The sequence below is a fragment of the Empidonax traillii genome, unplaced genomic scaffold (assembly GCF_003031625.1).
Source record: "Empidonax traillii isolate 1590-97213 ecotype Southwest subspecies unplaced genomic scaffold, ASM303162v1 scaffold180:size851510, whole genome shotgun sequence".
Classification (NCBI taxonomy): Eukaryota; Metazoa; Chordata; class Aves; order Passeriformes; family Tyrannidae; genus Empidonax; species Empidonax traillii.
The window spans coordinates 372878-514755 of NW_020955373.1; the positions used below are offsets into that span (position 1 = coordinate 372878).

At 43.4% G+C, this 141878-nt stretch overlaps 6 protein-coding genes and 2 long non-coding RNA genes across 12 annotated transcripts; 4 read left to right on the forward strand and 4 right to left on the reverse strand.

Annotated features, from left to right (window-relative positions):
- Window positions 1–6809: 6809 nt before the first annotated feature.
- CARHSP1 (calcium regulated heat stable protein 1) lies at window positions 6810–42545 on the forward strand. Of its 3 annotated transcripts, none has more exons than XM_027886169.1 (4): window positions 6810–6914; window positions 25287–25476; window positions 28380–28502; window positions 41657–42545. In XM_027886169.1, exons 2-4 carry the CDS (start codon window positions 25307–25309, stop codon window positions 41817–41819), a joined length of 456 nt encoding a protein of 151 aa, XP_027741970.1. In that variant the 5' UTR covers window positions 6810–6914; window positions 25287–25306; the 3' UTR covers window positions 41820–42545. The 3 variants fall into 3 exon arrangements, with proteins under 3 accessions (XP_027741970.1, XP_027741969.1, XP_027741968.1); XM_027886168.1 differs by lacking the exon at window positions 6810–6914 and adding an exon at window positions 8517–8572; XM_027886167.1 differs by lacking the exon at window positions 6810–6914 and adding an exon at window positions 13862–13886.
- On the reverse strand, window positions 27571–32945 carry LOC114058641. The gene is made up of 4 exons (XR_003571511.1): window positions 32796–32945; window positions 31481–31482; window positions 29763–29766; window positions 27571–27582 (listed from the first exon to the last, which is right to left on the reverse strand). It is a non-coding gene; the product is annotated as an uncharacterized LOC114058641 (long non-coding RNA).
- A 1173-nt stretch (window positions 42546–43718) lies between the features above and the next one.
- On the reverse strand, window positions 43719–51241 carry PMM2 (phosphomannomutase 2). 2 transcript variants are annotated; one of them, XM_027886164.1, is made up of 9 exons: window positions 51150–51241; window positions 50777–50888; window positions 49718–49794; window positions 49021–49112; window positions 48176–48275; window positions 47123–47198; window positions 45879–45994; window positions 44667–44844; window positions 43719–44401 (listed from the first exon to the last, which is right to left on the reverse strand). In XM_027886164.1, exons 1-8 carry the CDS (start codon window positions 51213–51215, stop codon window positions 44740–44742), a joined length of 744 nt encoding a protein of 247 aa, XP_027741965.1. In that variant the 5' UTR covers window positions 51216–51241; the 3' UTR covers window positions 43719–44401; window positions 44667–44739. The 2 variants fall into 2 exon arrangements, with proteins under 2 accessions (XP_027741965.1, XP_027741967.1); XM_027886166.1 differs by lacking the exons at window positions 50777–50888; window positions 51150–51241 and adding an exon at window positions 50589–50676.
- Window positions 45686–53527, forward strand: LOC114058640. The gene is made up of 3 exons (XR_003571510.1): window positions 45686–45696; window positions 46154–46161; window positions 53053–53527. It is a non-coding gene; the product is annotated as an uncharacterized LOC114058640 (long non-coding RNA).
- TMEM186 (transmembrane protein 186) lies at window positions 51268–52865 on the forward strand. The gene is made up of 2 exons (XM_027886163.1): window positions 51268–51301; window positions 51948–52865. Exons 1-2 carry the CDS (start codon window positions 51293–51295, stop codon window positions 52674–52676), a joined length of 738 nt encoding a protein of 245 aa, XP_027741964.1. The 5' UTR covers window positions 51268–51292; the 3' UTR covers window positions 52677–52865.
- Window positions 53528–53888: 361 nt separating the features above from the next.
- Window positions 53889–106330, reverse strand: ABAT (4-aminobutyrate aminotransferase). Of its 2 annotated transcripts, none has more exons than XM_027886161.1 (16): window positions 106245–106330; window positions 84295–84424; window positions 73939–74036; window positions 73088–73117; window positions 72407–72524; window positions 67542–67591; window positions 64707–64787; window positions 64103–64195; window positions 63669–63731; window positions 63037–63100; window positions 62215–62363; window positions 60619–60756; window positions 59012–59179; window positions 58122–58268; window positions 57308–57419; window positions 53889–56053 (listed from the first exon to the last, which is right to left on the reverse strand). In XM_027886161.1, exons 2-16 carry the CDS (start codon window positions 84362–84364, stop codon window positions 55932–55934), a joined length of 1503 nt encoding a protein of 500 aa, XP_027741962.1. In that variant the 5' UTR covers window positions 84365–84424; window positions 106245–106330; the 3' UTR covers window positions 53889–55931. The 2 variants fall into 2 exon arrangements, with proteins under 2 accessions (XP_027741962.1, XP_027741963.1); XM_027886162.1 differs by lacking the exon at window positions 106245–106330 and adding an exon at window positions 91786–91989.
- A 3211-nt stretch (window positions 106331–109541) lies between these two features.
- Window positions 109542–119548, reverse strand: METTL22 (methyltransferase like 22). The gene is made up of 10 exons (XM_027886170.1): window positions 119212–119548; window positions 116531–116881; window positions 116113–116153; window positions 115883–116027; window positions 115329–115400; window positions 114667–114720; window positions 113887–113967; window positions 113011–113113; window positions 112060–112228; window positions 109542–110543 (listed from the first exon to the last, which is right to left on the reverse strand). Exons 1-10 carry the CDS (start codon window positions 119342–119344, stop codon window positions 110508–110510), a joined length of 1185 nt encoding a protein of 394 aa, XP_027741971.1. The 5' UTR covers window positions 119345–119548; the 3' UTR covers window positions 109542–110507.
- Window positions 119549–125967: 6419 nt separating this feature from the next.
- Window positions 125968–137659, forward strand: TMEM114 (transmembrane protein 114). Its single transcript, XM_027886171.1, has 4 exons — window positions 125968–126151; window positions 127263–127343; window positions 135743–135880; window positions 137292–137659. Exons 1-4 carry the CDS (start codon window positions 125968–125970, stop codon window positions 137522–137524), a joined length of 636 nt encoding a protein of 211 aa, XP_027741972.1. The 3' UTR covers window positions 137525–137659.
- Window positions 137660–141878: the final 4219 nt, after the last annotated feature.

Below are 141878 nucleotides of genomic sequence, written 5' to 3' on the forward strand. Positions count from 1 at the left end.
TCCTGGCTAATCAGAGCCCAGAATAAGTGTAACCAGCCCACTCTGCTGCAAAATATTCCGGTGGAAATTGGTGCTGCGTCTGCATAAACAAGGTCGCGCTAACACAGTGAAGTTTAGTAAGTTTGAAGACAACAGTTCAAGTCACTGATTAAATTCCTGCAGGAGCTGCAGAATCCCCAGAGTTGTTACAGATCCTTCCCCCAGAGCCTCAATAGACATTCATGTGATGGACATGGCACTGCCTAAGAATTTTTAATCTTATTTGCTTTTTTACTTAGTGCAGTATTTACTCCCTTTATCCTTCCAATTTGTACAGAGATTTTGACTTGTCCTTGGCTCCTCCACACACACATTTTTTTTCCTGATATTTTTTCTGATATTTGAGCTCCTGATGAAGATTCAAAATTACATGAACACTTTTTATTCATTTCTCTAATTGTCAGGTTCTTTGTCAGCGTTTGGTCTTATCTTGTATACAGACTTGCAGAAAGTACATTGAATTATTTGCATCAAGGATTGTTTATGTTTTCCTGTACCTTATGTGAATGTTTCTGTAGATATAAAATGGAGAATGAGCCCATCTGTACCCACACAGCGCAGTACCTGTGCATTCAACTAAATATTGACTTAGAGGCTTAGCTGGTTTGCTGTACTGGGACCCCCTTTGTATGTTTGGAAGGATTTCCTCCGAGGTGGGGGCAGCAGTAGTTTAAATGGAGAATTAAGCAGTTACACAAGAAAATGACTGCTAATGTCCCCATGCCTTTTCCATCCCAATACACTCTAAAAAAGTATTCTCTGAGTACAATGATATTTAAATATGTTTGCCTTTATCAGCTCATCCTATTCACCTCTTGGCAAGATGCCATCAGTTGTCACTCTCCTGGACTTAACCCAAAGGACTGTACAATAGTCATTATTGTGCAGCACTTCAAAATAAAGCACAGCTACATTTTTTCCTAGGCTCTATTCAGCTGTGCACTAGAGAAATATGAAGTGCCATAAAAAGAACCTGTGAACATTGTGGAAAGCATAAACAAGCATCTTTCATAAGGACAAGTTGCATTTTAAAAAAACAACAGCACCACTTTTTATTGGGTGGGTTTAATAAGCCAGATCAATCCTGCTGCTCTGCAAGGAGAGTTTTTTATCTTTGTATACAACATTCCCCTCTTCCTGCAGACTAGAATTATCACTAAATCTCTTTCAAACCGATTTTGATTTCTGCTGTTTAGACATGAGTATTCATGATGCATCGTCATCTAAGCATCAAATAAAAGCCCGGGCCCAAAGGAAAGCTGTGCTAATGAATTCTCACAGTTAAACTTCTATCCATGGGGCTGTAAGAGAAATGCCAGGGTAGAGAGTACTATTATCTATTAATTTTGTCAGCCTCACACATTTTTTTCTCTAGGTGCTGAATGCATTATTCACCTTGCTTGGGCCTCCTCGGGAAACAACAGACATTTTATTATTGGCTTCAGTTAGAGCAAAACAATTGCCTAGAAATTATTCCCTGCAATGAAAGATGCCACAAAACTCAACACTTCACCAAAGATCTGGGGTAAGTAGTAGCAGTCCCTTCTTCCAGCTGAATTGACTTGAGTCCCCACCTGAAATGTCTGTCTCTTGTGGATCTATGTGGTCTTCAGCCCTGAATCTCTTAGTCGGTGCAATCATTTTTGCTAAGAACAGTCCAAATTTTATTAAACCATTTGTGAATGAATGACACTATCATCTACTGATAAGGGGAATCTTATGGATGAGGAGAGTCCAGCACTCAAGACCCTCCTCAGATGACTTTTACATTTGGGCCAAGAAACCAGCTCAGAGATGCTGAAGAAGTCTTGTCTCCCCTGGGAACTGCCTTAGCTGGAAGTTCCCACATTCAGCTTGAGTGTCCTGACCCTTCAGCTACTAAATAAGGGGAAAAGCACTATTCCTCCTCTGGCTATTGTTTTGCAGACAGGAATGGGATAAATATTTGTCTCCTGAAGGGAGGGAGGGCTAGGAACCCCAGTGAGAGAAGGAGGAGCATTTGGCTGAAAGTACCTAAGTTCTTTTCAAAAGATGACTTCAGACACTCTTTTCTGACTTTCTGTCACTTTTAAATTCCATCAGCCCACGCATATTCCATGTGTTTCTGAAACAAATGTAACCCACTGCCTGGCCCAGCCCAATTCCAGGCCTATTTTCATGGTTTGTGCCAGGTCTGTGAGCAGACATCTCTTAGATGTTCTTCAGCATGTGTGGGACTTACATTGTCCACTGCCTTCCCAGAATGAATTTTCCTTATTTCAGCTTTGTAAAAGTTTCCGTTTCATTTAATCCTAAGTAAAAAAATTCCACCAACATGAAGGATATAAAGAAAAGACTTTGTAAAAGCCAATTTATCTCAAGGCAATCTGCCCTTTTTATGGCTTCAATGTGCCTCTAATGGAACAGGACAGAGAATTCTGCCTCCCCATTCATTTCCTAGCAAGTGTAGCTATTGACCGCTTGGTGTGAGAGGCCTCTACAGGTTTCCAGCACTGCCTGATTGCACTTTCTGAGACTCTTCAGACTTGTATCTAAAAAAAGAATTGATTAGGAGGATGAATGCCGTGTCTGATCATTAAATATTTAAACCTGGTAAGCTTTCAAGAGTGGCAGGCTTGCCAGCCTGTGAAAACACCCTTGTTTTGCCATATCTAACTTGCCATTGCCAGTTTTCAGAAGATTTGAAGTAATGTCTACGTAAGATTTAATATCCAGTGCTTCTTAAGAGAAAAGAGGGCAGAGAGTGTGCCTTTAATTGTGTCTTGTAGATTGAAACAAGTACTCATACATCAAGAAATGTAGCTGGGAGAATGCATTTCTCTCTCCCTGGTGTTTGAGTGAATATGTCGATGGGATAATTGCCCAAAATGAAACTAACACAAATATTTTAACCCATATATCACATTGATCACAAACACAGGAAATAGCATCTTGTTACATGGACTGTGACTGCAGTTTCTGCTCCAAACTTCTGGACAGAGGAGTGCACAGCATCCTCTAGATGCCAGGACATTGGAGCCTTGGACTGATCTCCCTCCATCATATTCTTTTCCATCTCTGTTTTCACTCATCTAATAGTTCTAGCACCGTGGGAATTTTTAAGTAATCCTTTTTTCAAGGGAAAAAAAAATATCCAGTTGTTGATTTTTTTTTCCTTGCTGTGCAGGATGTTGCATTTACAAGTGTTTTGGGAGAATCTAGCTGTCCAGTCAATTCACTGCTAGTATGAGCCAGTTTTCTACCAAAAGGGATCAAAAGACATTTGTGCCAGTTTAATCACAGCTGTGACAAAGAATTAACTGATAGCACACAGAGCTCTTTGCAAGATGTAAAGTTTAAGCTCAGACATGACCTCTGTGTTCAGTTTGGGACCTAAACAGAATAGACAAACTGGGAAAAGAGGAGAATGGTGCATAATCTGAAGATGGGCAGTGAGGGAAGAAGAAACATCTTACCATAAACTGTCCATGAAAATTGCCTGCCTTTGTATTCAGTTCCTGACAGCTGCAGCTGTAGCATTCAAGGGATGCTACACACTCAGTGTTGGTGGTTTTCCTCCAGGCAGTTGCTATCTCTCGAGGCAGGTCATAACAACAACCCAGCCCACGTGTGTGAGGATTGTTTTGCAGGCTCTTTTTCACAGTAAAGATTTTCCTATGTGTTCATTTGAGCATGACTTCCATTTTCTTTCTTTTTTTTTTTTTTTTTTTTTTTTTTTTTTTTTTTTTTTTTTTTTTTTTTTTTTTTTTTTTTTTTTTTTTTTTTACTATAATTAGCTATCAACATGTCATCATTATGAATTATGTGGTCATTATCATCATAATTCATCATTGTGAATTATGAACATTATCATCCAGTGTGTGGTAAAACAAATGTATTTAAATGACTACAGATAACACATGATATACATGCACTTTTGTCAAAGAGTGGTTTACCAGTCTGACTGGTTAACCTACTGCCATCTTTTCATCATGACATCTGTTAGAACCAGTAAAATATGGCTCAGTTTGATCTTTGTTCCAGTTTGAAGTTGGAAACCTTATAAAGGCCATAGTAATATGTTTGGGTTTATATCTGATGTTCCAAAAATAGTTTCCTAGTTCAGTGCTGTGTACTAGTGAGGCACAGTGTTCAGTGTCTGTGGTTTGTGTACTAGGAAGGATCACTGCCATGCAGTGCACTTGTGGATTAACCTCTTGGTAACACACTGTACTTAAAAAGGAAACTTCAGCTGCAATGCTGCATCTTGTCTTCAAATGTTAATGCCCTTTGCCTATCAGTTCCTGGCCTGACCCTCCAGCATGAATAATGCAAACCTTGGCAGGAGCTCACCTGTGGGTCCCGGTAAAGGAGGGAAACGAAGCTTCTTGACATCCGCGGGCAAGTTCACAGCAACCAGGCCTGACTGTGAACGCAGTGCTGAGTCTGCCAGGGATCAACTGGAAGGAAAGGTGAAGCTTTCAGGGAGGGCAGAGGCTAAGGTGGTGTCAGGATGTGAGTGTCTGGATCAGCTGGGCAAGCAGAGTGGCCAGTCAGGCAACTGGTGATAATGACCGAGAGTAAATACAAACAACAGGAGTAAGGGATAGAAGATTCCAGCTGAAGAGGGAGCAGGGTACAGTATTTTATTTCTGACAGGTAGTCAGTATTTACTAAATAAAAAGCAAATGACAGAGAAATAGTTCTTCTTTAAGGCCTTGTTTTCCTAGTAGAATATGTTTGGGTTATAAGGAAGCCAATTGCACATGAAGTAAAATACCAAGAAGACAAGACATGTGGTCTTAAACCACCCCAATTTCCCTGTAGCTTACCTTGCTGAAAAGCTCAGCTTTTCTGTGTTTCTACTTGAGCACAATCTATATGTTATTTTTCTTGAAGTAAAAAAAAGTGTCCTTTTGACTGTGAAGACAAGTGATCCGAAAAATCAGCTTTGAGAGCCGAGTATTAGGTGACTGCATCAGGATCAACGGAGAGACAACCTGACTGACCTCAAAACCTTGGGTACCTGTGCAGCTTCTGTCTGATTTCATGCATTAAAAGATTCCTCTGCTCATGATAAACATAAATCTTTCTTTAGAAGGAGTGGAACCCGAAAACATTGTAACCAAGAGGGGAAATAATCTGCAGAGACTGGATGGAGTGTTCCTCCGACCAAGCTGTTCACTGATGACTCCCATGCCAGCATGAAGTCCCTTACTTCCTAAAAAAGAACCTAGAACTGTTTTAGTGTAAGAAAAGGAAGAAGGAAAATAAGAAGATATGCCTGGTAAAGGCAAGCTCATGAAAGCTCTCACTGTTTCAGTAGCCAAATGAAATAGCCAAGTGGCCAAATTAGGAGTTAAGCAATACCTGCTTGGTAGGATTTGGCTACACCTTCTGGGAGTACAAAATGGGAGGTGATTACAGCCTGGAGCTGACCTACTTCTTGTCCATAACACAGTGTCCCAAGTTTGGCTGTGAGGCTCAGCAACTAGTTTCTCACCCTCCTACTAAGAGTGCTCTGGATTTGATAACTACGTCTGGGGGCTAAATCCTCCCCCAAGGGAAAGGTGGAAAGATGTTTGACCAAGTTCTTGTTGAGAAGGCTGTGTTAGTGCTACTTTTAGCACTCTGTGTTATTGATGACTATATGGCAATTTGAGGGTTTGTTTCTATTATTTCAGATCTCTGTAAAGTGTTTGCAAGCTTATTTGTACCTTTAGTTAGCATTAACTCAATTCTAAACCCTAACCACAGAGTGAAATTCATATGACCATTTTCTCCCTTGGTCTTGCTGCTAAGATTTAATCTGAGAACAGCAGAGATGTCCTCGGTTCCTACGCCTTGCAAACTGAACAGATCTCATCTGAATCATGATTCAAAATTACCGATGATTAAGACAGTGAGAGCACACAACAACTTGTCAGAAGCCTGGTATGAAAAAAAATGATCTCGTAAAACAGAGTGAGTGTATCCCATTATATAGTAAACAGCTTTGAGTGAAAGGCAGATCACACTTTTTTGGTTTGGCACACTGGTGTTGCGTTGCTCTATTTCCAGTCAGGAGTGCCACTGGATATGAGAACATGAAGTACAATAGAACACTCTGGACTGAAGCATAGTATGCAAAATATTCAGGAGTTAAGGGTATTTTTCCTCCTATTATTCTCTGCTACAGTTTGATTGCTCTAATCTTTAAGAGCCTGCTTCTAATTTTCAGGTACAACTCATTCATGTCCAGCCTACACTCTTTGTGCTTGTGCCAACCATATCTTTTAGATTACTAGTTCCAAAAAACCAGTCCATAATCCAGAACTGGATTGCCTTTCTGGATGTGTGGAGCTATCCTAGACTAAATCATGCCTTTCTAATAGAGGTGGGCAGTATTTGCCCTATATCTACTATCAGCACCCACCAATTATCTGAGATCTGTTCAAGCCACCTCATCCTTGCTGCTGTGCAGGGACGAGTATCACCCACCATTACTAATGAATCACATTAACTGATACATTTTCCCCCTACACACTCATTTCCTTCACTCAAATTGTATAAGTAATTGCAGTCTGAATACTTCAAATGAATGAAAAGTGGTATAATGATGCTATCAAGAAATCTTTCTGGCTTTTTCCCTGTCAGGACTGCTGAGGGGAGTGCTCAGTCCCAGCAACAGCCCAGAGCTGTGTCTGAGTAAGCAAGGGACCATCTAGCAGGAAAGGAGAGAGGCAGGTGAGCCCTGCAGCTCTGGACCACCTCTTGCCTTCCTCCTAACTGCGGGGTGCCCCTTGCTGGCCCAACCCAACACCATTGTTCTCTGGGGAGGTTCCCAGCCCTGCCTGCATCCCGGGAAGGAGCTGCAGCGCTGACGGCCACCCCACACCAGGAACAGAGAGAGCAAGGTAGGCACGTGGAAATGATTAACTGATCGTTAATGATTGTACTGCGAGAGAGGAAGAGGGGAGGGAGATGACTTGGAAGTGCAGGGGAAAGTTGGAGCCTCTCTGGCAGCTGGTGAAAAAAGCAGCAGGCAAAATCACACTTCCTAGCTGTGGTGGCTGGGGGAACACACACACACATTCACATGGAGGGTCCTTCAAGCTCACCATGTAATATTGAAAACCAGCCTCATGGCTGTGGACATCCACTGTCGTGTATCTCCCATGGGCTGTGCTTTTCTGCTTGGGAAGAAGAGGGAGAGGGGAAAAGAAGAGGGATGGCTCATGAGTGCTGAACCTCTGAGGAAAGCACAGCTGTAATCCCAGGCTGTGTGACTGGGGAGACTGCTCTGAACAGTGCTTGCTTATGTAGTGCTTTCCCTTCATCCTCCTCCACCTCAAAAAAAAAAGAAAGCACTTTTGCCACACAAAGCAAAAGAGAAAAGATTTCCAGGAATAAATGTTTAATTTTAGCTCTAATTAATGTTTTAAGCAAGAGAAGTCATCAGTCCTGTAACTGTATCTTACCAAGGGGTAAGATCTTGTGTGGAACAGAACTGGATGCAGAGGTAAGATAGTTTGGAAGACAACCATATGATTGACACAGATAGCTGCTTGCTGCATATTCTGAGACCTCTTCTAGATGCCCAGTTCTCAGATCAAACACAGTATGCCATAAGATTTCTGTTTAATTTTCCTCATGGAAAAAAAAAGCCCTGCTAAAATATGTGTGTGGCCGTTTCACCACAAAGTGCAGACTGCTGTTTCTTACATGATAATGGCTAAAAGTGTGTATACTTCTGTCTGCTATAAACCTTACTTTTGTAATGATATCAGGGCATGATTTTCTGGTATCTTTAGGTAGAAAAGTACCAGAAAGAATTCAGTGCCTAAGCTCTCTTTGTAAAACCATCTTCAAGAATACTGTGGTTTATTATCAGCCAGGAAAATTGTGCACAGATGAAAGCATTGCTAAAACTCTGATGGCTGGATGTAGTGCTTATGTAGTGCTTTCCCTTCTCTCTGCCCTAAGATCTGTCAGTGACCCTTGTGCACCTGTAAAGTCTGTGACCATTTACTGAGAGCCTGCTCTCATCACTGTCCCGGGCTGTCTCATCAGTGGTGCTGCTGCAGCTGCCACTTCAGGCCCTGTGTGACAACTCTGGTTCATCCAGCACATGCATGAACATGCATGAACAACGCTCAAGTCATGCTACTAGAGAGCACACGCGTGGACTTTCTCAGCAGCGCCAGGATTATTCTTCTGTAACTGCAGGGCTCTCTTGTTTCACTGAGCCCTCCGGTCGCGTCATCCCTTTCTTTAAAACCATCTCCACTTCGCTATGGCGATCTTATTTTCGGACAGAGCCGTCTCGGGGCCGGCACTGCGAGCAGGGAGGGGAACGGGAGGTCGGACAGCGCATCCCCCCGTGCTGGTCGGACCCCCCCTGGCCGGGGCGCTGTGGGCCGGGCCAGGTGAGCCCGGGCCGGGCTGGGCGGAGCGGGGCGGCCGCCCGGCCCACCCGCGTTACAGCCGGGGCGGGGAGCGGCGGGGCCGGGGCTGGGCCAGCGCCGACACTGCCCGGCCCTGCGCGGGGCCAGCGCCAGCCCGGACGGACCAGGTGAGCGGGGCCGGGGCGAGCTGCCCTTCCCCGGGGGGGGCGAGCAGGGACGGAGGGTCCGTGGGCTCCGCGCTGCGCTCGGGGAGCGTGCCGGGAGCGCCCGGCGCGGCTTTCGCCTCCTGCGGGGCGGTGCATTTATCATTTATTTCGCTTTAGACATTAGGGCTAGTTTGCTTTTCTTTCCTTTCCTTTTCTCCCTCCCCCCCCCTTTTTTTTTTTTCTTTTTCTTTTTTTCCCCTTAACACTTTTGCGGGTATTTTTTGTCGCGCTTCGGAACTGCGGATGTGCCATTGTTATACTCTCGGAATCGCCTGTTTTGTAAATGACGAGTAAGACAAAGCACGCTAAGTAAGAAGCGTTCTCGCACGAGGAGGAAAAAGGTCTTCTAAGCACTGGTTGCTGAGAGGGATCCTTTGGAACTCAGAGAGTCTGTTGCTGTGGCGTGAGCTGTTCGCTCTCACAGTCAGCACCTCTGAGCAGTAAAACTGGGGAAGAGAACCCTTATTTCATGTTCTCTCTGCGTGTCAGATGTGTGTGCATGTCACTTCTTGCCCTTGCAGAGGAGCCTCTGAGGATGAGTTTTGGATCTGTGCCTCTGGATTTGTCTTTTAGAGAGTGCATTTGAAGTTCTTTTATGGCTCTCTTTTTGCTGGAACTGCCGAGCTACTTTTAAGAAATGTTTGCAAAACCTTCTGTGGCCCTAGGTTTGATCTCAGGGAGAGTTTGAGAAAACTTTGGGGTTGCTTTGATGTGACCCTCTTGATCATTTTTTTTTTTTTTTTGTGAGGTTGAGCGAGGGTTTTTGATTGCTGTTCCTAAAGTTTACCTTCTGACTATTATATTACTTTCGGCAAACATAATTTCTTTCCTTCTGTTGATTATTAATGGAAGATAGGCCTGTGTATGTTGCTGCAGAGGGCTTGGACTTTCACAAATACATCTCAGTATCTCCATTAAGTCTAAGAAGGCTTAACTAATATGTAAGTGTTTAAAAAAGAAAAAGCATGTATGAAGACTTTGTGTGTTTACAGAAAAAAAGTTATGTGTGCCAAAGAAACTGTAGAAAAGATGAACCTGTTCTCTGGCAGTGGGTATATTTTTACATGCTCTATGAGGCATAAAAGGAGAGAAAACATGCGTCTTAAAGTGGCCCTTTGCAGGGGCAGAGCTGATGGGTGGAGTTCATCCCAGGGCCCCGTGCATGTCGTGACACCCATGTGACACAGAACCAAGTGTTTGGGTGCTGCTTCCCTGTCCTCACATGTTCTGGGCACCTGTTTCTGGCTACAAAGACCCTCTGCACTGCCCTGAGCTTCTGTCACTGCGTTTTGCCCATGATTGTAAATATTTTGACCAGCATTGTCTCCTCTGTTACTTTCGTGTTTGTAAGCACAGAAATATTTACATACAAGTAATGTGGAAGTAGCAAGATAAGGCCACGTAATGCTGTTTTCTGTCTTATGACTTGCTTTTTGGGTAGTGCTGTCTAAATAAATATAAATCTAGGCTTTGTATACACCTGAGAATGAAACACACCATGAACATGGATGTATTTACTGCAGGTAGAGCTGTCTTACAACAAACTGCCAGATCGTGTTTGTGCACTACACAAAATAGAGTTCTTGGGATGAAATGTGGTGAGGGGGGTCCTTTCTTGGTGATAGGACCAGCAGGCTGTGGCCAAGGTTGTTCTTGGTGCTAAGCCTGGCAGTGGCAGAAGTAAAGAAATCCTCCCCCTGCTTCCATTTCATCCCAAGCAGGATGTGGGGTGCAGAAGCACTTGGGGCCTGCTGGTTGTGGCCGAGGTGTCTTCAGGGTGAAAGCTGTTTGATACTGGTTGCATCTTTTTGACTATTTTTGTCTCAAGTTTCTATCAGAAACCATTTTTGGATCACCGAGTATGGAGTAGTCTCAGCAGAGATTGATAGTAACTGCTTGAAACTTGGGAAGAGACTGTTGATTAGCAAAATATAATGAGATTGTAACTGTTCAATTATATGCTGATAAATATTTGGATATTGGTGGTTAATCTACCCCTCATCTGAAAGGTTTCTGACAGAGAGTAGGGAGAGGAATTGAGCTCAAAAAGTGCAAATCCCTTCCTGGGCCTGGGAACAGCACTCTGCCCATCAGAGGGGTGGCAGCCTTTGAAGAGGAAAGAAAGGACTGAAGTGTTTGCTTTTCTTTCTGCACAACAGTTTTAGAAACTCAAATCCTGCCCTTTTTTTTTTTTTTTTTTTTTTTTTTTTTTTTTTTTTTTTTTTTTTTTTTTTTTTTTTTTTTTTTTTTTTTTTTTTTTTTTTTTTTTTTTTTTTGCAACAGGTTGATACAGAGAGCTAAACAAAAAGAAACAGCTGAAACACTGTAGAGAAAGGAGGTGTTTTGCATGACGTGCCACTCCCCAGTGTAGTTCAGATAAAATAAACTGCAGAAAGCGTTCTTCTGACTAACTGCTTTGCCTTTTCTCTCAGGGCAGGGTAGAGGCAGTTGTTCTGCTTCCTTCTCTCAGCCTAATACTGTCTCTTCCTCACGTCCCAGGCAGCCCCTTGAACAGATCAGTGATGTTCATTTCCTCCTCCTCCCTCTCGCTGATCGCTCGTTTCCGCTCCCCGCCGGGAGGTCTCGGGGGGCTGCGGGGGTCACTCAGCCCGGGTGAAGGAGCCCCTGCCTTGCGCTGCTCTCTGCTCTCGCTTCTGCAATTGAGTTCCTCTGGGCAGACCTCAGCTGGCCGGGGAGCGCTCTCAGGATTTGCCTTTGTGCCTGTTCTCCTTTTTCATGACGTGCGTGGCTGTAGCCTGAGCGATGCAGCCCGTGCTACCAGGAAGAGCACCAGGGGAGGCAGCGAGTGGTGTCAGAGCGGGGAGCACGGACGGGGCTGCACACGAGGCTTTGAGCTCTCAGCATCGCTTCTTGCAGTCTCCCCCTTCTGAGAATAAACAGCTGCCTCTTGGATTTTGTAAACAAGCAGAAGCGAGATTTTGCGGGAAGATTTTGCTTCCCCCCCCCCCCCCCCCCCTTCCAGCTAGTTGCTAAGACAAAAAGGCAGGAGCAGAAGGTGCAGGGATGGGACCCCCTCTGTCACGAAGTGGCACCTCGGAGCACCATTCCCGCCTTGGTGGCAGAGGGGAGAGGATCTGAACTGAGGCTTCCTTTGTCCCTTCATTGTGCAGAACGACACTCTGAGCTTTCGTTTCTGTCATTTTTGGGGCAGGTGGGGTAGACTAAAGTGGTGCTTCTGTTGTTTGCCGTCCCCGAGGGAAGCTGTAAAATACCATGCGAGTCAAGTCGCATCTACTCAGGCTGGGCCTCCGGGTGGGCGCTGCCCCGCAGCCTGACCTCCCGCTAATGGACAGGGCTGCAACAGCCTGGAAAACCCCTCCCACTCCAGTTAAAGCAGCGTCATTTGTGTGGTTCCTCCGATGCTACAATCCTACTGATTGATTTCAGAGGTTCGCTGGTGTTTTTATTCGCCGTTGGTTGGTTTGCACAGCAGCTTTTTTCATTGGGTCGATTTCAAATGTGGATATGTAACGAAGTAACCCGGGAAATGCTTTCTAAATAATGATTATCTTGGGGGTAATGACACTCGCATTAAGAGGTTCCTGCATTATTTATGCAATTTGGAAGCTGAATAGTAGTCTAAAGTAAACGAACATTAAGTTTTTGACCCGTCATCCGTGGTCCGAGTGTTAGGCTCCTCTTCCCTGGAATTCTGTATTTCTGCAGGGAGGAGCTGGAGATAGGGTGAAGGTCTCAACAGACGTTTAAATACTAGGGTGTTTCAAGTACAGCAGTTATGTATTTGGCCTTTGGGCTCTTGCCAGGTTGTTTGGGCAATAATTGTTTGGTGGCCTGTGACCACGCTTCTCACCTGGCAGTGAGGTCTGGGAAGGTAAACCTGGGTTTGAGCTGCAGCTTCCCTTTGAAAGGTGATCAGATAGCGGAGGGATGAAGTCACAGAGAAAACAAATCAACCTGCAGTTGAATCCCTGGGGGGTTTTCAGCTGCAGGGAAGGGCTCTATTACTGTTTTCTGGAAAAAGCAAGTAAGCCCGTGCAGCATGTTCAGGGCTGTGTTTCTTACACCAGTGGCTCTGTGCCTGATCTGATCACAGACTGCTTTGTGTGGGACAAAGGAAAATGGAGAACCTTGACCTGATAGTTTCTCTTGAATATTAAACCATGCTGGTCCTTTGCCATGCCTCATGAGCAGCATATGACTTGGGAAGTGGTGGGGCATTAAGAGCTAAGGCTGATCCCAAGAAGGAAAGCAAAGTACACATTGGTGCTACTGCCTATAGCAGTGGTTCTCTGTCCTGCTCAGCCACTTGTAGTGTGCTGAAGGTCTCACCATTTGTCCCATGGTGGAGGACAGACTGCCAGTCGGTGTGGAGACACAGCTGCCTGCTGCAACTGCAGATTTTGATGGCTAACAGTAAAAACAAAATATAAATGTTCTGAGAATTAGAGCGTGAGCCTCTGCTTCCAATAAGGAGGTTTGTATCCCATTCAGCATCTGATGTTCACCTCGCCTTCCCAGTGTTGGTTTTGGGCAGGGTGGGATGGAGGTGTATTCTGTCATGGCAGCTCTGCCGTGGGAGTCATGTTGTATTCCTTCAGACACAGCTCTGCATCCTAAAACATTTCCAGGAGCGCTGCTTTTCCCAAGGTTTCAAATGCTTTGCCACTTGCTGTTTAAGAGACTGTCTGGACAGAGAGTGATCTGTGTCCAGGAAATAAACATTTAACCTTGCCTGTCCAGTTGGGGAGGAATTTTCTTTCTGTGTCAGTACACGTTTTCGTGTTTGCTTTGTTTACATCGCGCTGCCAGTCACGCTGATCGAGGCCCTCCAGCGATATGGATATATTGTTTTATGAGCTCCTGCCTCCTCAGTGGTTACTGTTTGGTGGCTTTCCCATAGTGATTTGATTTCAGAAGGCTGCTCAAAGACATTTTTCTTGTTTTCAGTTACATAAGTTACTTGATTAAAATAAATCACGGTCACGATTGCAACTTCTCGACAATGACTTAAAAGGGTAAATGAAACTACCAAAGAGAAATGTAAAATTACAAAATTTATACCTGTTACTGGGGTGTAAATACATCATTTGGATCTTTTCACCCAGCCCAGCAAGGCAATGCCTGTCTGTGCAGTGTCTTGTCCGGATCAGGAGCTCTGCTGACAGCAGCCAAGAAAAGCAAAATTTACTCAGCTGTAAAGATTTGGATGTCCAATATTTGGGGAAAATCTAGCAATGGGAATTATGAAATGTTGTGATAGCCTTTTCATGGAGCCTCTTAGTGATGGAGACTGGTAGGAGGAGTTCTTAAAGTTATTTCAGGCTAATTCAAGTGGTGGGTTTTTCATTTTACTGGTATGGGAGAGATGCAATAGAGTGAATATTTGTATTGACTTTCTGCTTTATGGTGTTACAGAAAATGTTTGAAAAGTGGTCTTCCACAGGTCTCAGTTCTTTTATTCTATGTAAAAGGGCAGTTTTTCCCTATTCCAGGAACTGTGTCCTAAAAATTTATTCTCACTGATGTTTAGAATACAAATCCCAGAGTAGACAGCATATCTTTATATACCTATATGTTTGTGCAACTCCACTGTCTTCTGATACAGTATTTTTTAAAATTTACTTTTTGCTTTCCCCAATACTAGGTTTAGACAAAAAAGCGCTCTCTCTCCCTGGGGATGTGTGATGCACTGCAGTCTTTTACCCACAATAGCAGGGACTTCAGGACAGAAACTCACTGCTGGACCCAGGCCAGGCTGACTCTGGCAGAGCTGCTGCCCAGGCTCTGCCAGCAACATCCCATGGTCACAGTGTCATCATAATGCTGCCTGCACAGTCAGTTTTTCACATCCTCACCTTTCCCACTCTTCCATCCCTCAGGCTTTTCTGGTAGACAAACCACATCTGAAAATCCTCCCAGAGGAATAAAATAAGAAAAAAAAAGGTGATGCAGAGCTGTCTCGGCATTTATCACAGCCCAGTAGCAGGGAAAGTGGTTTTCCTGGACACTCTCTAGACTGGTAGAGTTGGGGTCTGGCATCCTAATCAAATTTGTTCTTATTAAACATTTTAGTGGGGCTGGATTGCCTCTTCCCTGGCTCTCTTTCTGGTACCCCACTGATGTGGAGCTGTGCAGCCTCAGATCTCCTGGCCACCCAGACCAGGGTGACCCCCAGACGTGCATGCCTCTGCCTTCCCAGTGCCATGGCAGGGCTTGTTCTGAACTTAGGGCTTGTTCCTGAGGCAGACACACATGCAGGCTTACCTGAGGATTCTTAGCTGTATAACAGATAAGGTTTCACACAAAATACTGGCCTGGTACACATTTCCTTGCCTTTGTTTTCTTACTGATCTCAAATCTCTCTTGATAGTGGGTCTTTTCCAGCTTCATAAGGTCATGTGACCAAAGAGGTAAATTAAATCAAAATAATCTTTCATAAAGGCACTCACTGCCATTCCCGTGTGTGGTGTTTGCTCTGCTTGTGTGTCCCATTCCCTCTGTGTTTGCAGGTGAAGTAGATACAGCTCCTTGGAACTGTGACTGCTCTAACACAACACAGTACAATTTTTCCATTAAACATGTGCCTCTATATTGATTTTTATTTTTAAGCCTGAACAACATACATACCTCAAATCTTGCCTTCTTTTTTTTGGACTATAACAGCTGATTTCTACCTTCCCTGAAAAGCTTGAGTTGTCTGTTCCCTTGCTTTGGTCTGTGTTGGCTTTTGAGCATTAACACAGCAGACATAAATAACAGCAACAGCGTCTGTGATTCTGGACAGCTCTGTCCTGTTCCCTGCCCTCCCAGCACATCACTGGGGCCGTGGCTCTGGAAATCACAGCGCACTAAATGGTTTTGTTGACGTGTAAGTAGGCACGGCATCAAGCCCCGCACACGTGCCTGTGCTGGCGCTGCGGTTTTTGCAGGCATTAAAACACAATATGACTCCTTTTGCCATTTGACTGGCTGTGAACTGCAGAGTGGATGTGCTGAGCAAGAAAGACTAGTTTGTGCACACATGATAATCAGGGAAAGCAATTAAACTCCCTGTAGGTCCATTTTCCTCTTAGCTGGCTGCGAACGATGCGTTGCCTGCAGTGGATTTACTGGACTGTGGGTATTGTAAGCATTTTTGGGACTAAGAAGAATTTTTTTCCTGAAAATCTGAAGTGAGTTTGGTTATGTAAGAAAAACCAGATCTGTGCAATGTGTATATTTATATATTTATATAGTTCGTATCCTATAGACTTTAGTTAAATAAAATAAAGGCAATTTCAGTTTGAGAGTCACCAACTAACCATTAGTTTTAGTGGAGCAGCATTCCTGATGGAGGGTGAAGACCCCTTTGCCTCCGTCTCCTTTCCACTAAAAGCACAAAGAACTGCTCGCAGGGAGGTGTTTTGGTTTGGGGCCAGGCACGTTGCTAGTGGGTGTGTTGCCTCCTGCTTGCTGCTGGGTTTGAGCTGGTTGTCAGCCTGATGGACCTCTGCAGCTCACTCGGGGTTTGTATCCAGGGCTGTGGACACAGCTGGTCCTCACCCTGCTGCTGCAAAGGAGATGATCTTTGCTTTAGAGCTGAGGAAATGAGGACACTGAGGGGGGTCTTGGAGTCACAAGCATGAACTTGTGTAATGCATGGTGAGATGTACTGTAAATTGTGGAGAGAAGGAGAAAACAGAAATGCAGTTGTTAAATGGGGCACTGATCTTTAAGCATATAATTATATGAACTTTCTCCATTAAAATCTTGGTCTGTCATCCCATTTGTGTGTGTGTGTGTGTGTGTGTGTGTGTAAAAAATGCTCCTTTTGGTTTGATTTTAATGAAATGTGCATTTCTATGCCTGTCAGTTAGCACAGGCTGAATATGCATTTTGTCAAGCCATCTTCGTTGGAATGATGATGCCCATTGCTAACCTTTCATGCAGGTGGAATGTAGTTTTAAAACTTTTCTGTGGTAGAAAGGTTTCATTGTGGGTTGTATTGTGGGTGCAGCTGCTTGTGTAGGAAGAATTTGTGCTGTTGGAGCCTGGGAAGTAGGATGCAGGTAGGAAACTGTGGGACAGGATAGAACAGGAGGAGACCTTAATGGAATTCAAGAACATTTCTTTGTTGCTTAGCAGAAAGCAAGAATTTTCTTTACTCTTGAGTCAGATACAGAGTGTTTTCTCTTTCTTAAATTATTTCAGTAAATTGTGTATATTTTGATCTTTAATTGGTATTGGTGCAGGTTCCTAGTGATGTTTCAATCACAAACCTTTTGTTTAATTGATTTCTGAGAGATCTAATTGAAATATTCTCAAGTTATTAGACTAGGAAGTGACAGGCAGTGAGACTGCGTACTGGGACAGCCAGAAATTAAATCTGGTCTGGTAAAAAGGCATCTGGGGTCTGTGGGTGCCTCACAGTACTGGTGTGAGGATCAAGTTATTTTTGAGTGATTTCTGATTCTGCTCCCTACCATCTGCATCTTGCTGTAATGCTGACAGATGAAATATCCTCAAAGGATTGTTGTTGTTGGTTTTTTTGCTTTGCCAATACACGTATGCCTCATAAATTTTCATGGTTATAGATCTCTGTAAATGTTTTCCCCTACTGAAAATGTTGATTAGGGAGGAAACACAGTGAACTAATTGTTCTGAGTAACGCTTGAGCCATATAAATATTTCAGAGGATTTCTCTAGCCTTAAAAGGCTCAAAGTTGCACATGAACAAACTTACCCATAATTGTGCCTGAAGTTTTGTGATGTGAGAGGAGGCTGAGAAAGGGAGAACTTTTGAAAAGTGCCTGGGAATTTACATATGTATAACTTCTTTGTAATGCTATGACACTGTATGAGCCCATTTGCTTTGTAGATGAGCCTTAAGATGCTTAGACACAAGACACACGAGAGACTTCTCATGTTTTGGTATAAATATTTTCTGCCAGTATGAAATAAATCCCGGGATAAATTCACAGGGGATGTGCCAGCATGGGAGTGATGGCAGAGGGAGAGTTTCTGACTCCGAAAAGCACTGAAGGAGGAGCTGAGTTGCAGAGCTCGAAGTGCTGGAAGGGACAGAAAGTTCCCTGTTCAATCAGATATTGTACTTCATCTGGAAAATACATCACCTTACTGTCACTGGGCATGTTTAGCAAGGATAGGATGAGATATATTAAGTGTTGCCTCTGCTGCCCAAGAAAAGAGCTCCCAGCCTTGGCTGAGGGAGGGGTGATGAAGGCAGCAGGAGCCTGGAGTAATCAGTACAAAGGTTCTGTGCTGGGGATCATAAAACATTGAGTAGGTCATATCTGGTTTCTGGCCCAAACCAGTGAGCTTGTTGACAAGCTAAATGTATAGAAACATTTGAGACTAGTAGGGTTTACTGTCTAAGAAAGAGTAAGGACAGCCATTCAGGTGATAAATTGGGGAGTGATTTAGAAATACTAAGATGTGTTTTTAAAAAGGTGTGAGGTTTGTACTTGGAAATTTAGAGTGAGAGGGGAAGAACACCAGAATCAGCTTCTAACTCCTCTTGCTCTCTACCCCATTTATGTCACTTCTGCTAGAAAATTTAAGGTTTGATTTATGAATAAGCTTGCACCCTTTCTTATATGCTCCTCTGAGCTAATGCTTTTTCCCATTTTTTTCCTTTGCATGTTGTGCTCTTCCGTTTCCTTTTCTTACCTTATTTGCTATGCTCTCACTAATTAGCCTTTTGATCTCACTTTCTTAATTTTTCCTCTAAAAAGGGCCAGTCCACTAAAAGGAGTGGGTTATTTTATAGACAGTTAAGCTCTGGGACTCCTTGCCAGAGGATACTGTGGGGGCCAAAAGATTATGTGAACTCAGGAAGGGCCTGAAAAAACTCATAGGAGGTTATTCAATACCACAATGCCAAACCTTTAGTTTGGCATTTATTTAAACCAGGGATGCTGGAGAGATGTTGAGGGTAAGCACCACTATGTACTCACCTTATTCTGAACTCTGACCTAGGCAGCCACACCTGGCTACCAGTGTGGGACTGAGGAAAGTCATCCTGATGTTCCCCTATTTCACTGCAAGAGTCCTTTGTGACCTCCCTTCACACCTTCCATCCCTTACCCTTCACACCTTCCATCCCTTACCCTTCACACCTTCCATCCCTTACCCTTCACAGTGCCATGAGCCCACTGTTCCCAGTGCTGCAGGCTTTTCCCCCACTGTCTAGGAGGGTTTCCTGGAGCCACTGTGACAGCACTTTTCCCTGACCTTCTTGGATGATAGCTTGGCCCTGGCAGGTGCTTGTGAGAATCCCCCTTTTCCTGCTATCCCTGCCTCGTGGGCTTTGTGGTTTGTGCCAGAGATAATCAATGCAATAACAGTCATTTAAATACTTGATGATATCAGCCAGTACTGCGTGTGCACAGGAACTTAAGTCACTGGGCAACACGTGCACCTGATTAGCAGGCACTAATTATGACCATCATCTTCAGGCACCATCTTCATCCCTGTCTGGGAAGAGCTTCCAGAGGAGGGTGCTTGTCTGGAACCTCTCATTGCTTGTCCAGGCTTGCCATGAGCTGGGGAGAGTTTTCCATCCCTTGCAATCTGTTCTTCAAAAACAGAATAAAAGAGTTGAAGAACCGAGATTTTGTAAGCAGACTGAAGTCTTGGACTTCTCCTCTGAGAGAGTGTGAGGGGAGGTGTGCTGGTCTTGGGACAGCATTGTCCTGAGGAAGTTACCTGACCACTGGGTGCTGGTGTGTATTGCTCTCACAAGTACTTTTTTCCAGGGGGCAGGATGAAACGTGGTCCTTTCTCATGTCACTGTGCACACTCTGCTTTGGTCAGACCCTGGTGAGCCCTGTCCCCATGGCAGCTGACACACTGCAGGCAATCACAGCTTTCTGTGGTTGCTTAAAAGGGGAGGACCCTGGCTAGCTCCATTCCAGGCAGTTGGGAGCAATAGGCTTATGCAGCATCAATCGTGGCAAATACTGGATTTCAGGTGAGAGAGGATCTTGATTCCTCAGTATTTTTAATAAAATGAGCCACAGGGTATTGCCATATACCCCTCAGTATAACTGTAAACCAATGGAAACACGTACCTAATCTATCCACTCAGTTCCTTAACTTAAATCTTTTATTGTTGTAAGTGTTCCTGTCAGCTTGCATGAATTGTGGAAAATACAGGACTGTAGGAAGCCCTCATCTTTCTCAATGTGCATATATGTTGATGATGACTTAGTTTCCCTCCCCTTTTCTGGGGACTCTGCTGTGCAGGGCAGCATTTCTTTCAGGCACATCACACTGCTCACTTGAGGAGCAGAAGGGCACCCACAGCATTTGGGGACAAGGTGTTCACTGCTGAGACTGCTTGGAAGTAACTGCTGCTATTTAAACTCAATCCTGTTTTAATCCAAATTAATTTGTATGCACTGACAAGCAGTGGGAATTTTCCTTGTTGTATTTTGCCTGCCTTATAATTAGGCTTTTACTGGACGTGGTTGGGCAATGTCCTGGTCTCCATTAACCACCCAATCGCTCCAGCGTGTGGGCACTCCTCTGCAGCCTCCACGAGTCTGTTTGTACCGTAATTCCCCCGTGTTGACATGTCACATGCGTGTTGCAACTCCTCTGAGTTTGTGCTAATTGAAATACCAGTTGTGTTAATTGTGGAAAGTTAGTCATGCAAACTGAGGTGGAAGGGGAAGCTCTTGGAACCCACTGTTTCGTAACTGTACGTGTTTCGTAAGAGCTTCACTCGGTGGCGCAGGAGCAGTGCTGGGATGCTCTGCGGGGCTGGAGTCCTGTGTGCGCCAAAGTCCAAGTGCCAGAAAGTGTTTTGGGAGGAAACTGCAGGTGGGAGCAGCGCTGTGCTTGGTGCTCAGGTGTCTTAGAGAGGTGCCAGGGAGCTGCTGTAGAACTGGGGGCACCCTTGGGAGCCAAGCACCCTGAGATCCTCACCTGGAACAGGGCAAGGTAATGCAGGGAGCGGAGGGTCTTGATGCCTTCACTCTCTCAGTAGACAAGGGCAAGGGGCCATGTTTTTTCTCCTGCTGAGAAGAGGTTGTAGGTGTCAGCAAAAGAACAGGTGAAGCTGAGGAGTTCCTTAAGAATGGCTTCCTTAGAGAAGGAAAGAAATGCAGCTGCACAGAATAAATTTGGAAACCAGGACGTTCGAAAGTGAGTCATTTAAAAAGAGTTTCTGGTGGCTGTTCTGCATCCAGGTAAAGCCCAGAAAACAATCAAAATTTCAGATGTCCACATTTCTTGTAGAGGTTGAAAGAAAACAATCAACATTTCAGATGTCCACATTTCTTGTAGAGGTTGAAAGAAAAGAGTTAACTGTCCACAAAACCCATCTGAGAGTGGCTGCTCTCGAGGTACAGTAACCTTGCTCTCTCTTTGAGGAAAGACCTCATTTTCCAGGCAAGTGTAACTGGTGCTGTCCTGTTCATGGACCATTGTGGTACCTTCTGAAAGCAGCTTCTCCAGACAGGGTTGTTTCCAGACTGAGGAGGCCAGAAGGAGCGTTTTCTCCTTGCTGGAGCACTAAGCCTTCAGAGCAGTGTTCCTTGGGGATGAGCTCTGTGCCCGCTCACTGGAGGTGCTGCAGTCTGTTGTGTGAAAAACAAACTGTTGATAGACAGATTTCTTGGAGTCTGTCACCCTGCCATATCCATTTGGACTTCTTTTTCCAGGAATTTGCATTAATTAAAAATGAGACAGGATTTCTGTGATAGTGTTTGTGCTGGTCAGAATGGATAACTTCCCCAAAACTGCTATTTTTAGGGTATTTTTAGAGGTATGGAGTAGACTTAAAGATGAATAGGATGTATACATTTAGAGAAAAATTATGATGGTATTTATATACCCCCAACCTTAATAGCTTCATTAGGGTTTTTTTGTTTTATTTCATGGAGAATTTCAGAAATTCCTCCTGCATGTATTGTGCTCTTTGTAGTTCACTTGTTACAGGTGCTTTGTAGGTCACCTGTTACAGATGACATTTTGGGGTCTCTTTCTGTACGTATTAGCCAATCATTCTCAAAAACAATGGTAAAAAAAGATATTTTTTTGCTTTGAAATGTTAAATTAGTCTATTATTTCCATGATGCTACTGAGATTTATTTTATTTATATCTTACTTCGGTGCATTCCTAAACGTAAAAAGTAAAAAAAGAATCACGTTGGAAAAAAATAATGATGGATGTTGAAATATGGGAAGTTCAGTAAGTTGTAGGGTGATGTGACACATGGTTGGAGTTTCCTAAAGAGCCTGAAAACATCACCACCTTACGTCGTGTTACATTCATTCTGTAAATACCCACAGGCAGATGTTTTGCTGGCTCAAGGAGAAGAGAGATACTGTCTGTACTGTGCCTCCTGTTTGGCACAGCTGGAATCTCACACTTCTGGGCTTTCTGGAGCTCTGGTTTGCTCCTGTGAAGTGCTGGCTGCCCTCAGGATGACAGCAGGAGGCTCCTGGGGAGCTCGGGGCATGGAGCACTTCTAATGCTCCCTGGGGTTCATGGGGTGCCTTCTTTGCCATGGCAGAGTGGAGAGTGGTGGCTGGACTGGAGGGATGGGGGATAACTGATGGAAGCAGGCTGGGAGGGGGTGGGCTTATGAGAGGTGTAAGAAAGGGGGTTTGTTCAACTGGTCACAAGGAGGGGAAGAAATTCGTGGGTGCTGAGAAGGGGCAGGTAGGCAGCTATCTGAGTCCCAGGGTCAGTTCAGGACCCAGGAGAGCATCTGGAAAGCATCTTTGAAGACTGCCAGTAACTGCATTTGGAAGGCAAAGCGTTCATGAAGAGGAAGGGGCTGGGAGGGTTGGGGCCTGGGTTTTGGTTTGGTGGGACTGTTTGCTGTGGGGTTCCTGCATCAGCACTGCCCAGCCTCTGAGTGCCTCTAGCTCTGCCTGCAAGCTGGGGAGAGCTCTGCTCCTTCAGAAGGGCTGCCAGGGGAAAGGGGTTAACCCCTCTGTGAACAACATCAAGAAGTAGCCACACCAGCACAAACCAAAATAGCTGAGCTCCACCTTTGTCTTTGAACAGGCTCAGATGAAGTGCTCCTCTTAGTGAGTGTTGCAGGAGCCGGGAGCTGCTGACATCCCGCCCTACACACATCATAAAACTTGCCCGTTCAGTCTCCAGTACTTTTCACTGTGTCTGATTTTTGCAGTTGTCAGAGAAGCCCAAGAGGCAAAGGGATGTGCCAGTGCCCTCGCCCCTGCAGTGACACAGCATATGTGCCAGTGCAGGGTGTAGCTGAGCTGCAGTGGAGCCACAGGCTTGCTCTGGCTGCTGCTCTGCCTCCCCTCCTCTCTGAGCTGCCCTCACTTGCTGTGGCGGGTGTGAAGCCAAGCGTGGCTGCTGTGGCTGCCTCCAGCTGTGAGCATTTGTGTCAGCTCTCACCCAGCTCTGATCATGGTTCAGGATTCGTGTAATAGAAATTAGGAGAGTCGAGGTTATTCATCTACCTTGGCCGTGGGCAGGGAACAGAAAGGGTATTTGTACAATGAGATGGTACTGAATGTTCTACATCACTGTTTTATTTTATGTTTACGGGGCAAAGGGCACAAAAATAATATAAATGGGAACAATAGCATATATTAGTACTCTTCTAACTCCATTTAGACTTCTTTATTTGTAAATATTTTTGTGGTTCATCTGTGTTTTAAAGAAAGGAGGGAATATTCTCCTGCCTCTCTACCCTTGTTTGAGGAAGGGGATGGGCAGTACTTTGTGGTTGTATTGCAGTGGATGGGTGAATGCTTTGCATTTTGCTTGTCACCTGACAAGCTGGTTTATATTTAGATGAGGAGAGAAAGTGTGTGATTCTGAAAGCTGCATTTTCACTTGTGCAGAGGCCAGACCGTGTGTGCTTAGTTATCAGAATGAGGCTTTAATTGTTTGCTCTTAGTTTTCCTGTGACTTATTAGGGCTATAGTCCTGCTATGTCAAACATGCATTCCTTGAAAGCAAAGCACCCAAAGGAGAGGTCTTTAGAAAGCCCGGGAGATTTCCTCAGTACCAGCCAGCATAGGAGGCCTCTTTGGAGGAAGAGGAAATTTGGAAAATTCCAACCCATTGGTGTTATCATTTTGGTCTCAGCTGAACACTGTGCTGTGACCCTGGGCAGGACATTAGCTCATGGGTGACAAATGCCATCTGTATTTGAAATTACTTCTCTAAAGCTGGGGTTTTGTTCTCAGCTGAGTTGTTGCTCCTGAGAACAGCGTGGAAGGCTCAAGCTGGTGGAGGAGGGAACATGACTATCCACTTCTATCTTTCTCAGCACCCCAAGCAATTAAAGACAAAAGCCTTTGTTCCCTGGTGACTTCATTCTTAAGAGGCCCTTTTAATTTTAGTCCTTAGTTTTAGGAAGAAATAATATGAATTTGTCATTGACAAGAACGTTGCAACTCTCAAATGTCATGTGAAGGATCCGCTCCATAATTCATGGGCTGGGGAGTGTGGGTGTCAAAAGCAGGGTGCATAATGGATGTGAGAGATTTGAGTTCAGTTAAACCATTGGTCTTAAAAACAGCTTTTCTTGCCTTCATGATATTTTCTTGACCCAGATCGCCACATTTTTTTTTTTTTTTTGCTAACTCATCCAGATAACCAGATATTTTTAGTCTTCTTAAGTAAGAGTGCTGTGGGTTATTGGTTATTTTTGTGCATCTTATTCTCCTTCCAGTGTGGATGGGGACTTGTATCGTAATAACAGAGCAGTGCTGATTGATTCCTCTTATTTTTGTCACTGCTGCACCTGTAAGTCATGCATTTGTCTGCATAGAAGCGCTGCTGTTTCTCATCTTTCCCTTTCCATGGATTCTGTGAGTTCTGCCTTGTTGTGTGATGAGACACATATTGCTGTTGGTGTGCTGAGAAGGGGGATCTTCTCCCTTGTCTGCTGTCAGACCTGAATAAGAGCAAACCTGAGGCTGCAGGGGGTCTGAATGCAGATGTGGACTATTGGCTTCCCAGTTCCTGGGAGATTGTAGTAGACTCAGACCTACCGAGGGGGATTGCTGGGTCTGCCAGATCACTGCAGGTGGGAGGGGTCACCTCCTCACAGTCAGCCCCTGCCTCCCAGCTTTGTCTGTGTTCCTGTCCTTGGCGGAGTAAATTGCCTGTCTGACTCAGTCTGAACTGAATTAAGGAGCACTTAAGTGATTCTCTTCTTGCAGCCAGGCTGAAGGTGTTACGAGCTGGCAGAGTTGTGCTGATAGGTGGTGGCACCAGGAAACCAACCTCCAGCAGTGGAGGCGCAGCCTTTATCTCAGCATTTCCTCTTTGAGCGGTTCTTTCTTGTAAGGTGTGTTTGTGTGCAGATGCAGGAGGCTCCTCTGTGCTGTCAGTGGTCAAACCCCACCCGTCGGGGAGCTGTGTGGGGCAATACCTCGTGCTGGGGCTGAGCTCTCCATCAGGAACCATTGCCCGTGGGTGAGGCAGGAATAAGCAAATGCGTTAGTTGTGGAGTAATCTGTTTCCAGTGGAGCTTCCTAGTACAGCTTACAAAAGCTGTGACATTTAAAAACAAATAAACTTTAAAAAACGTGAACTCACTGATAGAAAGCAGGAGCTTTTGGTGCAACAGTGTCCGTGTGTACGTCTGCAGGAAGTGAGTCACGTTCTTACAGAACCGTCATCTGAAGAATTTGTGGCTTTTATGGCAATTCCCATTTTGGGCTAAGTTAGATCTCTTCCTCTCTCCAGGCTCTTCCCAGGCATCAGGAATGTCTTCTGAGTCCGCTTCATCCGCCTCCCAGCAGTCCCCTGCCTCTCCACCCTCTCCCGGCTCTCTCCATCTGCCCGAGAGCCGCAGGGCGAGGGAGCGCTCCCCATCGCCCATGAGGTACCTCATCCCCAGCCCGCTGCCCACCCGACGGACCAGGACCTTTTCTGCGTGAGTACGGGGGAAACCTGCCTTTCACAACACAAACAAACCATTGCCCTCAGGCTGAACGATCAGGGAAGGGGGGGGGGGGGGGGGGGGGGGGGGGGGGGGGGGGGGGATGGGATGGGGGAGGTGGTTGTTTGCATCTAGAAGATGCTCTGGTATGTAACTGTTGTCTCTTCTCCAATACATTCTGATGCCACTAGACTTTTAGGCCAAATCTCCTGTAGTTTTTTTTGGTGCTCTGCTTTGGTGGAGGGTGTTCAAAGTCTCTTGCACTCTTTAAGACCAGGGTTTTACAGGGAGGGGAAAGTATACTGAGAATTTTCAAAACATAGTTCTTATCTGAAGCTTTACTTTATTTCAGACATTGGGTTGTGGCTCTTGGGACAGGTTCTTGTTGGTGTTTCTTCATTAGATCCAGCCCTTTTTTTGTCATGACCTCTCTCTTCACTGCCCCTGAAGCACTTGATCAGACTTCTTCGGAAGTTTTAGTTCTTTTACTCCTGACACCTCATCCAGGCTACATTTTAGGGATGCTCCATCACTTTTCAGAGGAAAGTGCTTCCTTGTTTCCTTTTCCTTTCCAACTTTCATATGTCCATCTTAAGATTGTTCAAACAGACCTGTAAAAGAATGTGTCGGTTTTCAAGGGATGAACCCTGATCTCTGTCTCTGAGGGTTTCTTCCATGAGATTTTCCATAAAATGAGATGAGGTTTGTTGCATTTGTAGTTATTTGAGGTAGTGCTCCAGCTGAGCTGCCTTTCCCTGAGCTTTCCTGTGGCCCCGTGGTGCTGTGCAGGCTCCAGGAGGTCCTGTCTGAAGGGGACTCCTCCAAGTGTCGCAAGGTTTGGCAATCACAAAGAATTCCCAGTGCCTGTGATGGCCCTCCCAGTGAGGGGCTGACCTGCAGAAGGCAATGTGAGGCTTCTCTGTTAATCTCCGAGCCTTTGAATGGGGGTCTGAGGGCATTATGTGGAACTGTGGTCAATCACTGCAGTTCAGCTGGTCTGTAAGGGAGGTCTGGCAGTGCTGGCTTGGTCTCACTCCCACAGCCAGCCTGCTCTGTGCCACTTTATCTGGATGGAGCTTTTTCTGGTGGCTTTTTCCTTTTTGCTTTTGCAGCGTTACCCAGCTCTTTGCTTCCAGATTTAAATAATAATCTCAGTGATGCTTCATATTATTACTTCTGTATTTAAAATCAGGCAAAAAGTATCAGCAGCAGAATAAGAGAAGTTTATATATTTTCAGTTCCAAAAGCCTTCAAATGCCCTGAAATTTCTAGTGGAAGTAGATTGCTAAAAGGAACATAATTGACTTAATAATTGGGGTTGCCCTTGAAAAGCAAGTCCAAGCTAGCTTGTCTCAGTTCTGTGTTAATAATGAACTCTTTGTAAGTCTTCTCAGCTGTTAATCTTAGTCTGGTTCTTACAAAATGAAAGAATTTATTATTTGGCTTGCACAGTTCTTTAATCATTAATTAGTGTAGGATTCTTGCCGTATTTGTTTGCCCTGAAAATCAGAACAGCTCTGAATTTTTGTGTGTGTGTGTCCTCTTTAAACAAGGGGAGCTCTAGGTGAGCTCTGGCCCCACAATTGTATAGAAAAGATGAATGTGACAGACAGAGGTTTATTATTCGGTGGGATTATTTAATTTTGGCTCATTGAAAGTGTGGGGCCTCATCCCCCACAGTGCTTTATCTCCTTGAAAGATGCAATTGAACTTTAATGGCTTGTTTAGGACAGCGAGTGCTTTTCTGTGTAACAAGCACTTGTGAGGTCAGGTGCTTTGACAGCTTTATAGAGCTGGAAATGAAGTGATTTAGTGGAGATTTCTCTTTAGCACTTTTAACTATGTTTCTTTAGTGTTAGTTTGACTTAAAGAACAGAGCTTACCACTTTTTTTTTTAAACAATTTTATTTAAACCAAATGTAAAAAAATTTGAACATGTGGGAAAGTGATGTCAAAGTTGCCATGATGCATGTAACCAAATGGCAACACAGTCACTAACTGAGTCAGAAGAATTGTACCAAAATCCCCCTCTAATGTGGAAACAACCTACTGGTACTCATGGCATGAGCAAGTCCAGATCTAGTAACTCCTCAGTGTAAACTCCAGAAGATGTCTGAAACAGTTGGCTTCATTGATGAAAATGTTTGAGTGAGTTTGGATCCCTGGGGGTTCCACTCGATGTATTTGGTGGGGAAAAGAATTTAAATACACACTTTTCAGGGTAGGTCATTGTTCATGCAAGTCCCTTTTCTTGATGGCAGTGAGTCATCCTAAAGCTTGGTCTGCAGATCTGTCTCATTTTAGAATACAGATCCTGGGACAGTGGAGGAGGAGTTCAGCCTGGAGTCTTGGTGTTAATGCACACCAGTGAGGCTTCACAGCCTGCTGGAGTCACTGGGAGGTGAAATTTTGGCTTCACTGCATCCTAGTCTGGCAGGATAAGAGTGGACATTGATGCAGAAGGGGGGTGTGTACACACTACACGCGTCTCTATGCGCTGCACTCTCTCCATACTACATGCACACACTGACTGTGAAATATGTGAAAATACAACACTCTGGGGCACACTGGTACTCCCAAACTCAGGAAAGGTAAGAGAGATGCACATTTAGTTCGGTGTCTGGAAGAAAATTTGGCACAGCGATAGAACAGGTGAATTCAAGTTGGCAACTGATGGGTTATAGTGCGAGGAAACACCTTCATCATCTTTATCTCCCTTAAAGAGGCCACAGGCAAAGCATATGCAGAGTATGAAAATGAGTTTTAAGCAGTTCCTGCTGAGGAATTTGCTCACTGGGAGTGTTTGGCCCATTCTGCCCTTTTGCCTGTTTGCTCTGGCTGACACACCTGGCGTTGTGCTCAGCAATAACCTGCTCTTCCTGTGCTTTCTTCTGCAGAACCGTGAGGGCATCAGAGGGTCCCATCTACAAAGGTGTCTGTAAGTGCTTCTGTCGCTCCAAAGGCCATGGTTTCATCACCCCTGCGGATGGAGGGCCAGACATCTTCGTACACATCTCTGAGTAAGTTGTCTGGGGGGCCAAGGGAGGCTGGAGCTTGGGTTTGCCTTAGTTGTGGAATGCATTTGACACTTGAAATGCAAGACTGAGTTATAATCTGTCACCCTTACCCCAGCAAAGAGGGGTTATGCAGATGTTACTGACAGCAATAGGTTATGCTGCTCTTTTCCTGTATTATTATAAATATGTTGAGTTAAAAACTGGAAGATGATCCTGGGAAATGTCTTGCAATAAGCTGTGCAGTTTTGCCCAGACCCAGAAATTTCCATTTACTTGAAGCAAATAATATGTGTGGTATCCAGTTTTAATGTAAAGACTTATAACACTGAAAACTCATTACTTTTACTTTGCACTGCTTGTACCATTATTAAACCAAAGGTTAATTGCCTCTGTTGTTGGGAAAAGTCACACTTTATTACTTCCTTGAATTTATCTAGCTTCAGCTGTGAGAAGTTTATAGCTAAAGCTAGCTCTGTTAAAGGTCTCATTGGTACCTCTGCTTTTTTGTCTTGAGACAAAAGTTCAGTTCACTCTGAAAACCATCACCTAAATTTACTTTTTGATAAACTAAGCAGATAAAGCTTTTCAAGTCCCTCACTGAGAATTTTTCTCCAGTCTAAACCAGTCTTTTCAGTGACTTTTCTAAGTATACTCTAGAATTTAAGTATAATTTTAAGACCATACACTGTGCACATACTTTCAGTGTATGGAGGTAAAATCTCCTGCGGAGTCCTGCTCTGTTTTTCCTTCTGTACATCCCATAATCGCATTAGCCCTCTTATCCCTGGTCTTTGCATAGTTGCTTACCTGCTCTGACCTCATCATCCCTTGCAGTGTTGAAGTTTGGTGCAGTCCCAGATCCAGCCTGGCATTCCTGACGGCAGTGTTTGCATTCCTGGTTCCTGGATGCACGAATTCTGGTGTGGTTGCAGTGCAGCACATCTCACCTGGAAAGGCCCTGCCTGCCCAGAGAGCCAGAGCACACTCCCTGACTGCACTGTCCTTGGCATTTGCTGCTTGGCTAGTCTGCCAGATTTAATGGATAATTTTAATATTTGTTTCTAGAGTGAGATGTTGACCAGTGCTGGGGCTACAACTGCTCTCTGAGGGTGTATAATAAGCTTACTTGGTGTTTATTCTCCAATAACCTCTTTTAGACCTATCACCAGTTCTATTGTACCTGTTGTTCACAGTATTGAACCTATGTAATCCTTATTTGTTGTTCAGAGTGGTTATCCAGTGGTCAGTCAACAAGAGTCTTACCAAACTTACGTTGCCCCAGTTGTCTTTCCTGCCTGTGTGTGCAGGACGTGTCTTTGGAGGAGCACTCTGGCCTCCCTCCAGGTTTCTGGAATGTTACTGCACATTGGGGAGCCAAAGCTTTGTAGGGCTCGTGGGTGCAAATGGGCTGAGTGGTCTGACTTACGTGTTCAACCCAAGGAAATGTCATTTAATGTCTCCTCTTTCTTTTGTCTGATGCAAATGCACAATTTCTCCTCATTTCCTGAATGACTTAAAAATAGCATTTCCTATGTCACAATTAAAAAATTTAACTGTGAATGTCTACTCTGACCTATACAGTTACTGATCAGCAGGGGTTTAGTTAAATCAGCCCTCTCACAGAAACATGAATTTTCAGTCTTCTAATGAATTCCTTTTAAAGAACTGTCTATTTTCAGTCCTGTTTTTTTTTTCCCTCTGTATGTTTTCTCTTCCAATTAGTTCAGTAAAATTTTCTTCAGTTAGATGAAATTAACCCTTTTAAAACCCTAGAGATAGCTTTTTGATTGGGGTTACCCTTTTGTTTGTCTGTACAAAATGTGACCTGATCTTTCAGGTGTTCCCCAGTTTCCATCCTTTGGCCCAACACATCCTTCTCACTGGGCCCAAATCCAAAACTTGATTCTGGGTACACAATCCCCCCCCCAGTCAGCTCTAACTCTTAGGAACTCCACTGGGGGTTTTTCTTTTTGGCTGATTAACACTCCCATATGTCTCCTGTGCTGAAATCCTGTGTGACATTACGAGAATAATTTTGTCTGCTGTGTTTTTTGGTGATCTGTGTGAGAGAAGTCCCCTCTCGTGGGCTGTGCTGGTTGGAGTATCGATCCCATATGCTTTCAAAATGCTTTGACTGTGAGCCATCAATAAGCTATATTTGAGGAACTGTGCCCCAAATGTGGTGTGCCACCCTCCCCTTCCTTCCACCCACTCCATCTACCCTAAAGCACTATTGAACGAGTCACCAAGGTTGTAAAAGTTTACGGGCAGCCACACTTCTTGGTGTATTTTCAGCGTGTTTGTTTTGCTGACGCACAGAGGTTCTGTGCTCGCTGTCACCCTCACCCAGCCTGTGCCCTCAGAGCAACCCTGTGTGGGAAAGCTGGAGTAGATAAAGGCTGAGAGCTGCTGTATGGGCAGGGGTGATGGGCTTTGGCTCCTCAGGTACAGCCTTCAACCTGAGCTCTGGCTTCCCAGCTCACATCCCAGTGCCCTCCCCACTGGACCAGGCTGCCTCTCTTCTTTTTCAGTTGTGTCATTTCAACCCAGTGCTCACACGGGTGAGGAGCAGTCTCCCTATGCTGTGGTCTTTCTGCAGTGCAGCTCTCTTCAGGTTTTTACTGTAGATGAGAAGGTTGGAGGGGATCCCCTCTGACCTGGAAGGCACCTGTGCCTTTGTGGCAGGTGCTTTACCCAACCCACTGTTAACAATTCTGGTGCTGGGGATCCACTGCCTCCCCGGGCAGTCTCCTCCTGTCATTAACAGACCTGGCTCTTAGTTGGTTCTGATGTTTAACTGACAACTTGGCTCTCAGTATGGCCCTTCACTTCTTCCTTCTCCACAGTAGGTAAATGGTGCCTTTCTTCTTCAAGCTTATTTTTGCGTCCAAAAACTGATTTACTTGATCTTTCAGCAGCATATTAGCACAGTTAGTTCATATGGATTTTGTAGGACTAAAGTGTTTTATGTTTTTTGCAACTTCTCTAGGTCAATTCTGCTCCTTTGAAGTCAACAAGAGTTTTTTCTATTGAACCAGGACTGGGCCACTGTTTTAAATATATCATATGTAGGTACTGTTTCAGAGCTTCAGTTCAAAAATAGCTGATGTTTCTGCCTCAACCTGTTAGTGAAAAGTGCTATTATTGAAGTACTGAAGGTTTCAGCACATTGTGTTCTTTAATTACTCTGGGTATATTTGAGTTGTTGGAAACAGCTTTTAGTGCTGGAGGGTGATGGTATCACTGTCTTAATTCTGATGCAAGGCAGCACTGGAAGGGCAAATTAGTAATGCCTTTCATTTCAATTAATTTCACAGTGAATTAGAGAAATTGCTCTTTATTTATGGGAATTGCTTTTTGCAGCAGTATTTTGTCACCAGCACTGTGGCTCAGGGGACTCCAAGGACACTGGTTTGTGTAGTGTGAATTTTGAGATCCTCCTTATGTTGATCAACTGATTCTTTTCTACCTGTTGTACTCAGTTATACCTGAATATGAGAGATGTCTGTTCACTGTCTCAGTGCAGTATAGGCATCTAACTGTGAAATGAAAGTAGATTGTTTCTCCTGAATCAGTTCTTCCCAAAAGCTAGGATTTCAGGAGCGTGGATAAAATGGTTATGCCAGTTTGGATTTGAGAAGATAAACTGTTCCTCTATGTTTATGACTAAGCTGTGATGTGACTATGTGATGATTAGTGAAGGTTTTGAGCATTGGGACCAGCTGCCTATCTTGCAGATTAATATGATTATAAACATAAACACTTAATTTGAGGAATTATTTCCTTTCCTAAGCTCTGGGGAGCTGTAAGGTTATACTTTTGTGGAAGTGTCTTCTATAAGATGGGATGTCTGTTTCCTGTAAGTTTCCATTTATTTTTACAAGATAATAACACTTAGCATGGCATTTCCATTTCTGTAAGTGAGCATTAGCCCAAAGATAAGGTCAAATATATGTGACATTCTAAAGCTTCACTTGGTGTCTGCAAAATTTCCAATTTCAGTATCTGTGGAAGAGATTAAGGCGACTGTGGATGTGTTGACATGTTCTATGAGTTGAACTTGCAGCAAAGCTGCTTTATTTGGTGTTGGACTTGAGGTGTGGGTAGGAATACAGAATCACAGAATTGTTAGGGTTGGAAGGGACCTCTGCAGATCATCCAGTCCAGCCCCCCTGCCAAGGCAGGGTCATCTGTAGCAGGTCACACAAGAACATGTCCAGGTGGGTTTGAAATGTCTCCTGAGAATGAGACTCCGCAACTGTTACAGTGCTCTGCTGTCCTCAACATAAAGAAGACCTTCCCCATGTTGAAGTGGAACCTCTTGTGTTTAGTTTATGGCCACTGCTCCTTGATCCTGTCACTGGGGACCACTGAAAAGAGCCTGGCACCATCCTCTTGGCACCTGCCTTTTGAGATATATATATGCATTGATGAGATTCCTTCTCAGTCTTCTCTGAGATGTTTCAATCCCTTAATCATCCCTGTGCCCTCTGCTGGACCCTCCCCAGTAACTCCTTGTCTTTCTCGTACTGAGGAGCCCAGAACTGGGCACAGGGCTCCAGATGTGGAGTTCTTCTTGCAGAACTGCTCTCTGGTAGGTCACCCCTAACCTGTACTGGTACTTGGGGTTATTCCTCTGCAGGTGCAGGACCCTACACTTGTAGAATATCATTAGAGGTGTCTCTGTGCCCAACCCTCCAGCCTGTCAAGGTGCCAGTGAATGGCAGCACAGCCTTCAGGCGTATCAGCCACTCCCCCCAGTTTTGTATTATCAGTGTAAGAAACACTGTTTTGAAATGCAGGTCTGAAAGGTGTTCTTTGTCTGTGTAGCTTTGTTTTAATAAGGTTGCAGATATTTGTTTGGAGTTTTGATAACACTTGTGTGGAGCCCGTTCTCCTTTTTGACTGATCAGGTACAAGTGGACAAAACTGTCCAGGGCAGCCTGGAGTTCTCTGGAAATGCCAGCACGGGTAGGTGGTAGCGTTTCCTTCTGAGCCATCCTCGTGTGGCTGGTGGAGGCATGGTGACAGCTCTGGTGACAGTCACCACGGCTTCCTGGCAGCACTCATGGCGCCTTCTTGGGTTGGTTCTTTGGGTAAAGCATCTGTGGCTGAAACCCTGTTCCCCAACTGCAACAATCAGCACCGGAGATGGACAGATAGAGCCAACTCACTCCCACCCACCGGAGCGACTGTTCCCACCTGGCACCCAGCCAGAGGTGCCAGCCACAGCCTCACTGCCACCCTCTGCATCGTGTGCACAGCCAGTCCTGCTTCCTTGTGCTCACTGGGGACAGTTCTCAAGTTGGTTTAAAGGGTTGTATCAGGAAAATGTCATGGCTCTTGGAGTGTAATGAGATTTTGTTTTTTTTTCAGTTTCACACTTCACTCCTCTCCAGAACAAATACAAAATGTGCTTGCTATAGTGAATGTAAAACCCTAGCTGGCAAGCGTGGAGATGGAGGAGTTGCTGAAATAGTAATTCCAGGTATTTCCAGCTATGTGTTCCAGTTATTGGAAAGCAGGAAGCTAAGGCAAATTCCCTTGCTTGGAGTGAAATTTTTTAAACGCCCTAATTACATTTCTAATAGCGACATGTACAGGTAATGCTTTCATTTCCACCAGCCTGTAAGGTTATCCACTGTCACCTAATTGATGGTGGAGTTACAGCATCAGTGCTGAGAACTGTATCCCCCTGTATCTCACTTCTGCTCCTGTTACGTGGCAGGAGTCAGTCAGATGCACACGAGTTTGGTTGTTACTGACATGTAGCAGCTCTGGTGGCCCCAGTTTCACTCTCTTGCCAATCTACCTGTAGGTGTGGGATGTAGGCAGGGAATCCCTGCAGTGCCAGCTGTTGAGCTCCCCTTTCCTTGTGCTGGGGGTGGCTACCTGTACAGACAGGTTCACATCAGCTTCCCTTCCAAACAGGAGTCCTGAGGGGATGGGGGAAGTGGGGTGGGGGTGCCTGTAGCAGCAGATCAAATGTTGTGCATTAGAGCACTGCACAGAGCACTCCCACCCTTCTGCTTCCCCAGTGAATTTGGGAGCAGGCACATTTGTTCTCCAGGCTTTTGCATTTGACTGGGATTTGGCCTGCAGCCTGTGTGTACCTGCAAGGGCAAGGCAAGGAGGTGCTTTACCCAAGAGCAGTGATGGATGAATGACCACACTCTTGGGGTTTGGTTTTTTTTTTTAAGATTTTATTTTGCCAAAGCAGCAGATTTAATGAAAGAGAAAAAACATGCAGTGTTTGTGGGTTTTCTGCAGTTTGCCAATACTTGGCTCTGCTGGGGGGGAAATGCTGCATTGCAGGGAGGCCTTCAGGCTGTCCTTCAGGCTGGATTCCTGGCCCCATGCATAACCATGGCTTTGGAGAATTGATGCTGTGCTTCCCCCAGGATGCTGACACACAGCACCTCTGGGTCCCTGGAGACATCCTGAGTTTGCTGTGCTTTGCTTGTGCACTGTGGTGTGAGCTCAGGGCATTATGGCTGCAGTGCCTGTAACTCAGGAGTGCTCAACAGACGTGGTCTCTCCTGGGTGGGGATACAGTCCCCTTCTGCTGTTGCCTCTCAGTTCCTGGCTGTGCTGGAGATGTACTGTCAGCTGTATCTTCCTGCAGGGAGAACCCAGCTTTGTCCCTGCTGCCTTTCTGCTGCACTGAGGAGCTGGCTTGGAGCTATTCATGTCCATGGAGAGATCATCTTTTCATTCTCCTTTCTTTCCTCTGATTTTCTGCCAGATTACTGTTTAATGCAAGGCATTAATGCCACATCTCTTCTCTGTGGAGTGTAACAATACGTGTTGGAAATCAACTGATAACATTCGTGATCTGCGACCTGAGTCTGAGCTGAGAGAACAAACTCTTCTGGCATCTCTGCCTTTTCTGTGAAGTAGCAGCAAAACAGTTTCTGCTGCCCAGAACTGACTGCTCTGAGGCTGCTGGGAGGCCAAACCTGAGCTTTCTGGTTTCCTTCAAAAGACTGAAGGCACTTGATGACTTACCTGCTTTGGACTGCACTCTTCCTTCCTGACGTGCTCCCTTTCTTGTGCCTTGCTGCATCTGTTGAAGTCTGAAATAAGTAGATTATCTGGGGTAGGAAGGAGAGGCAGCAGAATTCCAAATCCTTTTTGAGAGGGGTTTGGAAATTATTAGAACACAGATAATCTTTTTCCCAAGCGTTCCCCACCTTCCACAGTTGGCTGAGAACTCACATTGCACTGGTGCATGCAGGAGAGCCAGCTTACTGTAGTTGTAATTGTGGCTAAATCTTCCCAGAATCTCTACCTACATGATACAAAGTTTAATAGGTCAAAGCCAAGACTTGCACTCTGCCTGCCAGGCAATGGGCACTGCAGGCTGTGACCGCCTGAGGATGGAGGTTCTTTGTGGGTAGTGAGCACAGAACACAACTGCCCTGGGCCTGGTTTCCAGATACAAACAGTGGCTGTGATTGTGACAGGATCCAATCTGGGTGCCTGCAGGAACAGGCATCTTCTGTACCTCTGACTGAGCTCACATAAGCATCCCTGGAAATGTTTCTCTTGTGGCTGCCAGTCTCTTCCTTATGGAGTGTGATGTGCTTCCTGGTGTTGAACCAGCTGCTGAAAGCAGATACAGATCCGTAACTATCCCTGAGCATGGATTCCAACACCATGACTAGAGTTCTTGGTAGAAAACTGGGCATCCACTGACAGAAGTGCAGCTTCTGTCCTAGGCAGCTTTTGGGTAGTTCTCTCAGCACAGAGAACAGGGAAATCCATTAGCAGAGACCTTGGATATTAACAGCTGGGTTTTTCAGTGTTTGAGCCTCTTTAGTCTTGTCTGTCCCAGTTACAGGTGTGACAGGTGGGGAGAGGCAGCCCTGCTTCTGCTTTGCCTGCCAGACAGCTCGATAAGGTCATCCCTGGCCTTGCCGATGGCTTGCACTGGGACTGCATGGAAGGGCATTTGGGATTAGTAACTCACTGTGGTTCATTATTCTGTCAGGTCCTGCTCTTAAATGAAAATACAGGTTTCCTGGGAGGTGTGTTGAGGTGTTAAATGAACTTTAAGAAGCCCACAAGATAATAGAGCCCACTGATCCATGGGAAGTGCTGCATGGTGTGATCCATGGCAGGCTTGGTAATCAGCAAGGCTTGGAGTTCACTGAAAACTCTTGTTCAAAAATGTTTCCATGTGACTTAGTCTTTGTCCCAAGAGGTTTAACTGGAGCCCTGGAATATGAATAGTAGCTGTGAGAAGGAAGAACTAGAACATTCCATATTTAGGTAATTTCCTAATAACCTCCCAGTTTCCTAAAAATAGTGCAGGATAAAATGCTCCACCATACCAGACTGGCGCTGAGTGAGCTGGGAAATGGGAGTTGCTGGATAATCTAAGACTCACTCTATTGTGTCTCACTCTGACACTGACATCAGGAAAGCATTTCCTATTTTTAGCTTGAAGTTGTTCCAGTGTTTTAAAATTCCTGGATAAATAGATATCCATTATTTTGAATCGAATGTGCACACTGATATCTCAAATAGCTGTGAATATCTCCACCTTCCTCTAGATCAACATTTAATATATAGTTAGGGTAAACGTAAAAAATACAGATCTAAAAATATTTAATCAATATCTAGCATCAAAAAAGTCTGTGTTTTAACTTCCTTTTCCCAAACTATCCAGGTAACTTACATTGTTTATAGAGTGTCTGTTGTAGGCTGAACCTGTTCCAAGAACTGTTTACTTTCTCTGATCTTTTCCCCTTCATTTTCCACTCTGCCCTTAAGGCAATTGCTTCCTGATGGAGGATTTTCCCCCAGCTTTGTGTAGGGCTCTGCCTCCAGTGCCACCATCTCATCACGCTGTTCTTTCCTGACAGCACCAGAAGTGCTGCACAGTCTGGACGTTGCTTGTTTCTGCTTCTCAGCATCATGCAGCAATAGCAGTGCTGGAGTAAGTCTGTGTCTGTCCCAGGAGCAGCATTTGGTGGGCAAACAGTGTGCAGGGAACACAGTTCACTCACATTTATTCAGGCTGCAGACTGAAACCTTTGTCCTCTTGCTTTTCATGTGCACTGGGGGCAATGAGTTAATAATCCCCTATTTGTTAGGCACCAAGAATGACTGGTGACCAGAAAGCTGCAGGAAAGAAAAGAATATCTGATCTGTGGGAGAAAAGTTTAAAGGCCTAAAGCGGAAAATGAAATTGGAGATGTTTGTGTGGCCGCAGCCTTTTCATATAGCTGTGCAAAGGACAGGCCTGGCTTTGATGGATTAGAGTCACCTCAACAAGCAAGGAAAGACTACAAATTAGAGGATCAGAGGAAGCCATGTTGGGGTCGAATGAGGTTTTATCACAAGCTTCAGCCTCTTCTAGTGTCAGCTTGGATAAGGAAAGAAACCAAGAAAAGGTATGATGCTGTCAGTGTAATGCTCAACCCTGCAAAAAATGCTCTCTAGTGCAGAAAAATGCAGCTTTCTGGGTAATGCTTAGGGCTGTGCAGATTTTGGGGCTAATCTGATCTGTTTAGTAGAAGGAATAGGAGTATTTAACCTCATGATTCAGCATAATAAATGTGGGCCAACAAATATTTTGGTATTTTCACCTGCAGACCAGGGACTACATAGACAGTGCTCCAAACAGTCTGGGCTGGGCCCTTTGCCTCTCATTTCCCTGGCTGCAGCTTGCTGTACTTTGGGCACAGCAGTCCTTCTTGTGTTTTGGTTCACTTGGTCTTATTTTTTTGAAAAATAGGATCACTTTGGTTGCCAGTATATCTGCAACACCTTTCTTACCAGAACCCATCCAGGTACATATTATTTCAATTTTAAACCAAATATACAGCAAAACACCCATCCTTTTTAGTGCTCAAGCTGTACTTCCTCTCTTGATTTTGAAGATTCAAGTAATATCTAATTTATCTCCATTTTCTAGGAGCTTTAAACCTTTGTATATTGGTTCTTCAGGAGATTGTGAATGCACTTTCCTTTTCCATTAACCATACCTACATGCTTTTGCAGATTTCAAATGTTTATTTTGCTAACTGTGGCTCATCCTGTTTCACAGCAGCTTTTAAAGAACATATCAGGTTCCTGTTTCTTAAAAACAAACCCTTTCAGCCAAACCTGTGATCCCTTCCTGGGCAGGGCATCCGTTCCATTTGATGCCTGCACAGTGGTGATCTCACTGCTCGCTGTGTGTGTTCCTGCCCTGTGCAGCAGTCAAAGGCAGTGGCTCTGGAGTGGCTGTAATGCCAAGAGGAGATGCTGCTTTAGTTCCTGCCCCATGTTATCTGCTGTGCCTGTGCTCCTTGGAACACTGTCTGCAGCTGGTCCTGGTGCTTGAGGCCCCATGAACAAATGTGTGTCACTGGGGCTTGTTGCAGTGGCTCAGCTGTACCTGAGTCAGCGTAGCCTTTCTGCTTCAGCTCTCATTGTCTGTGTCCATTACGTCCATCTGGGAATGCTTCTGCTCGCTGTGTTTTGCTCACCCCTTGTTCCCTTGAGCAGATAATATGCTTGTGCTGTGTTGGCTCCCATGGAAAGGTGTTTGCCTTGCTCAGCTGGGATTGCATGGGTTGTGTTGAGAGTTACTGCTCATGGCAATGTGATTTTAACTCTATGGCAACAATATTTTTGGCGACAAGGGATCATTCAAGAGGTTCAAGTAGGAAAGGTGATGTGATTTATGTGCCATTCCCGTTTTCACTCATGGCTTGATCCTCTCCCGTGTCTCTTCTTGGGACTTCACACCCCCTTGTCAGGCTCTGATGCAGCACCAGCAAGTACGTCCTTGCTTGGAATCCACTGTGTCAGTCAGGGTAAACTGCAGGGTATTTGGTGGCAAATTCATTTGGCAGTAGAAAAGGTAAGTTAATCTTTGCTTCTGAAAGGAAAGTAAAATTTGGAAGTGCAATCCCCTCGCACTTGATAGAACCTTAAACCTGTTGGAGATGGGATAGGTGGGGTGTAAATGAAGGCAGTAACTGGAGAGGACAGCACAGCAGGAGTCAGATGTGGGAGCTTGAATGTGGTGTGATACAGGACTGGGCTGACAGGTTGGCCTGGAGATTTTGGAAGTTAATAAAGGTCAGCTGGATCAGCCTGCATGGGTTGGAAAGGGCTGTCAGGTCTGATGAAGGAGGCTTTATTTTGATTTTTCTGTAAATATTTTTTCTGCCTTCAATTTACTCCTGTTTTCCCAGGCACTTGTCAGAAGGGTTCAGCTTAGGACATGCCCTTTTGGGTCTCATTCCTGTAGTCACAGGCAGCTCTGGCAAGAGGGAAATAAAGTCTGAAGGACATGCATTTCAAGCCACAGGCCTTGGGACTGCCTTTAACTCCTCCTAGCAGGTTTTAGATCCATATTCAGATACAGGAGCGTTTTCAATATCATGTTGATACAATCAGTAAGCAAACAATGACTGTTTTCTTTTGAATTTCCCATGGGAGAAATTCTGATTTATGGGTCAGTTTTAGCTTTCCTTGTACATGGCTGGTTACCCTAGCTACCCTACCATCCTGTCCCTAGCTGCTTCTGCTGCAGCACAGCCTGGCACCAGCTCCTTGAGCAGCACTCACAAGGCTTCAGAGGGGAGCAGAAACTGGGGCAGCCCTCAAAGGGGGAAGGGCTGGGGAGAGACAGTGCAGGAGATGAAGCTGAAGTTCTGCAGAGCAGTGGGGAGAAGCAAACTCTGATGTGAAGTCACAACCAGCAGTGAGGGCCCGTGAATTTATCTCCTATCAGTCCTGCCAGTCTTTCCTGCAATAGAAAAGCCCAAACAATAATGGGTCACAAGATGAGAGTGGATATGAAGGGCACTGCTAAAATCTGAGATCTCTGCTATTAACAAAAACAGGTGGGGTTAAATTCCTGGGTGGTGTGACTTTGGTCCCAGTGAAGGCAAATAACAAACCCAGCAGTGTGTGACAAACTTCTGTCCTAGATGATTTTTTTTTTTTTTTTTTGCTTTCCTGGACCCAAATCTTACCTTCAGTTAATAGGTGTTCACAAGCAAGTTACACCAATCAGGTAGAATTTGTTATTAGTGTTTATCTGTTCCCAAATACAGATGCTGCTGAGAGACACTGAAAACCCTCAAACAATAAGAAGTCTAGAGCCTAGGCTATCAGAGGAGGGGAAGGTGGATATGGGCTTGTGTAGCTGTATTTAAAGAAAGGTGAAGGAGCATTTTTGTATTGTCAGAGCCTCGTGGCAATGCAGGTTGGAGGAATCTCTGCTGGTCTTCACTGGCACATGCTGGGATTTTTATTACAAAGCTCTGATGTCGAGCACAGGGGTGGAGGTGAGGAAGGCTGTTGCACTTTGCAGTCTCTGTGTCATCAGCACATTGTTCTGAACAGGAGGTGACAGCCCTTTGGCCATCTCCCACGGATTCAGGATAAGGACTCACATGCAGTTACAGCTGCACGTGAAAGCCCTCCAGCATCCCACAGCATCACACTGGTGGGGGATAGGTAGGAGTGAGCGACTCCTGGAAATCTTTCCAAGCACTGGATGAGCTTTTCTGCAGTGCAACACATCAGGGTGGCACAACCCTCTTTTCTCACAGCAAGTAATTTTGAAATATTTGACACCACAGGTCACTTGGACTCTTTTTTTTTTTTTTTTTTTTCATATCACAAACTGTTACCGTGGACTAATCTAAAGGTAAAATCTTTCCATTACGTGGCACAATCCTTTTTTAAAAAAGAAAACAGGAAAAAACCCAAACTTAAAAAGCTTAAGTGAGAAGGAGGGAAAGAAGAAAAGGATCAACTTTGTGTAGTTTAAAACCCATATCCCCGAAGTAAATGCCAAACAGCGTCAGCCCTGCCCTCTAGTGCTGCCGGCGGGTGAGGTGCTGGTGCAGAGTTCACAGCGATGCTGCCCAAACTTGAGTATTCTTTAAGGTATATTACAGTGGGGATTGTTGTGTTTTTCTGTTTCCATTTTGAATTTTTTTTTAGTGGGTTGTTTTTTTTTTTTGGGTAGTGGTGGTGTTTACAGTATTCCCATAGCATTTTGCTGCAAGACAACCAATCAGACTTTGGTTGATGACAGGCTCTGAAAAAAAAAACCAAACTAATTATTATGGTAAAAATTTAAACAAGCTGCAAGGGAGTGTTTATGTGATTTGTGACTAACTGGAGCTTCCCCTCCGCAGCATCGAGGGCGAGTACGTTCCTGTGGCGGGCGACGAGGTCACCTACAAGATGTGCACCATCCCCCCGAAGAACGAGAAGCTGCAGGCGGTGGAGGTGGTGATCACCCACCTCGCCCCTGGCACCAAGCATGAGACCTGGTCGGGGCACGTCGTCAGCCCCTGAGGTGTCCCCGGGTTGACCTGTGTGGTCACTGCTCAACAGCTGCCTGCAGGGGACCTGTCCTGAGAATATCCTACGTGTTGTTGCAGGAGGAAACACTGTGTTGTCAATAAAGCAGAAGCAGGCCAGAATTACTGTTTTTTATAGCTGGCCTGATTTAAAAAAAAAAAAAAAAAAAAAAAAAAAAGGCAATTCGAATGCTAATGAAAAAAATCTGGCATAATGTGTTTACAGAAAATGTATTTAAAGAGACCTAGTTTGTGTGCTTGGTGGAGGAGGGGAGGTTTGGTTTTTTTCCTTTTATCTTGTGAACTGATTCCAGGAAATACCCAGGGGGAGTGGGGAGAGGTTTAAGGAGGGCTCTTCTGGTGCAGATGGCCATAACTCCGAGACCCTGACATTGTGTGAGCCCTCTGTTCCCTTGGGCTGCCCTTCCGTAGGGTTACAGTACATTTATTGCTGATAACAGTGCCTGAATCCCTTGCCTTGAGAGAGAGAGAGGTGTTCATTGCTGCAATTTGTTGTCCTCGTGGAAGGAAGTTCACAAACAGCAGCAGCCACGAGGTGGAAATTCTCCATCTAGTGGTTACACTCCAGTGCACCATCTGCACATGGGGTGGCTGCATGAGTGTGGAAACTGTATTGTGGTTGTAAAGTCAGGATTGTTTGTGAATTTACTTAGGTGCCTTGATGGTTGATTAGCAACAAATTTTATAGGCCAGTATTAAGTAAACAAAGTTCCAACCCAAATTAAAAAAATATGGTCCAAGGTAAGGGGTAGAAAGCTGTAGAATAGTGGATAATTCATAGCCTCTGACAGTGTCTGAATTTAGACAAGGCTGAAGATGACCTTCTGGGTGGCAGACAGTTGCCTCCCTGCCAGGGTGTGCCACCAGGCAGGCAGGATAACTGCCCTTCTGAACAGCAGGCTGTGCTGCTCAGGTGACCCTGTGTAAAATACTGTGTGAGTTACTCAACAGGCTCAGCTGTCTTGGTGAAGTACATTCTGCATCTGCTTCCCTGAAAAACTTGCTTGGTAGAATGTGATAGTTAATCTTCCCTTCACGTAATTGTAGTGCAACTAACTTAGTTCTGTTCCTATTTGCCTTCCACATATTTTTTTTTTTTTCAAATGCAGCATTTTTCTTTATGATGTTCCTAACAGTGGATTTTTATTGACTTTGCAAATATAATAATAAAAAAATTAAAATAAAAAAGATGGCACAGCTCTTGTTAGTTGTGTGAACCAGTGTAACTCCAGTTGCCTACCTGCAATTCTACCAGCAGGTGCTTGCTGTCAGGATGTGTCCCAGGACTCACAGGATCTGTTCTGAGGTATGGAGATCAGCAACTGCTGTGCTGGCTTGTTTTACCTTGGCTGTACCAGTATCATACTGTGGTGTATGATAATGACCAATCTTAGTGGGGTTTGGAGCTTGGCTTTGTTTTTTATGACCCGTAAGACTCGGAAGTGGTGGATTTCTCACTGTCCAGCTTGTTGGAGTATCACACACTGCTTTCTTTACAATAAATGCGACCATTATAATGCTTTAACATGTCTTCAGTCTCCTCCCTGGGTAGGTGGTGGTGAAGATGATCAAGGAGAGGAGAATGCAGGTGTCTGATATTTAAAAACTTTATATAAGAAAACATGAGAAGACAAGATAGTTATGATGCATGAGGTGCATTACAGCTCCCTCTCCTTTTTTGTAAGCTCTTCTGGGGATTTGGGTTGGTACACAGAGATTGTATTCTCCTCTTTTTTTACCGAGCAGATATCACATAAACTTGGAATGGGAAAGATTCAAGTCCCTCATTTCTTTATACAGAGAGGCAGCATGCAACAGGTTCTGCTTAAAGTATTTTATTTGCCAAAATGACAAAGTGAAACAGTAATTTTTCATTACGAGATTTGATTCTCCTTTACTAAATTGTCCATATACAAGATTACTTTTATAATGCCAGATGAGAAAAGTAATATTAACAGTTACATGGATTGTCAGATGTTGACTTGAATTTTAAGAGAAACGTAATTCAGGTAATATTCTTAGTGCTAAAATCTCATTTACCCTCAATTTCTTTCTTACAAAGAAAATCAGAAAACTATCAGAAAGTGACAGAAGTATATTTTGTTACTGTGATAAAAGTTACTTTGATTATATTTATAACTTTTTAAATTTTTTTTAAATAGTCTATGGATTTTAGGTACCATGATCTGACCGTACCTTGACACCACAACCATTCTCAGGAGGTAACTGTGGCCCCAGCTGGTCCAGCCTTCCCAGGGGTGGGAGACTTGAAGCACCTTCTGACCACACACTGGAACACAGATGGGGTCAGAAACTTATGGCTCAGTTCAGTCTTCCCACCTCCACGATGAAATAAATCCTGTCTCTTCTACTCATCTTCCAGTTTTAGTCAAGAAAGTCCTAAATGTCTTATAATTCATGATTTTATAGCATAAGGCAGTATTAAAAAAAAATAACTCTTATAAAATGCTCATCTTTTAAAAAGCAGCCTCAAAATGAAAAAAAACAACAACTAGGGATAAAGCCTTGCAGGCAAATTTCATGACCATAAATCAACTAGAGGCAGATTATGTCCCCCCTCTTCCCCCCTAAAATGTAATTAATTAGTTAAGGTTGTTTACTGATGACTTAAAAACCAATAAAAAATATAAACCAAACCAAACCCAAACAAAAAGAAAACAGTACTTGAAAGGATGGTGCTAAATGTGCTCTGCTGTGTTCCCCTGATCAGCAAGGGCTCTTCAATTAAAATACTTCCCTTCAGTAATGACTGACCTGCAAAGCACCTCCTGTTCATTACACAGTTACAAAACACAGAAAATACAGAATGAAGATGATGTTTCAAGTTATTAAGCTGTTTTAACCGTCCTGTAAGTGTGAATTCTAAAAGTCTTCTATTTAAAAAACAGCTCTTCACAGATTCTTCTGGTATCCTGGGGGGATGTGACACTGTGGCCTTCTGTTCTGGAGTCTGTGAAAATTTCATAGTCATTCCCTCCCTGGAAGCAGAAGAGGATTTAATTTTATTTAACATATAATGACACAGAATGGACATATAAAGGAAAACATGGAAAGAAGGGCCTCTTTCCAAGGAGCTGCAGTGACAGGACACCTGACAAGGCTCAGGGAACAACAGCAGTGCCACCTGCATGAGCAGAGATCCCTGAGAGCCCCAGGGAGTACTGCAGGAAGCAGTTCCCAAGTTTCTGTTTGCTACTCTGCTTGCACGGGGTCAGCAGCAGCTCTTGGTACTTCAACACTCTGAAAATGCTGCACTGCCACTTACAGGGTTTAAAAAGAACTGTCCATGAACTCTATGCCAGAGGGACTGGTGATTACTTTTGCAGCTGGTGTCAAGGGGGAAAAACCTTTTAATTTCATTTCACCTTTTCAAGTTTATAAATCTGTAAAGTTCTTTGAAACTTCAGAGTTTTATAACTCTCAGTTCTTATAAAACTAAGCCTTTTCTTGTAAAACTTAGGCTGACCCTGTCCCTTGGCCATATTCAGACAGCTTTAATTTCATCCAAGTCCTTGTGCTTGCCATTGCCCTCACAGGCTCTTGTCAGGTCTCTGCTCAGGAGTTTTAAAAGCCTCTGAATTGCCCTGCTGAGCCCAATGATGGGGGTCAGGGACTATGTTCAGTTCCTCAGTGTGGAGACAGTGGTGAGCAAAGGAACAGCATTAAAGGGGAAATAAATATGTTTAATAAACACCAGCCAACAGGGAGCATCAATCTACACTAGCCACACAGGATAATCAGTTCATCACATAGTCATGTCACCTAGGTTTTTAACAGAATTACAGAAGTTCCATTTACAAACAATTTCTATTAAGTTTGTCAGGAACCTCGTGTTCATTTCAGGAAGCAGAAGGAAAACGTCCCAGCTCTCCCCCAGCAGCACAGCCAGTTAAACATGGACATGGTGTTTGCACCCTGACTTCAGCTCTCATCAGGAATAAGGTTAGAAGGTTAGAACCTACAGTCTTTGTGCTTTAAAACAGCTCTGAAATTAATACAACAAACTACTCACTGGCATAGTCTTGTCTCCGAAGAAATAAATCGTCTTGTATCCATCATTGGCAACAATTCCTAAGCAGTACCTCTTGTCCCATCCATCGGGGAACACATCGATGCTTATCTGCCCTCCTAGGATAGAGATGAACCAAGTAGACTGGTTTGATTGTAAGAACACATTTCTGAGGGGAGAGGAAGTGAAGAAATCCTAAACTGGCTAAGATTTTAGGTAGGGGGAGCTTTGCAGAAGCCACAGAAATATTGTGAGACCCTGGAGTTAAGTCTTGTAAGTACAGAAAGTGTTTTATAGGGTAGCAGTTATTACAGTTATGATTTAGAGATGATTATTTATCCCTTAAACAAATATGAAAGTCTTAGTGTGTTCCCAAAAAGCAAACTTTTTAAAAAAAAATTACATTTAATCTCTTTAATTTTAGAAAGAAAGGGCTCAAGTGAAAGCAGTCATAGGTCTGTGTACAGCCATGAGGTCTTAGGCAAAAGACTTTTCTAAGGCTTTCAGAATAGAAAAAGGAGGAAATCTGCCTTTTTAAACGCACCCTAAGAGGACAACAACTGCTCCAATTCTGAATCCTTGGACTTCCCCAATACCTAAAAGCATGATCCCCAGTTGAAGCAGGTGTCCTAAAGGTATTTACAACATGCTTCAGGAGAGCTGCATTTCAGTTCATTTCTGCCTTAGTGCTTCAATACCACAGCACTAATGGCAACCAGACTTTCTGAAAAATAACACAGGGCAGGAATGTGGTAATATATTAGGGGAGAAGGGAAAAAAAGAAGTGCATGGAATATTAATTCCTCCTCTATTATAATTTTTCTCTTTAAGCTTGCACTTGCTTTTGGATTCTTTCCTTCCTCCCACACAATGCAGTTAGAACTGAAGAACCAAGGGCAGCTGAACAGCACTGATGGAATAGTTCTGATCAAAACTGATTCACAGAAACAACTCTGACTAAATAGAAGCATATAATACGTTTCAAAATGAGCAGAATCAGTCATACAACTGACATTAAAGGACAATGAACTGATGACAAGCAATGAAGTTCTCTTTGTTGATGGATCTCAATTAAAATGTCCCAGTGAAAGCTTAAGAGGAAAAAGAGGCTCAGTCTTGCCTGCAACCACCCCCAGTGAGAATTATCACACAGATGAGATGGGATATGTCACAGCCACAAGGCAATATGACTTTAATGAAATTTAAAATTAATTGATGTTTTAAATTACATTCTTTTAATGTATTACCTATAGAAAATGTGAGGCCTTTGCCTGCAAATTCTCTTCGTAAATCAGCCACAAATTTCTCTCTTATATGCTCCTTCTGTTAAGGAAAAACAAAACAAAACCACACATCAGTTACATGCTGTGTTAATTCATCAATGAAAAGGTAACCCCCCAAAACATCTCAAAAATATCCAGAGGTCTGAGTACCAGGACTGTGATACAGCCACATTTTATTACTACCGGCAGCACGCTAAGAATCTTCCCACTTTAATCTGCGACCAACTTGTAAAAAAATAAAAGAGCAAAACTTCACGTACATGCTGTGATGTTTGCTTTTCCATCTGAATATCTTAGAACACTACAGAAGTGTGCTTCAGCTCCCAAAAATATTCAGTCTTACAAATGGGAAGGCTGAGGCATAAAGAAGAGTCTAAAAAACTACTACTACTCTTCTGAGGCTGTATACTCCAAAAAGGGTTTTTTCAGAATGCTTAGATATCCTTCAGCATCCATGAACTGAGTCACAGATAAAGCCTGCTTTTAAAGAATTAGGTTTCAGTTTTTTATTGGGTGAGAAACAGTTGTTGTGGTGTAGCAGGAAGCAGAACTCTGGTGGCTCAGATTCATTTCAGCCTTGCACATTTAGCTGTGCACAAAGGAGGATAAATGGTGAATAGTTTGGCCTCAGCTGTTAAAATTCTGCCTTAAAAGGCTTTGCAGAGGACAAGTAAAGGAATAGTTTTATTGACTTGAACAGATACAGGCTGGTACATTAAAGAGCTCACCAAGGAATGGTTTTATCTAGGACAGGATGTTTACCCCATGTGTAGAGGTTGGGTGTTCTGGATTAAAAGAAACATGAGTCAAACCCACCCCTTCTCAAAGTAATCATTGTTAACCATTGCAACAAAAAACCTATTGCCTATCTGCTGAGGTCTGAATGAAGAAGTTCGTTAAAGTACATGGATTACAATGAAAAAAATTGCAGAAAGTATAGAAGTTTTTTAAAAATCATAACCTGGCTGTAACTGCCTCCTCCAGGAGAGCTGGGTATTTTCAAGAGCTGTAACTCACTTTATCGAGTTCATAGAACTCAAGTCGTTCTTCCTGGCTGCAGCTCCTTCCAATGGGGGACACATTTAACATCCCGTTCCGGAACTCAATGAAAGTGCCTCTGGAAAAGGATTGATTAACAAGACAGAAAACAGATGAAAAAATGGATCAAAACGCTAAATATCATAATGAACTTCCATTTAGTTCTGAAAACAGTGGGAATCAGCTGCCTCCTTCAACCTCTCATTGTATGCATAAAGCCCCACACATGTAGGAACCAATACCTCTGGCACCAAGGAGTGTTTCTGACTTTTATTTCAATCTCGCAACCTCAACATCATCCTTTCTGACTTCTAAAAGCATGACTTGGCTTTAAAAGTGTGACTGGAGCATCCCATCAACCCAGTCCTCAGAGCCAGACAGGCCACGCTGGCTGTTTTGGGGTGAAGCTGCAAAATTCACATCAATCTGGGCAGGGTCCTACCCTGCCTCACAGGGTGCATTTTAGTGCCTGGAGCAGCTGCACCTCACATGTCACACAGAGCTGGTCTTGCTGCACACCTCTTATCTCTGGAAAACATTATGCTGCTGAATTCCAAACACATCAAGGAAACACTCCTACTTCAAAACTGAGTCTCCTTCCCTCTGAAATATAAATACTGATTCAGTCTTTCAAATCCTATGCTCCAGCTGCGAGCTTGTCTTTGTATGCATGGATTGAGCTGTTTCACATACACAGTGTTCATAAACCACAAACTACTCTTTTTTTTTTTTTTTTATTTTGCTGAGCAGCCTGAGCTGAGCTTTACATCCTGATGTCCAACACTGTAACAAGGAGAACATGTGAGATGTGTGTGTGCACATACCTCTTCTTTGGCAGCTTAATCTTTGCAATGTAACTCAGGCAGTAGTTGATTAGATCCTGAAGAATGTCCTCACCCAGGTGACCCTGAATGCTCTAACAAAATAAACACCATTCAACCAAGGGTCCAGAATTTGAGATTCTAAAAGCAAGTCACATGGAAAACACAGACATTGGATAATCAGGCATGGTTATTACCACAGAGGAACAAATATGCCTTCAATCAGTAACTCTCAGCTGATGCACACACAGTATTAACTGAAGGCTCTCATTTTAATTTTTATTTTATTTTTTAACCATAACACCAAACTGTTAAACATCCTTTAATATGCTCTCTACTTGCACCAAGTTTAGAAGGAAACTGTGGGTCAGAGGCAGCAACCCTAAACAAAAACTGCAATTAATATCTGCTGTAGCCAAGCGTGAAGAAATGGAGCTTGTTCCTGCAATAAACTGGAACAACTGCTCAAGGCAGCAATTTCAGCCAGTATCTCTTTTTAAATGTTTACTCTCCATTACTTACGTTGAACATTACAGACTAAATGAATGATCCATTAACAGGGGTCACACATGAAAACAGCAGCAATTTTGGCCTTTGTTAGAAGGGTGATTACAGAGGACTGCACTGCAGCAACAAAGCAAAGTCCTTAGAAAATATGTAGAAAATTTCTCTTTCCCACTACTGGAAATTTCACACTTACCTGCTTGCTCAGGAATTTCCCATCCTTGTATGCTACAAGACCATTTTCTGGAAACACGTAGTCATATTTTTCAACCACTGCAAGCAAACAGAAAGACAGTAACACATCCTTTTTTCCCTACATGTTTAATGCAGTTTGCCTTACATGCTGAACAGGTTAAAACACAGCAAACATTAGATCCTAAAGCACAAAAGATTCAGCAGCATAACATTAAGCACAGGATCAAAGCCACTCCCATTTCTCACTAAGATTAATGCACACCTCAAATCACATAGTCATTCAGTTGAGCTACCTGTGTTTTTGCTCAAAGGCTCTTCCTCTCCTGAAAATATGCCTCTTTGCATTAAGTGTAAGGAAGTGACTGAACACCTCAAACACTGCAAAAACCTGGCACACAGCCTGGTGAGAGAGCAAGTCAAATACTGCTCTTTTACGTTTGTTTCCTCGGTGTTACTAATCTTCAGTAGATTTCTGGCAGTTGTGATAGTCTTACTACAACACAAAATGATACGCCTTAGTGGAGACCACTTGGAAGCCAAACAAATTATGAGTTATCTGAGCATGACGGGAGGCTGTCAGTGGCATCAATTAAGTAAAGACCATTAAAGACACAGAAAAGGAAGTGCCTCTTGTAGGACTAGGGTGAGAGCCCATCGCTGCACCATAACCCTCATAACAAAAGGGGTTTGTTACACGGGTTATGGTGCAGTGAACAAAGTCAGACCCTCAAGGGATGTGCTCACAGCTGAGCAGCCACACGTGGGTGTCACACACACAGTTCCGCTGTAAAGCAGCAAAGGGAAAAATCCCTCCCAAGGTTCTCCCAGGAGTTCACCATTAGTTACAATCCCTTAATATGATACCGAGGTACGTGTAAAATGAAACAGGCTGCAGTTTCCAAGTGCCAGGAAACAGCTCTTCATAGACTGAGTGCAACGCGGCATCACCGGGAAAAACAGTTCAAAGCAAGGGAGGAGGGGAACGAACAGGGTTTGACCTGCGTTTAACCTTCCTGACTTCCCCGCGGGTGGCTCGGGGTTGCCCCAGCGCGGTCCTTACCGTCCTCGCCCAGCTGCTCGCGGATCTTGGCGAAGTCGGAGCCTCCCACCACGCCAACCTTGACCTTCTGCCGCAGCCGCTGCAGGAACGCCGCCATCTCCGGGGAGATTCTCTGCGCCCAAACACACCCGTCAGCCCGCCCTGCGTGCGGCATGAGCCCACCACAGACCGGCAGCACCAGGCTTCGAGAGACAGGGAGGATTCTTCTGCTTTCCCCTTAAGGGGCGCGGCAGCTTCACCCACCCAGCCCGCGGTGCGCGATGCCCCCGATGCCCGAGGGCTCGCAGGCTGTGGGACACCCCCCGCTCCCCCAGCCCCACGGTGACAGCCCGGAGCACGTTCCCCACCCCCCGCAGCCTCGTCCCGCACTCGCCTGGCGCGGGGCCGTGAGGGTCCCGTCCACGTCGAACAGGCAGAGCGCTGCGGGCGGCGGGGCCATGGCTGGGCCGGGCTGGGCTGGGCCTCCCTCCCGGCGGGCCCCGCGCGCTCAGGGGGCGGTGCGACCGCGGCGGGAACATGGCGGCGGTGAGGGACGGGACGGGACGGGGTGGGATGGGATGGAATTGAATGGGATAGGGACGCGCCGGTCCCTCTTCCCTTTTCCCTTTCCGTTCTCGTTCCCCTTCCTTTTTGCTTTTCTTCTCCCTTTCCTTCCCTTTCCCCTCCCGACGCGTCCCTGCCCGGGGGCGCTGGCGCTCGCGTGTCACACCGCGGCGGGGGCAGCGCCAGGGTCCTTTCCTTCCTGTTATCCTGCACGTCCCCAGTGTCTGGTCCCTCTTTCTTCAGTGTAGAGCACTCTCCCCACTCCCCTTTACTGCGCCTAGTCCACCTTTTTTCCCCCCGTTTCTCTAAAATTGCCATTTAAGTGGTTATTTAGCACGTCACCGATGGCAGCCCACGTTCCCTGCCCTCTTTGCTTTGAAGCGGCCCGTAGTGCCTTGGTGTGGCTCGAACGTCACTGGTTAACTCAGTTAACTGTGTTATCCAAAGTGTTTTCCTTTCCACGGGGGGGTGTGAGCACGAACACCCGTGACAGAACACTGGTTTGAGGTTACTCTGAGCGGGGGTTTGTGCTTTGCTCTCTGTAGGTGCCTGAGGGACCGACTAAGCTCGCTGTGGTTCAGTTATAAAGAGGGCTCTAATGATGACCTGTGGTAACCTTTCCTTACAGGCTTGGCTCTGCACAGTCAGGACTAAACTCTGCATGGCACCAGCTTTTGGGAGGTGTCTACAGAAGGAGCTCTGGACAAGGTCATGGAGAAGGGGAGATGCTCGCCCGCCCTGGACTTTTGGTACATGGGAGTGTTTGCAGCCACAAAACCAGCAAGTCAGTGGTGTTACCAGTTACCTCAGGACACAGTCTGTGTGTCTGTCCCATTTGGCCGCTGCTGCTGCGGTCCAGCAGAAGGCTGTGGATGGGAGGACAGAAGAGTTCAAACTGGTCTACAGGTTTCCAGGGATAAAGTACTGCAGGGTCGTGTCCAGGCTGAAGCTGTTGCAGACTGCCACCACCATGGTCACGCTGCCTCCCATCTGGTACCTCTACCTGCAGAACCAGGTGTCTCAGAATATCTTCTTATACACAACTGGCCTTGCAGTCTTTGCTGGTGCAATGTTGTATAGTATGAGTTACTTTTTTAGAAGAATTATTGGATTCATCTACTTGAGTGAAACTGGCCAGACTGTCAGAGTGGCCCACTTGACGTTCTGGGGAAGACGGAATGACATTTACTGTCCCATAGAGACAGTGGTGACTTTGGATGAAGTTGGAGACAGCAAGGAGGAGCTGCTTCTCCAGTTCAAACGGTATAACAGCCCAGACATTTTATATTTCACAGTTAAGTATGGACAGATTGTAGACAGAGAGAAGTTTACTCAAATATTTGGAGAACTTGTGTGATACAGCAGCTCATTTCCAGTGATTTTCCATGTTTCATGTTCATTGTGCTTGTTGTTCCATGAGGTTTAATGAGCTTACCACACTGACACCCCTCTCCTTTTCCTATGCAAAACCTGCTGTAAGTGCACCCAGCATAGAAAGTCACAGTGATAAAGAATAATCCACTGGATTAAATGTCTTTGCGGCTTGTTTATGGTGTGAGGAGTGTCTGTTCCATGTTGGGTTCTGTGTTGTGCTGTCACAGCAGTTCCAAGTCTGAACTGTCCTCCATGCAACATGCACTTAGGAGGCTGCATTAGTGGTGCTGACCCCAACTGCCTCAGCTGGCCCCTTCAAGTTGTTGTGAAACGGGAAAAGCTCTTGAAGTGAAATACAGGAGCTGCCCCATTTAATCATAGAATATTAAGGGGTTGGAATGGACCTTAAGGATCATCTTGCCCCAACATTCCCTGCCATGGTCAGGGATACCTCTCACTAGACCACATTACTCAAGGCTATATCCAAGGCTTTATCCAACCTTGGACACTGCCAAGGTTGGGGCATCCACAACCTCCCCGTTCCAGTGTCTCACCACCCTCACAGTACAATATTTCTTCCCACTGGAATGGTAAAAGCAGCACGTGTATCCATGAAGGACAGTGGTCTTACTCCATGGTGTTAGCGTGACTCCTCCTTTTCCAAAACCTCAGTAAAAGGGAGGAATTTAAACCTGAGAAAGAACCAAACATGTCACCTGTAACATGTAACACTTCTTTTGAATTGTCAGAAGCAAGTTAACCCCTTACACCACTCTTCTAGCTGTTACCTCATTTGAAAATGGCAAATAAACTGACCCTCACCAATAATCTGGAGTGTTCCTTTCCCTGTCTCTTCCTCATGCAAATTGAAGCCTCTGTCTCTTGGTGGATCAGCAGATGCAGGTAAGTAAAATTGCCATTTAAGTGCACAGGCTAACCCTGAATTACCATTTTTTCATGTTGAACTTTTCCTGGTGGGGTTCTGTGATTTTAAATTTCGGCTGATGCTATGTGGCACAGCAATATCAAAAGGAAAAGAAAAATGTTCTTGGTGTAAAAGCCATGGCAGCAAAATACAGTGGACTGTACACATACACTGTTTTTTGGAGGCTTATCTTCATCAGAATGTATTTAATATGCACTAGTGGTTCAGTTCAGGCATGTCCTAGGTGTAAAATTAAAAGCCCTGCAGAAGTTCAATTATAAATATTTTATTTAAGAATATTGATTACATATGAGATGTCATTTGTTATGAATCTGTGTACAGTTACTAGTTACACCATGAAGTGTAGTTAAGTATTTGTTTAAACATTTATTTGGCACTGTCCACAGTATGCTGTAAACAATATTAACTTTATATGCTTCAGCTGCAGTGCTTTCTATGTATTCTCTAACAATTTAATCAACATGTTGTACACAATTATACAGTTACTGAGTGTCAGTAAAAATTATAAAAACACCTAGAGTAGTCATAATAAAAGTGAAGATGTGGTAAGACTTCAAATTACTGGACCTTTGCTTCTGTAAAAGTACAAGACTTGCTAGAGACATTCACTAAAACTACTGCACTGATATGTTGAACAAACTAATTCCCAAAATGCTGTCAAATACAGTTCTTGGTTTGACTTTCCTTTTGCTGATAATACGCTTACAAGGACAGCGATGACAATGAGGTTTTGTTGAACACCAATTTACTGGTCCTTACCCCAGATTTCTACAACCTCTGTTCAAAGACCTGCTCAGGTTCTGCCCAGTGGTACCAGAATTCTGATTTTACAGAAATCCCACTGGGTTTCAGCTGGCAGGTGAGTGTACTTGGATTTCCCAAACACCACTACTCTAAAATGGGAAAACCGTGATTAACACTTCTCAAAGCAGGTAAGAAACCTTTCACATTTTGGTAGCTGTATTAAACATGTAAATCTTTTAACTGCTCTGTCTCTTATTATGTACTTAAAAATTGTGGTCAGGTCCTAAATAGGGCAACTGTAAAGTCCATTGTGGTCCCTGTGTTTTGGTGCACAACAGAAAGTTAAACTTAGTAAACAAAATCCAGATGCTTCCTCCAAGAAAAAGAAAAGAAAGGCACCAGATCTAGTTCAAGTCAGCCCTAAGCAAACAGTAAAGAGACATCCAAAACAAAACAGTTCTCTAAAGAAAAACAAATTAATGAACTGTTGACGTTTTTTTTTTTTTATCCTGTGGCTTTCTAGAAGATCTCTGAAATATCAATGACTTAGAATATACTATCAGAACAAAAATAGAATTACTTTGCATTATAAATATGCAGTTAGGACTAGGCCTTCACTGTAGTGGCTCTGATACCAGATAATGGCTAAGATTAAGCATTTCTTCTGTAGTTTTACAAAATACCTCAAGTATTTATGTAGAACTTGTAATAGATAAATTAATGGCTATTGCGTGTTCTGGGCAAATGGTAAGATAATCTGGAATCATTCTAAATTGCTGGCAGAAGTGTGAATAATGTGCTTTGCATGGTTCTCTAAGCTTTGTCAAATTCAGGATAGAGCCTTCTCTGTACAAGTCTGCTTGTAAGAGAAGTCACAAGTTTTAAAACTCATCCATGATGAGGAGAACAGGCCAGGTGCTTCAGTGCCACTTGCAGCGCTGCAGGCGTGGCTGAGGGCACCGGTGCCTCTGGAGCAGCCTGTGCGGGCTGGGCACAGGGGGTACCCCGGCCCACCTCGTGGGACAGATGTCTGTACTCTTGGGAAAAAAGCTGGAAATCACTCTGTAAAACACTGTGCTTGGCAGTGGTGGAAAGCAGAGCTTTCCCTGAAACACCGATTTTATTCCAGCTGCCACTGGAGAATGGCACTTCCCATGTGGCAGGCACGTGGCCCCTAAGTGAGGCCACTCTTGTTGCTGTTACTGGACGCAAATCTGGGGTCACCTGTGAAAATGGGTCCTGGTCAGACAATGGATAGTCAGGGCCACGGCTGGAGACAGGAGTCTGCAGTTAGCATGGCCCAGGCCAGAAGAGGGAGGCCCACAGGTTGTAGGGGATGCACAGTGAGGGCAGCTGCGTGTACCTGCTGGTGACCAGTGCCAACGCTCTGCCTGGGGCGCGTGTGCATGGAGCAGCTTGCCTTGGGCAGGATCACACACAGAACACAAACCTCGGTTTATGACTTTACACTTATCTTGTAAGTAGAGGAGACATGAATTAATGCAGACTAATTTCATAATCAGCTGTTCAGTGTGAGGGAACTGCTTTTTACTTGAAGTTTGCTAAGATGTCACTGAAAATGTTCAGGAAGAGGTGCGCGTGGTGATCCTTGAAGATCAGTGTGGGGCGGAAACGAATGGATCTGTCTCCACAGCCTCCCAGAACAACACCTGAAACAGGAACAGGATAGGTCCTCTTGTCATTCCCACCTTTGCCAAGTATCCACAAAATGCAGGTCTCTTGTCTGAGGTTTACCTCACTGTGAGGGGCCAACCAGAAGCTCCCTAAATCCCTGCTAACCACACCATGATACAGCACGTGGGCAGTGGTGTGAAGGACATCAAACCTCACAGAAACTTAGAAGAACACTGTGGGTGCCTGTAGCTGTTCTCCAAAACACTTGGAGTATGGGGACTAACCCCAACAGCAATGGAAAGAATCCACCCAGTGCACAGCTTAGCTCTACTGGTTAAGTATCTTGGTGCCTCAAGAGGTTTCTTTACAATTGTGTTTTTAAACTACTTCATTTTTTAATTACAAAAAGTTAAAATATCTCAGTGCCAGCAAACCTGTTCCTGCAGTGCTTTAAATGCATGGTACTCCTTTTACCCCAAAACCAATTCTTTGAAAGGTCCCTTGCACAACAAGAACTCAGCCACTGAGCTGGGCTTACCCTGCCTCAAAGCAGAGCCTTGGTTTACCATGAAGCAAACTACTTCCCTTCTCTCCCTGCTGCCTTAGTTTCAAAGAACAAAAAACAGTGTATTTTTTACTCCAAAATGTTGGTTTCACCACAGTTTAGATGCACCATGCATTTCAAGAGATAGGAGTAACAGCAAAACTGGACAGCAGCAAACCCAGGGCCCACACACAGTTAAATTCAAAGAGAATGTAGGTGTGAGTCCTGAGGATCCCCTCCAGGGCCTGTCTGCAGCTGGGTGACAGTTCTGTGGTAAAAGAGGCATGTTGTTGTAGATCTGTGCCCATTTAGGCAACTCATCATATTTAATCATTAGGTATTCTTAGGTATAAAATTCACAGTTCTCCCTGTGTTTTCCTAGGCATTAACTTTCTTTCAACTTTCCTGATCTCTTTCTAGAAGGAAGCCATGCCCAGGGACACCTGAAGTCACTGCAGAGGACTATGAGACTGATGTCACAAAAACTCCTGCCCTATATAGATCTCTTCCAGTAACACCAGACCTATAGAGCCTGGTAAATATACACAGCAGGCACTGGACTGGTCTGAAGTCTCTGAAAACACAAGTATTTCCAGAAAAGTCTAAATACAGTTTTGCTTGTCCTTTCCCTTCTCTCCTCTGATACTGTGGTGCACATACACCATCTGAAAAAGGAAAATTCAGTAGCATTACCTATGTTACTGTTTGTCACATGAAGCTCATCCACACTCACAAACTATCTTACCTTTGTTTCTGGCTATTGTAATTAACTTGTTCCTAGTTGCATCATTTGGAGTGTCAAACGAACAGAATGTTCCTCTTCCTCTCACTCTGCTGATGAGATGGGGGTAACGAGCCTGCAAAGAGAGGAGAGACATGCCCATAGCAGGTGCTGGAACAGAGGGCACCTGGTGGCACCCAGTTCTGCCAGGTGGAAACCCTGCTGCCTCCTGGTTCTGCTGGAGTGGAGCGAGTGCACGAGCTGGGCTGCTCACCCAGCAGAGACTGCGTTTGGGATTATGCTGTGCAAAATGCTTTTTGGGAGGAGAGCACCTCCAAGCCTACCCTTAAATGCCTGCCTGACTTTCCTTCTCACATGGGGCTCCATAGTAGAAACTGTGAGGAATTTCCCTTAGTCAAGGGAGGGAAAGCTGCAATTTTCTTGTTTAAACAGCCCATCAGAATTGGAACAAAGTATGAAAGCACCTTCCTTTAAAAAGAACTTTGGGATGATGAAATACAGGTGCTTGTAGTAACAAAACCTTCTAACAAAGCAATTTAACTAGCTGCACTTCATACACTCAGATATTTTGGGCGTCACCCTCTATTTTGGATTAAGCTGTATCAACCCAACATTTTCAAGTCAGTAAAAGAAAGTTTACTTCAATGCAAAAAGGGACACAGTTATTCAACTTGCATTGAAGTACCTAAACCAGCAAGCTGTGATGGTTTAGTCCCCAGCTGGAGTTCCTCAGTCCAAGTGCTTAAACTGGATGAGGGCAGATCCCGCCCCACCAGCAAATTTATTTTTCTTATTTACAATCCTTCCAGATGTTTACCTGCAAATCCAGCAGCCCAGTCAGTAGGGCTTTCCCGGCGTGGGTTGCGTTGTTTAGAAGGTCTTCTGTTTTAATAACCTTGATGACTTCAGCAAGCATAAGGTTCTTGGATGGATCTCCAAGCCAGGTATTGAAAATCCGGTAGGGCTTGGGAAAGGGTGAAAAAAGAGTTGTGGAACATGTTAACAGGCAAATCACTACAATAAAGAAAAACAAGGCATCACACTGGCAGTGCAGACATCTGATGTATGAAAAGGCATGCATTAATCTCACGAACCCCCCTTTTTCTGTTGTAAGAGCAAAATCCCACTGCCCTGCTGAGCTGAAACACAGGGTGACTACTTCGTGCTTCACATTTAGTGCACTCTGTCTTGCTGCTCTGACATCTTATTGAAACACAGCTATAGAAGACAGGGAAATCGTCTATACAGGTTTTTGCAGCAAGCTTTATGTTGTCCTCCTTAATTTTGCCTTTTTTTTTTTTTTTCATTTATTGCATCTATAAATAATGTCATTAATGTCAAGAGGAAATCTTGCTGACAGAATCTGCAGTGCTGACATACAAGCCCTGAAGGTCCCAAGTTGCCCTGTAGGAAAAGGTGTCAGTTTGAGGTTGGGTTTTGTACTGAAGTTTAGTTCCATGAGGCTAAATCCTGTCCTCCACTCCCCCCACCAGCTTTATGACCTTGGTGACTGACAACAACTGGAACACAAGTGAAGAACTGATGATGACAGCTGTTGTGTGAGCACACAGCAAGTATTTGTGAAACAGCAGCTCCATCCAGCTGAACCTGCATTGCTAAAGGAAACCTTGTCCCTTCCATGGAGGTTACAGTCACTCCTCAGTGGGTCACCAACTAGCACAGAGTTTGTCTCATTGAAAATCTTACAGCATTTGGCCTGAACTCCTCTTTGTGGAAAAATCCTCCTGTCATCATCTTCTTACTGAATGTTACCACATCAGCTGGGTCGTCCAGGCCCCAGTGTTCGTGTGCCCAGAATTTTCCTGTGCAGCCGCCTCCTGTCTGTACCTCGTCCACCAGGAAGGCACAGCCATGCTGTGGGGAGAGAGGGGAGGAGCAGGGAATGTTACAAAACAGAAACACCTCCCTTAGTGAACAGAGTGATGTGCAACATCCGTCTTTCCCCTCCCTTCACTGTTCCAATCTCCCCTCCTCAATCCCTCCACCAATGCCACTCACTGTGAGACAGGTTTCACAATGCAAAATTCAGCTGTTTTTTCAGAAAGGCTTTAGAAACTTATTTTCTACCTAAACTCACAAAGTATGTGCTGTTATAGAGATTTAAACATGTCTAGAGGGTACCTGAAAACATCTGGGAGGAGCACAGGTGGCATTTTCAAAACCCCTGAGAGAAGCAGTGTCATTTCTAGGAGCTTTGTTTTAAATAAGGAGTTTCTGCCCCCAATCTGAGTTGGTCATTTGTGATACAAAGGCAATACCAGCAGCATGAGCCTTTCAGCTGGGGGCCTGAGGACCTGCCTTTTCAGACAAGTCTGCTGAAGGAGCTACTCATGTGAGCTGGCAACATGGGGATTTTATGTGAAAGACTATTTTGTTAAAACACTGGGACAGAGAGGTAAGTTATGTCATGGTATTGTAATTAAAAAAAATTGGTAAGTACTTCCAGCAGCACCACATTTCAGACAAGGCAACCCTTTCCATTTTACATTACTTACCATTCCCCCTTGCACAAGCAGCTGTTAGCAATGGTGGAGTCCCCATCCCTGGAAGGATTTAAAGGATGTGCAGATGTGGCACCTGGGCATATGGTTTAGTGATGAATTTGGCAGTGCTTGGTTAATGGTTGGACTCATTGACCTCAGAGGTTCTTTCCAACCTAAATGATTCTATGATAATGGAAAAAGCTGCTTTTTCTCATGGCAGAACAGAATTTTCCAAATGTCACCTCTGCTCTTCTCTATATGCACCCAGATGTTTTGAGGGTGAAAAAAAACATGGAGTAGGTCTTCCTGAGGTCTTCCTACTTCTAAACAGGTAACTTCACGTTCCAAGTATCAAGACATCTGTCCTTTTCATTGTTTTATTGGAACATTAGCACTACAGTTGGACACAAGTTGTGTTTCAGCTTTTTTTGCAGTTAAAAACAAGTTTGTAATTAAAAATTCACCCTTTTCCAAACTCTCCTCTTCAGAAATTGAACCTTCTCAACAAACTGGCATTATCGTTTAAAGAACACTACTGCAAAATTCATAGTTAATTAATCCAAGTAATTTGTCTCAACACCTTGAAATTAGAAGGTAATTTATTGGACTAAGGAAACCATTAGATGTGCATCAAATGGAAGAGACCAGGGGTTGCTTGTATCTGACTACAAGTACATAACAACCCTGACTGCTCTTAGGGAGGCCTGTGAAGCTCTCAAAGTCCCTGGGGCAGGGGGAAGGCCCGTGGAGACACCCACAAGTATTTGCATGTTTAGCTACCACTGAATGACCAGTGGAAGGTGTTATTACCTTTCTGGCAATATCTCGTAGCTTTCTGAAGAAGTCATCTGAAGCATGATTGTCCCCACCCTCCGACTGTATCGGTTCTACAATGATTCCAGCCACAATCTTCTTCTTTTTCCTGTACTTTACAATCAGGTCTTCCACCTGTGAATGAAACATTTATGATACATTCTCCTTCCAGGCCATTCACACATTTCCTCCCAGCGAGACTCAACCTCAGCAACAGAGCTTCAACTTTTCCAAGACATTCCTGGCTATAAAGGTGTCAGGAGGCACAAGCAATTAACGAGCAGTTCCTCCAGGATTTAACACTGCCCTCTTCTTCCTGAATAACACTTAAATTTAAATCATGTCCTAAACATACTGTAACCAGTTGCACATTTATTTACAGTGGTGTGAGAGCACTAGCCAGGTTCAGCTGGCAGTGTGGTGGGCAGCTTTGCCACTGCTGTCGTTCCACCTGAGCAATGGGGAAGGAGACAGATTTTGTGTCAGAAACCAGAATTCTGCTGATGTATTGCAGAAGGTCATCTGGAAAATTTACTTTTTCCGGTCACCCACTTCAGATACATTAAAATTAATCGGATGAAATTGTGCAGAAATCCTGTTGCTGATAAGGGAATTAGAGAGAATTCTCATTAACCTTGTAGTGCCAATTGCTGCATTTAGTGGTGTATTTGTACTTGAAATACCCCTCACAGCTTTCAGGGCCCACAGCCCATGCAGGCTGTGAAAAACAATGATTTCCAAAGGAGACCAGTAAGCCAAGCCACAGACTTGCTAAGAGACCATTTGGCCTTCGGTTATTTTTTTGTTGTTGTAATTTTTCTTTGTTTGGTTGGTTTTTGTAGTTTCTTTTGTTTGGTTTTTGTTTTGTTTTGTTTTTTTTAAAGCTATCGTGGAGCAACCCCAAGGATGCCATTTGCTATGCTTTCTGTTTTTCTGGACTGAGGCAGGTTTGGATAAGTGGTCTCTTGGATCCCTGCACAGCCCTCCCTGCCACCAGCTGTGACTCTCCAGGCTCTGCACCAGCTCGGTTCCTTGCTTCCCACTGCCATCTCTCAAGACTGAGCCCTTGGAAGCAGCAGATTCTGGATCTCAACAGGGAATCCTGTGCTTCTGGTACCTGGAAGTGGTTCTCCTCCCTTAAACTCTGTTCTACCCAGCTTTCCCATCTCCCAGGCTGGGGAAGGACTGTCCCTGCCTGCTCACTCCCTGCAGCCACAGGGAGGATCAGAACTTGACACCAGAACTTGCCAGGGAAAAGCTGAGAAGCCTGAAATCCTGTTAGAGGTTCTCTTTGCAGAGAGGGTTATCCATGCTGTGTTATCCCTTAGTCCATGGCTCCTTGGCAAGTTCACTGTTCGCAAGGAACTTGTCCTGCGTGTGGAATTTCACCGGGGTGTCACTCATGCAGCCCCAGCGAGCTGGCTGTTCTCCTGCCAGGCAGGACAAACTGACTGTAAACAACACTGAATGCTGCTTTAATCACAGGCTGTTCCAATCCCTGAAAACATTCTTTTAGTGAAAGGCACTAATCCTACCAAAACTATTCATTATTTCAGGTCAAAAACAACAGAAAGCTGCCAGTGAATTTTTTACCTCCTCTAAACAACGGGCTTCTTCCTGTTGATTTTCTTTCACAAAATCTTCCAGGGGATACTTTAGCCTTGGAAATGGAGCAATAGGCCAGTCCAGTGATGGAATGTCCAGTTTGTGAATTGCTTTAGAGTGAGTTGTAGCTAAGCAACCTAAACACAGAGAAGCAAATATTAAAATAATACCTCTCTAAGAACAATAAAGGGAAAAAGCTACCAAGAGGTGAAAAATTGCCTGACACCACAACAGTAGAATTACCTTAATTGCTCTTTTTGCTTTATTTTCTGAAATATTGGGCAATTGGATTTAGTCAGATCTAAGTGGATTGCTCTAGCTTTTAAGCATCAGTTTCCCATGCACTGTTCCAAAAGAACAGGAGAACCTCTGTCAGTCTGAACAGGTTGTTCAGACTAGATGGGTTTCAGCTGTCCAAAGATAACTGCTCACAAAGCTTACGGGTACAGCACTCTCAGGTAACACGCTTAGAAGAGTGATTGAGCTGATATAAAAAGGTAAAAATGAATGACATCATGTTTGTATATTGTGGTGATTTTTTTCCCCAGGAGTTAGATTTTCATGAGTACAGACAGGAAGCTCTGGATTCTGAATGGTAATAAGAGACCTGAAAATAATGATAATAATAAAAGAAAATTCCTACTGTCATTAAAATATTCTGTTTCAGTACTTCTGGGGCTTCCAGGCCAAACCTTAACAAACCTACAGCTTGTCCACCAGTACTATGTGTCTGAGGGAATCCCCTTTTTCCACAGGCACAGCGAGCTGAGGGTCAGAGCAGGAACTGAGGAGGGACAAGGCACAGCTTACCCAGGGTCCTGCCGTGGAAGCCGCCCATGAAGGAGAGCATGGCATAGTCGGGGCAGCCAGGGGGCTGCAAGGAGAGCACACAGGGGGGTCAGAGAGGGGCTCACACACCCCCAACACAACACCCCCCCAGCCCACAGCACCATGGGATGGCCAAGCCTGAGCTGCAACCCCTCAGTGCACCCTGACCCGACTCCTCCTCAACCATTGGGCACCACAAATTGTTACAAATACATTGGTCACCCCCTAAAAACCACCTGACCTCCCAAAGCCCCTCATTAATAATGATGAATCCTTGGAATTTTATCCTTGCACATGTGAGCTCACACAAGACTGAGCATCCAGCACACTCAGCCCCTTTTTGCACAAACCAAAACCTGGATGTGCCTGGGGGTGGCATCAGGGCTGTGGGAGCTCCATATGGAGAGGCAGAGGCTGTCCCATGCTGGACCCCCTCTGTGCATTCCAGATGACTCACTGATATTTGTTGGGAGCAGTTTGTATTTCACCATTTCCTAAATTTACAAAACCCAAATTCCATCTCACATACAGCAAAGCCAATTTTTCCTCCCAGTCTTCCCTTGCAAGCCCAAGCCAATGGTACATCTGTAGGTCAGGTAAAGAACAAATGTTACCTGGTTAATCATGCAAGATTCCAGTTCTTCTTTTGTGACATTATTATGGCCCCTCTCCTTGTTCTGCAAAAAAACCAAACAACCCAACAGGAGTTTTCCTGTAGTTGGTTGTAACCACTGCATTTATGCATTTGACTAAACCACAAGTCAGTAATCCTGGTATTCCAAACTGGAGCCAAGGAAGACACTGATTGTGGCTCTTACATACTAACTGCAATCTGCATCTTCTTTTTAATATCTGAAGTTGTGTCAGTATGAAGTGAAAGCTTAGATAAACACTTTTTAATAAAGATTTTATACTAGGTTGAGTATAAGGGACATTAAGAGCAAGACAACCTCCAAGCCTTACTTAGTTTTACAGTAACAGTTCTGATGATAAATAAATCTCATGTTTACAACTAAACCTATAAAAAAGTTCTTAATATTTTACTCACTCTGTACCACATGAATATTGCTTTAAAGGCATTTTCATTGGAGCAGGATCCACAAGACATGGTCATTACCTGTGACAGGCCCTTGGGAGCCACCTGTCAAGCAAGAGAGAAAATTACCCCAAAATACTGAGCACAGATATAGTGCAAAATGATAATAATAGTGATTAGTCCTTAACATCATAAACTTCAGTGTAGTGGGATACCAACCATGCCTAGGGTGAGGAAAGACAATTTTAACTGCAGCTGAGAGGGCTTGATCAAGCTTCAGTGCCAAAGATCTTAAAATTTAAATCAAGACAGAGAAGCTACTTAGCCCACTCTCTCTTATGAAAGCACAGGGAACAGAGGTAAGTGAAGATGTGCCTTCTCATCCGTTCTTGAACCCAGAAAAAAGAGGCTGCATCTGTGCAGGGCTGACATGCCGCGTTCTCACACTCAGTTGTCAAGTCAGGTAAAAAGGTTTGACCTCGTTCCTCACTGTGGGAAGGCAGATGGACGAACAGCTAATCTGTAATGTTCCCTGTTAAAATCCATAACATCCCTTGATGTGCTCACAACCCTGAACACAGAACAAGGCAACTCATCACTTCTGTCTCAAACTTACTGATAGCAAAGACTCCTTCAGTTTTTCCGTGAAGTTCTCTGGAGGTAAAATCCCTAGGGCGGGTCTGTTGATAAAAGTGCTCTAAAAAGACAAAGGAGGAGGAATTGTTAGGTTCTTCTATCACATGAAAAATACGTTGATATCAAAGCAGTGACAGTTCATTGTAATTACAAATACCAGGCAGAAATTTGTATCATGGCACATGGAGTTTTAAACCAGGGACTAATAGTTATGCCTTAGAATATGTTTTTCTGTTTCATCCTTACTACTTTGTTCTTGCAGGACACCTTGGGAAAGGTGCCTGCTAACTCATACTGACATTTCCTCGTCAATATTGCCACTTGAGTTGCTCAATCTCAATTTTTGCTACACACAGGAAATATGCTTTAAAATCTTTATTACTTGCCTTCAGTTCAAGTAGCTAAATTCAATTAGGATAGCAACATTTTCATCCTTACTGAGCTTCAAGACAGATCATTTTGGAACACTTTGGTTATAAAACATCCTCCAGATACTACTGCAGTGGGATTTGGGGGAACAAGACAGTGTTAGGCAAGAGACCACCTGAGTGCTTCCAACTTCAGTGTCCTGTGGACTGGTCAAATCAGGATTCAAACCTTTGGGAAAGGTAATTTTGGTGTCAGTGAACAGCAGCTGGCGGGAAAGATGAGCCTGCTGCCCACACAGGGGTTTCTAAGGAGCAGCTCTGGAAAAATCGCCTCAGTCTCCCCAGTTCACTAATGGAGATGAAAGTCACATTTATGCAATTAATTTCAATTAAGTGTCATGGATTCAAATCGATTCATCGCTACTCTTTGTCTTTGTAGGTAATCTTATTTGATTCACACTGTGCTACTTTTTATTTTAAATTAAATTCGCTCAGAAAAGGACAAGCTCAATAAATTTGCCAACTGCAAAGCAACATTATTTGCTCTTCTTTTTATTTGTTGCTTTTCTTATTGAAGAAGGAATCATTGACATTAAAGGCTCAGCTTTGATGACTTAAGTCTTAATGGGTCTCCAGAGAGGACAGACTGATTCCTCCATAACACTCATGTTTTCAGTGCAGCTCAAACTTGCACATTTATTGGCATCCTTCAATATAAGAACTTGTTTGTTCAGACACGTGAACCACAGCAAGAGGTGTAAGTGGTCACACTATAAAGGACATTTCATCAGGATTCTTAGGGGAAACCAAGTATCACACAAGATGTAACACTGTATGAGCTAGGACTTTGTAATTTGTTCTTTTGTTACTTCCAAAACATTGTTTCAACAGACTCCATCTTAAAAAAAAAAAACCTAAGCAAGGATGTTACTGACAGATTATCAAAGTTTCTGTTTAGTAGCTGTGAGAAATCTTACTTGATTTTTGTCTCAGTTTAGAAGTACATTTTCAGCTGGAGTTAGAGATACAAGACCATGAGTTTTTTTGTGAATTTGATTATGGGCTGTCACAATCAATTGACAGCACTTGCCATTAAGCAGAAAAGTGGTGGGGTTTTTTTGTTTGTTTGTTTTTGTTTTTGTTTTTGTTTTTGGTTTTTTTTTGTAGTTAATGAGATACTCAGAACTGAGAAAATCAGAACATTGACACCAAGCTGCTGAGGGCTCAAACAAACAGAAGCATATTCTGTTCTTTATAGATGGCCGTAAAAAGGGTACATGGCCGTAAAAAGGGTACATGGAGCATTACAGACAAACCAAAGTCCCTCCAGGAAAACATCCATCCCATCACCAGCATTAACCACGGGCCCTCCCTTGCTGTGTATCACTCAGAGAAGAATGGGTACCAAGGGCATTGGTACATGGGAGAGAGGGGTCCTGGTTGTGCCACTTCAGAGGGGTTCCTGTTACTTCGAGCTGGCAGCCTCTTACCTGCCCTTCCCCAGTGGGTAAATTGCCAGCTGCCACCAGACAACAGGACTTTTTGGGTTTGGACTTTTTGTTGGTTTTGAGGGGTTTTTTATTATTTGTTTATTGTGTTTGGTTTTTTTTAGATCTGAATTCACTGACTGCTGCTTTATAAGAAAGATATTATTCTCAGAAATCATTTTTATGAGCTAACATTAAGTATTTAGAAATATAAGTCCTTCTGAAATATCCAGATCTGCCTTTGATAACTCCAGCATTTCTAGGCCTGGTGGTTTGTTTTTGTTTTGTTGTTTTGATGTGGTTTTTTTCTGTTTGTTTGGTTTTTCTTTGTTTGGTTTGGTTTGGGTTTTTTATTTATTTATTTTTTTAAAACTTGAATTATTTTAAGTCTGAGGGAAGGCACAATTTCTCATTCTTAAGAAATGAGCACTCCAGAAAGCAAATCAGCTCAAGGAACTCAAATGTCTGCACTTCTTTGCCATGCTGGCTCAGGATCCACACTGCTGGAGTGTACTTAGGAGATGGGGATCAGTCACCATTCCCACCCTTCAAAAAGAAACCAAACTTCCCACAGCATTCCAGATGGAGGGCACCACATTCAAAATGCTATATTTTCTCTCAAAGTCTTGTGCTTGTTTCAGGCTCAAAAATCTTCACTGGGAACGCTACTGAAACTGTTAATTGGAAACACTGTGTTTGAACTGTGATTTAAAACTGGCTGCAAACATATCAGGTGCTTGCATCACCCAAATGTTTACTTCTTGTAAGGCTCCCCAGAGGTTTTGCTATCTCTTAAAACACCACCGAGCCCTTTTCATCTAGGGAGCAGTGTAGCAAGCAGATCGTATCATACATTAAATTGAATCATTAGCATTCACCATCAGTTAAAGAAAAAATGAGAAAGCCCACAACAAGGAGGGAGAGGACTCCTGCAAGTACCTAATCTTTTAATTCACTTACCAGGTTCTGTGGCTGCTGTAAAAGCTTTATCAGAGAGGGATGGCTGTAACCTAATTAAAGAGAACAAAGAAAGAAAACAGTTATTTCTATCTGGTTTAAATAAACTCATGCAAAGCATAACCTAAAGAATAACCCTGACTGAATGCTTGACTGTTTCTGTGCAACTTGTATTATATTTTTTAACTCCTAATAGTAGAATTTCTTTTGAAGTAGAACAAGCCTCTTTTATTATGTGGAGCTTCAGTACAAATATTGTGTCAGGCAAAATCAAAACATGTTTTAGTACTGAATGTTAAAAATCAATGCAAAAATAAATGAAACATTGATCTTTTGCCCGATAAGGCCTGGTGGAAGCATCATAGTTTTTACCAAGTACTGCAGGACTGACATTGTTAACTGCTTGCTCACTCTCCTCTTGAGATTTCCCACGTGGTTTTGGTTACTCTGCAGAGCAGTGTCTGAACTTCTCTTCCTCAGTGAGGAGCAGAGACCACTTTCTGCCTGGGCAGCCCACCAGTCACTGTTCCTGACAGTCACCATTAACCTGTGTTGTGGAAGCATTCCCAGTTTCTCCACCCCAAAGCAGCTGCTACAGCTCTTGCTCCCTGTCACCCTGACCTGCTGGGGGCTCTTGCTGAGCAGTGACCACAGCACAAAGCCAGAAAGAGCTCCTGGCACCGACCTCGAGGGAAGCCCCTTGTGCAGTGTTCATTCACAGTGGCTGCTGCTACGCTTGTGGTCTCACAGCAATTGCCACCCTCCTTGAGTGTCACACCGATTATTCCTGGCACAACAGACCTTCGCCCCTCTCCCCAGGCTTTTTAACTGGTTGGACTTTTCCTCACTGTAAAATCAACTTAGAAACATATATTCTCCCCTTCACACTTCTCTTCCATGCAGCTGCCATCTTTAACAGCTGACCATAAGAAATAAACAAGCAAAAAATAATCCACATTTTACCGATTTCCCAAAGAAAGCTCCATTATGAACGGTCCTTTCAGTGCATTCTAAAGCTCTAACAAACCACCTATGCAGATGTTCTTGCATGATCATCTCCATCCCACCAGGAGGAAGAGGCTGCCTGCACATAACAGCCATACAATTAAACCTCACAGACTAATAAGCACCTGGATCCCTGACCTGCCATATCCCATTAGTTATTCTGAGGCACCTGTCTGGAATTCTTTCCTTCTCAGTCACAGATTTATGTATCTGTGCTGTGCATCACCAGAAAAAAACTGTTTGATAAATTGCTATCTCCTGCTAAAGAAGGAGATTCTGCACTTTTCACTTTCTCTCACAACCAGCTTGTTTTGTCCAAATAAAAGTTTGTCAAAGTAACAAAAACAGGAAGAGAAAAGATGCAACAATTTGTTCTTTTTACTCAGAAACTAAGATACTAAGATTGCTTCAGTTTTAACACAAGAAAGGTGCTTAATTTATACCCACTGACATTCTACAGGATAACTCACAGGTAAAACAAATTTACTTGACATAAAAAAACTCAACACAAACCTTCAAAGGAGCCCAGAAAATTTCATTTTAAGCCTGATTTCTAATGTATGAAATGCCAATGCGAGAGATTAACATTATATTTTAAATATCCTTGTAAAAACAGTTGGAAATCTAATCTTCCCTACTGCTCAAGAAGTCAGACTGCTCTAATTTTGATACCAAAACTTATTGTGCCTCTGAATCCTAATTTCAGTGGAATGACAGCAGCCCTGATTACCCCATCTGAGCAACAGAGCATTAGGCTACTGCATTAGCAAATCAATTATAAATTCAGTTTTGAATATTTCAGCTGAAAACAAGGAAATATCCAGATTGTTTTAGCTGCATGTCATGCTGCTAAATCTGTTAAAATTATTATGAAGATAATAAAAGCGGTTATTTGGGACACCAACAACTAAATCTGCATGGGCATCTGCTGTCGTGGGAAGAGCTGTTTGGCTAGAGGGGATGGCACAGTTGAAAGCTGTGTCCCTGAGAGCTGTAGCTGTGGATACCACTGGGAGCACTTTTGAGAGTAGATCCAGTGTTTCAGAAATCCCCAAACCTTACAAGAAGTTTGCTATAAATAGCTGCCACTCCTTGGGAAGCCCGACCATCAGCTCTGGTATTGCATGTAGGAACACGTGATCCTGTTGCTGGTGTTGCAATATGTGAAGATCTTTGTATGTAACACAAACTTCATTACTCATGACTTACCCTTCCTCACCCACACAGGATCTCTCTCCCATTCACTTCAAGCTGAGTGGCCTGGAATTCCTCCCAGTACTCCCTATTCCCCTTGTGCCTCCTCAAACAGAACCCACTGAAAGAAGGGAGAATCCCGAAAGTCCAACTGCTGCTGAAGGAGTAGAAGTGTGGGAAGATACTGAACTGGTACATGGGTTCACAGTCATAAACTAACACCAGGGACAACTAAATGGTTGAATAACCATTATATAACTACAGTAGACAAGTCAAACAGCTCTGGGCTGGGATGGCAAACAGGCATTAACTCATTTCGTTGCCATCACCAGCACATCAGGCTTTTAAGCTTGATGAATCCACTCTCAGAACTGACTGAGCTGGCTCTAAGAGAAGGGCACCTGCTCCATCAGTCTTGCTGTGTCTGGATCAGTGTGACAGGAAGGTACATGTCCTCCAGGCTCATGAATGTGCCTGTCTGCAAAAGGAAAAAAAAAACAACCTAGAGGCTGCTAAAATAATGAGATGGAGAAAGTCCAAAGAATGAGCAGCAGGTTGCTGTCAATAATATCAAACTGCACCTCTCTGCATCTACCCAAACAAAACAGACCTTCCCAGCACTGAAAACCACAGTTTCATTTGCTATTCCAGGATGTTTGCTGGTAAACACGTCAATAGCATCCCCTCCTGCATTTGGCTCCCTGGGGTTTCTAACTCTATTAGACAGATTAGTTACAGGTTGAAAAGACTATGCTGTGCTACAACTGCCAAAAAAAGTGTGGTAAAAAACTGTTTTAATTTTTGTTTTTCAGCAAGACACAGCCCAGAGTATCTTTGCCTAGAGGCTTTTTTATACTTTAATTCTTATCTCTCCAGACAGGCATTTATTACCTCTCAACCTCTGCTGATAAATATATTCTAGTGCGGCAGATCATTATTAAATCTTGGGGAGTCCTGACAGATTCATAAAAGGTTTTATTGGATTTACTTTCAGAGAGATAAGCACAGATGACTAGCAAGCACCTTGTGATCTTGGTTTGGTCCCCTGGTCCAGGCCTACCTCTGTCACCAAGAGGAATGTTATTAGCAACCAGGGCAGCTTCAGACAGTGTTGTCATTCAGGACAACTTAAACATATAAATTAATGCCGTGTGTTAGATTTAGGTCAGGCTGTAAGTATTAAATTTCCATTTACTCTCTGTTGCTACACATCACAGTGCCACTGTCTGAGAAGGTGCGTGAAGCACTTCAGGACTGAGGAATGTGTCCCCTAGGACAAAAACCACCTTGTCCTCAAGAAGACATTGTCACACAAGAAAGAGGATGGCTTAGTTGAGGGTCAGTTACAGGTACTGGAGTCTTGTATTTGTGTCACCAGTTTCAGTCAACCAGAGAAAGTAAATTGTAGAAGCCCCTGCCCATTTCTGACCGTTAAAAAGGGATTTCCCCCCCTAATACTTTATTATTTTATACACAAAGCTATATTAAAAGAGGTATGCTGGCTCCATCAAGCACCAGAAGGTCAGAGAGCCTCAGTGCACTCTCAATACAACATTAATTTCATTCTTTGGAGTAGCACTGCCCTATGACTACATGACCGAGCACTAGTTTCTCCAAATCAGCATTTCTTCTGTGAAGAACAGGAAGTCACGAACACTAAATGCACCTCCCTTCCTAGAAACTAAAATCCAATCCCACTGGCATACACTGTGCTCGTCTCTCTCACCCCTATTTCCATGTGAGAAATGACAAAGTTACCTCAGTGCAGCCTCTAAAAGATACAAAATAACCAGAGCTGGTGTTGAGGCAAATAAGCTACAAACACTGAAGCGTTCTGGAATGATTAAACTTTCATTGAGTGCATGTGAGAGCAAAAACATTGTCTGCAAAGGAGACTGGGATAAGCGATCACCCATTGGAGTCACGAGGTCTTAAATGCCAAAAATCTGGTAAAATTTTGGTAATGAATGCCACTAAACCCTGTTTTCCACAAAAGGAGGCCTGTAGGGATGATTTTGAGCCACAGTTTCTATACACAGCACAACATCTACCTTTCAAATTACCCAGAACTTCTCTTCTTGCTTCTGCAGAACTGTATTTTTAAGCAACTGAGAGGAACCGTGGACAAGGAACAAGCAAACTGAACTGAACTGAACTCCTGCTGAAACCTCTATTCCTTGTAGTTGGGGCTTAACATCTCTGCCTTGCTGCTGCTTGAAATGCTTCACAAAGACATCAGCTGACTTTCCCAAGCACTTGCCAAGCCCCGTGTCTGGTTCCTCAGCCCAACTGAGCTGACACCTTTGCTTTCGCTCAGCACCACAGTTCAGTGCTGGGGCTTGTTTGATCCTACTGCAGTCCACACAGCCCACTCCTTTTTTTCTTCCCTTATTTTGAGACAGACATGTTAACTGGAGCATAAAATTTAGTTTTAAAATGTTTAAGTTATGCTTGTTAATGTTTAAAACAGTAACACGCACCTTCAAAGAACCACGAAGTGCACAAATCCAAGCTAACAAAGACAACCTGAAGTGTGGAACTTGCATATTCAAATTAATATTAATACTAGAGTTTCTTCCAGGCATCACTGTGTACTGCAGGTGGGCTTTAAGCACTGAATTTGTAGTTTGTAGAAAGCAAAACATTTTGGTACAACTACTGTCTCCTACCTATTGGGATGGATGAAATCTGAGAGTAGAGATCCAGCATTCGATTGCCATCTACATCTACCAGGTAGTTCCCTCTGCTCTCTTCATAATTGCAAAAGAAGTGCACAGCTTCTGCATTCTTCAAGGTGAAAACAAACAATTAGTGCTTTAAAAAGCAGCAGTGTGTAGGAAGGTGCAGCTAATGGTTATACAGCAAAATCTGATCAAAATACCTAATGCTAGAATAAAACGACACATTATATCCATTGCATGGCAATTAACTCTACAGCTGTTTTTATAAAGAGGAACTGTTAAAAGGGCAATCCTGTACTTTTTCTACAGAAATGAAACACAGATTTTGAGGTAATGCTCTTCTTAGGAAGGCAATATGTACTTAGGCTGATATATTTTTAATCTCAGTCTCAAATATATCTTGTTTTCATTGGCTACTTCGTAACAACTCAAAAGCTTTATATACATACAGTTTAAATAAGTATGTTGAAAGAAAAAGCACTGATGCCAAAAAATTATTCTGCAGTATTCAAAACATACTAAAAGAGATTTTATTCAGATGTGTAAATATACGACACATAATGTACTCAACATGGAAACCCAGTGTTTCCCCTTCTTTTTTTGGTACAAACATGTTTTGAAATCACAGTAGTAACATCCCCCCAAAACACAGAAAACTTGACAAATTACCTGAATGCCATTCAGCTTCTTCATTAATTCCTGTAGAAAAGCAAATGTCGAAGAGTTTCAGGTATGTAATTAGCAAATACTGGAGGAGAATATGTTTCTTTTTTACGATCCCATAAATCATATGCAAACCTTGCAGTCCTGTGTGCTTACCAGGCAACTCTACTTGCCACAGGAACTTTCATGGTGCATCTTGCAAATATTACAGTCAACACTATGAACTGTGGCATGCAGAGCTAAACGGCTGAAAACACAGTTTAACTGTAAATCTCCAAAGAGGGAAAGCTGCCTCTTCTATATTAATCAACTGAACTGAGAAGACAAGAGAGAAATCAGAAAATAAGAGAAGCCAAAGCCACACAGAAGTGATACTGGCACGTTGGTTCTAAAAAGACAGCTCCTTTCTATTAGAAACAACAACAAAAAAACCCACAAAAAACAAACCCCCACCACACACACAAATATTGACTCTGCCAGAGTAAAACAACATCCAGCAAATTGAAACTCTTGCTTCATTTCAAAACCAAAGCCTTATTTCACATCAGAAGCCAAATAAATTTCTATTTCAGCAGGAGCACAGGTGACCAAGCCTGATGGGAAGTTTTATCAAACTGATGCTCCTTTCAGTTTCTCCATATGGGAATTTGAGAGTTGAGATTCAGATCTGTCTCTCAGAGAGGGACATTTCATTCATAAGGTTTTTATTCTCAGCCTCCTGATGAAAGTGGGCGTAGACTTATGAAATTATGTTTATTCATGCCTAATAAAGGTTTAAAATGAAATCTGTTTTCTAGGAAGTCAGACACAGTGAAATAAAAAACAACAAACCAAGATACTGTACTTTGGGAACTTACTCTAGATCGTGGTCCAGGAACTTCTGTCTTCATCAGAGGTCCATCATAATCAAAATCCACATCAATTTTAGCTGCAGCTTGACTGATATACCTGTGTCCTATAAGAAATAATGGAAACCTGAGTACAGACCATATTTTCTGTGCTCTCCTCTTGGAAGATACATCCACACCTTACCTGACTGAGAACACTGGGCAGATGGGACGATTACATTGTGCTGTCTGAAGTGAACCAAATATCTCATCTTTGACAAGAAGTAAAACAAAACTAATACCAGTGAGGTGGTTTAAAAAAAAAATATCAAGGGAAATGACAAGGCAACCCCAGAGAAACAGGGGCAAATCCTCTGTAAAGCACTGGAGGACTGAGAGAACATCTGTTTCCATCTCTGTTGTTGAATCTGTCCATTATACCTTGCTATAAATGCCCCACTCCCACGCAGAGAGGGTTTGGTTGGCTACCAGTAATAACCAAAAAGCCTGATGGACTCCACAGGGAAAATCCAGTATGATGTTCTACAGTAGCTCAAAGCACACTGGGAAAGATTTGTCTCACAAAGGTAAATGTTTGTGTCTCACATGAAACCTGCATCTTGCAGTGCAGCTCTGAAATCTGGGCCCAGATCAGTGACAATTTTCCCTCTGATCCTGCCTCTGACCTGGCTGTTTATGCACATGTGTAATAACTGGGCAATCTTAATAAATCTGACACCTTAATGAAACCAAAAGTCAAAAATCTCCTGTGCTTCATCAAAACCAGGCTCTGCTTCCCTTTCTGAAGTAACTGTTTCAAAATGCAGGGTTTTGCAGACAAAATTCACATGACAGAGACAGCTCTGGTAGGCATATATTTGAAATATGTACTTATTCCATTAAGGGGATTACAGGATAATATGGGGATTGTACATTTGCAAAAAAGGAAGTACAGACTCCACAGCTCTACCAAGGTGACCAGCAAGAGACTATCAGCTTGCTCTGCACGCTGTGTTGAACTAAACCAACGTTCTTGGTAATTACATTTTTGTCATGGGGCACCTACAAGTGTCCACCCAGCACAATATCAACAAAAATTTGATCTTAACACGCTCAACTTGGGGGTATCACATTTGGACCAGAAGATGAGGGCATAACTTATTTTAATCTGTGACAGGCATTTTTAAGCTGGTGCTATCTGCATGGCCCAAAATGAGGATCCTTGGCAATCCCTGTCACTGGTGGAAAGCCCAGCTGCAGCTCAGAGCCCAGCTCACCCCTGCAGGTCACCAGCTCTTGCCTGGGGCATTTGGGGCAGCAGAGTCTGCAGTTGCCACTCACCAGCAGCCAGTTGTGCCAGGGCAGGGCTACCAGATGCTAAACCAGTAAAATGCACCCCAACTTGGCAGAGGTCCAGGCAGGGAGATGCCTGGGGAAGACAGGTCAGCACCCAGGCATGTGGGAAGCCCTGGGGTGCAGCAGGTGTGCCACCAGGGTGCCACCAGGAGCCCAGGCAGCACCAGCCCCTCCACACTTCCATCCACAACCACCTCTCAGTGCCAGAGCTCTGCTTCAGAAACGCACTAAAAAAGCTTTGTGTTTGGAAATAACAGTTGTCAAATAAACCCAATATTTATCAAGGAGAACAGAAGGTATCACGTGACACTGCTCAACAGGGCTCTGAGTGCAGCCCTTCAGCCAAAATTTCCCACAGCGAGTCGAGATGTTTGCCTCAGTTTGTGTCAGCCCAAGCTGAGACGTCTCAAGCAAGCCTGATTTTGAGAAACTACCTGGAAAATCACAGCCCTCTGAAAGCATCTCTAACTGAGCACTTAAAGCCACTGCTACTCTTGGGAAAACCTAGTCTGCAAAGATGATTATTCTCCCCAGCTTTTATTCTGAGTCCTTATATCTGGGATGCGTCAGTGCCTCTCTGCAAAGCTATTAATAGGTTTTGTTACAGCAACACCATTTTTGTGTCATTCTGTTTAGCATTCATGTAAATTGGAGGCTGCATGGCAACTGCTCCACTGAGGGGGAAAAACCTACTGCGTATAAAAGATCAAGGTCTCCACAGTTCACAGCCAATAAAGCTGCAGGTTTAGTGGACACACTGTGAAATTTAAAAGGGGCAAAGAGACCAAACTAACCCTTTTGTGCACTCAGTCCTTCCCTGATGGAGATCACAGCAAACCAGCTGCACACATTTCAGCTTCTCCTATGTCCTCTTCTCTCCCTTATCCCAAGCTCTGGGTGCTATTTCATATGACCAAGGGGAAAGCACCAGGAGACACAGAACACAGAGGACATTTGGGAGTCAACAGTAACAGGAAAGATATCGAAACACAGCAGCATAATTGGAATTGTTTGACACAGCTGCAAATGTAAGATAGGTGAGTGAGCTTTAACCTGCATGCACAAGCCTTCTCATCCTCCTCCTCCCCAGCCCTGCCTGGTGCTCTGCTGCCAGAGACCCTGTGGCACCACATCCCCTCCATTCCCCTCCCAGGGTTCTCCCATCCAGACCACACCACCTTCCTTAGTCCTTTCAACTGATTTCTCACAAAAAATGCACTTGTTTGGACAACGACTAAAGACTTCCTCTTCTGAAAACAGCCAAGCCACTCCTGCAAGTATGCAAGGCCCTGGCTGCCAGACTCTAAAGCCCAGGGAAATCAACTGATCATCACCTGGGAGGGGTGGGTGAAGTTTCCCCTTGTCTGCTTCCCTGAAGGGCAATCTGTGAATAACAGATGAGGATTCTGCATTAAACACAAATTCAATTATTTCTCTAAGCAAGTTTTATTGTGGATACTGCAAAGGGCACAATCTCCCCTACAGAAACAATCTACTCACAGAGCTGTGACAGCGAGGTAAATCAGAGTATATTTTACTCTTGCCCTAACTTGTTTAACAGCACAAGTCAAGAGGAGGTTGCTTCCATCAGCCAGGTTGTGTAACAAAGACCCAAACCAGTTAGCCTGCTTTGTAGATCATCATCATCATCAACATCATCATCTTTTAGCTACTGTTTATGCCACAGCCTCTTTTGCACATTTAGGTTGAATCAAATATCTGCTAAGGGCACATACAAAGTGAACTTTGCAGTGCAGTGTTGTTCACACTGGTATAGTTTGTGTCTGTCGACAGATGGGTTTTCATACACAGCAAAACTGGTCAAGTGAAACTAAAACATACAGGTCTTCCTAAAAGAAGGGTTGATTTAAAGATAATTTTTATCAAATTACTAAAGTTGGTCAATTTGTGAGGTATTATTTTTTAAAACAAAGGCTTCAGGAGCAGCTTATCCAAACCACAATCATTTTCAGTAAGTCTGTGAACGAGATCCACCTAAAAACCAAGCAATACAGGTGGCAGGTTTTGTTGCACTTGCCTGCTAGCTCCTAAAGCACATGACATGTCATCAGGCTCTACAGACAAGCAATTTCTAGGCTGATTCACTGATACAAATTTAATTTCCAATACTGAAGAATACAGGCTAGAATAAAACCCTCAAAAAACCCAAAACCTCAACATACTAACAAAGCCTTTGATAGCAAAAGCTAAAACCAAAGTAGAGTCAATCCTCAAACTTTTTATTTTTTAATGAAGCTCTCTTCCCTTTGAAAGTATAATAATTGATTGGCACAAACTCACACACTTTCCAGCAAGGTCAGGGGATGTATTTGAAACAGCCCACTTCACTGCTTATCAGATATGCACACTCTTTCACAGGTTTGTTTAAAAATAAACAAAACAACTCAAATTTTAAGAGCAATTCAGAACACGGTTACCCTGTTTCCCCCTACTTTAACTCTTTTTTTTCTTGTCCTAATCTCATTCAACTAAGCTGGTACTCTGATCAGAAATTGTCATGTGTAACTGGAAAGCTCCTATGGAGCTCAGTCTGTGCCAATGACAGCATCACTGAGCTTTCCTCAGCTAAGGGCACCTCAACAGCACCAGCACAAACTCTCTTACTGCCACATGGCCCAAGGCTCTTGCAGCCTAATGCTTCTTGGTGCTCAGGGACCTGTCCAAAGGCTCGTGATAACAAAAGGAAAGGGAGCACGGCAGTTTTGACCAGCAAAGGACTCAGCTGAACGCTGCAGTTTACCCAGCAGAGAGGGATGGCTCCGGCACTGCTCCCCTTCAATCAGCCCATTTCACCACAGCCTCACAGCCTGCCCTTGTTCCACAGGCAAAACTGGGAGCTCAGGCTGCTCTCAAAAGGCACCAACATCAGAGTCCTGCTGAGAGACAGCCTGGCCACCCCCTGCACTCCAGGATCTCCAGGTTTTGGCATCCCATGCTCTGGATCCCCTGCAATGCTTTGTCCTCCAGGCCCTGAGTAACAGCAGGACACGAGTGCTGCCTCTTGCTTCCCTGCACACAGCACAGCTCTGGGACACGGCCCCTCTCTCCTGCAAAGGCTTTTCCAAGCACTTGGACATGGTGATGGATGGCTGCATCAATACCTGCTTTGTCTTGCCTGGAGGAGGATTTCAGGCCATGCTCTGTCTCTCTTGCTTCCCTCCAGCCCAAGCATCAGTATTGAAGCCTCCTAATGATGCAAGTAAATGCAAATAAATCAGGTCACTCACTGTAGTGTTTCATCCCCGGGGAAACTGCAGTGGGCTCTGCTCAGCTGGCATTTTTCTCTTGAAGGTACTCAATGTACTTTATAGCTCAGCCCAAATTTTTCCTGTTTGACTTTTTAATATCAACTTAGCCTGCAACAGAAACCCTAAAGATACTCTGTAAGTCAGGCTACTCCAGTTTGATATTTAGGGCACATCAGGTCTGGGTTTTGATCGCTGCACTTCACCTCTCCGAAACAGAGCAGGGATGGGACAGACAAAAACTGAGATTCTTACTATGTCTAAGCAAGGTATTTTCAAGAACTGAGAATCCCTTGTGGCTGGTCCTTCAGTGAACTGACACAATTAACTTTGTAATAAAAGGTAATTCACTGACCTTCTGTTGAGATCTGATCAAACTCCCATAGAAAAAAGGTTTCTTGTGTTATATTTTAAGAACAGGATCAAATAATATGACCTCAGCTCTCATCTTAATAGTGTGTGGAGCTAATGGGCTCCAACCAGGTGTTCTCTGAAGAAGTATGAGGAAAGCTCTTAAATTACATTTAGCTAACATGACCAAGAACAGCACCCTTTTTCCCCTGGTAAACAAAGCTGTCTCTTCTCATCACGGCAAAAGTCAAAACACTTTGGTACTGTTCATGAACCTAATTATCAGAGAAACATTGGCTGAACAATTGGCAGGGAAATTTTGGCCCATCCCATTTAAAGAAGTTGGGTACAATAAGTGAAATTCTACTTTTCTTGTTTCTTGCAGACTTCTCAAAGCTCCGTGCAACACTTTCTGAACACTTGAGTAACATCAGCAAAATTATCACATCCTTCCTTCTCATCTAACAGGATGTCTTCATTTGCTTGCAGACAGAAAAGCTCATTTCCCAGCTTCTCTTCCCCATGCTGCCCCCATCCCTCACCAGGTGTCTCGGCAATTTTAACAAAGTACCACATTGCTATAGCAACATAATGAATATAAGTGCACCCTGCTGATTTGGTGGTGTTGGTAATCACAGAGCACCAGTCTGGGCTAAGGACAAGACTTACAATCAATGCAGGGATAGAAAAAGCTTAAACCTCTGATGTGTTTGACCACAAATAATGCTCACATAAACACAGTTCCTGAGTGTACAACAACTGGATATTACCCGGGAGAAACTCCAGTGGGGGCACAGGAATTACACTGGTGGAATTAACAGAAGGGCCTATGCCAGGGGGAAAGACAGAAGAGAGGTGAAAATCCACGCTGGCACACTAGATCTCTCAAATGGGAACGTCCTGCTGTGAAGGGGTGTAGAAGGGAAGCTCTGCAGGGCCCCAAGGAGGCACATTCCATGTGCCATAGCACTGCTGCCCCGTGCGAGTGCAGACAGGCACTCTCCCTTGCGTGCCTTCAACTTCTCCTCCACAGTGTCTGTCAAACCACCTTCCAGACAGAAGTTTTAGAGCAGGGAGGCCCTGACAGCCAGAAGTAGGAGGACTGTGATTTCCCCTCGAGTCCTCTTTTAGGTGTTACAAGTAGAATCTGTTACTAACAGATCTTTAAAGGAAATGGCAAAAGGCCAGGCTAGCTAGAGATGTTTGGGAAATGAGCATTGCTATTGCATAACACTGTGAAAACTGAGATTGCTATTTACAGAGTGCTTAGGCTGTAAGATCAGAAGCTTTTCCACAGGAGATTGTCTGTGTTTCAGCACTCCCACATACACACTGAAGATTTTATTGGAACAGGGTTCTCCTAAAATGAAGAAAAAAGCAATACCACACAGGCTGTGAAGAAGTGAAAGTTCCTCTAAGAAAGAACAAGAATAGTTCCCCCTCCCCATCACAGCATAATGCTAAATTAACTCCTCAGCAGAGTTACAGGAGCATCCAACTGCTGGTCTTCTCGCAGTTCTTGTGATTTGAACCAGTCATAATATCCTTCCTTTTTCACAGCAAAACAGACCAGACAGAATAACAGCTATGAGAGCTCATCAGGACACCTCTGGAGATGAACAACCAACAAGGAACACCCAGGGGGAAAAACAGCCAGCACTTCCACAGCCAACTTTTGTGGCACAGAAGGAACAAGAAAACTAAACAGGAACATCAAAGGCCTCACATTTACTCAAGGAACTCAGAACTGAGGTCCAAACTTGGACTCTGCCTTGTAGCAGAGCCTCCTTCCAGCAACATTTTTATATATCTCAGCTTTTCGTGAAAGCATTTGATCAGACAGAGAAGCAAAGATTCCTCAGTCCAGCAGGAAAGGTTGCACTCCAGAGTCATCAAGGGCCAGTTCCCAGGGCAGGAGCTGAAGGTGACCTCAAACTGATCTCTACAACCCAGGGAAGGGGACTGTTCTCTGCTTCTCCCACACCTCTCTCACACAAATCCAGGCTGTTCTCTCTGATTTCCTAGGGAGACTCCCAATGTAAAGACTGAACACAAAAAGTAAAAAGTCTTAGCAAGGATTAATACTGGAGACAAAAGTGGGACTGAGAATAAACCCTTCTCATGGCTTTGCTGCCTCTTTGTGATAACTGTGCTGGGGAAAAGTCAGTAACCAATGTGAGCATCTCCCAGACTTTACTGCAGCACACCTGTGTGATAAACATTATTATCCTCTGCAGAGAGATGGGAAACAGGCTGAGATAGGCGAGGTACAGCCTCAACAAGTGCTAGTCCACTTAGGGCAGAGTGCAGAGAACCTGGTGGAGAAAAAGTGGACCTATAAGGAAGGACTGAAATAGTATTTAGACCAGCTGAGAGAAAAGTATGAGACCTTGGGGGAGGTGATAGTTGTCAAATACGTAAAAGGTTGCTGCCGAGAAAAACAAACATTCCACCCTCCAGGTCCTTTGAGGGCAGGACAAATAGTAAAGATTTGATTTTTTTCCCCGCTGTTTTGAAACTTGGACTAAATACTAGAAAAAAAATCTAAAGGTAAGGTCAGCTCAGAGATTGCCTGAAGAAGCTGCAGAACAAATCAGCATCCTGGAAGGGCATGGGTGTGCACTAATGCAAACTGATGCTACCTTCAGGCAGCAGTCTGAACTTTTGGCATGCTTTTCAGTGCAAGATTCCAAGATTAATTCAATCTCTTTGGGTATTCACAGGACACTGAACTAGATCTCTGGAGCCCCAGTCTGAGCTTATAGCTTTGGTACGGCCTTGCCAGCCCACAACCAACTGCATTGTCACCTGCCTCCAAAGCATGGAACCAGAACAGCTTTCCTGCTACAGTGGCCCAGCAGATAAAACCTGAGCTGGCACAAAGGGAATAAATATTTAAATTCACACTACCGGTTTTGATCAACTTGCAGCACACCAGGTTGACAGGAGCAGCACAACCCAAGGCAGTTGGGATGTAATGCCAAGGTACATCCACATTTCTCCATCATCAGTCACCTCTTCCAGATCTGCCTGGCTGATACCCACAGGCAGCACTGTCCAGGAGACTTTGTAAGAAAAGATTAGGCTGGTTACTCATTCTGTTGTCATTCTGCACCCTTCAAATTCTAGTGAACTTTATCTTCGAGGGCAAACTATCAAGCAGATCAAACAGATAAGGAAAGGAAAACAAAACCATACCTGGTTAAAGCTTAGTTTCAAGGAAGGCATAAGGACTCCAAATACTTACAGGCTTCACATTTTTGGTAAGATTTAAGCTCCATATTACTTTCATATGCTTTATTTAGGTTTTATATTTTGATCAACTTAAATGATTTCCATTTTCCCTTTTCCAGTTTGCTTGGCAGAGGTTAGCATGGTGTGAGTAATGAAAACACTACAAGTAATGGTTAAGTAAAAAAGGTTCTCCAACCAAAGAAACAGTCAAGGATGAAAAAATCTCTCAGTGTCAATAGATTTACTGTAGATTCAAGATGAACAGGATTATTTGCTTAATGCACACACACAACTGAAACATGACAGCCTACAGACACAAAGACTTCTACCAAGAGGCAATCTATTCCCTCCTCCTCTCCATATCCATCACCCCTTTGCAAACCCTGTCATTTCAGTACCCACCCACACACAAAAAAGATCAGTCCCAATGGCACCGCAGGATTTTTGTGGGAGTAATGTACAAATCCCTTTTTTAGTCAGTAAAGCGCTGAACTTGAGTGCTCAAAATACCTGGGAGGCGAGCACTCCGGAGCAGAGAGCTCCGGGATGCCACACCCTCAGCACTTCCCTAAAAGCCCAGCAGAACGCAGGGGCACTGCAACCTCAGCTCAGGACCGCCAGGAAAACAGCCTGAAGCTCCAGTTTTTGCTACAGGAGTCAGAGCCTTGTGCCGATTCTGTCAGCCAGGAATGTCACAGGACACAGTTCCTTCTGGTGAGGGGCTCTCCTCTTGCTCTCTCTAATCCTGTAGAGATTAGATCTTTTCTAATCTCTGGTCACACACACAAAGTATTCCACCCCAAAGGCTGAACGTCTCTTAGTCTGCAGCAAGGTCCCCTACTTTTTTCTTCAGTATTTTAGCAGGCTTTCCCACTTAGAAGTTTTCTGAAAGCAAGGACAAATTACCGAAGCCTGGAGCTGCTTTCCTTTCTTGTTGAAGATCTTACACACCCTTTCATTGCACCGCTGAGAAAGGAAGAGTGAGTTAGTGCCTCTGCCCTCCACTGACCTCCCCGTCTTTGTGCTTGGGAAGCAGCACAGAAGTGTGCAAGACACTGGGAGGAACAGGCAGCTGTTAAGTGATGCTGAGATGAGAGATTAGCTCAGAGGACTGACAGCTAATGAGGCCTGGTTGCTGCAAGCACTTTCCATTGCCCACAATCGACCAAACGATCCCTGCTCCAGCCCAGTGTGGGTGATCAGTGCGTCACTCCCACAAATAGAAGCACATCCTGCACTGATACACTGACCTAATATTTTCTAATAGTGACAAGAGCAGACTTGGCGTTCTTTAGCCAAAGGTTAGTTGCTCCCCAAAGTGTATTATTTGAAAGGAAATCAATGGTGTTTAAGTTTCTGAGCAAATGGAAGGGTGTGCTTGCCTGGCAGTGGCAGAAGGAGCACAATAGCACTGCAGAAGTAGAGAGGGAGGACAGGACAAACACTACTATTTACTCGGTCACAGGAAAAGCCATTCAGCCATTCTGTATTCAGTGTGAGAGCACATGAAATGGATGCCAGATCTTAAGACTCCACACTGCTTTGTCTGACAAAGTCAACAGAAACTTAGTTTTTATATCTATTTCACGGAGATTGCAGTTTAATATACACATATATACAATAAATTACAAGGGGGGGCCAAGCAAGAACTTGCTGTTCACCTCAGAGAAAGTAGTTTGATGCTGTGTGGCAGGTTTTTATTTCACACTAGAGCTCACTCCAGGCAGAAACACATAACCCCAGTGAGGGCCACCTCTTCATGCCAGTCACATAAAACCTCTCCACAAGGGAAGACAGGCAGGGTCATGCTACATAGCACAAAGAAAAAAACCAGCTCATTTTGATGGGTAATTGTTTCACCACGTAGTGTCACAAAGTAAAAGCAGAGTTCCAAAGGCTGAAGAGCTTTACTTCAATTAGCAGGTTTGCAGTGCAAATTATTAACTTAATAAGTTCTTGTTTGCAGAATGAAAAAAAAATCAAACAAATCCACAGCACCTTTGTGATCCACTTTGGACTACAATTGCATCATTAGCTGAGATGCAGAACATCATATTCTCCAAGTCTTGACAGACTCAACACCAAGGGACAAACCCCAGCAATATTCAAACTGGAATTTTGTCTACCAGCATAAAATTAACGTTTACCAAACACAAACCAGGAAAATACAAACACTTACCAAATACAAGCAGTCTGGAGTTTTGCTGCAGACAACAGGTCAGCTGTCGACTAAGCAACATCGATGCCATTTTAGCTTTTCTTTACTCAAAAAGACTCAATCTTGGGAGATTTCTTTCCAAGTCGATGATCTGAAATAAAAAAAGAAAAGCAAACACTTATTCATGTGCTTATGGATGCAGCCATTATTACTGTGCTATTCATTTCAATTCCCCCTTTCACTAATTTCAGTCCAAAGACACCAAGAGCAGGCTGTGATGGATTAATGCTGACATTCAGAGCAGTCTCAGGATTGAGCTCCAAGTCTGATGCTTGGCTTGGTCTTGCTGACTTCCAAATGACTTCTAGGCTAAAGCTGTATCTTCCAGCTTCAGCAGGGCCAGGGAGTAAAGAACAGTACCTATTTTCCCTTGCTCTTCCTCTCTGTTTTCTCTGTGTATGTAGACTGCACTGAACTTTCAAAAAATTGTTTCCAGTCAGTCTCTCAAGCCAAAGCTGGTTTTTCAATTCGATTTAAGTTTATGAAAAAAATCGCATCTAATACAAAAGACAGCAGGACAAGCATTAGGAAATAAAAGAAAATCAATCCCCTGAAAAACCAGTTTTTACCAATTAATCACATCTCCGTGAAGAAAGACTGTGAGAGTTGGGATTGTTTAGCCTGAGGAAGGCTCAGGTTGCATCCCATCAATGTGTAATAAGCTCCTGATGGGAGGGAGTAGAGAAGGAGCCAGGGTCTTCTCAGTGGTGTCCAGTGACGGGATTAGAGGCAATGGGCACAACCTGAAACACTGTGAGCTCCATCTAAACACAGGAAAACCCTGGAGAGGTCGCCCAGAGAGGGCGTGGAATCACCATGCTTTGAGATGTTCACAGCCCAAGTGGACGTGGTCCAGAGCAGCCTGCTGGAGGTGGTGCTGCTTGAGCAGAGGGCTGGAGCAGATGATCCCCTCAGCCTCAACTGTTCTGTGATCCTACCTCAGCTAGTTACATATAAATAACCTTGGAAAATCAAGTAGCATGAATGGTAACACTACTCCCTTTTTCGCTTTGGATCACCTCTGCAGAAAATCTGACTGGAAGTCATAAATAAACAGGTCATTGAATTATTATCCAGGATACAGGTTAAATTCAAACTCTACACTTATCAGCACGGCCCCCTGTGTTCTAAGCATGACACCAGAGCCCTCTGCCCAGCATTTTCATCTTGCTGGGTGTCCCCCTGCTCCCAGTGGGTGCAGACCATCCAGCAGCAGTGGACCGAGGCCTGCAGTCCAAACAAAGTGCCACTGTTATCCACAAACCTCCTGGAAAGAACTCTATTTAACACATACATTCTAAGAGTATTGGAGCTGATCTGCCAGCAGAAAGATCACAGCTTACTGCTCTTATATCAGTTCTTGGTCATCAATAAAACATGTCAGCAGATGTTCATGACTAGATGCAGAGACGCATCTGATAGGAAGTATCTCTTATCCAGCACTAAAATATCAGAAATTTAATTTCTGTATTGTCTTTAGGCAAGATACTATTTGTTCGCCTTCACACTTCAGCTTTTTCAAAATAGATAAAAGAAAACAGAAAACTTCTTGCCTACATAAACATAGGGAGCTATTAATACTTAAAAACAACTCCCTGTGCCTTTCCAGACAATTGACATAGCACTTGGTTTCACTTAGTTAGCTCTGAGTTCAAGTTAAAATTCAAGGTATTTTGAAATGTGCCAAGGTGAACACACACTTGCACAACACTTGTCCTTATGCTGAAAAAGCTGGATTCGCTTCCTAAGGCTTTGGGTCAGACGTGTAGGGGAAACTAGTTAATTTTTTCAGAAAAGAGTAACTTCACTTGTAAGACAAAATTTATTTAATTCTTTCATTATTTTTTGTCTCTCAGCTTCTTTCTTTAGTTGTGCTAACTTTTGCATAATAAATGTGTAAAGAAATGGCCCAACATCACAGGTTTCTAATCTCATGACCATCCTCTGGCAAAACCCAAATGCCAGTGTAAGTGAGAAAAAGCTGTTAAAGGGTGAATCAGCCCAGCACCTCTCTCAACAGTTAACCACCCTGAATGATGTCCTCTGTTCAGAGCTATTTATCTGATATCTGCAATCTCCAATTCCCTCCTTAAGTTATTCTTCAAAGTATGACTTTTTAAGAGTCTTTAGGAGTCTGTTAAAATCTAAGATGAACACAGTTCACAAAAGGAGCAGTGCAAATGTACTTAGCGACCCACTTCCTTGTTCTCACTCCCTTCAGTCATCTCCCGTGGGGGTTCTGCTGCCCACTGCCCAGCCTTCCTTTTCACAATGATGAGATGCCTCTTCACAAACAAATCAAACAAACCTTCCAGTCACTCTACAGGGTTGTGCTCACCAGTGTCCAGGTTTCCCTTTGGCAGTACCTTCTCTTCCTTCCCCAGGTGAGCCATGTCCATGTCTTTACTCCCAGAATGTTATTTACCTTTTACTTATATTTCCTGTTTATCTTAAATTCTCTAATAGTTAAACTACAGTATTCATTAGAGGCTGAAAAATATAATTGGAAATGATACTGGCTTTCTGAACACTCACAGGAAAAAAAATTATTGCAAGAGGTAGCTTAGCCCTAATTTTCCTTGACAGTTGTTATATAAAAGGTGTTATCATTTTCTAGTCCAGAGTCAGAATAAATCATGTAATATCACATGTGAGTATAACTAAACTCAACGTCTTTTCCATCTCCATTAAGCACACAAACTCTCACAGGGGGATCAGCTGATGAGATTGGTATCTTTGTCTAAGCATGCATTATTTGGTTATCACAATAACCAATTGAATTTTGCCTCCATAGCCCATCTCCTGATCAATTCCCACCGGCCCAGCCTGTTCCAGCACTGCAAGCAGCAGAGGCACAGTTTGCAAGCCAGCAGAAATCAGCTCTGCACGTGTCAAAACTGCAGCAATGCCACGCTCCAGCACCACTGCTGCTCCGGAGCCACTGCGGGCAGCTCCAGATCCCTCCATATCCAGGCAAAATACAGCCACCAGCTCCACACATCCGACTGGGAAGGGGGTGTGAAGGACCTCAAAGAAGTGAGACCCTTCAAAAAGAATATTCATAAGTCTTCTCTAAATATTTTTCCTCTAATGGCAGCTGCCTGAGCTGGAGAAGGCCATTGGTACAGATGACTGTACAGAACATCTATTCTGAAGTGAATGCTCAGTACCTTAATTTGTAAACAAATTTGCATATATTTTGTACATAATTTTGCATTACATAAACGCATTCATTGGCAAACACAGTTTAAGTCACAGTCACATTCTTCTAGCAAAAAAAGAATTATTTTCAGAGAGGGAGCTCAGTCCAGCCTATCAAGCACATGAAACATAAGGATATGTGGATTTTTTAAATGCACAATGTAGGATTGGATATATTTTTTTAAACAGCAGCCCTTAAATTTCTATACCGAGTGATTATTTCTGACAGATAAAACTAGTTCTAGGAACGACAACAGCCATTCAGCAGCAGCAGCATACTGTGAACATATTGTTTTTGTGAGTGAGCAAGATTGTGTTTCTTGGGGGAAAATCTGGAAAAATTAAAAAAAAAAGAGGGGCTTGATCCAGATACCAGAGTGCAAATACACAGACTCGGAGTTTGTGCAGCAATCTCGCTCTCTAGAAGAGAAGCTAATGCAGCATGACGTCCGTGTTCCAGGCTGCAGCTTGCAGAGACTTGCCTGGGAAAGGGTCCTTGGATGGATGCAAAGGTAAAGGCAAACAGAGACATGGATGGATGCAAAGGTGAAGGTAAATGGAGACAGGGCAAGACAGGGAGGAGAAGTCAGCTCTGCAGATTTGTGTCTCTTTCTTGGCACTCATGCCAAAGACACAGGAGCCTGTTTGAAATTCATGGGGGCACATTCATCTGTTCCTCAGCTGCTCCAAACCCATTTACCAGGAACAATTAAGCCGTTTGGAAACAGCAGCACAAGCTGCACAGGGCAATTACTGCACAAGGCTACACAAAGTGGGTTCGGGGAGCAGGGAGCTAAAGGCAAATTCCTTCCTTTTTCTACCGTTTTCCTTTGCTTGACTTTTCTAGGATGCACAGCGAGGATATCATCGTGCTACGCGTTAATTGTTGTGAAATTTAAAACATATCTAACTATCTCCTAGTCCCGTTTGCTTGGATCTATCTGGATGTGAACCAGCACAAGGCTGCCTCGCGTTGTGAGCTGAGCAAGGGCTGCTTGAGGGTGCAGGGGCTCTGCTGTCGTGCAGCAGTGGAGGACACATCCCCTCTCTCGGGGGCCCACGGCAGCATCAGCACTGTGCCTGAATGCAAACCCACCCTTTCCACACCCAGCCTGCCCTGGCATCCCCGAGGTGAGCTGCCACAGACAGTTTGCAAGGAGGGTGTCTCTGGAAGAGGTGAGAAAGCTCTTCAGTTCACAGCTCAGCGTGCTTTGACACTGCACTTTTTGCATCTGTCTATTAACAGTGTAAGAAACTGCAAATTGAGAGATCAAGTCAGCTGTGGTTCCTGTGACTAGACCAAAAAGACTGTGTTGAAAAGTCTGGCAGTACTCAGATAACTGGGCTGGGATTGTTAAAGAGGGGCAAGTCTCCTGATTTGCAGTGTCCATGAACAAGCAACTTTAATGACTTAAGTAATGTAGTTCAAGTATTTTACTTCTAAAAACAGCTCAAGGAGATCCCAGAGTCTGAAACAGCCCCATAATGTCACAAAGAAATATGAGTGAGGTGGAAGATGGTCTAGGCTGTCATGCATTACACAACCATGTTCCTCCTTAGACCGCATTTGAGGAAGAATAGGGCAATGTAATGTCATCAGGGTATCTGCACAAAAAGACCCAATATGTGCAGCACTCACTGCTTGAAAACACACCACCCCACCCTACTTGGGGAGACAGGGAATGTCCACATCCAACAGATCAAAGTAGGAAAAAATTGAATGAGTTCACCAGCTGTTATTGACAGAGCACAGGGTGACACTAGAAATCCTGACTTACTGCTTCAGCCAATTAAATGTAGTAAACAACAACATAAATAAAGAGGCCTGCCTGCATGTTGATTGTTTAATTGCAATTCACTTGGTCCCAGGAGCAGAGTTAAGAGTTCAATATACACTATACAGTTATGAAAGCCTGAGGGCACACAATGAAACACAACAGGTCCTTTTACTTCAGAGCTTTTTTTCCAAGGTATAGTTCTGAAACAAGTTCGAATTAGCTCATAACAGCATTTGCAGGAGAAGTTTGTAAGAGTAACACCAACAATTTCTAGTCATAGACCAAAGCTATCTCAAATCATCAAGGGAATAGAAAAGTCCTGTTAAGAGGGAGTTGCGAGAAAATTTACATCTAGTATTTATATAAGGTTGGCATTAGATTTTCCATTTAGTATCTATACCAACCCAGCACAAACCAGAGCTGAAACCTTCTTCAAGAAGGCTTCAAGAAGAGCAGTACCTGGCACCACCATCCTAAGAGGGCACAGAAAACAGAAAAAAAGCTGCTTTTCCCCCACCTTGGTCAACCACAGGCCCCAGCCTGGCGAGCCTGTGGTTGCAGAGCACAGCTCACCAAGGAACACCAGCAACGACACAACAGCAGGGACCTGCAGATGGAAACATGGATCTACCACCAAAATGAATTTGCAAAAAACCCACACACTTCACAAGCTGACAGGCTGCTTATGCCTCTAATAATCTTAATGGCTTTGTGTAGAACAGGATGTAATTGGAAACTCCATGATTGTACTTAAGTTGTCAAGGACACGGTTGTCATAGTTACAAGTAAAGCTCAAGAGTTGGTTATTCAGGGTTGCCTATTTATTTGTTGACACCAACAGATTTGGACACTCCCACTAGTCTTCAGAAGAATAGAAATAGGAGATTGGTTTTGTCCTTCAAGTCTTGACAAAACAGTGAATATTGCACACAAAAGCATAATAAACTGGTGTTTTTTTGCACAGCTCCCTTCTCTCACTCCACATGCAGCTGGCATACCAGTCAGTCTGCTCTGAACACTGCAGCATAAACCTAAAACAAGATGTACCTGTTTAGCAAAGAAAACCTTACACCTACAGCTTGTTAGTAGTGTCCAGGATCCATCACAACACAGCAGTCCCTACCTGCCTCATGGGACCTGCAATCAGGTCAGGGCTGAACCAACAGCAAAGCCAGAACACAAACCTTCAGTCCTTCCATCAAGTTTTAAAACTTATTTGCAGTCAGAAGTGTCAAACATTCATGTGTCCCCTAGGCAGGGTTTGGTGGTTGGATATGAATATATGTTTTTCTTTTTTCTAAACCAAAGAAAAACCCCCAAACCAACCAAAGAACAAAAATCTTTCTGCTGTTGTCCCCCTTTTCGCTTTCTCCAACAAATATTTGGCCAAGGAAAGACTCCTGGTCCATAAATCAATGAATATAAACAGGTGGGAATGTTGTGATTGTGGTACACTAGGATTCAGGTGACCCACTAAACTTTTGAGCAGCTCATTTATGATTCAAGAACAATTGGAACAGCTAAGATGGGATGAGATGTGCCTACGACTTCCCAGTAAAAGAAATACATTGTCTCAGGAAAATAAAAAATTGGATCGAAAAGGCATCTGTTAGAAACTGGGCAAGTTCCAAATGCAAAGCCAAAAATACCTACATAAATAGCATAGTTGTACATAAATGCTGGTAAAAAAAACAAGCACAACTGAACTTATGTTAGCTTAAAAATTCTAAATTTTTCAAAGTAATTTCTTAATAGTTTCCCCTGAAAAAACCTGCACTTTGGTATTTCAGTGAACTTTACCAGTGAGCTACACGTAAGAACGTCTCTTCACTTCAAGAATGCACATTTTGAATCCATTGTTTTAAATACAAATGGCAAAACCATATCCAAACCCTTTCTGTTCATTTTCACACCAAAACATCCCGGTTCCCAATGGGTTAAACAAATTATGGCACAGCCGTGCTTTTCAGATTAGTCGCTCCCAAGCCTTCTGTAGTTTTGAAAAATTTTAAGTATTGCAAAATACCCTCGAGTGGAATTTCCAAGAACATTAAGTTGTATTTCTTGTAAGGTTTTATTTCTGAGCATCCTACCGCTTTCTCCTCAGAGGTCAGGAAAACAGATAAACAGCACTAAATAAAAGCCCGATTTATTTTTCTGTGTCCTAAGGCATAAAATAGCTCAGTTGGAGGCAGCCTGCACCAAACCAAGGGAAACGTCTTAAGCTGGAGAGTGTGCACTGGTTTCTCAAGGTGACCCCCATTCCAGCTGAGGACAGAGGGAAGCAGAAGCCTGCAGATTTCTCTTCAGGGGGTCCAGCAAACAAACTGGGAGCAGCTACCCATGTTTATCCACGACAGGGTCACTGTAACACCACACACAGCTGCACACACAGAGACACATTCCCGTCTGGACGGAGAGCTCGGCCGGAGTTTGTGCCCACCCCGACCGCGCACGGCAAAAGCACTTACACAGCACTTGGACGCAAACTCCCCGCAGCCAGCCCTGGTTGGAAGTGCCGCTCCCTCCTTTCCTTCAGCTCAGCTCAGCTCAGCTCAGCTGCTGTCGGCTCCACTCGTGAGGAATTCCATCGCTGCCTGCTCCTGCCAGCTCCCGAGCGCGACTGCCGGCAGCGAGGACGGGCATCACCCAGAGGGAGCCCGGAGCTGCAGCCCTGCGGCGGAGCCGCGGGGGATGCCCCACTTAATGAAGGTTAATGAAAGCAGCTCCTGCTCAGCCAGAGCCAGCGCACAGGAGCACCCGACTCGCCTCAAAACGGGAGCATCTGGCTCTGGCATGTGGGTGTAGCCCATCAGCTCGGACCCCTGGGAATCCGAGTTCACCTGAAAGCCTCCTCGGCAGGTTTCTGAAAACAAATTCCAGAGACGCAGAGCCAGACTGCATTAACGTTTGAAACGGCTCCTTCGTCTTCAACAATCGTGGAAGTTGAAGAACACATCTTGTCCCTAAACCCCTTGATTTTACTCTAGTTTGTAAATATCCCGAGGGTGACACCCAGGCACACATAAAATAACCATGGTTTGGTTCATTCCCCTCAGGTCGTGCGCAGACAGCACAACAACCAGCACACATCCCAACGCCACCTCCTGCTGCGCACTGATGGAGACGGGAATGGGGAGACACAGATACCCACAGGAAATACCAGCAGCCTCCCTTCAGGCCCAGGGACGCAGCGAAAGCGAGCACGGGCTGCCATGGCCGAGGCTGGGATGCAATGGCCAGGTTGCCATGGTGCTGGGGGGCAAGAGGGAAGATGCGCCAGAGCGCAGAAAAAGGCTGAGCCGCTTCAGATTTAAATCCCTGTGACAGCGTCTCGGCCGAGCCACTGCACCGTTGCTGTGGCAACCGACGAGTGAAAAATCACAGCGGAAATCTGTAATTATTACAAGCGAGGTGGTGACTTACCCACTTCAGTAATCAGGGCATTAAAACGGCTGGAGAAGAGGAGGGGGAGCTCCGTGCCCCCCAACAGGCAGGGCTGCACTGCCGCAGGGAGCCAGGCACGAGATGGGAGCTGTGGGTCCTGCTTTGGGCTCTATCTCCCACAGGCTCCAGCTGTAGGATGTGGCATTTGGGCAGGATGCTTTCCTGAGCACAGGGTCTGGCGCCTGCCTGAGGGGCTGCGACCGGAGCTCCTGCACCCGCCCTGTGCTGCAAGGGGGGAGATGAGGGAGTAGCCAGGGTGAGCCCCAGACTTGTGCTGCCTGATTCGGCCTGAGCAGAGTGAGGGACAAGGAAAGGTCTAAGACAGGCAGAGGCAAGGACAGATATCAAAAAGACAGAAGATGCAATGCCTACAGGAAGCAGGTAAGGTCCCTGGCCATTGAGTGACTCCAGTTTGTGCTGCTCTTACAGCACCACACTTTCTTCGTCCCCTTCTGCCACAGCAGTAACAGCAGCAGTATTTGTTTGGTTGGGGTGGATGTTGTGATGATTACTCTGCTAACACAGGAATGAGGAGGGACAGAAAGTCGTTCAGGCAGACCAAACACACTCTGCAGTCTCTCCACTGTAACATTAGCTGACACAGGCAGTTTACACATGAACACATGCAATGCCAGCATCCACAGAACCTTTTACATCCACTGCAGGAGTACAAGGTTTAAAGTCACCATGTAGTTCTCCAGAGCTTTCCACATGAAATGGGCAACTGATGTGCATCCAGACAAACTGCTAAGGAACATGCTGTTAATACCAACAAGGAAGAGAATTAGACTTTCTGGTACCTTCCTCCTTCACTGTAGAGCCTGGGATCCCATGTGAGTAGCAGTAACTGCCAAGAAAGAAGCCCAGATTGTAGTTGTTTATAAGACAGATCCCATACTACTCCTAAGTAACAGGCTGTTGATTTGATCCAAAATAAGGACTAAAGATGATCCCTCACCTTCTTCATAGTTTAAAATCTGTTATTAATTACATACACAGACTGCAAATGATATATTCAAACTGGTCTGTACTGGTCATTAGAACAAACTGCTGCCTCTAAACTTAACCTGTTAACCAGCTAATCTACCACAGAAAGTGCATTAACAGATGGTTAACGCAGGGACACATCAAAAACAGAAGAGGAAAGACTGAGAAAAGTTGTAGGTACTTACACTCACCTTGTATAAAACACTGGATTCAACGGCAGTGTCTTGTATCAGTGATTTATTACTACACTTCTTCAGTGGATAATCAGGATTACAGCTCCTAAGGATGCACTCTGGGGAGACTGAGGTATGACAAAGAAATGCTTGTGCCTCTGCTGCATGCTGCTTTGGATGATGTGAAGCTAAATTCATTAAACAAAATTATGTTGGATAAAAAGTGCTCCTTACTGATAAGTGCTAACAATTTATATGGCAACATCATCCAGAGACTCCAGTCACCATCATGCTAAGCCATGTCATGTCCAACTGCCTGGAAACTCATCCCCCAGAGAGACAGTAATTCAGTTGTAGACTTTTATGTGTAGTGGATTTTTTTGGCTTTAATCCTTGCATCAAAAGGCTCAGCACCAAACTGTCACCTGCCAGGCAGAGCCCAAGCTCTTTTTCAGCTCCTCTGCTCCCAGCACAGCCCCTCCATATCCATAATTACCCTGCCTGGAAGGCTGGATGCACAAAAGGGGTGGCAATGACTCAGTGCAAGTCCTATTGAAGGGTAGAAAGCTTAGAAGTCCCATATCAGTGATTTTAAGCAACTACAATTACTAAAAACTTATTTAAGATGTATTAAAAATGTACAGTCCACAGTTTTGGACTGTACCAAAAAATCCCCCATGGACTTCTGCTTGATTAATCAAGAGACTATTGGTAATGAGATCTACTTGAACAATCTGTCATCAGAAAGGATGTGGCCAACCACTAACAGTAAGTACACTTTCTGTACTGATATGCAGCTGTCAGAGGAAGACCCATTACACAATCTTTCATCGGTAGAAAGTAATCTCCAGCTTCAGCAGAACCAAAAGCATGACTTTCCACTATTAGATATATTTTTCTGCATCAGTACTACATACATCCTTCTGAAATACACTATGATGCTACAAGGCAAAATGGGGATCACATTTTGGCCAGGCTAGTCCACAAGGTCGAGTCAAAGCACGAGTTTAGTAAAAGGACATTTTGATTTTATGGAAAATATTGGAAGGTGTAGCTATGTTATCACTGCTGCATTTGTTTGGAAAAACAAAGCATTTCAAGCAATACAGCTACAGTACTTGAGAAGAATCCACTATCCAGAAATAGCAGCTCCAGGGTAGAGACAAGATGTCAAACCCCTACATGTCATATACTCCTGCAAAAAATGGGAACAGAACACATTAGTATCACAAAGCAGAGGGCAAGGAACACCAGGATACCCAGCACCAAGCCCTAGTCCTCTTCAAAAATCAAAAATTGCCACAAGACTCAACAGCAGGCTCTCAGGACCCCAAACTTGCACGAAGAGAAAAAGCAACAGCCCTCTTAAAGGCTTGTTGTGTTTGGAAAAAAAATAAAGCACAAACTGGAATGTCAGATCAAGTTTTAGATAATGTGAGCAGCAATTACTAGATTCAGTTTAAGATATATTAAAAAAGATATAGATTAAGATATATTAAAGATTAAGATATATTAAAAAAATTTTCAATGCAGTTGGAAGGAAACAAAGTAAGACTATAAGAATGTTGACCCCAAGTTAATTATAAAAATCTGAGCAAATGGAGGCAGAAAGATAAGAATCTTATTTGCCCAAAGAGGATTAACATGAAGGACAAAACAGAAAATAAAAGGGACAACTGTGACTGCTTAGCTTTGCAGGAAACCCATCACACTGCAGCTTTTCAAAGTTGTGGCTGGTCAGAAGACTGCTTCCTACCCGAGCACATCCATAACACTACACTCAGTGTCCACAGGCAGTTCTTCCTTTGTGAAAGAAGCAAAAAGCCTCATGAACAAGAGTGGAATTCACCACAATCAATACCACTGACCCCAAGGATTTCATCTGGAGGGCAGATGCCCAGATTAAAATAGTCAGAGGTTGTGAGTGTGCGAGGACACACCTGAACTGCACCTGCACTACTCACTAACCAGGAACTAGTACAGCTTACACTGACAGAGGGAGAGGGGGATAACATCCCTTGTCCTTCAGATGTCAACTGCTTTAATTCCCATTGAACATGAGAACATCACATTCAGAAGAAGAAGGAAAGGGATACAGGATTCAAGCACAATTACTATGGAATTCTACTATTCAAAAGTCATGTTATTGCCTGTTCAGGCCACAGGTAAAAAAGAGCAGCAGTTTTCAAAACAGTTTAGAAAACACAGATACGTACACAGTGTTAAAAACATTCTGTGACTAAGTTCCCTAGTATGTTTAGAAAATTATTTTTGGGCTCCAGATGGAGAAAGAAACTAGTGCCAATCTGATTCAGCAAGATCCGTATTTCTCAAGTGGTCCCTCTTACTTCACTGGGCCCATTCACAAAAACTAGAGTTGTGAATGAGCCAAAGCTGAATTAAAGGCAAGGTAGAAAAACTGGTAACTGGAAGACACACTTAAAGTTACCAAAATCTGAAAGTTACCCACTAGGGAAAAATCCACAAGGCTGCTGCATAAACTGCACTTTTTTATTTTTTATATATTGCCTGTTTGTTTGACAAAACTAACTGTAACATTTCACACAAGTACTAAATAACTGGACACAAATTTGAGGAGATAAACTAGACCTTAATAAGTGTGCTCATGGCTAAACTAATTGGTAAGGTCTCTTTGAGGTGCATCTCTACTGCACACTCTAATCTCAGGGTAACACTGACACCCACATAAGAGACTGAGCGCTGTTCCCTCAGTCTGGTACATACAAACCGTGAATCGCATCAGAGTGAAGATTCCATGAGCCACATTTAGGTAGCTGAAAAGTATTTGCCAGCTTTGGGAAGGCTCCTAGATCTGGACAAACCTTTATAAAAGTTCTATCATGAGTTGGGCAAGTCCAACTTAGCTGCTGGAGTCAGAAAAAAAGAAGGACCTGGAACCAAGAAATTGTGGAAGGAATCCTTGTTGAGGGAAGTTCAAAGAGGCTGCACAAATTGAGAGTGGGAACAGAAACCCAGGATATTATGCCAGCTGCTTTTGGAATCACAGAAGATACTCACTAATTCCATTTAATAAAGGAGAAGGCCCATTGGACTGGAACTAGACATGTTAAAAGCAGGAACGGAAAACAACTGACTTTTAAAGATTTAGGAGTGAACCCATTCCAGAATATTCTCTTGCTGCCACACTCCAAGTATATTTTGAAACCTTGTGAGAGGTACCCAAAACCAGTGTCCACTGAATCACCTGCTGATCACTGACCCACCCACTGATCCATATCACACTGAGTGATCCATGTCACCTCACACCTCAGCTCCTGCAGCAGTGCTTCAGAGCAGCTCTGTGCTGGCTCTATCCATTTCCAGCAGCCAAGAGGGACACTGGACATCCTGCAGCTCCACAAATATCCCATAAGGCACATCCATGGGTGCTGCAAAGAAATATCTCTAGGCTGTTAAAGATGAATGTGAAGTAACAACTCAGCTGGCAATACCACCGGCCTTAGTGTGATGGGACAGGTAGGAAATGGTGTTTTCTGTCAAATGCCCCAAAAATGCTGGACCAGGGGCAGAGAAAAGCACTTACTGTAAGCTGTGCAGTGGCACAGGGCAGCAGCCACCCTCCCTTTTGGCACTGTCAACAAGCCTGCCTCTGTAATGACAATACTGCCACACAGGCACTAATAAACACTGAGAATGGCTGCTGCAGTAAAAGAAGATCAAGGACAGTCCATTGCCCGTGTAATTTTAAGCAGCTCCCCGAAGTTACTCCAGGATGGACACAATCAGTAAGGAGGAAGGAGCTGGTAGTTAGGTTAAACAGCTTGTTTATTTATTTAACAAAAACCTCTTGTGGGAAATGTTTGTGTTCCTAAGGGTAGCTCATGAAAGTGAGCAGCACCAGCACAGTGGGACAGCAAGAGCTTCCCTTCAGAGCACTGCCCTCACTGATGCTTAACCTCTCGACAGAGCGCTGTCATAGGAGCTCAGAAAAACGGCAATTTTTTCTTCTCCTTCCTAAAACCAGATTCACCAAATGGATGCAACTGCAGGATTTATCAGTCGTCAGGTAATTCTTTACAGGAGATACAACATCACGTGCTTTGTCAGCCTTTAGAACACAGAGTCGGTATTATCTTAAGCTGCCCCTTTTCCCTCTTTGCTGTTAACTAGTGACAGTAGCTGAAAGAGATAATCAGAGGTTGGAATTTTGCAACAGATGAGAAGAATGTGGCTGCAAGCCTGCAAATCTTGCTCACCAGCCAGAGCAGAGGATCAGTTATGCAAGGCTGCATGTGGATTTTGACCAGATGTAACAAACAGTCCCTTTCTCCTCTCTTTTCCATTTGGAACAATAAAACTGGAGCTGTGAGCCATTTCCTATCATTTATCAGATCACTTTGGAAGCTGATTTTCCCTGCCTATTTTCAAGGGGAGAGTGGGATAAAAAAAAAATTAAAAAATTGCACTTTCTGCAAGCATTGCATCCAGAAATGATGCATGGTGTGACACCACCAACTCTGGGTTTGCAGGCGTAGTAGCACCTTCTTGGCCTCTTTTTCTGAAGAACTCCACTTTCATCTAGCCCTCCTGTCACCTGCATGGCTCAGTCTCCCATCCACACCAGAGAGATTCCTAATTTGGAGAAGAAACATCCCCAAACCCTTCACAGTGTCCAGTGTAATCACAAGTTGAGCTCAGAGAAAACAAGGTACAACAGTGAAAGGAAACACCTGAGCACTGTGAGGAAGGAGAGCTCCATCCAGAGTAGCCACCACACTTGACTTGCTGCTGAAACAACCCCTACCCATGGAACCCAAAATCATCATCAGTCCTACCATTTTGATCTAACAGAGTCCCACTACAACAAAATCTATAGAGAAGTAAAACTACAAACTCTAAAATTCATACACAATCTGGTAATGGTCCAATTTTTATGAATAAATTAACGGCAGGAATCATCAGAAGACGTGTTTTCTAATCACCTTCTTGGCCAAGAGAAAAAAGAATATTACCAATGAGAAATTAAGCAAGTAGTAACTGATCTCCTGTTACTGCCAAAAGGAACTGGAATTTTGGATTTCATTGAAAGAAGAAAAGGACAAGATTTGTCAGCTACACACAGCAACACACAGATTGTTGCTGGAATCAGTAAAATCCTTCCTAGTCAAAGGCTCCACAACATCATGAATCCAGCCCCCAGCACTGCTTGTCATTGTCTTCATTTGCCTCTGCTCCCTCCCTTTGTAACACTAACTAGCTTTCCTTCTGCTTGTCTTCAGCTGTTTTTCACAGCAGCCAGGGCAGAAGCATCCCATTACAGCAGATACAGCAGCCCCTCACAACGCCCAGAGCCCAAACCATGGAACAAACGGAAGATTTTCACACCCCCATAACTCATTACCTGGTAAAACCGACCTAAAAACAAGGAGTGTGGAGTTGATCTGAGCCCAGCACATCCTCTGCTTTCCTACCTCCACCGGCACACTCTGATTGTGTAATCCTATTTCTCTCTCCAGGAAGCTGCATTGCAGCAATAGCTGTGGAGCAAAAAACAAGGCTTGCTTTCTACTGGAGCTGAGAGGAGAGAACACAGCAGTGAATGGCAGCACAGTCCATACAGGTCAAACACATCTCTCACCCTGCAGCACAGTCCTCACAGGTGAAGAACACTCCTCACACCTGTGGATGGTCCATAGGGGACAACCACATCCCTCACACCTGCCATGGGGGACCACTGCTGTCCTTGTGCTCAGCTTTTCCTGAAGTGATGCAGATGTCAAGGATGGAGAAGTCAAGGCCTCCAGCCTGTCCACAGCACCCTGTGCTAGGATTAAGCTCTGGTCTGTTGCCATGAAGCATCTTATGCCTGAAATCTGTCCCATTATGCCCAGAGCAGTTTGGTTTGGTTTCTAACAGCTTTTTAACCTGCCATGTTCTCTAATTCCCACTAAGGCCATCGTTTATATAATCAGATTTATACAGTGAGCTGTTAAAAATGCTTTAATACAAACTTGCTCCCTCCACCCTAGTCCCAGTGTCCTGATTTTTTTGGGTGTACATCACAGATACATCCCTAGTATCAAGCAAGCACCTGGTGAAAAATGTGTCATTTATGACAGATGTGGAAAGAAAGGTGTCAGAGAGGAACAAGACGGTTGGTTCCCATTATTTGACATCTGACATGAAGATGACAGACAGATTGGCAGGAAACACAATACAAACAGAAGAAATATGACTGCTAATAGCTTACACCAAGCTTATTTAAAGTACTCACTTTTCATGTTATTTACGTTATTTATTCACATTTTTGTTTTACTGCCAGACCAATCAAAACATATGAGTTGATTTCAGTTGTTTGCTGTCAAGGGATGCTGCCAAGAACCTCCACACACTCCATAATTTGTTAAAAGAGGAAGTAAAAGTTGGCATGCTGTGGTGATGTTCATAATCTTCAGTCATGATTGAGCTTGATGAGTTATAAAATGAGGGATATTATTATTTCCTTTGCCTGCAAACCATTTCCCCCCCTGTTTTCTTCTGTGGCCTCTGCAAGTCTATGTTCTCACATTGCTTCATTCAGAAAGAAAAACTGCTGGAAGGGCAAGAGGTGACATCTCTTGTGAAAAAATCTGTAGGGTTGTTCATATGCTGGGGAGGAAAAGGAAGAGGAAAGTTTGATTTAATACCAAGATTATAGGCTACAAAGCTAGCATGAAATCATCCAGCACTGGGGTACAGATTTCCATAAAAAACTTGCTGCCTCGTGCTTTGCCCAGTACGAGGCTTACAGATGGAAGCCGGATACTTTAAAATTGAGCCAAACATCAAAAATAGGACACCATGAAAACATCATCACTAATTTATGTCTGCTCCCAGCACCCACTGTTCTGTTCTGTGAGAAACCAGCGATGGAACCAAGGTTACAAGGGGAGGGGGAAAAAAAAAAAAAAGCCAGGAAAAAAACCCAATACCCCAACAAACAACTAAGAAGAAAACCTCGGGCTGGCAATCCACACCTTGGCAACACTTCTGCATTTTTCCCATAAACATATCACAGTGCTTTCTAGCCATCCAACTGACCCACAGGTAACCTGTGTGCTCCAGGCTGAGCTGCCAGCAGGCAGGACAGCATCACTCCTCACTGCTTCCCTGAGTTTATTCCACCCCCTTTCCAGCCTCCTTTTCCACATGAGCAGGTCTTTTACCCAGCAGGCCAGTCTGTGTTCTGCTGTGCCTCCCACAGAGCTATAATGGTCTTCTAGACAAAAGGATTTGTTTTTAGAGCTGACAGGTAGGATTAAGAGTCCTTAAAACAGATCTGAGACACCATAAACACAAGGGCTGGAAAGCTGTGTGGGAAGACCAGTGAAAAGGGGAGTACATCACACTGATCCTGCAGGCAGGCAAAAGGCTTCAGGAGGGAAAATCTGGTGCTTGTGACATGCAGATGACAAAAGAGATGAAAGGAAGTGCAAGAAAGACAGGCTGATCCACGTATCCAAGCTCCCAAAGGTGGCTGGTACAGCTGGGAAAGCGGCACCATCAGTGGGGAACAGAGAGCAGATCTTGACATGGGAACCTGAACCCAAATCTCTGCTGCCCCAGCAAAAAGGGAGTCCACAAAATAGGAATGTGTTAAACACCAAAGGAGGCATGTGCAGGTTTCTCCTACAACAGCAGCCTCCTCCTGAGGCAAAGGAACAGCTTCCTGCTGGGAAGGCCACATCTCAGGGGTGCACTCCCAGCACTGCTGCCATTGTGTGGAGGCTCCCAAAAACAGCCCATGCCTGCCAAGCTGGGCTAGGAAAGGGCACGTTGTCATATCCCAAACAGGTCAAGGTTAGATTGGATTCCACCAGTGTATGTCAGCAGGTGCCAGGTGAGGATTGCTCAGTCTCTTCGCTGTTATCCAGCCAATTTTCAAGGTACACCACGTTTCAAACTTCAGGCATTTTGAGGACACTGCTAAAAAAATTCCTAAGTAAAACAGAATCATATGTGGGTGCAACAGTTGCAAAGCAACGCATTTTCATTTGTAAAATTAAAACTGAACTTTGTTTGGAGATGGCAAGGGAAATTCCTTCTGGAATAAGGGATATTTTAAAGTGTTTGAGATAAGGGAACCTGGAGACAGGTTTAGAAGTTGTTTTACTCTCAGAATTACAGCTGTACAGCTGAACCAGTAAGTTTGGCACTTCATCCTGTCACCTACAGTGCACCTGAGACATACTGAGTTTTCAGATGAACCCTTTAGCAAGCTGCAATACTACCTCCAGAAACACCATCAGAATTAGATTTTAGTGTTTAGACTACCAAGTTTCACAAGAAGCACAAGAAGGCAAATGCTCTCTGCCAATGCCAAGTTGCATTTCAGTAAAATCATAAAATCCAAATGGGAAACTCATCAAATCTGAAGCTTTATTGCCTTTAAAGTGCCTTATACCTTGACACAGAATATTATATAGTATACTGCCCTTCAGACAGTGCCCCAAATAAGAGTTTGATACAATATAAACCCTCATCTACAAAAATATTTTATTTCCTCCATTAAAACTGAGATTCACTAAAATAATGGCAGAGAAGACAATACAAAGGGGGACTGTTTAAGTATGAAGAACTAAGTTCATATTTCTTCAAGCTGTCAGCGTTCTCTTACTAAGGGCAGTGCTTTAGTTGAGTGGCTTTAGTGCTTTCTCACAAGTAGATGTTCCTCCACTGGACAACAAGAAAGACAATCTTCTTCTGCAACACACAAGCAAGGTTCCTACCTCATTTTTCTGCTGAATTTCTGGTACTGGCTAACTATGGGAAATGAGGAGTAAAATATTTTGAGAAAGGAAAGACAAACAATCTAATACAAGGCTGCAGTACAGAATCCTACTCCCACAGATCAGAAGAGAGCCTGAAAGCCACAGAAATAGTTTACAACAATATTCTCTGTTTTATACACTTTGCATGCTCTGGAAAACCCCCAGAATACTGTTGTTTTTGCACAAACACCATATGACTAAGGAAATATCACTGTGTCTTTTTTCCTGGCCCATAACTGTCATTTCAGACAACAGGACTGTGACCTGATAAAACAGATCCCAAAATTCAGAAACCAAGAGGGGTGGCAGAGATGGATGGCTTTTAAGGTTGGGAGAATTATCTGCTTTTAGTTGGTAGCAGCTCTGACCCCTAAGGCAACCTCTTCTGTACACAAAGAAAAGAAATTTGAAAGCAGATCACTCTGGAAGAAGAACAGGGTGTTTTCAGCCCCTGGAAAAAATAAATCTTGTTACATAACTTTTAAAGCATATCCATCCTTCCATAGGCAACAGGCCCACAATGATAATTATCTGTATGGTGGATTCCTGGTCTTTCAGCTGCAGTGCCCCTGATGTGTCATTTTTGCATTACTTACCCGTGCTTTCAGAACTCCCCACACATCAGTACCAGCTGCTTTTCTTCTGATGGAATCCAGCCCTTGTCTCTTACTTGCTCTTTCAAATGGGATAAGATACCTCACTATTTGATTCAGACTTGTCATTATGCTGGAAAAACTCTTAAGAGCTTATAAAGAATTGTAAAAGAAGAGCAGGCACTACCAGAAAATCCTGCTTGAACAGATATGGTGCACAGAGATGGACAAGCTGCCACATACAAGGAGGAATAAAATGGTCTTTGAAAACAGTAAAAAGGAGAAACATCTTACATGAAATCTGAGAATTACTTCATCAAGATCTATTCCTTTCTCCTCCCTGCTCCCTCTTGCGAAGGCAAAGCCAAAAGCAAAGGAAATTCATCCAAGTTCAAAGAGTCCCCATTTGATTTAAAGTTTCTGGTATGCAGCCAATCCAGTAAGGTTTAAGGATACAACTGGGTTGTACCTTCACAACAGAGATACAACACTGAATGGTATATTGTTCATATAGTACATGCTTGTATCACCACTCAACAGCCCTTTTCTGAGACACTCCCACAAGCTGACTTCATTTGGACGAGAAAGGAAGGGACTTTAATTTGTGCTTGAAACAGCTAAACATTTTTAAAAGCATTTCTGGAATAGACTCTCAATCCTAGAAGTCAAAACGAAGCTAGGAAGCCAAGAACCAGATCCAATTTGTCCTAGAACAGCTGTGACACTTTCCCAATTCTGTGAACCCCAATCACTGAAAGCAGGAAGTTCAGGAGCAGTAGAGGAACGTGTCATGAGGTAACCTGAGCTGCTTCAACCTGAGCACAAACCCGGGGCAGGAGCTGTCCCTGTCACACCTGTCAGCAGGGTGCTGCTGAACCTGCACTCACAGGCACCTACTGCTGGGCTGCTGCCCACTGCACCTGCGTGGGACACAAGGCATGGGACAAACTGCTCTCAAGCTTTGCTGTCGAGCACCACACCAACCAGACAGGGCAAGGGGAATCACCACATCTCTAAGATGCTGGTAGGGGCAGCAAGAGCTGGTTTCAGTGTATATACACGTGGCTTGCAAGCATCTGAATTCCTGTCTGCTTCTGAAAGAATCCAGATCAGGATGTTCTCCTTTGCCAATGAAGCACAGCTGCCAGCAGGACACCTCCTGATTTGCTTGGTGTTTATTTGCATGCTGTGCTTGCTTACTGCCTCCTGGGCATAAATATCCAATTTTATCCACTTATTTCAGTTTATTTTGTATCTGAATGCACAAGACATCTCACAGTACAGTATGCCTCTAAGGCTGTTATTCATCAGAAGACTAAAGGTCTAATAAAAGACTAATAAAACAGTTTTATTGCATCTTTTCCCCACGCATTTTACGAGTGGTCAGCTCATCTCATAACACCGTACACTTACAGACTGAGCTCTCCTTTATCTGCAGATGTCTGCATCACTGTCTTCTGCACTCCAGGTTGTCCAAGAGGTGCCACACAGACAGACTGCAGACACAGAACACCTGAACACTGATTCTGAGTCCAAAAGGCTACCCAGCAGGTAACTTGCAGTAACAGCTTGCTTTCCCTGTATCTATTCCAGTTTCCCCCATCTGTACTGTCAGTCCAGTGATGCTAATCTCATGAGAAGTGCTTTAAACACCAAGGATGAGAAACACTACAAGCTCCAGATATTATCCTTTTGCTGTGCTTCAGTATGGGGAGCTGTGACCCATCACTGACCTCCAAGCATGCATTTGTAACTCCAGTCAGAGAAGACAAACTGCCTCCCAAATTTGCCCAATACTGACATTACAGTAAAAACAATTACAGTAAAACAAACAAACAAACACCAAAGCAATGCAACAAGAACTGCAAAAATACCTAATCAATTTATAACATAACAACCAGACTGTAATAGGATTCAATAGGTAATTTCCTTACTGTAGACCTTCCAGAAGGTAACCCTTTTGTACCAGTTGGTTTTCAACCTTTACCAAATTCCTTGCCTCAAACTATAGGAGCAAAGACTCTTTTAAGAGCCCATAACCATCATTTGTGCCTTTGAACTGCAGGGCAAAATCCAGTACCATTCATTACTGATTACAAAATTACTTGGAACTCTCTCGCAGCAGTTCAGTTTCTCTGTGCATCATTCCCTTCACTATATTCCATAAACAGAGAAGGGGAATCATAGAGGCAAAAGCCAAGCTGGGCAAAGGCAAAGCTCTGGCTGAACAGCCCTATGCTGCTTTAAGCACATATGAAGGCAAGGGAAGTGAAACCAGGGATGTCTCAAGGCAAAGCCTGAGGCATTAGCTTGGGTTTTGCATCACAAGCACCAGCTGGAGAACAGGAGCCTGAAAAGAACCTCAGCTGAGGTGCAGCACCAGGCCTCCACTAACACCATTACTCAGCTGCCTGCAGCACCTCAGCTGCACGCAGAGTCAACCCCGCTCTCCTCGCGTACGCAGCTGGTTTTCTCAAGGGTTTTGTGCCCTCGCCTTGCTCCTTCCCCTTTTCCCTGCCGCAGGTCCGTGCCGGGGCCCACTCGCTGCCCGGGCACAGAGCATCACGAATCCGCCTCCTGCTGCGGCCAAACATGCGGGGAGAACAACAACCCCTCCTGCGCTCCGCGGTCCCCCGGGACGGCTGCCGGGATCCAGCACCGCGCTCCGGCCCGGCAGAGCAGGAACACCCGAGCGGGCAGGATGGCACCAGCCCCGCGGCCCCCGCTCCCTGAACGGTGCTCTGGGGACGGCAAGGGACGGGCAGCAGCCAGGGGCTTCCCCGGCAAGGCGGGATGGAGGCGGTGAGAGAGGAGGAGGCCCGGCGGGGAGTCCCGCTCGGGGCAGCAGCGCGTCCCCATCGCGCCGGGAGCGCCGCGGGGCGGAGGCAGCCCCCCTTCCCGAGCGCCCCGGCCGCGGCCCCGCGCGGTTCCGCCGCTCACCGGGAGGTGCGGGGCTGCTGCGTGTCCTGCGGCGCCGGGCTGGGATGCGCTGGGCTGGCCCCGCCGGGCTGGGATGCGCTGGGATGCGCTGGGATGGGCTGGGATGGGCCCCCGGCCCCGCCACCGCCCCCCGCCCGGCCCCGCGCGCCTCAGCCAATCAGCGCCGCCGGCCGCAGCCTGGCGGCCAATGGGAGAGCGCGGCTGGGGCTCGGCCCCGGGGGGGCGGGGCCGGCGGGGCTTGTGGGGCGCGGAGGGCACGGCGGGGACGGGCACGGAGCGAACCCCGATGGAACGGACCGAGCCCCGCTGGGGCACGAGCAGCCCATTATCCCTTGGGAAACGGGCTTCCAGCCCTGCCCTCTGCCCGCCACGCTGCCTCCAACTCCGTGCGCCGGGGCGCATCCGTTTCCTAACCCTGAGGGGAAGCTGTGCCTGCGCTGTTACAGCTCCACACGGACCCGCTGTCCTCTCCGTAATGCCCCCCATTTACCTGGTGGCACTTGGGACACAGTTAATTTAGCAAACGCGGCAGCAGGGAAAGTCTGATTTGGCCTTCTAAAGCACATTAGAAATTCAAAGTGACTCTAGTAGGATGTCAAACTCCAAATTTAAAACCTAAGTGGCTTGTAGCAGCTTTATGGACTGCACACAGCAGTGACATGGCACATAAACCCTCCTCCCCAACCCTATACAGTTCCCTACCATTGACACGGTCCAGAATTGTGTGAGATTAACTCCATAGAAGAGCTGATTCACCAGTAAATCTCTAGCCATGATTCCATCCTCTCTGAAGACACCAACAATCAACTTGCTCTGCAGCATGAGAGTGGGACGGCTGACCAGTGTGAAGCTTATACAGAGTTACCCTACAAGCAATAACGAGCCCTTCTGCTTAGTCACTGCTTAGTTTATCTACAGCAGACACAAAACTACCCTTGAAACTCCTACCCAATAATAAATATTATTATGTATATGACCCACAAGAGCACCTACTGCAAGCATGTTGAATCGTACCTGGACTCTCATCTCACAGAATCCCAGGTCTCGTGCACAGTCTTGGTTTTCCCTGAGCGTCCGGAGCTGTTCTTTTTGCTGCAAAAGCAAATTTACAGATGATATTACAGGACCTTTTTGTTCCTGCACACATCACTCAAGACTGGGCCATCTATGCCTCTTTATTTCCACTTATCCTGCATAGAACCCTTACATCTGTCAGTTTATTACAGTAAGAAAGATTTAATGGTCCAAAATTGCAAAGAAGGTGGCAGTTTAGCCATTAAGATGGCAGTAAGCCATTTGTATCAGAAAGGATAACAAAGCACTATAACAGATTACTGGGAGAAATACAGAATGTCTGTGATGAGAACCTTTGACAAGAAGCAGGACGAATGCTCATCAGGATTCTCAGATGAGTGTCATTCTGCTTTGAGGGGAAAATAGAGCAGATAACTTGTTGGTGTCCCTTCTGATCAATCTTCAGTGTAAAGCTGCTGCTGATATCCAACGGAACAAAAACTGAGTAAGGCCATTTCAGAGCTGTAAACTTTACTTTCCTCATGGTATTCTCTGCTCAACTCCCTGTTAACTTTCTTGCCTAATTCATGATATGTACTTTTACTGCCTCCACATTTGAGGCAGGAGTTATGTTACTTTTTAATTACTATCAACACCTTACTTATCTGATGAACATTTCCTTTGAATATTTGTTCAAGAAGCTTACAGAATACACTCACTTTGCTGAAGAAGCAAGGGATATTCCTTTTTGCTCTTCCTGCCATCAGTGGGGCTGGCTTAGGCAAGCAATCTGTAAACACACACATATATGTAGATATTTTGTTACTGCCTTTGGGTGATGGCATTGTTAAAGGAATTCTGTCTGCCATCTGCTGGGAGAAACCTTCTCTGAGGCAACGTGCTGTACTGACACAGCTGACTGCCCTGCTGGCAGCCTGAAGTGTCTGTTTTTTCGGGAGGAACCTTTATTCTGTTAATGCACCACCTTCCAGCATGGATGCACAGGACAAACAGAGAGTCAGGGTCAGGATGAATGAAACAACAGCACGATGAAGTCTGTAAGAGAACACAAGCCTTTGGACCTATGTCACATGCCACAACATATGACAGCCTGGCAGCAAGAAGGAGCTCATTTTTCAAATCCTTCCACTTGACTTGAACCTACAAAGTTTTCAGCTTATGAGCGCCACGATCACACTCAGGAGGTGCACTGCATTTTAAAGGCATTAAGTAAATAATCCTCAACTTACTTTCAGACTGAAAAATCTCTACAAGTTTATGAGGCAGGGAGCTATCCTTGCCGTGTCACAGCAAGCAGCTACACAGGAAAATGGAAAAGGACAGGGACTAGTGGTGGATATAGAAGTTAACAGAACAGCTGAGTTAATGAACAGACAATCTTATGATAGTTATCTGCTATAAAACTTTGAGATCCAGTTTAAGTCCTGATCTTCTAAAGAATGAAAAGTCCCTACCACACACACAAAGGTACATCCGTTTTTTCCTAGAATGTTTCCTGAAAATCCCTAACTGTTAGAGGCAGCCTCCTAAAGCCACTGTTAAAAAGTAGGTAATTAAACACCACCTTTTTTTCAGGATTATTTCCACCATAACTTCATCTCCAGTACACACATCTGCAAGTCTAGGTGAGAAATGCAGAACCACGCACTCAACCTAAACTGTTACTCCAAAATACAGTATTGTTAAACCAGAAAGGAACAGGGTGTTTAACAAACTGTAAAATGTTTTGACTCAAAGCGTTGTACAGCAGATGGAGCTACAAGTATGGCCCAGGAATAGCCACCTACACTTGAGAACACTCAGTGATGATAAATATAAAGGATGTATCCCAACAAGTGAGTATCTTCAACAACTTTCTACAGCAAAATGATATACAGACATTGACAACAAAGCAACTCTCAAAGTTTCACATCAACAAAGACTGAAAAGAAATAAAGGTAATTAGTTAATTAGGTAATTTTTACTTTGACTATACTCATAGGGAATGTCCATCATCATCTAATAACCTTTCATCTCATTAAAGGACACAAAAAAATATGTCTTCATACACATAAGCAGGTTATAATTGCCGTAAACCAACTGGACCAAGCCAAATGTAAAACAGACTTTCAAGAAGTCAACCACATGCTTCTAATGAATGTTTGCACACTCCCACGAGTCCCAGGCTGGAACAGCTCCATCACCAACACCCTCCTAATGCTGAGGAATCCAGTGGGCACAAGGATTTCCGTGACAGTGGACATATGGAAGCTGATATAAACATAACAGTACCCATAAAATTTATTAAAGTACAAACAGACTTTTGGTTTCATTAATAGCACAGGAGAGATTCCATCAAGTACAAACAGATTTTGTGTTTCACTAATAACACAAGAGACTGAATCAACATGTTGTACTTTAATCCAGAAGCTAAGAAACTGAAGGCCCCATTTGTATGGCCAAGACATCCTTGGTCACCTTCCTCCCCCCCAGCCTCACATGTATATGCTGAGGGTAGAATTCCAAACATTTAAGGAGCTGTAGCACAACATTTCACATGGTGCCTTCTCATCCTCAACCTGGATAGACAGAATAGCTTAAAATTCCTGCAGTACAACATAGCTCCAAGACCTCTGTGGAGTACTTTTAGAGGCTCAAAAATAATGCATCTTGTCTCTTTTCAGTTCAGATTGTGGCCCTGAACTAGACTGATTTAGATAGGACAAACTGGAAATTAAGGATGACGCTCCATAAACAAATTGCTTCCAAAAAATTCATCAAAACCAAATAAATCTCGCCCAGAACACTTGTCCATAAATACAAATAATGTGGCACTGGGATGAGACTGAGAACTGGGTCCATGTTCTGAAAACTAAAAAGGAAAATGCATGACATCTGCAAATCAGTCAAAAAGTTCAGTATTTCTTCAGTCAGACTCTAAAACTGAAGTCATCAATCCCAAAGAGCAAGTCACTGTGTCACTGCCTTTGTCTGGCATCCAGCACATGCTCTGAAGATCCACATGGAACAGTTTTGTAAAACAAACATCAAAGAAGCCACGTCCAAGTGCCCAAGTCCAAGAAAACAACTGCCAAACCCAAAACTTGCTGAAGTAAAGCAAATCTGCAATACTTTCTGAGAACACAATTCCAGCAGGAAGATGTTTTTCTTGGGGTGAAAATCCCTTTTTTCATAAAACATCAAAATAGCCTTTATAATTAGATAAAGATCTTTTTTCTCATGTGTCTGTCACGTTAGGTGTTCAGCCATGACCTTCCACAATTCCTGTAGGAGCAGAAAAAACACATACAGGTATTTTCTCAGATCAGTGGGTTGCAATTATCCAAGTTCAACATTTCCACTGTAAGACAAGTTTTAAGACATGCCCTATACTCCCATCCATAGATAGTATCCATCTATGTAATGTCCTAGAATGACTGCCAAATTATCTTTGAAGCAGAGCAGTATCACTGGTTTCTTCATTCTTATAGCATAATTTAAAAAAATAATTTGTATTTAGTGTAAGATAATTTCTGTTAAAATAATTTCAATGGTCTGCACGACCTTCTGCAGTATTTTGATTGATAATCTTGCTCTTTTTCTTAGCCTGTGTTGACAAATGCTTTCAATAATGCTGGTAAAAATACAACAGAACAAATACTCAATTTACTGAGGAATCAAGGTCTCAGAAATGCAGGTTTTCTACAAGCATACAACCCCTTTTCAATCTGTTGGACAGTGAGGATGAAACCATTCTATCCAGTGAGGATAGAAACTTTATTTCTATAGAATAAACTGATAGACATTTTGTCTGCTATACAAAAGATTATTAAGCAGAGTATCACACACCCTTCACCAGGATATCTTGAATTGTGGCAATATACTCAGTGATAAATAAAAACATAAGCATTTTAAAAATGCATCCATTTCCAGGACCAGTAGCCTTCCTCAAACAGCCAGGGAATGACTTTTAGGTATAGTTCAGGTTACTTTTATATGCTTGTAAAACTTTTAAACAAGTTTGGCATGCATATTTTATGCCTGAAGATATCAGCATTAAGCAAAATAAATCAATGTCATGAAGTAACTGTGGCCCCTGTAATCTTCCTACACATACACACAGCTATAGGATGTTGACTACATTATTTCTTTGTACCAGATTGCAAGCTCCCTGAAAGAATCTGTTAGATTGGACTATCCTAGAAGCCAGCAAGCTGTTAGCCAGCCTGCACAATATTCCCAAGAGCAGATAATTTGAAAAAAAAAAAAAGAATGGAGAAAGAGAATCATAAGTGCTTGGGAGGTAATTAGATAACCAGAAATATTATATCCGACATGTTTCTGTGTAACAAAAGTTAACAGCTTCTTCAGAGATATCAGAACACTGTTTCCTGAACCCTGAACTTGGAAAGGAATTACTAAAACTATGAAATGAAAGCTCTTCTACAAGCAAGTAAATGAGATATTGGTCCCATTTTCTAGTCAATCACAAAAACTTTATTTCAGAAAGTAAAAGCTTCTTATCCTTCGAGGAACTAAGTGCAGTCTCAGCCACTCTACTGCTGGTGATAGAAAATCAACTCTGTCCCAGCCAAAACCAGGACTTGTGTCAATCTAGTTCAGATTGTGTAAGCACAAACAAGAGTCATTTTAAACCAACAAAAAGCTGAAACAAAAAGTGGAAACAAAAGAAAAGAAATGTTTATTCTCCTGTTCTTACTCCACGTCAAGTAAACAGCTGAATACTAATTTGAGATGATTAGCCTGACACATTACATTTATTTTCATGAATGTCACTTACCAACTGCTCAATTCGTTCATAAACAAGAAACTGGCAGAAATCAGCCTTAATGGGCTCCACAGTATATTTAATTTTTCTATCTTGGAGGTTCTCCAAATCGTTCAGATTATTTCTAAAGTGACTGTAGGCTTCACATGTAACATCCATGTGTCTTAAAGTGAAGTTCAGCCTGGCAAGAGAATATTTAATTTAAAACATGTCTCCTATATTGTCATCTTAAATGGGAGTGTAACTTTGCTCAGCTAGGTGGGTCTTCTCATCATAATTAATTCCCTTCAACAGCCAAAAAAATTCAGCCCCCCGCATTCGTGAAAAGCTGACAAGACTCATGTTAGCTCAGTACACAATAACTCTTGGATGAATCCTTCCATTGATTTTAAGGCACTTTGCCAAACAGAATCACTGTCTTGGTTTCCTGGACAAACACTTGGCAGCACATCATAGGAAGAGCTAGTACTACATATCTCCAGAGATTTAAGCAAAGCCTATTTGTGTATTAGTTTATGAATGGACTCCAATACATAAAAGCATTCAATGATTCCTTCAAAGAAAGCAAGAGAAATTGTTCTAGAGGTACTAGAGCTGGGAAATATATATATCCTCATTCTAAGCCCCTTCATTCCACTCCATGATCTCAAAAATAGATAACAAATGTTGTCAAGTATTATAGAATATATCAATCTAGCCACCTATTTATCTTTATTTGCACAGGTTTCCCCATGTTAAGACAAAGGCAGGAGAACAAAAGCCAAACTCTTGTACAACTCAGATTCTGAACTGATAAAAATTAAGCATGCACAAAAATAAATGCTTGCCCTGAGCATATACTGGCATCAACTGATACAATGAAAATCAGAAGCCAACCTTCAACTAAAACAGATGTTTCTTCCAAATAAAGAAAACATACAACTGTTTTAGTGCTTTTTATTTTAAGTTCTTGGTAATACTTACCTCTTTTCTAATGCTAAGTAAATTGTGCAAGAATTTCTCAAGCTGTGTGTGATTCTGTGCAACGTTCTGAACAAGGCATCTGTCAGGTCATCATCATAGAACACTGTAAGAAAAAAAGAGCACAAAATATGTATATTGACTTAAGATTCAGGTATGAAACAAAATCCAGCCTTAGTTTGACTATTCTAACCAAGCAAGTCTCTATTTAACTAGGTGCTGAAGCATGTTTTTATTGGCAATAACTGCCCCTGTAATAGTATTCACTGCTGCTATTTATGTCAAGCTTTCTTTAAGCCTTCTCTTGTGTATCAGTGGGAACCACTTTCAGACAACTTACAAAACTTTAACAAGATTTCTCTCGGCCTGTAAATAATCTCATTGCAGAGCTAAAGAACACAAGGTCTCACAGCACACAGGGCCTCGTTTCTTATGAAAAACCAAACCAAAGGCATAGACTTTATGGGAAAGTGCAGCATCCAAAACTGTTTTTCACATTACAGAAAATCTTAGTCTAACCACCTGTTTATCATGATTTGTGCAGAATTTATCAATACTACACAACAGTAGGACAACACAGCTCTTCTGAAAGTCAAATTCACCCACCTGTGATTATTGTTGAGTAATTTATTTAGTCACGAATAATTACCACACCAAAAGGAAAATAGTTTTCAACATCTGTTCCCCCCTTGTTATGACAGAAAATAAATACAATTGTATAGAAAAGAAAAATACAGGCAGGAACACTTAAGGCAGAGCTCTGACAAATTAGGTAAGGATCTGACCTATTAGATTTTAAAAGCAAACTAGATATGTTTAAATCATTACTCATAAGGCTCAAGTGTTTGGCTGAAAAGCTTACTGTTTATATTTTCCTACCATCAGCTGCCATTATCACAGAACAGTGATCATGCAAATCAGCAATCTCTTCTTCAGACCAGCTGTAAGGAACTTCAGGATCTGTAAGACAGAATATGACTTTGGTCTACGTGATTAAACTTCTCAACTCCTGTGGGCATCTGCTACTCTATAAATGGAGCACAGCACTGAAGGAAACCAAACTCTCCTCCCTCTGTTCATTCTCTGAAGTTCCCTGCAGTGCTCTCTGCGGATTCCAACCCTCCCAAGGCTGACTGGCAAGCACAGAATTTACACTTCAGAATTTACATTCTGTTACTACCCTGTAGCAAGGTCACAGGTTTAACTACATTACAGTAAGTACACCTTTAAATAAAAATCCAAATGTATATTTGCATAAATTTTGACTAAGTTTACTATTTCATCATGGTTTTTAAAGTTTAGATTTTGTTAAAAAGAAACTTTATCTGAAAGTCTAAAAAACCTAAAACCTTTTCAACTCGCAGTATCAGATACTTCCATTAATCAGAATATGGTTCAAGAGAGGCTCTTACATCTGTAAAGGGTGTTTCTTCTTGCTTGAATAGCTGTTCCATTTTTTTAGATGCATTACATCAAATTCAGCTTGAGTGTACTTTCAACTAGGTGTACTTTCAACTATTTTTCCAGAGGCCTGTGTGTGCTGGAGGACTCACTTTATGAACACTGGAATGAGCTTTTCTTCACAGCTCTGAAGAGGAAAAAAACCCACAAAACCAGAACACCAAGCCCTACCTGAAAGGACCCATTGTAACCACCTACCAGTGCAGAATTCTTCTTTCAGCCAGTCCAGTTCTTTCACTTTAACTTGCCCTCCTGTGGGTGAAGAAAGACCACATCAGTCACAAATGGCCTTTCAGACAGTACCTGAGCCAAAGTAATCAGTCAAAACCTGTACTGAAACAAATGATGAAGATGTATTACGAGGACATATGAAACAAGTGAAGCTGAACTTCAAATCATTTGCTTTAAATCAAAACCCAACCATTAAATCAAAACCAGTTACCCACTCTCGAGAGAACAGAATGAAAGATCAGAGAGATCTTTCTCTTTGACACATCCCACCCACAAAATACTTTTTTCCTGAGTTCCACCTCTGTCACTTGCACACTGTTTATGTGACCCCTGGCACCTGCACTTCTGAGATGCTCCCAAGGACCTCAGAGAAACTCACACAGTGACTGTGTAGGAACCACAGCCGGTCTAAAATGATGACCAGAGAAAGGGTAAGTATTTTGCTCTTCTCGAAAGGAGGCTGTCCCATTGTGGACCACACAGAGATATCTTGCATCTTTCTTACCAAATGAGTCACTTTAAACCACAACTGCACACGTGGATATGCTGGGTGGTCAAGGACCATGCTGTTTAATCCCAAAGCAGTTTACATATAGGCAATTGCCCAAACACTGACTATATGCACTTACCTCCTGGCTCCATCAGGTGTTTGTTTAATGCCACATTTTGCTCACACATGGCCAGAAGATCTTCACCAACATCTGGAAAACAGTGATAATGGTAATTAGAAATAGAAATATTTGGTATGGGGTGTGCATGCCCTTGACCTCTCAGAGTAATACTTGAAGTTTCTCTCAAGCCCATGAGATTAGGGAAAATTCAGAGCAACTCTGTCAACTGAGGATTACTTCCCTTGTATCCTCCCCTTCCTTCTGCATTTCAGTACTAAGCTCTGAGGCACCTCTAAAGAAAGAAGTCAGTGTGTCCAGATTAAAACAGGTAGGATAGGGATCCATCTTGAGTTCACAGCAAAATACCTTGCTTTCAAACCCTTGCGCTTAAAAATAGTGCTGCTTTCTCAACCTTTGAGAAAGTCCCTGTTATTTTTCAGTAAATAACACAACTTGATACACATTAATAAAATTATTAACTGGAAGTGATCAGATGAGTATGAAAGTACCAGGATGAAAGCACTGCTTTGTGAAGCTCCATGAAAATATTTAACTGAAAATAACTGCCTTACCTGTGCAATAAACTCTCTTGGCAACTGTCCCCATGATAATACTTGTAATTCCAGTGCCACCTCCAAGCTCAAGCACTGAGCAACATCTGAATGTGTCCCGTTTAAACAGGATGTAATCAGCAAGAAGAAAGGCTGCACGCCAGACCTGGGGAGAAGAGCAGCAGTTAAAACTCAGTAAATTCTGAAGCACCACCCATGAACAGCAAGATAGTCCAAGGCAGAACACATACTTGTTTACCAACATCTTCTAAGGGGGTTGCCATAGTATGTTCTGTGGAAATGAAAGCAGAGCAGAAATAATTATCTCAAAATGTTGTTCGAATCAAGTTCCGTAGAGGCAAGTTTGAAACTCAAGTCACGCTTCTCTTTCAAATACAGAATTCAACACTCTTCACTCTACATAATAATGGCAGATAATGCCAAACCCCAGTGGAACTAAGGAGCAATGAATTTCCCATGGTATACAACTGCCCAAAAATCACTTCTAGGGGAAAAAAGCTAAATGTAAAAATATTTGCAGTATCACAGTATTATGATTATTATCTTTATTCACTGAACAACTGCTATTCCACTTCTAAAGAAAACTTATTTTTGTTTTACACAAACATATTTACCCCATTTCTCCTTGACTGCAAGCCTATTATTTACCTATTTTAACAACATCACTGCAGGTGCATTCTCGCTCTTCGTCTTCAAAAGCATCTTCTCTCCCTTTCATCAGAATTACAGGACACACTATATCCCTCAAAAGATCCTCTGCTTCTAAATCAGAGGCACTTCGAGGCCTTCTGACCACTTCCAAGTCTCCATCATCATCCAGCAGAGCTTCTACTCCTTCACTGTTTAATTCTCTTTCCTTTTTCGGGTTACTCCTGTCCTCATCACACAGCTGATCTCCACTTCTGTGCTGGTGTTCTCTTCCTGTTGTAACTTCTTCCACATGTTTCGCAGATGCCAAATCTTCTGGGTTCCAAAGGAATTTGAAATATGACAGGAATACTGTAAGAACACAGTGGGACAGGGAAGGAAAGTTAAACACCAGATAAGACAGAATCTATGCACAATTTCCACATGAATGAAATTTTGGTATGAGTTTCACATATTAAAAATCCAGAGGATAAAAAACTACACACATAACTTGAAATATAGTTCTATTTGCTACAAAGAAATATTTCTGTTATTAAGTTCTGTCAGTAGAAATAAATGAGGCACTTTCACAGTCTACTGGCTGACTCAGCATCTCTGCAGTCACCATGGACACTTTAGACTGATTTAGTAACACTTATTTTACAACTGGCAGAAGGGATGGTTTCTTACTTGCTCCAAAAGTTCTTCTGTTCAATCAAGTTCAAACCAAGTTGAAAAAAGAATTAATAGAAGTTGGAATTTGGGTTTTTCTGGTTAAGATCCCTGTCTTGTAAGAAACAAGAGTGTTCTAGTAAAAAGCAAGTAGATTTTTTTAAACTATATTAAAAGTCTTTAGGAATTCAAGCAACTTCAAGCCTTGAAACTGGCTCAGTATGAGAGAGCAGAAATAAGTGCACAGGAGACACGTGACAAAACCAGAACATGCTGACACCTTAATAATTTTTTAGAAGTCTTCAAACTGATGACTTAAGCTATTGTTCTCAATAACCAATTAATCAAAAAATATGTTGCAACAATCACCCAGTGACATCATGGTCTATTAAAGTTTTAAGTTATCAGAACGTGGACCTTGCAATTTTAACTATAGGAATCTGTACTGTCTGAATACCACACATGAGAAAGAACAAACATTCCCTAGTCCTTCCATCTATGTTCATTCACAACAAAAGGGAAGAAATAAAGTGCTTGCCACCACAGCTTTTGACAATTTCACAATTTATGGAGTTCTGTTCCAGTTTCTTTAGGAAGCAAGCAAGACATTCAAAGTTGGTCTGCTGTAATCTGACCGAATTTTCTCTCCAGGGAGACCATTTTCAGCTAGATGTAATAAAATCTTCATTGCCTGGCCCAGCATGAGAGATTTTTAAAGTCATCTACTGTTTGCATGATGGCCAGACTAAACTGTTCTGGGTATTTAGCAAATTAGAGGATGCAATCAATGAAGGAAATGCTTTTGTTCTCAAGTCCATTCTGATCCTCTGCTTATTCTATGGCATTCAAAAGTTATAAGGGAAAACTGACACAAAGGAGAAGAGCCTAAACCACATCAACCTCCCTAAAATACAGCAGAATGGCAGTGGTAGATTGTCCTTGCATTTGTTAGAGCAAAAGCTGTCACACTGCAATCCAATTCTTGTCTCCATAACGAGAGGAATTTCCCAGACCAAGCTCACTCGGAGCAGGTAGAACATGCTGTCATTTCATTCTGTTGAAAGGTTCTTTACATCAAGCAAAATCACAGCAAACAAACATCAAACAGCATGAAGACACACCACAGCACTGACTGCCCGGTTTTGACCTGATCAGGGTCAAAATTATTATTCACTTCTTTGTCAGGCCTTCGACAGGCCTACTTTTATCACTTTTAGCACTGTCATATGCCAGAACAGCTTCAAAAGCTACTCTTTTTATGTCACAACTCGGTTTGAAGAAACAATTAACACTTCTGTCACAGTAGGACTTTCCTACAGAACGTTTTACCAGCAGCTTTAAGGTCACTTTCCTTGACAACTTTATAGCAAGCTACAAGCTGGCAATCAGCCAGGGGCGTTTGCCAACTCATTCCATTACAGCCCTGATTCTGCAAATTCTATCAGTCAAAGCCATTGCTATTCTGAGTTTTCTTATTGACAATTTTTAAAAACAAACAAACAAACATACAAAAAAAACCCCAAACAGACCTGTTAGGCTCTCGTGGAATAGATAGTAAATCATCACATAAAGATTTTATTAAAATTAATTAATTAATTACTGATAAATTTTACTTTAAGCTTAAATGACACTATTTAAAACCCCTGGGCTCTCACCTTTTGTTTATACATAAGAAACATCCCAACTTTTTCTCATGATTCCTGAAGTGCTATATTGACATTATAGCTCAATGAACACATAAACAAATAAAATGAAATCTGCAAGCAAGTTAACTTGGTTACTTCTTCACAGAAAGTATTTAATTGTTAAGATAGGCTGTCTATAAATTCTACATTGTTTTAATTTCTGGAGTTAATTTCTTGAGGAGAATCCAGCCAGCCCTCTCCTTAAAGACGCATTAGGAGGTGATTCTGCTTATAACTGCTTAAAATATGTAATTATTAATATCAACCACTCAAAGTAGGATTCAGCCATTAGAAAGACATGAGTACAGTTAAAATACAGCTCCACCAGTCTAAGCACAACTTTACCTGGCTGTCCAACTGCATTCAGTCGTACCATGAGGTGTCTTTTGTTCGGGCAGTGCAGGTGAACGTCAGACAGTACAGTGTCACTCCTGAATGTGGGGTTATCCATCTCCTTCTCTTTCACATCTACCATCATGTGCTGCTGAGGGGAACATCAACACAGCCCAAACAGTCCCCTGTGCAATGCTGTCACAGAGTGATCTGACACTGTTGTGTTAACAGGCTCCCAGGAACAGCTTTGCTCAGCCAGGTAACCTCACATGGTTTCTGAGAAGACCCCAGGTGAGAGGTGATCGTGCCAGCTCCACGTTCCAATGAGTTGCTCATCAGGATATTCAACCTAAAACCAAACACAGGCAGCTTTTAGTGATCTCCTGACACTGAACATTGCTCCAGCAGTTTTTCAGAAGATAAAAATCAGATTACACTGTCCAATAAAGCTGCAATGGTCCAGTGCTCCCTTTTACTGTGCTCCAATGAATCATCAAATCCATAACTCTTAGTAGTGCAGTGGCAGGCGCTGCATATTTTAGGAAGAACTGCTGATTTGTATTAAAAACAACTTCCCCTTAAGAAAACAGATGTTACCATGAGTGCTAAATCAAGGTCTTCAAAGGAAATAAGGCCTTACATGCACAATTTCACTGGTTTAAGGGATCTTAAAGCTGCTCATAGAAATCTATGAATTTTCTTAGAAACAGGCACTATTACCAAATGTGTTATCACAGGTTAGTCCTCCAAACTTTGTAAGAGGAGAATGTGAGAAAATTCAGTTCCCTTTATACACCCCCATTACCTGGGCAGTTAATGTCTCCCACCTTTGGCACTCTTTATTCTTTCATAGAAAAGAAATCCAACACCTGACACCACCCTCGTTACCTAATGTCTAAGGCTGAGTTGTCTCTCTATCCTAAGCCATGAACAAATTAATAATCCTTTATGAAAAGAAAAATACAGAGGACATTGATTTCCCCATGCTTTACAAAACCTGACATTTTGTGAAAGGGAATGTGAACTGCAGCTCTGAAAACACAATTTGCATCTTAAAAAACTTAGAAGAAGTTTTCTAGGTTTCTAAAACAACTTAGAAAAAGCCTAGATTACACACGCAAATCATAAGGCATTACATGAATTATTTAGTCAGCAAAGACACGCGGGTCTCACCAGCTATGAGCACCCCTAACACTCCTCAAAAACTGCTGATGCCATTTCCTATGCTGACATTAATGCCTTGGAAGATTGTGCTAAATTTTCTACTATCTGCTTGTCCTTGAATGAGATCACAGAATTACAGAGTGGGTCAGGTTGGATGGGACCACAGTGGGTCATCTGGTCCAACCCCCGTCCTCCAGCAGGACCATCCCAGAGCACATGCCCCAGGATTGTGTCCAGACAGTTCTGGAATACGAGGGAGACTCCACACCCTCTCTGGGCGATCTGCTTCAGTGCTTGGTCACTGCACAGTGAAGTTCTTCCTCAAGTCCAGGTGGAATTTCCCGGGCATCAGTTTCTGCCCGTTGTCTGTTGTTCTACTGCTCAGCACCACCGAGCAGAGCCTGGTCCATCCCGACACCTCCCTTCACATTAGACACCTCCTGTTATACACCTGGTCCATCCTCTGACACCCACCCTTCAGACACCGGCAGACACTGATGAGGTCTCCTCTCAGTCGCCCCCTCTCCAGGCCGAAGAGGTCTCGCTCCTGAGATGCTCCCGACCCTTGACCACCTTAGCTCTGTGCTGGCCGCACATATACACGCTTAAACCGCTCCGAGCCTTACAGGCAGCCTCTGCATCTGTAGCCATGCAGCTCTATTAACCTCCGCCAGACCCGCTCCCCCTCCCGAGCCGCCCTTTGCCCGCGGGGCACAGACCGCAGGAGCAGCCGCGGGGCACAGACCGCAGCGCTCCCGGTGCGGGGCTCCCGCTGCTCCGAACCGGGGCCGGGGGCTCTGGGGGGGACAGGTCCTGCCTGTCCCGTGTCCCCTCACCCCGGGCAGATCCCGCCTGTCCCAACCCCACCAGCACCTCCCTCCGTGGCTGCCCCGGCAGCGGCTCCGTCCGCCCCTTCCGCTGACGCCGCTGCCCGGCGGCCCCCGCGGGCCCGGGCGGTGCCTGCTGTGACGGGCGCGTCCTTTATCTGAGAATTACCCACTAAACCCGGAAAAATAACAAAACAAAACAAAACAATTTGTGGGTGATAGGCAGCGCCTGCAGTTCTGCGCTGAAGGTTCTGCAGGAGTGGTGTCCGGGGTTTGAGCCCACGTTTCTTGTCGCGTTCTTTTATTAATTGGTTTTAGCATCCCTCGCGTTTCGTGTGTCGTCTTCATGGCTAGGCTTCGCGAACGAAGATTTGAGAAGGGCTCTACCCACGCTTGCTACAAGCGCGCTGATGGCTAAAAAGGCCAATGCGAGATAGACAAGTCCGGTTGCAGAATGTACAGCAGAAAGACTCCCCAGGTGATATCGACGAGACGGGATTGTTTCTGCGTTGTCTTTTCTCCTCGAGAGTGATCCTGCATGTGTTCTCAAAAGCAGCAGCAGCGTTATAGATGGTGTGTCTCCAGGCCTCCCGATTGGAAGCCAGGGTGGACCAATGGTGGTGATCAATATGGCCAAGGCTGAGGGATTGTTTCAGGCAGTCCTTGTATCTCCTCTTCGGGGCTCCTCTCTTGCGGCAGCCAGTGGCAAGTTCCCCATAGAGCACGATCTTAGGGAGGCGATGGTCCTGCATCCTGGAGACGTGCCCTGCCCAGCACAGCTGAGTTCTCAGCAGCATGGCCTCAATGCTCGTGACTGCTGCCTGTACAAGGACAGATGTGTTGGTCACATAGTCAGTCCAGTGGATGTTTAGGATTGTGCGGAGGCAGCGCTGATGGAAGCGTTCTAAGAGACGCTTAATTGGTTTTAGCATCCCTCGCGTTTCGTGTGCAATTCGGTGCAGAAACATCCAAACAGCTTGAAAGGAAAAATGGAAAAACGCTCTGCGGAGGCAAATAGCCATTTCTTTCTTAGTCCAGATAATGTCAGAATTCTACTATCACCGTAAGATTAGCGGGAGCAGCAGCAGTATGTGCTCACTTGTTTTGGGGGATAGTTGCTTAATTTTGCAGAGTGTTTAACTGATCATGAACGAGATGAAATGAACAGAGGACTGAGTTAGGTGTTGAGCAGAAGCACCATAACCAGTGTGCTTTGGGAAGATTTAATAACAGGAATTTGTCTAACAGAGTTAGTATCTACATTTTGGACCTTTGCTACAGATGATGCTTTTATTTTTCTTGAGTAGATGCTTGCGGGGAAGGAAGAATTAAAGAATCAGTATTGGAAAAACCCCATGGAATGTAATGCATAGTCTATGCCTGTTTCTAGATGTCTGCTTCTCATGATCTGCATCCTTCAACAAAAGCTAAGAATTATTAAAAGAAAGAAGTAATCTTGCCCTGTTTTTACAGCCAAGAGTGTTGAGTGGCAATGGAATGGAAAACACAGCAAGCCATTCAGTTCTCTCCTTGCAGTTTCTGTAGGGAATTCTATTGGATGAACATCTGTCAAAAACTCTTTGGAGATTTGCTCTCCTTTTATCTGGCTCCCGTGAAAGAGCAGAACATTATTTTACTTCCCGTGGTGATACACTGCCACATAAATTATTACTGCAGTCTCTCTCTGCTGGCATGTTCCCACTGCTATAAAGTGCTAACAATCTGCAGGAAAAGCAGTTTTTATTTGTTGGAAAATCCTCCCAGTTTGCGGCAGGAGACACTTACTGGCACACAGGCTAAGTATTACTAGAGGAGCTAAAGGGTGAGTGTTTCACTGCACTACACGGGAGCTTTTAAACACAAAGGAAAGTACATTATGTGAGAAATGGAGCTGCTGTAATTTCTTCTCTACAAAATGCTGCTACCTAGTTTCACCGTATGCATAATTATTAGGCAAAGCAGGGACATCTTGTGCTGCAGAGGGTCATACAGGAGCCACTGTGGCTGCAGGCATTGTGATGTGGGTAATAATGATAGTTGTTTAGGGAGATGCAGTTTCTGTACTACACACAAGAGGGCTTTGGCAGCCAATTCCCGACATCTACCTCTTTTTAAAGGGCTCACCTCAGCTACGTTTCCTGTCTTCCCCACAGCCATGTGAGCTGTCAATTTGCTTAAAGAAAGCGACTCAAGAGTACCCCTTAGTCACATCATACCAGTTGTTAGAGGACCTACATTACTCCTTTCCACATGGTTTCCCCCCAGTCCTTTCATGACCCAAAGGGTATCGCTAGGATGGTTCTTGAGAGTGTCTCCTAAAATACCAGCACTGCTGCAGGAGGTTCAGAAAAGAAAACTATATAGACAATCCTGGAAAATGTATATCACAGGGAAAAATCTAATTCCTGAAGATTAGGTAAGAGAACAGAGCTAATTCTAAGCAGACAGGAATAACAGATGAATTAATACACCCCCATATCCTTGATCTTGTACTGTGCAGTAGTGCATCCCTGAAAGCTCATGTTATCTTTGCAGCATGTACTGTATTGTCTCTTTGCTTATTTTCTACTAGAAAGAAACCTGTGCTGTGCTTTCAGTAGGTCAGTAAAAACAAACAAACAAACAAACAAAAAACAAAACCAAAAACAACAACAAAAAAAAACCAACAAAAAAAAAAACAAACTGAAGGCTCTCAGGAAGAGAAAAATATATCAGCCCTCATAATTTTATTCCTACTGTACTGGGGCTGTTGAAAGGAGATATGCTGAAATGGGTTTCACTTCATCTTCTTAACTGGTGTGATGGTATGCCAAGTATGTGAGACAAGTTGCTTAAGCCATCAAGCAGCACAGAGCAATACAGTGAATAAAATGACTGTTGGTCTACATGATAAATCAGTGAAGAACCTTCCTAAATAACTGCTTGAGGTTGAAAAGTGCATGAGGGGAATAACTGAAAAATAATAAAAAGGACAACTGCAGCTGTCAGCTTTTTTTGTTTCCACGTTTCCTGAATATCCATTTCTCCTTCCCAGGGGAAGTTAAGAATCATACTGCCTTGCCAACAAGAAAACTAAATTAAAAAGCAGTAACATTAACTTCACAGACCTAAAATCCACAGCGATTTCTTTTTCATTAACTATTTTGTGGTTGCTTATCAGCTACTGTCATACCCTTTGACTATAGCATTTATCTCCAGGGGCTTATTCAGAACAATAATTTGCATGTCTTTGACATCACCCTATCATGAATTCCCATGTCCAACACAAGCTGATTTGCACAAATATTTTTCTAAGACAGGCACATACGTATCATATCAGGTGAATGTCTACCCAGTGACTTGGATTGCCAACACCAGAAATGAGTTTGCCTATGAGGATGTTGCGAGAGACAGTGTTGAAAGCCTTGCTAAAGTCAGGATAGACAAAGTCCACTGCAAGTATGGTTGGAAAAAAGAAACAAGCTTGAGATCCCAGTTAAGACTCATGCCTCAAGGCTTCTTCATTTTGTCTTACTGCATTACTTAGTCTAACTAAACATTTCGCTTTGCTTCATTAACTTTGTATTACCCAAACATCACAATTACAAGGAGGGAACAGCTGCTTAGTTTGTAGAACTACACAGGCACTTTCATGTGTTACAAATACATCTTGCAGATGTGAGAAAGAGATGGCAAAAGCTCAGAATAATGCTGTATCTGCTTAACAGTGTATTCCTGATTGGAAAGACTATTATATTCCCAGCAGTATACACCTTTCAGTACTTTTGCAGAGCAAGATGTGGTCTGTAGTGCTGATGATTACTGTGCTTAAATAAACACTCTCTCTCAAGGAGTATTTTGCTTTTAACTGATCCTACAGCTGAAGCCCTACTGGTTCATGATAGCTTGTTGCCATGGATGGGTAATGATGTCACACGTTCTGCCCAGTGTCCATGCCAGAAAATAAATGAGAATGACTTTTTTAATTACTGGGAGTTACTTAGCAGTTCCCTGGAAGGTCTGAAGGGAATTACAAGGAAGAAAACCTGATGTCCCATTGACCCTACCTGAATTGTATCTTTATGCCAGTAAAGTGGCAGAGTAAAAACTCCAGAGCAGATGTTCTGCAGATTTAAAACCAAGGTTCTGTTACTGCATTTTACCTTGTTACCCAGCATATCAGTGGGATAGGTGAAGTGTGGCTTAGGGGCTCACACATGAACACACCTGTGCCCTTGAAAACTACATAACTATAGTTTCTGGAAGAGGGTGTACTACTTGTGTCCTTCTCTCCATCAGTGACTTTCTGACAGGAAAATGATCCCAAGCAGGGTACAGACATCCCTCCATCAGGGATGCTGCTGCCTTCTCTCACACCACCTTTCAAATTAGGTTAGATCTGTCCTTTCGAGCTCGGCATCTGGAAGGCAAAGAACGAGAGGAAATCTCTTGTAAATACATCAGAAAGGCTGCAGGAACACCAGCACTGTCACTGCTCCCTCCTCCGCTCCAGGACAGCGCTGTTTGGGATATGGGAGCGATCAGGATCCCCCTCCCCCCGTGTTCTCACAGGTATCCCTTTCTGGGGAGGCAGAACCCACCTGCTCAGTGCCGCCACTGATGCGCAGGCGGGGCAGGACAGGTACCCGGGGTCGGGGACAGGGGGGACCCCCCTGTGCCGGGCGGGGTCCCCGCTCCGCCCGCGGGGCGCGCAGGGAGCGGGGCGGGGCTCGGGGCGCGCAACCTGCGCGGCCGTCGGGTCTGGCCGAGGAGGGGAGGAGGCGGCGGCGGCATCAGCATGAGGGCGAACTTGGGCGCCCTCTCCCTCTTCGTGGCCCTGGTGGGACTTTCCAGCTTCGTCTTCCTCGTGGTGGCCATCGCGACGGACTTCTGGTACATCATCGATGCCTCCAAGCTGGAGGCGTCCCGGAACGGCTCGGACGCGCTCAGCTCGCACTCGGGGCTGTGGCGGACCTGCCGCGGTGAGTGGGGCGGGTGGAGCGGGCATCCAGCTGTGGATCCAGCTGTGGATCCAGCTGTGGATCCAGCTACGGGGATCCAGCTGCGGGGGTCCAGCTACAGAGATCCAGCTCTGAGGGTCCAGCTGCGGGGTGCAGCCGTTGGGGTCCAGATGCGGGGTCCGGGGAACCGGAGGGGCCCGGCATCCGTGGGCAGTGCTTTGTCGATATCCCCCCGTGTTACCTGCCAGGGAGACATGGGGAGAGCGAATTTTCTGCTGCTGTAAGCTGATTATGCATTAACTTTTAATCCAAGCTTAATTTAATAAACGTTAACCATTTAGGAGGAAGGAGATGTCTTTTCATTTGGCTGGGGGAATTAAGGGGCAAAAGTTCTGGGTGAAAGCCATTAAAATGTTAAATAATAATGTAAAGAATATAAACATAAGCAACATAAATATAAACACTGTAGTTAATATAAACAATATAATTAAAGTTATTATTATTTATTATTAGGATAATATAGCAATATAAATATTGTTAGTTTGAAATGCACATTTAAAATTTTTGTCATTAAAATTAGGTTATCTATAAATAATTGAGATAAACTTAGTCACATACTAATTAAAGGCAAGTGACTAAAGGCTCGCCAAGTTCACCAGGTAGTTCTACTGTGTTTGGTCTTGCTTGGTGTTTCATGGTTCTAGATTTTAATGAAAAGTCTATGAACACTATATGGATATCATAGAATTTTCCCCATTGAGTTAATTTGTTACTTTTCGTTTTTATTCCACCATTAAAAGCAAGGAGTAAGTAATGTTCACCACAGTCAAGAAAGGATGTTGCTCCCAGTGGAGTGGGAAGAAGGAGCAGGTTTCAGGAATTCTCCCTGTGCTATATCCCAAGCCCACTGCAACAAGCAGATGTTTCCCTGCTGACTCCAGTGGTCAGGCCCCATGGGAGCAGCCAATGCTGGGTACTGAAAATCCCCTTCTTTCCTTCCCTACCTGGGAATAACTGTTTTAAAAGCAGTTTATATTATATGAATTATACTTACATGCAAAAAAATAGTAAAAAGATATTGAGATATTACAGTGTAATTTTTTCCCCCATTGTTTTTCCCCTTCTCTATTAGTGAGGAATGAGTGTTACCCTTTGATAAACCCCTTCTGGCACGAGAATGCAAACATCACCGATTCACACAGACAGCTTTTGTGTGAGTAACATTTATATTATTTTTATATTTATATCCATCCTTCCCTCCCTCCTTGGCCACTTACAAGGACTCATTTCCTATTCAGAGGGGGAACTTGCTGAGACAGTATTTTGACTCTTCTTCTGTACAATATCTGTCACTGCCTGTGGTCTTTGAGGAGGTTTACTTTTGAAATAACCATCTATTTCACGTCGAGTTCAGTTAATTTCTTCCACAGGAGCAAGACCTTTCTGACTGGAATGGCACAGGAAGGCACACAATTCTTAAAAAACAGAAGGCAAAAATGGTCAAGATTGCCTCAGAGGAGTTTGATCACTGAAAATGCTTAAGTACACATTTAAACGAATCTTCCAGGCAGTTACTTTTCTACCCTTTCAGTGGGATTCCATGCTCTGATAAAAGACTTAATTTGTGAGAATTTAAGAAAATAAATCACTGACTAAAAGCAGTGTTCAAAGAACACTGTGTTCAAAATCACTAAGCTCCTAACTCTATTTATTTCCTTTTTTTTTAGATACATTAGTCAATGTCAGGATGTTTTCAAAAGTCCACACTGAACATTTTCAAATACTTACAGGCATCTCCTAAAAGATGATTTAGCTTCTTTGCATCATATTCTGCACAATCCTCTGCTCATACATGCTTGTGTATGGGCTTGATTTTTACAATTTTTTTAATTTACTTACCTCTCCTCTCTTACTCTGGCTCTTTCCACCTTGCATGCAGAATATGTGTGTTAGTCCCATGTCTTGAAATGGGACTCTTTCCCTCTAAACCAGCCATTCCCTGAACAATCATCCAGAGAGGATTAAAGTGTCTTCAGTTCCTTGGAGCAGCATCCCATGATGCAGCTAAAAGTGCAGCACACGTGGGAAAGGAGGCCTAGGAGGTGCTGTTGCTGGTGGGGCTGTGACTGGGAAGCTGAAGTAGGAATAAGATCCCAGTGGGCTACTGAAAGAGCCATATAAACATATTGGCAGGTTCAAGACTCACAGCCCAGGTTGTCTCTCTGAGCTTTCGAATAGAAAAGGGCCATTTCTTAAATTTTTCTCGCTCAAGAGAGGGGGCCTTGGCTGCTTGATGTTGCTGAAAACTCCGAGGATCAGTGAAAATGATTGTCTGCTTGATCACTTAAACCTTTGAGGGGTCACTGCGAAGTGAACCCAGCCAGACTGATGACGTTTTAGGTGTGGGTGGCTCAACCGTTACGTTGGGGATGGTCCAAAATTTCAGGATAAAATTATTAGCATTTCAGAAGTTGTGTGTGTATTTGCAAAAGGCACATCTGTAATTTCCCTCAGGTGAAGAGATTTTAGGTTGCATCTCTTCAGCGAAATAACAAACCAAAATCATAGATTACAGAGAGCTCTTTTGGTTATAAAAATGATGTTGGCTTGGAAACAAAGGACAGCTCTTTGGTAGTCATGAAGTGTAAGAGAATAGTGGATATGAGTAAAAATTGGATTAACAACTATGCTTACAGGATCTTCAGAGCTTAAGAAAATTTTTTTTCTCTCACTTTCACATCAAGTACTATTTTTAGGTTCCTGGACAAAGGCTACAGGTCTGCAGCAAGAGCAGCCAAACACAGGAACTGCCATGTCAGTACTTCTTCCTTCAAGGAAATACAGATATTTCTAAGTGACATCTAAGTTCATTAAGTACCGAGATATTACCCTCTGCTCTTAAATATTTTCTGACTGTGGTCACTGAATCATATTTAGGCAAACCATTTTCATCTACAACACATTTTAACTAGAATTTTAGAGGAAAATTCTGAGGGCATGGGTTGCAGTGTAGTTACAGTGGTTTCTTCATCTGTTGCTGTATGGAGCAAACAAGCAATTGCACAGCTTTAATTGGTTACTTCAAAAAATTGCATTTTTCTCTGTGTGTCCCTGTGAAGGTGTCTGTGAGGAACTTTCACATGGGATTAATCTCATTCCATTTAGCTGTAGACACATATTTCTCACTGTTTGACTGACAGACATGAGTTCTGGCAACATCAAATGTGTTTCTTGCTGATTATTCCTAAAAAGATTTTAAAGGACTGTATCCTAATGTAGGCATTTGAGTAACACATTGGTCACATGCCTCATTTTTCAGAGTTTGAATGCGCTTTTTGGCATGCCTTGACTAGACACAAGTGCCAAAAAGATGGGAGAAAGTCTGTATGTGAGTGCAAAGAGCTGGGCTGAAGTGGAAACAAAAGTCCTGGTCACTGCCAGAAGACAAACCCTTCATTAGAGAATGAAAAGCCTTCACATTCCCTTCCTCCACACTTCCAGTTTCTCTCCTATTAATGCACAGCATATTCCTTTTAGGTTTATTGTGTACTTCAAATAGAGCTCCTGGTAAATTAAAACAATTTGGTGTACAAGTTAAAATCCTGTGCTAGCAGCAGTATTACTCAGGCAATCAACATAGGTGCTGTTAAGCCTGGGAGAGTGACGTGTTTTCACATCACAGGAGTACTCTTGACTGATTCCTCTAATGGATCAGACACAAACATGCCTTCTCTTCTGCATTAGCCTTCCACTTCTTTTCTTACCACTCCCTCCAGCTGAACATTCAGTGTATACCATCTGCCTCCCTCAAGCCCAAAGTGTATAAAATATTTTCCTACTACAGATCACATTATGACATGGCTATATATTTGTTGAAAACATAAGCCACTGTCTAAACAAAAATACTACTGGACTTCCTGCCACTAGTTTTCCTGAAATTTCTGCACTTAAAAAATTATTTTTTACTGGAGATGCACACTTTCTTTTGTCCTATACAGGATTAAAAGTGTCCCTTTTCACAATTTAGACAGTTATTAGGGTCTCTTGGTGACCAGCAGGATTAAAGATAGTCCTCTAAAAATCACCCTTAGAACTGAAATCTGTCATCACACCCCCCAGATATTTTGCCTTGCCATGTGTTCTCCTGTGCCAGCTATGGGAGACAAGCAGGAAGAGCACCTTTTTTTTCATGGTGGTCTGAATCCATCTCTCACTAAATGATAAAATGAGGATGTCACTCTAAAGAAAGCTGCATCAGGAGTTCCGAGCAGATTTGCCATTTTCCAGTAGAAGGAATATATCACCCACAATCACATCAAAGTGTTGAGGATCACATACAGAGAGGGGGAAGCTGGTGTGTGGAGGGAATGGCAGCATTTAATCAGCTGAAAGATTTTCCCCAAGAGTTTCAGCTTTGTAAAAGAATTTCTTGAAAGAAAAAACAAAACAAAACAAACAAAGCCAAAACAAAAAGAAATACCACCAAGAAAAAAGCCCTAACAACAACAACAACAACAACAAAAACCCAACAAGTTACACTGGGCAAAGGTTGCTCTTAGGTATTTTTGTAATATAAATATTTTCCATTGTTAATAATTAGTGAATACCAGTATAGGTTTAGATAAAGACAGCACCAGCTTAATCCCTGCAAAATGAACAGTGTTGTAAATGTCTCTGATCAAAACCAGACAATTTCTCTTGAGTCTCAGCTTTGCACCTGAGCTGGTGTGGGGTCCCACCTGCACTGCAGAGCTGGGTCTGGTGCTATGAAAAATAACTTGAGAGGAACCACTGTTCTTTCTTACTGTCTGCACGGCACACAAACTGCCTGCATTAGGCACCTACAAGGTGCCTACAAGCCTCTGACAATCCTGATTTTTTGTCATTGACATGAACATCATGGGCAGTGATTGATTTCCTTTCACAGGTCCATTTTTAGTGCTCTCCTGTATTCCTGAGCCACCTAGAGATGAGCAGTTAATGGATGTGGTTTCCACTTACATGTGACTGGAAGAAAATCTTTTTCCTGTTATAAAATCAAGACTGGAGTGTGCCCATGCACAACTGCTTCAAGTATTCTTCCAAGAGTATTTTTATTTTTTTCTTTTTTTTAAAGTACTGTGTGACTGGAACATGAGGCTGCAGACAAGTTAGTGCTTCCTGCAGGGAAACAATCTTTGCAGCAGAGGCAGTTACTGATACCTCAGTTGTTTTACTGTAACAGCTGCCTTGGTTTCTTCCTCAACAGAATTAGTTTAATAGTACAGATAAACTTGTCTGGATATCCTTACAGCAAGTGGACCCTGTAACAGTCACTAACCAGCTGCTTTCACACTTTGCCCTGCTCTTCATGGTCCTATTTAATTTTTACTGAGTTTATTTTATTTTTACAGTTTGGAATGTTATAAAGAAAACCCTATTCTTTGGCTGTCATGGCATTTTTCCTGGGGGATTTACAGTTCTTCACAATTTTTCTTTTAGTTAGAAATTATCAGAAGGAGAACAGGGCTGGAATATCTGGCAAGAGCTAGTTCAGAGGCCGAGTGAAATAAGACCCAAATGATGTACACAGAAATTCTAATTTAATTGATCTGGTAGGTGTGTACCTAAGGGGATCTGCTTTGTTTCTGAGCAACAGTGTACTGTTCCTTCAGAGAGGTCCCAGTGAACATCTGCTTGGGTACTTAGAGTAGATATTCCAGTAAATATATACAGAAGTCTGAGATAACTGCAGCATCACTGCGGCTGAGGCCGAACCAGTGACAACCTCTGATGAATGTTCTCGTTTTCAAAGTCATTGGTACCGTGGCAATAGAATGTGAGCCACAGTTCACCTCTCACATCCATCATTCCACCCATTCCTGCTTGTCAGAGCCCCCTGTTCCCACTCTGGCATCATTTTATTTCTGCTGTCTGCAATTTGTCTTCCAGTTTAGCTCAGAGATTTTTTGAGAAGAGCACCAAGCCAAAACATGTAGCACACACACCAGAGAGCCTGGCTAATTATCCTGGAGTTCCCTAACCCTGTGAGCAATCCTCCACCAGCATCTTTGTTGAACAGCAGGGAAACCAGACCTTCGTGTCCCTGGGGTCCAAGCCCAGAGGTCTCAAATTTAGCCACTTACATCTCGTTGCTCGTTGTTTTTCCAAGTTGTTTCCTTCCTTTCTTCCTTACAAGCAAGTAGGTCTTTCTCCATACACTGATTCTTCCTGGCATTGCCAAGTCTTTCCCGAGCAGCCCCGTCGGTTTTAGCAGCTGTCAAGCGTTGGGTTTCGGCTCGAGGCTTTTGTCTTTCTAACTGGCTATTTAGGAACTGCTGGGTAAGATAAACAGGCCCTTAATTAAGCTCTTCTGAGCCGCTGCCATTTGGAGTATTTCTGATGAGGTGACTATTACAGTTTTCTAGAGATTATTTGCTATTATAAGCTGTGCAAACAAATCCAAAGTTAGTTTGAAGCAATTAAGCTCCAGCATGTTAACAGGAGGTGATTAACAAAGCTGCTTTGCTTGCAGTTGGTTACTTCTGACACCGTTCAATTTTTCTAGTTCATTCCACAGATTTCTCTTTGCAAACAACTCAACAACTGTGTTGGGTGGTAATTTAGAAGTGCCTGCCAAATCCTGAGATCTGGACACACACTGCAGATGTCATTCTTACAGATATTTGGTCCGATCTCTACTAAAACAGCTTTGGCTAGCTGATGTAAAACTTCATTAGCTCAGATCAGGCAATTGAGATCTTTTTTTTTTTCCCCTACAGAAAACAGGAGTGTTTTTTAAATGTTCATGAGTTTGTTTCAGTAGTTCTAAGACTAAACTATTGGATTTTTTGTGTTGGACTGATGGGGAACTCTGGCACTGAGCAACAGACGTGGGAAACTGAATCCTGTTTTGCAGGAAAGTGCACATACCTCTTCTTCTAAACAATGTTTAGGCTGTTTGGTTGGTTGTTGTTTTTTTTTTTTTTCAATAGTAGATTAATTTCATCAATATGAAGAAAGTTGTATGTATAATATATACATAAGTGTATTTCAACAGAAACTAAAAAAAAAAACAAACCACTAAAATGACTGCAAAATTAATGTTTTAACTTCTTTCACAGATGATTATTGAGGACAGAAACAGAGTAAAGATATTTTAAGTCATGTTCTTCTATAAACTAATTCTGTTCCTCTAATCAAGGAATATAATGGCATAATATCATATGCCAGATGGCATGAATTCAGATTCCTGAGTGGTTTCCATGGCAGCATTTTAGAATAAGTTTCCCAGGCAGTTGCAGATTTCATAGGACAAATGACTATTAGATATTGAACTTGAACAGTGGAGATGATAAAAGTGCTGTTTAACCAAATACAATCCATTAAATACTTGATTTTAAAAAAGCTGCAGGTGATTAATGAGAAATGCAGTTCCAGCTGTGTGTAGGAAAAGTGAGGCTCTGCCACAGTGGGATTTGTGGGTTTCAGCTGAGATATCCCCAAACCCTGTATTTTTATTTTATGTCCTTATGAAGAGGGCATAAGAATCAGAGTTATTCTGAAGTTGCACGCAACTGCCACAGATCATTAATATAATCTGTGACACTCCCCAGGATGTTCTGATATGGATTTGCTTTCCCTTTCCTTCACAAGGTTCCATTCAGAGCCTGATCTACCTCACTCACTGTCCTGGCTCAGGCTGCAGTAGGTGCAGTAGCTGGAATCACATCATGATAAGGCAAGTCAAAGAAATAGCAACTGTAGCTGTTGCTGTCCTGAGGTGTAGTTTGTTAGCAGTCAGTGAGGGACACCTGGAAAATCACGAGGCATAGAGCCAGTGATGAGCTTATTTATGGATTTTCCCTCCCAGCAAAGCCAGGTCTGGGGACAGAGTTGTACTATTCTTACAACCAACAACCACTTCTACCTATATAAAAAACTCCTGAACTGAGTTCCATGCTGTTTCTCATCTTGGTATTCAGCTAAGATTTGCAGACAGTTTTGACATACTGGTTTATACCCAGTAAACTGAAGATTGATTCATCTGTTAGCATCTGAGAATTGCTATAGGTTTGTGTTTCTTAGCCAGCAACAGCAGCTGGGGCTACATTTGCTGAAGGAAAACACAGGGAGTGGGCTCAGCTTTAGAATCAAAGAGAGAAAGTGCTCTCTTCAGTGCAGAAAGCTGAATTCATGATTTCTGAGCATCAGCTGGTCCAGATGTGGGCATATGTGGGATTGAATATGAAAATATAATACCAGCATAAATAAACAGAAATGGAAGAACAAGAGGGTCACCTCCCAAAACTTTGTCATTTGCCACATTCTTCCTTGTGATCATCTTCTGTGCTACACAAAACAAGTAATTATGTCTTGAAACCACATTCTACCCAAGTAAAGACATTAACAGTGTCTGCCTTGATCCCTTCCTAACCTTCCAAGCTTCTAGAACTGAACAGAGATACACAGTTGTGTGTTATCTTTATAATGTTGCTGAAGTGGATAAGTTGGATCCTTAGCCAGTGGCAGATGGAGTAATTCCAATTCAGTGGGCAGTTACAATCATTTTAAAAAAATTGATCATTTGATCACACAAAACCTGTGATCTCTAACTGATTCCTTTTCCTTGGGAACCAGCTAATGTATATCGTCATTCCTCTGGGAAATTAAATGAGCCACTGAAGCCTAGACCTCTTCAGAATATGGATTTTAAGTTTTTTGTTTCGTTTTGTTTGTTTGTTTTTTGTTTGGTTTTTGTTTGTTTGTTTTTCCTCAGCACTTTGGTATTAAATAAATTGATACTGGAATTACTTTTTCTTGGTTATTATTCTAGAAAAGGTTGGGTTGAATGTTGTGGATAGATTGCATGAGAAGGAACAATGGCACAAAGATGGTTTATGATGGAAAAAACCAGTGTGATATGAGAAAATACATAGCAACCTTCTGTTTACACAGCTATTAAAATGTTATAGGGATCAAGAAAGACTAATGTAAAACATTTAGCATGGGAGGAAGCAAGCAGGATAAGTTAATGTACTTAGTGAAGCTGCTGTAGAAAACAATGACAGACAGAATCAGAGCTGGATGGGAAAATTTACCTCTAGTTGATGGTCAGCTGCAACAAAGGAAAAGGTCACCAAATTGCTAGATCTGTTCAGCAGAGAACATGTGACAGAAGAGAAAGAATTTAATCAAAAGCATGGCTGGATCTCACCACCCAGACACAACAGTGCCACTCACTGTGATCTGTGTCATAACCAGGGCTACTTTTGATTTAGGTTGTCAGTGCTTGGTATGCAGTGCATCACCTGTGATCCAGCTTGGCTTAATAGCTGAGCCAGTTTAACTGCTTAAATATATCTATGCAGACATATCCTTTATATTTGTGGTCTCTGTTTGAAACCCAGACTGTGATCCTGTGAGGGCTTGCTTTGTATCTGACCTTTTCCTCCATATCATATGTTTGTCCTGCCAACTTAAACTGAAAACCCAAGAGGTTTTCCAATTTCTTGTTGATTCAGCACAGAATAAGGCTTTGATTCTGCTGTTGCATGCATTTAATAATTATTAGTACATCCATTGACACCCTCATAAAATATTGAAATATTAACATTCTTTATTTTTCTTCAGACATGCATGGAACATTTGTCATCCTGATGCCCCTCAGCCTGATACTGATGATTTTTGGAGGAATGACTGGATTCATCAGTATCCTTGCCAGGGCCTACCTACTGCTTCTAATGACTGGACTGCTTTTTCTTTTTGGAGGTACAATATCAAACTCCCAACTTAACCAATTTAAATAATAAGAGATTATATCTGGGAAACATCACTTTGTTTTTTCCAGGGAATAAGAGCTAAGCAGGGGTTTCCTTTCAGAATAATGCTGGTGTTCACCCTGATGGGATTCTGGAGCCAAGCAACTTAGTCAGGAAAAGCAAATAATCACACACAGCCAAACATCCTTGTGCAGTGAGTCACACTTTGAGCACAGAGTGTTTGCTGTGCCCATTACCACAAAAGATTTAATACCTTCTAAGCACAGGGCACAAATTCTTTACAGATTGGGTAATGGGGTAATTGAAAAGTGACTTTGGAATCGCTAAAGCATAGGGTTTGATAACCTTGCACAGATCTTACACCCATTAAAAGAAAATTGGCACTTTGGCAAAGGCATTTGCATTGGGTTCCTGAAAAGGGTGGGCATTCCTGGCTTAGCTTCACTGCTAGTTTTGAGCTAGAGTGGTGTCCCCAAACCATGGGCCACAAAAGGGAACCCCAAAAAGTTATTTTGGACTATAAGATTTCATTTTGAAGCTAGTAACAGAAGCCAGAGCAAAGTTTTTCTCCCTCTCAGTCAAATAAGACACTATCTTGTCCTGCAAGTGTTCCAGTATCTACTTTCCCTGGGCTACAACCCTTTAATCCAGGGCCTTTCTATGACTTCTTTCCTGCCTCTGATCAAGTAAAGGTATGACTTTGGTTAATATATGTCCTTTGAGTAACATATACTTATGTCACTTAGGATTTAGTATGTACTTGTGCTAGATGTGCCATTCCCTAAGTTTGCAACCTTCTGTACAGTTCTTTTATTCTGAAAGCATCCAGCTCCTTGTTTGAGTGCCTTTATTAATTTATTTTTACTCTGCTCCAAGGACGCCTTTGACTCAGTTATTTGGAAGTGATGAGTAGTCATGACTCCACAACACTCGGTGGGAGGTGACAGCAAGGACCAACACATTTACATTAAACACTCAAAATTTACAAGACTCAAAATTAGAAAACAACCCAAATTCAGGTCAGTGACCTGAAATGCAAGAATCTGTGTCTCTGTGGGCTTTCTGTTTTAGAGGCAGACATCTGCACATGGTGCTCAGCAGGGAGGAATCAGGATGCATTATAATACAGTACTGAAAACAGAGATGTGTGTGCATTAGATATCTGTGGAATATATGACTGGACTTTTATTGTGGCAGGCTTGATGTTAGACATTTTGATTCAGTATTTAACAGTGGGAACACATTGTACTCAATGGACAGAAAACCAACCTCAAATAGATATCAAAGATAAACTGGAAATCTGGCCTGGGTGGGATAGGAAGGAGTGGCAAAGAAGCCCTAAAGCCATATCCAGTTGACTGGTTTTGATTTAACTAGCTGAGTGTGTTTCTCTCTCTCAGCTCTGGTCACACTTGCTGGGATCAGTGTCTACATTGCATATTCAGCTGCTGCCTTTGAAGAAGCTGTCTGCCTCCTGAGGAGCAAGGACCTCCTGGTGGAGATCGATATCAGGTTTGGCTGGTCCCTGGCACTGGTCTGGATCTCCTTTGTCGCAGAAGTGCTCACTGGGGCCGTGTTCCTCCTGGCAGCGAGAGTTGTGGGTCTGAAACGGCAGCGTGAGGAGATGTTGTGAACAACAGGTGTCTTTGCAACGACAGAACACTGAAGAGCCTGACAGTGTGGATTGCTTGGCCCAGCTGGTCACTGGGGGTATATAAAAGTGGAAGGCTGAGTACCTTGTCAGCTGCTGTAAACCCTGTTCCTCAGAGTTGGCTATAAAACACAAAGATTCTGATAAATCAGTAAAACATTGCAAGTGCTGTCAATAATGACACCCTTGTGACTTTAGAAGAAAGTACATTGCAGTGTTAGTGTTTTCAGACTAATTTCAGCTGGCAGCTCATAAGACATCTCCATTCACTGCTTGGAACAAGGCAGAGTTCTTGCTTGCTTTTGTCTTCTTTGCTGTCTAAGCAAAGTGCCTCAGAGTACCTTGCAGGCCAGCTTTTGGTTTCTCCTCTGAGACTCCTAAGAAGGACATGGACCTGCTGCAGTGAGTCCAGAGGAGGCCACAAAGATGTTCCAGGCTGGAGCCCTTCTGGTATGGAGATGGATTGAGAGAGCTGAGAAGAGAAGGCTCTGGGGAGACCTTAGAACCCCTTCCAGTACCTAAAGTGGGATACAAGAGGAAAGGGACTTTGGACAAGAGCCTGGTGGTTGGAACTACATGATGTTTGAAGTCGTTTCCAACCCAAACCGTTTTATGATTCTGTAATCCAGCAGATGGTAAAGTGATGACTGTGATGGTAAAGTTCTGGAGTGTAGTGCAGTGGTGAGTGTATGGCAAGAGAAAGATGCAGCTGCTTTCCCAGATGTTTTAACTAACTACTGTAGCCAGCCCCAATCTATTTTAGATGCTCAGGCTACATCTCTTTCGGCCTATCACTAGCTGGTTTTTCAATTCTGTAATGCAGAAGGTATATCTGATGAATTTCCCGGTTTTTACTTTGCATTTTTGTTGATGCTTCCTTTTCATGAAGTCTGTGCACATACTTTGTGCTAGAATATGTTTGTCTTGTGCTGAAAGCTGCTGAATAAAGTGAACACACAAGACACGTGAATTTTGTCCTAGGTGCCAAGCAATCTAGTTTTACCTCTGGGTAGTAGCACTTAAAAGAGCTGAAGTTACTAAAGAAATTTTCCCCTGACTGCTGTGGCTTTGAATAAAGACCTGAATGTGTTAACAGCTTCCCTCTCTTTCTGTTAGATCATGTATTTCTGGAGGACCTCAGCACACTGCAGTTCAGGACTGTGACTCAGGAGCTGTGTCAGGCACACTCTCTCGTTGGGCAAGTCCCTTGTACATTCTCCAGTAGTGCAAAGGGCATCATTCATCTACCTCTGTTAAATATCAGGATGGTTTTATCAGTGTGCCCCATGTTGAAGACTGCACATTCACTCTTACTGAGCTCAGCTTTAATCTTAGTCCCAAAGTACCAATTCCTTCAGGGAGCTTCTGGGAGCTTCCAGTCTTTGAAGACAGAAGGGACCATTATTATTACCATGCTGTGAATGGAGAGCTGAGCCAGAAGACCCATCCAAGGTCACATGAAAACAGTGATTCTGAATCCCAGCCTAACACCTTAGTTGGCCATTGCTTGTTATCAGACTGAAGTAAGACTAGAAACCCTGAAAGGATTGAGTAGTAGAAATTCTGTGGTTAGCCAGTCCAATTTTGTAATTCTCACTTGCTCTGACATTGGTTTTCAGGTATTTTCCATGTTGCCTTATGTTGGGACCATGTAATTGAGTGATTTTACAAGTTAAAGCATACAAAATCCGCTCTAGAAGAAGAGTAAGAAAAACAAATCCTTTGTAGTAAAAATTCCATGTGCTTAAGTGAATTATGTAAAATGTGATTCTGTGTTTTGTTGCTGGTGAAGCTATTTATAATACAATTTGTATGATGTTACTCAGACATTACTGTAAGCTGTAACAGTAAAATATCATCTGAGTTATTTTTCGAATATTTATTACAGATGTTATTTTAAAGTGGTTTTGAATGTTGTAAAATTAAATAAAATGACATCTCGGAGCTGGGAGTTATTTATCAAGACATGGAAGAACTAGGTTTTATATTTTTCCCTAACTTTTTCTGCAGATCTGTTCTACTGTTTTTATAATGCTTTTGAAGTGCCTGTGTCACATGTGGTAGGTATCCAAAAGATACTTGCACAGTTACAATATAAAATACTCAAGTGATCAAATCTAATTAGAAAGCCAATGAATTCGTTATTGAATTAGGGCAATTGTCATTTCCATGGCTCTCCTAAATTTCTCATTCTGGCTTCCTGCAATATCTGGCACAATGGTAATAAAGAGCATCTTCTGCTCCTGAATGTTTGCATAACCCCAGAATTTCTCTGAAATTCTTTCTGAATACAAAGAACAAAAGATTGTTTGGAACAGTCAAATTAGCATTGAACACTTTGAAAAATTGTGCTAGGAAGAGAAAACATCCTAGAAAGGATTTTATGTAATTTGAAACAAATGACCTTATAAGCTTCTTCCTCTTACTGAAACTAATGTTTATTTAATACCCAGTTCTTTGCTGTGTTTTCCCCAAAATACATTACTGAGATGAGGACACTGAATGTTCCCATTACTTTGTGGTGAATTGCAAACTCATTGGTAATTGGTCACATTTCAAATGAAGAAAAACAGATGTACTGAGCAGAGCAGTACTGTTTTAGGGGTAAAGGCACAGAGCTACTGGCCAATATCCATCAGTAATTTAAAGGCTTCCTCAGGGAGTGGCAGAGAAGTATAGGAGAGGTCAGAAGAATCCATGAGCATGAAAAAGGTGCAGATATACAAGACATTTATAGGACATGCTGGTGAATATTCTGCAGACATGAATCCACAAGGATTCAGTCTGAAATTGTGCTGTTCCCCATCTTGGCTGCTGCGAGGCAGCTTGGATGTCTCTGTATAACCCCCACCTCTGGTGACCAAGGGGACATTATTGGACAGTTAAAGCAGCTCCATGCATTTGTTGAGCACTGATCCAAAGCCGGTAGACCTGTGTGGTGGGTTGACCCTGGCTGGATGTTGGTTGCCCACCAAAGTCATTTTGTCACTCCCCTCCTCAACACAGGGAGAGAGAAAATCTACCAAAGGGCAGAAGATCAGGGCAGGGAGAGGTCACTCACCAATTACTGTCGTGAGCAAAACAGACTCGACTTGGGGAAATGAGTTTAATTTGTTACCAGTCAGAATAGGAGAATGACAAATAAAACCAAATTTTAAAAACACCTTACCCTCCCCCCTCCCTTCTTTCCAGGCTTAACTTTACCCCTGATTCTCTACCTCCTGGCCACTGAATGGCACAGGGGGACAGAGAAAGTGGGTGCAATCAAGTTATTTCTGAAGCATCTTCCTCCTCATGGAGTGGACTCCTCACACTCTTCCCCTGCTCCAGTGTGGGGTCCCTCCCACAGGAGACAATCTTCCATGAACTTCTCCAATATGTGTTCTTCCCATGGGCTGCAGGTTCTACCCCAGAGTTTTAGCTATCCCTGGTTTGTACTCCACGTACTTCACTACTGAATTGCATTCTAGTTAGGTTACAAAAATTAGATTATTTTGCTTTTACTAAAACATTATAGTGTTGTTTCACTGCAACAGCCTTCTCTTCTGTTTTGCCCATCAGCTTTAACCCTAACCAGGCCCTCAAACTTTCCCCTCCCTTTTTGCCAGTGCTTTCAGCAGCTGTCACTGTCTCACCCAGTCTTTGGATGTGTACTCGCAGGAGCAGTACATGCTGCTGGGTCACATCTCACTTCGGCGTTTGTATCGGTAGCGATCACTGTGTGAGTGCTCTCACTCGGGAGATCCCTTCGGCTTTGTGATGGTTTGCACAGAAACCGTGGTCTGTACTGACACCTCATGGCTGCACTGAGCACTTGGCTGTATTTGGAGAGAAAACATTTCTGTGCACACAGCACATACAGGACAACCAGGGGATCAGCAACAGCCACCCTGACTTCATGAAAGGCCGTTGGACTCGATAGTCTTAAAGGTCTTTTCCAACCTAAACGATTCTATACCATTTTTGTATGGTTTGAAGAGCAGAGGAGACTCTCTTGCTCACTTTGTTCTAGCTCCTGTATTTTATAGCCCAGAGATTCTCACCTAGAAACTGCTGAATCCCGGTCTGTAACAACTCCCAGCTGCTGGGCATCTGAAGTTAAAATGTCAGGTGTTGGAAAACATGCTGGTAATCATGCCTGTGTTTGTTTTTAAAGAAATAATCACAAAATATTCTTCAAGGTTTTTATTTATAGCCATTCCATTGATGGCTATGTTTGGAGTAGTTTGAGCAGTATTGTTTTTGGTTACATTTGTGGGATAAATGTTGAAACTGTTAAGCAGAAACTAACCAAACTGAATATCTGAGGATGCAAACAGTAAGAAAAAAACAAATA

What these genes read in the sequence shown, in the direction of transcription:
- METTL22 (XM_027886170.1), bottom strand. Translation starts at nt 119,344, where the DNA reads ATGATGGTAGATGTGAAAGAGAAGGAGATGGATAACCCCACATTCAGG. An exon ending in TGTGATAATGGCAGCTGATG is followed by an intron (nt 113,114 to 113,886) that starts GTAGGAAAATAT and finishes TTTTTCTTACAG; the next exon opens with TGTTCTATGATGATGACCTG. An exon ending in ATGAACGAATTGAGCAGTTG is followed by an intron (nt 110,544 to 112,059) that starts GTAAGTGACATT and finishes CTGCTCCTACAG; the next exon opens with GAATTGTGGAAGGTCATGGC.
- TMEM114 (XM_027886171.1), top strand. Translation starts at nt 125,968, where the DNA reads ATGAGGGCGAACTTGGGCGCCCTCTCCCTCTTCGTGGCCCTGGTGGGA. An exon ending in GCTGTGGCGGACCTGCCGCG is followed by an intron (nt 126,152 to 127,262) that starts GTGAGTGGGGCG and finishes CTTCTCTATTAG; the next exon opens with TGAGGAATGAGTGTTACCCT. An exon ending in TTCACACAGACAGCTTTTGT is followed by an intron (nt 127,344 to 135,742) that starts GTGAGTAACATT and finishes ATTTTTCTTCAG; the next exon opens with ACATGCATGGAACATTTGTC.
- ABAT (XM_027886161.1), bottom strand. Translation starts at nt 84,364, where the DNA reads ATGGCATCGATGTTGCTTAGTCGACAGCTGACCTGTTGTCTGCAGCAA. An exon ending in TTCCTGGACCACGATCTAGA is followed by an intron (nt 73,118 to 73,938) that starts GTAAGTTCCCAA and finishes GCTTTTCTACAG; the next exon opens with GAATTAATGAAGAAGCTGAA. An exon ending in TACGAGATATTGCCAGAAAG is followed by an intron (nt 59,180 to 60,618) that starts GTAATAACACCT and finishes CTCTCCCCACAG; the next exon opens with CATGGCTGTGCCTTCCTGGT.
- CARHSP1 (XM_027886167.1), top strand. An exon ending in CGGACCAGGACCTTTTCTGC is followed by an intron (nt 25,477 to 28,379) that starts GTGAGTACGGGG and finishes TTTCTTCTGCAG; the next exon opens with AACCGTGAGGGCATCAGAGG. An exon ending in ATCTTCGTACACATCTCTGA is followed by an intron (nt 28,503 to 41,656) that starts GTAAGTTGTCTG and finishes TCCCCTCCGCAG; the next exon opens with CATCGAGGGCGAGTACGTTC.
- PMM2 (XM_027886164.1), bottom strand. Translation starts at nt 51,215, where the DNA reads ATGGCCCCGCCGCCCGCAGCGCTCTGCCTGTTCGACGTGGACGGGACC. An exon ending in CCCTCACGGCCCCGCGCCAG is followed by an intron (nt 50,889 to 51,149) that starts GCGAGTGCGGGA and finishes GTTTGGGCGCAG; the next exon opens with AGAATCTCCCCGGAGATGGC. An exon ending in AGGCCTCACATTTTCTATAG is followed by an intron (nt 45,995 to 47,122) that starts GTAATACATTAA and finishes TCTCTATCCTAG; the next exon opens with GAGGGCAGATAAGCATCGAT.